General features: G+C 53.9%; 2 protein-coding genes and 1 non-coding gene across 3 annotated transcripts; 1 reads left to right on the top strand and 2 right to left on the bottom strand.

The window, feature by feature from the left end:
• Positions 1-235: 235 nt before the first annotated feature.
• Positions 236-8,296, top strand: CCNB2 (cyclin B2). The gene is made up of 9 exons (XM_007656132.4): positions 236-329; positions 3,424-3,558; positions 3,954-4,076; positions 4,913-5,089; positions 5,201-5,359; positions 5,693-5,929; positions 6,814-6,954; positions 7,602-7,712; positions 7,965-8,296. The coding sequence occupies exons 1-9, from the start codon at positions 306-308 to the stop codon at positions 8,073-8,075; spliced, it is 1,218 nt and encodes a 405-aa protein (XP_007654322.1). The 5' UTR covers positions 236-305; the 3' UTR covers positions 8,076-8,296.
• A 1,476-nt stretch (positions 8,297-9,772) lies between these two features.
• MYO1E (myosin IE) lies at positions 9,773-95,810 on the bottom strand. Its single transcript, XM_029070831.1, has 28 exons — positions 95,545-95,810; positions 43,959-44,102; positions 38,469-38,558; positions 36,791-36,885; positions 31,194-31,281; positions 30,847-30,936; positions 29,933-30,064; positions 29,355-29,489; positions 28,299-28,431; positions 25,014-25,210; positions 23,654-23,734; positions 22,861-22,947; positions 22,404-22,490; positions 21,387-21,554; positions 20,669-20,754; positions 20,308-20,389; positions 18,574-18,680; positions 16,007-16,105; positions 15,610-15,754; positions 15,214-15,328; positions 14,415-14,584; positions 14,126-14,271; positions 13,723-13,869; positions 13,179-13,336; positions 12,938-13,030; positions 11,617-11,827; positions 10,954-11,123; positions 9,773-10,601 (listed from the first exon to the last, which is right to left on the bottom strand). The coding sequence occupies exons 1-28, from the start codon at positions 95,545-95,547 to the stop codon at positions 10,525-10,527; spliced, it is 3,336 nt and encodes a 1,111-aa protein (XP_028926664.1). The 5' UTR covers positions 95,548-95,810; the 3' UTR covers positions 9,773-10,524.
• MIR1343 (microRNA mir-1343) lies at positions 48,395-48,464 on the bottom strand. Its single transcript, NR_034667.1, has one exon. It is a non-coding gene; the product is annotated as a microRNA mir-1343 (primary transcript).
• Positions 95,811-119,090: the final 23,280 nt, after the last annotated feature.

Below are 119,090 nucleotides of genomic sequence, written 5' to 3'. Positions count from 1 at the left end.
GGCGCGAGGGGGGCAGCCGCAGAAATGGCCACGAACGCGGGTGAGGTCCCCGCCCCTCCCCCTCAACCTCTGCCCCTCCCCCTCCCCCCCCGCGCGGGCGCCGGCGCGAGGCGGGCCCGGCGGGCTCGACCAATCAGAGGCGCCGCCCCCGCGGCACGAGCCAATGCGGTTGGAGCGGCGGCGCAGCCAATGGGGCGCGAGCGGCGCGGTATTTGAATGGGGGCAGCGCGAGGCGGTGCGCGCGGAGCGGGAGGTGGCGGCGGGGTCCGGGTTTCGCCGCTCCTTGCGACCCCTAGCGGCCCGCCATGGCGCTGCTCCGACGCCACCCGGTGAGTCCGCCGACGCCTTAGGGCCCTGCGCTAAGCGCTCAGGCCAGGACCACGTCCCCAGGTGGGGGTGGGGGACGGACGCCCATCCAAATCCTCCAGCAGGTTTCTTAAATGGTCAATTAATACTAATGACAATGACCTTTTTATTATTATTATGAGAGGCCGTCGGGTCGTTTCCGATTCAGAGCGACTCCATGGATGCACCTTCTGCAAAACGTCCTGTCCAATGCCACCTTTCTAATGGTTCTTCCGTTACCCTTGTGGCCTCTGTCCATCTGGCTGGGGGCCGGCCTCTTCCCCCGTTTTCCCTGGACTTTTCCTAGCAGTAGGATTAGATCAATCACGTTGGTATTTGTTAAGCGCTTCCTAGGTGCAGAGCACTGTTCTAAGCGCTGGGGGAGATGCAGGGTCATCGGGTCGCCCCACAGGAGGCTCACGGTTTTCATCCCCATTTTACAGATGAGGTCACTGAGGTCCAGAGAAGTGACTTGCCCACAGTCACCCAGCTGACAAGCAGCAGAGCCGGGATTCGAACCCATGACCTCTGGGCACATAGTAAGCGCTTAACAAATACCAACATTATTATTATTATCTCTGACTCCCAAGCCCGGGCTCTTTCCACTGAGCCACGCTGCTTCTCAGACTAGAGGAAGATTAGACTGTAAACCTGTCAAAGGGCAGGGACTGTCTTTGTTACCGATTTGTCCATTCCAAGCGCTTAGTACAGTGCTCCGCACATAGTAAGCGCTCAATAAATACGATTGAATGAATGAATAGGATCTGCTCTGCAGAATTAGTGTTCCTGATTGTGTGTCCCAAATGCGCTAATCTTTACACGCTTATTATGTGCCAGGCACTGTGCTAAGCGCCGAGGTGGAGGCGAGGAAATGGGGTTGGGCCCAGTCCCTGTCCCACCTGGGGCCTCCCCGACTTAATCCCCATTTTGTAGCTGAAGTCACTGAGGCACAGAAAAGTGAAGTGACTGGCCCAAGGACCCACGGCAGACAAGTGGTGAGCCGGGAGCACTCATTGCATCCTATTTACTAAGCGCTTAAGGCACTGTGCTAAGCACTGGCAAAAGTACAATACAGCAATAAAGAGTGATCGCATTTTCTAGTAATAATAATGTTGGTATTTGTAAAGCGCCTACTATGTACTGAGCACTGTTCTAAGCGCTGGGGGAGAGACAGGGTCATCAGGTTGTCCCACGGGAAGCTCAGAGTCTTAATCCCCATTTTCCAGATGAGGTCACTGAGGCACCGAGAAGTGAAGTGACTTGCCCAAAGTGACACAGCTGGCAGGGGGCGGAGCTGGGATTAGAACCCGTGACCTCTGATTCCTAAACCCGTGTTCTTTCCACCGAGTCATGATTTATTGAGCGCCTAATACGTGCAGGGCACTGTGTTAAGTAATGATAATAAGGGTGGTATTTAAGTGCTTACTATGTGCAAAGCGCTGGGGAGGATACAAGGTACTCAGTTTGTCTCAGGTGAGGCTCACAGTTTCAATCCCCGTTTTACAGATGAGGTAACTGAGGCACAGTGAGTCACTTCACTTCTCCGTGCCTCAGTTACCTCATCTGTAAAATGGGGATTAACTGTGAGCCCCATGTGGAACAACCCGATTACCCCGTATCTCCCCCAGCGCTTAGAACAGTGCTCTTAACATAGTAAGCGCTTAACAAATACCAACATTATTACTACCCCCACCTAAGATGGTGAGAGAAGCAGAATTGGGGGGCTATAAATTTTTCCCGAGCCCTCCGTCACCTGCAAAACCTCCGGGAAACCTCGGTTTCCTCTGACCTCTCCATCAGGTTTATCCCCCTCTTGGGCAAGCTTCCTAACCCCTGCCCCTCTCTCGGAGCTTAGCTTGGTGTGGACGCTTAGTGATTTTTCTTAGGCGCGATCTCTCGGCTGATGGGTCAGGCAACGGTGTTGAGGGGAGGGAAGGAACCCCCGCTAAGGAAGCCACTTCCAAATGTGTGGGTGTGGAAGGATAAAAGCCCCCGACGCTCCGGAAGCTGAAGGAAATCTGACCCACCTTTGGGAGGGTGGAACTGTCTGTGGGCGAGAAGTAGCCTTGGTTATACTCTCAGAGTAGATGGTATGTATTCGATGCTTACCGTGTGCAGAACACTGTAATAATGATAATGTTGGTATTTGTTAAGCGCTTACTATGTGCCGAGCACTGTGCTAAGCGCTGGGGTAGATACAGGGTCATCAGGTTATCCCCCGTGTGGCTCACAGTCTTCATCCCCTTTTTCCAGATGAGGTCCCTGAGGCACCGAGAAGTGAAGTGACTTGCCCAAAATCACCCAGCAGACAGGTGGCAGAGCTGGGATTAGAACCCATGACCTCTGACTCCTAAACCCGTGCTCTTTCCACCGAGCCACGCTGCTTCTAATAATGACGGTGTTTGTTAAGCGCTTACTATGTGCCAGGCACTGTACTAAGCGCTGGGGTGGACACAGATCGGGTTGGACACAGTCCCTGCCTCACATGGGGCTCACAGTCTCCATCCCCATTTTCCAGATGAGGGAACTGAGGCGCAGAGAAGTGACTTGCCGAAGGTCACACGGCAGACAAGTTGGCAGAGCCGGGATTAGAACCCAGGACCTTCTGACTCCCAGGCCTGTGCTCTATTCCCTATGCCGTGCTGCTCTCTAAGTACTTGAGAGCCTACTAGTCCTCTCTGAATCAATGGTATTTATTGAGCATTTATTACGTGCGTGGCACCGTACTATGTAAATGGGGAAACGTAATACAACGATTAGTGGACACGTTCCCTGCCCATAAGGAGCTTACAGTCTAGAGTCTCCCATGCCTTGTGCCTCGGTTACCCCCCTCAACCCAAGGCCCCGCCCTCTCACCTCCCCCCCCAGATGCCGGTCCTGGACCCCCAATTTTCCAGGGCCCCAGCAGGGTGGGAGAGGAGCCCCCGCCCGTCCCTTTCCCGTGGCTGAAGGCGGCGCCGGGGATTGACGGGTCCCCGGGAAAACCGGCACTAGACAGGCCCATGAATCCACCCGCGGCGCAGCTGAGCTTGGCGGTCGGTCTCGGCTGACGATTCGGCCTCGGTGGACTGTTCGCAGGCCTCTCGGGGGTTGGAGAACGCCGATCCGGAGATCCAACTCAAACCCAAGAGCCACGTCACCGTCCGAAGGGGCAGACCTGCTCTAGGAGAAATCGGAAACAAAGTCGCCAACAGAGGCGTTCCAGTAGCCAAGGTATCGGCCTCGGGGCAGATTGGGAAAACTGGCCAGGGGGTTTCCGCGGGGTGGGTGTTGTGCGTGGGGGTGGATGTGAGGGTCTCCCCGGTGGGGGGGAGAACGGAGAGGCGGGGACCGGCCCTGCCCACCCCCAGCTGCAGCCCCTTCCTGCCTCAGGGTTAGGGGCAGCCGCTGGGAACGAGCCCCAGCCTCTCCAGGGTTGGGGTGATGGCGTCAGGCCTGTCCACTCTGCAAGAGATGAAGGGGTTGGAATTACCCCCGTTCCCTTTATAAGACCCCCCCTCCCCTCAGTGGGAGCCACAAAAATGTCTTCATCCTCACCCTAATACCGAAGGAACGGAGTCTAAACTCTATATTTTACGCTGGTTTTTCTCTCCCTCTGTCCCTCGCAGAAAGCCGGAAGCACCAAGCTTCCTGTAACATCCACAAAGGGAATCGTCAAAGCCACTAATGTCACTGCCCCCAAGCTCCCGGTTCCCGGCAGGCCGGTGCCGAAGGAAGCCGCCGTACCCAAGGTGGGAACTCCCTGGGCGGCCCCGATGCCGAGCCGGGCGCGCTTTGGCCGATCGATCGGTCTCTATTGAGCGTGATTGAAACGCGGGAAGCCGGCGCCGCCCGTCCTGGCGGGTCTGTTTGGCCACCGGGGAGGGTTACCTGGGCCGGGCCGGCGACCTCTGACCTCACATCCGTGGCCTCCGACCTCCGGGCAGGACAAGATTGACTCCTCAGATGCTCCGAATGCCCCAGGATCCTCTCCTTTGGCGGTGCTTGGGGGGGGGGGGGGGGGGGCCTCAATGTGGTTCTTTCCGGCCAGGGACCCCCCAAATGTTTCACGAATCTTGCCGGCCTGGCCAGGGTCACGATCCTCTAAAGCCCCCTCGGTTCTCGAGCTGCGCCCCAGGCCCGCCTCAAGTCCCGTGGCTTCCCCACCTCATCCTGGAGGCCAACCCCAACCCCCCAACCCCATTGGCGAGGGTTTCGATGGCAGGGGTCTCCCTAGTGGGGACGGTTAATGGGCGGTACAGTGCTCTGCACATAGTAAGCGCTCAATAAATACTATTGAATGAACGACTGGCCACCCACCGCCTCGGAAGCAGCGTGACAGAGGCCAGAGCCGGGCCTGGGAGACTGAAGGACCCGGGTTTTAACCCCGGCTCCGCCACTCGTCTGCTTTACGGCGGAGGCTGTGCGCCCTATATGGGACAGGGACTGTGTCCAACCTACTCCAGCGCTTAGTCCGGTGCCTGGCACGTAGTAAGCGCTCAACCAAAACCATTCATAAAAAAAGAATCAAGAACAGCCCTACGGTGACCACGAGGCCCCTCCCCCCCACCCCCTGCCCTCCTCGCAGGCTCCGTCTCCCGAGCCGGCCCCTATGGACGTCTCGATGTCGGAAGAGGCCCTGTGCCAGGCCTTCTCGGACAAGCTTCTCTGCAGCGTCGAGGACATCGACGGCGAGGACGGGGGCAACCCCCAGCTGTGCAGCGACTACGTCAAGGAGATCTACCAGTACCTGCGGCAGCTGGAGGTAGGGTCCCCCCGCCCCGGACGGGGGAACAGTGAGGGGTGTGGGCGCACGGACGCGGGCCCTCAGCCGAACCCAGTCCACCCAGCCACGTCCTCGCCGTCCCCCGTCCAGGTGCAGCAGTCGATCCACCCCAACTTCCTGGACGGCAGGGAGCTTAACGGGCGCATGCGTGCCATCCTGGTGGACTGGTTGGTGCAAGTCCACTCCAAGTTCCGCCTGCTGCAGGAAACGCTGTACATGTGCGTGGCCATCATGGACCGCTTCTTACAGGTAGCCGGAGGGGTTGGGGGCGTGGGGGGCGGCAGGCGGGCCCTCGCCAAGGGAGCCCGGCCCCCGGTGACGACACGGCAGCGGCTTCGGGCCGGGCGGCGGCCTCCCGGCCCAAGGAGCCTTCAGGGTGACCCCAGAGCGGTCGCGTGGAAGGCCGGCCCTCCGGGGGTGGTGTCACCGGCGGGTCCGAGCCGGGGGCCCCCGTTGAGAGAGTGGGCTGCTCTCCCCCAGCCCCACCTGCCTCGGGGAGCTCGGGTCCGGGCCGCCACTAGAAGCGGGGGCTACCGGCCTCCTCGGCCGCCCGCCTCCACCGTCCGCCCCCGCCGCCCCCAGGCTCAGCCGGTGTCTCGCAAGAAGCTTCAGCTGGTCGGCGTCACGGCTCTGCTGCTGGCTTCCAAGTACGAGGAGATCTTCTCGCCGGATATCCGGGACTTCGTCTACATCACCGACCAGACCTACACCAGCTCCCAGATCAGGGAGATGGAGGTCCTCATCCTGAGCGAGCTCAAGTTTGAGCTGGGCCGGCCCCTGCCCCTCCACTTCCTGAGGCGGGCGTCCAAAGCGGGCGAGGTGAGGGCTTTGCCGGGCAGGTCGCGTCGCTGCAGATCGGTGCCCGGGACGGCTCTTAACGAGGAAGGGACGGGCGGGGACTGATCTTGCGAGACCCTCCCTTCTTTGGGGTGGGGGTGGGGGGGAGTTGGGCAGGGCCAAGCCTGTGGGTTCATCCTTGGACAAGCGTGTTACAGCAGGGGTGGGGTCTGTGTTGGGTCCCTGAAGGAAGAGTGAGGTGAGGGATGGTGGATGGTCTGTGCTGGGTCACTGGCCGGTGGGGCAGTCAGGGGTGGCGGATGGGTCACTGGGGGGGACATCGGGGGTGGTGAAGGCCTGCCCAGACGAAGCGCCACTTTTCCTCATCTCCTACTCCCTTCCGTGTCACCGCCTCAGTCCCTTCATTCTCCCCAGCCCCGCCCCACAACACTTACTTATATGCCTGTCATTTTATTTGTGTTTATGCCTGTTCACTTGTTCTGTTGCCCGTCTTCCCCCTTCTAGACCGTGAGTTCGTTGTGGGCAGGTACTGTCTCTCTCATCGCTGTACTTTCCCAAGCGCTTAGTATAGAGCTCTGCACTCAGTAAGTGCTCAGTAAATACGATTGAATGAACGAGAGTCCGGGGTGGTGGATGTTACAACCCTAACCAGGAGGGCGGCCAGGACACGGTTCTTCCCGGAATCCTGGTGCCGTTCGTGGCGTGAGGCAGAAGCTCAGGCGGGATGGCCACTGTGCCGAGCCAGGAGCCACCTTCCTTGTCTCTCCCGCCTCCTGTCCCTCCCCAGACGGGGCAGCCCAGGACGCGGGGGGCGAGGGCAGGAGGACGCTTCTAGCCGCCAGCTCTTCCCGCGGAGCGCCTCGGCTGCGCCCTCCTCACGGCTCCGGGCCCGGGTCTCCCCGCAGGCTGACGCGGAACAGCACACGCTGGCCAAGTACCTGATGGAGCTGACCATCGTCGACTACGACATGGCGCACTACCCTCCGTCCGCCGTCGCCGCCGCGGCCTCCTGCCTCTCTCAGAAGATCCTGGGTCAAGGCGAGTGGGTGAGTGCCTGGCGCCAGCCGGGGGTCGGGGGATGTCGTGCTACGGCAAGGGGAAAGGGGAGGGGTGGAGTGCCGACTGGGTGCCTGTCACGGACGACGAGGGCAAACCCTGATCTCTGGACCGATCCCCTCCGCCTCGGAGAAGCAGCGTGGCCGAGTGGAAGAGCGGGCCTGCTTCGGGATCTGGGGTTCCGGTCCTGACTCCGTCCTGGGCCTCGGCCGTCCTTGAGCAAGTCATTTCAGCGTGGCCGAGCGGACAGAGAACGGACTTGGGAGTCAGGTCGTGGGTTCTAGTCCTGCCTCTGCCACGTGTCAGCTGTGTGACTTTGGGCAAGTGACAACTTCTCTGTGCCTGTCACCTCATCTGTAAGATGGGGATTAAGATGGTGAGCCCCCCCATGGGACAGCCTGATTACCTTGTATCTACCCCAGCGCTTGGCACAGAGTAAGCGCTTAAATAATGCCATCGTTATTATTATTATTTCACTTCTCCGGGCCTCCATTTCCTCACCTGTAAATCGCTTGGCAGGGAGTGTGTCCGACCTGATCCCCTTGACTGTCCCCCAGCGCCCAGCAGAGGGTCAGCGTGGAACCGATATCGCAACTCTGTGCGTGCCCCTTACTTTGTCCCTTGTGCTCGCTCCCAGAGCCCAAAGCAGCGGTACTACACTGGCTACAGCGAGGAGGAGGTGTGGGAGGTCATGCAGCACATGGCCAAGAACGTGGCTAAAGTCAACGGAAACTTAAACAAATTCATTGTAAGTGCCGTCTGTCTCGGGGGGGGGGGACGGACGGACGGACGGACGGATGGACCTCTCCTGCCCTCTGCTTCTCTTTACTTCCCACCCCCGACCGGGGCTGAGGTCACGTAAGGGGAGGGGAGTAGCAACCTAGGTCTTGGGGCGAGGTGGATTCTCCCCCCGGGGCCGGGAGCGGTTGGCCCGGGGGCCCCCCGTTGGCACCCCCTCCCCCCCTTTGCACAATGCCACCCTCTTCTCCCTCCCTTCCAGGCTGTCAAAAACAAGTACGCCAGCAGCAAGCTCATGAAAATCAGCACCATCCCTCAACTCAACTCCAAAACCATCCAGGACCTAGCCCAGCCTTTGCTGGGCAGGGGTTAGAGCGGGCACCCCGGGGCTACAGCGGGCACCCGGGGCCGGGACCAGAGCGACCGACCGCCTGAGCCCCGCACTTTCGGCTCCTCGGGATGCGAACCTGCTGCTTATGTAAATAATCTCCCGAGCGACGTGGGCGTGGGGAACGGGTGCAAGCTTATTTTCTAACCCAAAGTATAAAATATTTAAACTTCCCAGAGGGGGAAATTAAAGTCTCTGATTTTTAAGCGAGCTTCCTGCTCTCGGCGTGTGCGGCAGACCCCCGCCCTGGGCTGCTCCTGCTCCCCGGGGGTGAGGGAGCCAGTCCGGGGAGCACGGGCCCGGGAGGCAGAAGGACCTGGGCTCCGGGCCCAGCTCCGCCAGGTGTCTGCTGTGTGACCTTGGGTAAGTCGATTCACTTCTGTGCCTCGGTTACATCTGTAAAATTGGGGATTGAGGCAGTGAGCCCCAGGTGGGACAGGGACTGTGTCCATCCTGCTTACCTTGTTATCTACCCCAGCGCTTAGCACAGTCCCTGGCACGTAGTAATGCTTAACAAATACCGTAGACACCACCACTGGGAGCCGAGTTGGACGGGAAAGATTTCTGCGGGGCTGGCACGGGACAGGAAGGGGGAAGGGGGTCCTCTACGCCCGCCACCGTGCCTCTGGAGGCCAGCCGGGCTTGGTACTGCTCCGCCTAAGCCAGGGGAAGGAGCGTGGCCTAGCCGTTAGAGCCCGGGCCCCGGAGTGAGAAGACATAGGCACTTATCCCAGCTCCACCACTCTTCTGCTGTGACCTTGGGCGAGTCACTTCACCTCGGTTACCTCTCGGCCTAAAGATTTTGAGCTCCATCTGGGACAGGATCTGTGTCCAACTTGACTACCTTGTATCTACCCCGGTGCTTAGAACGGCGCTCGGTCCAGGGTAAGCGTTTTACAAATGCCATTATTATTAATACAGACCGAACAAGGAATTGTTAGGTTCCCCCACCCGCCCCGTTTTGGGGCACTCGCTGCAACTTGAAGCCAGTAGGTCTAGCACAGAGGTAAAAAACCTCCCCGCCCAAGGGTCCAAAGGACTCCTTTCCCACAGGAAGCTGTGCCGGTTGCAAGCACCAGCAGATGCCAGCAGAGGATAGCGGAGCCGCAGCCGAGGAGAGCTGTGAGTGGGGCCGCCCACGCCTCTCGGCTAAGTCGCAATTAGGGGTGACGGTTGATCCGCTCCGGGGTTACGGAGGGCTGGGGACTCACCCCTAAACCCTCCACCCAGCCCCATCTGTGGATGGCGCGTGGCTACGCCCCGCTGGCCTCCGGCCCGGATTCCCGGGAGGAAGGTGACTGTCCTCCTCTGAGCTCGGACACAGTGACCAACGCTCGCTCCGCATTAAGCGCTGGGGTAGCTACGACGTAAGGGAGCCGGGCACCGAGCGAAACTGCAGCCCTTCCACCTTCCCCGACGGCGGGGGGTGGGTCGTGGGCAGCCCATCTGCAACTAAAGGGGAGGGACAGGCTGTCCATCTCGTCCTCAGCCCTCCCGCAAGACCAGGGACCCTCCGGGAGCTGGGGAGAGAGGGAGAGTCGGGGTGGGTCGTGTCAGGCCCCACCGCCGGACTGCGTCCGTTGCTCGGCCGCTCGGGGCCAGGGGGAGGGGGAGACCCACTCCTCCCCCTTGCCCGAGCGGACCCGCCGCGGGGGGCTGGCCCAGAAGGAAGGAGGCAGTGCCCTGATTCCTGTGTTTATTTGGGGAGGTGTTTCCCTCACCGGGATCGCCCCGGCCCCTTCCGGGGCGTGCGAGCGGCGAGCCTGCCGTCAGCCCCGGGGGTCGGCAGGAGCGGGGCGGCCGGTGGACTGAGGCGGGCGCCCCCGGCCCCCGCTGGCAACACGCGGGTCGCTCCGCGGCGTCCACGCCCTTCTGTCCGTGAACGGCCGGAGGGAGGGGGAGAGAGAGAGGTCCAGCCGGCACCGGCCGGCGTGAAAGCCCACGCCAACATGGGCCAGCCACATTTGAACGGCGTCCCAAAGCTGGGGTGCGGGAACCGGGGAGGAGGGCCCGCCCCGGCCCCGGAGCTCCGACGGGAGCCCCCGCCCTCAGCCCGCCAGGCGCGGGAGACCCCCGGCCCGGGGCTGGGCAGCCCCCCTTGGAACCAAGGGGACCGAATGCACCCAAGCCTTAAAGAAGAAAATCCGAGCACTCTCCAGCTGCAGGCACGTGGTCAGTTCGCCCCGGGTCCGGCTCGGGCGCCCCAGGCTTAAATAGAATAAATACCCGCAGCCGAGTGCCACAGTGGCCCCGTCACTGGGGACGGGGGTTGCGTAACGGGCAGGGGCTGCGGGCTCCTTGGGCTTCCACCCGGGATGCCCGGGCCACGGCGGGAATGTGCTGTCGTGGAGGGGACGGGGAGGAAGGTTCCACGTCCCGTGTCGCGTCTGCCCGCCGCGCCGGGGCCCCGGCAGGCGGGCTGGCCGGCCCCCGCTCAGATCTTGGTCACGTAGTTGCTGGGGAAGAGTCCTTGTTTGCTGCGCAGCCGGCCTGTCCACCAGCCGGACGGGTCTGCATCGGGGACCGGGGGGCTGCCGTTAGCCAGGGTAACACGCCACCCCCTCCCCTCCTCTCCCACCCCAGCCGGCGGACCAGGGCTAAGGGTGGGAGAGGCCCGTGAACTTGGACCCGGTGGGAGGTGGACAAGGGTGGTGGGGCTGGGATATGGGAATGGGTTCAGGTGGGGAGAGAGGAGAGAGAAATAAGCGGGGAGGGGGCCGGGTGTGCGGTCCAGGGCTGGATTGAAGGGGGAAGAGTGGGAAGCACCTGACCCTGCCCAGGGAGGTTGGGGGGGGGGGGGGATGGACTCGATGACTTGGGGTGGGGGGGGGGGCGCGCGTCGGTGAACGAAGGGCGGCATCACCTTCTTTGACGATCTCGATGATGTCGTTGGCGTTGAAGCTTAGCTCGTCCGTGTCCTGGGCGTCGTAGGCGTAGAGGGCCCGGCACTGCGGGACGTGCGGCTTGGGCTTGGGCTGAGGCTTGGGTCGGCCGCCCGCGGGCGGGGGTCGGCTCGTCGTCTGCCTCCGGGCCCTGCGGAGGGCGGGCGGGCCGCCGGGCCCGAGGGTCAGAGCCCGCCGGGGGCTCCGGACCGGTCCGCTCCCTCCCGCTCTCCGAGCCCTGCTGCGCACCCTCTTCCCTGCCCGGGGTTTGGGGATGATTTGGGGGGGGGGGGGAGATGCCACAGATCAGGTCCCGGATGTGGACTAGGTGGACTCGGGTTTCCGTGGCGACGGCTGCCAGGCCCGAGCACTGACTGCACCCCGACCCAGGGAGGGGGGTGCTTTTTCTGCCTCTAGGAGAGTTCTGTTTAAATCGTCCACGCGCACACACACACGGATGCGCCCGTTCTCCCTTCCCTCTAGTCACAGAGTTCCTTCCCGGGCACTCGATGGCTACCGCCGACGGAACGACCGAATCCCACAACTCCCGAGCCCGGCCCGACTGGGACGGTGGGAGGAGCTGGGGAAACAGCGGGAGCCCACCGTCGGGGAGGAGGAGGGCCACGTCCCCCGGAAAACCTTACCCGGCTGCCCCTTGGTCCGGGACCTTGAGGAAATCCAGGCTCTCGGGCTGAGCGGAGACACGGTCGGAGCCCGAGGAGAGCTGCCGAGGGAGGGGCGGGCGCGCCATGGACGTGTAGAGAGTCTTCTGATTGGTCCGCTGGTTGGCGGGCGCCTGAGGGCGAGGCGCGAACCCGGGGCCTTTGATGCCACCGTTCTGGTGGTGGCCGTGACCTGGGGCGGGACGGGGGTTGGGGGTGAGGGTCCGGCTCGGGGGGCCGCTCGGCGAGCTCGGGCCGAGATTCCCAGCCCTCGGGAACCTCTGCGCTTGACCCCGATCTCCGGGCGAGGCCTGCTCGGAGGCAGGGGATTGACTGGATTGACCTTCCCCGGCCCAGAAAGGCGGGGTCGGGGATGAGAGCCCGCAGGGAGCGGAGAGAGGTTCTGCCAACCACCCGTTGGCCCCGAACCCCCGCTTCCCCGGTGCCCGCGTCTCGTAACGCCAGGTTTGGGCCCGGAAGGACGCTCGGGCCGGTCGTCCCGAGTGACGACCGTACTCTATCCGTCCCCACGAAGGTGCCTGACCCCGGCTGCCCCGGGCCCACCCGGCGAGGCCAGCACTTCCCGCCCCCCAGGAAGCCCGGACCCCGGGTTAATCCTTTCGGCTAGGAGGGCCGGGCGGGAAACGGACGGCGGCGGGCCGACGCGGTTCAGGGAGAGGGCAGAACGTCGGACGGGCACGTGGGGCCCCTGCGGCCGCCTGTGGGCCGGCCCCGGCTCCCGGGGGACCTCGAAACCAGCTTGTTTTTGAAGCGATTACCAGAGCCTTCCCCGTGGGGGCGGGGCCTCGAGGGACGGGGAGAGCGGGGAGGACCCGTGCGGTGACTCCCAGGAAGGTGGCTGGGCGCCTCCCATCCCAGGACTGCCCGCTGCCCCCCCAGAGACCCCGTTGGGCCGGGGCAGTCCGGCGCCAGGGAGGTAGGCAGAGCAGGGGTGGGCGGCGGGGAGGCCCTCGGCCCAGCTCCCAGCCGCTGCCCCGCTGTCCGCTGGCTCGGGACCCCTCGCCCACGTGGAGCTGGCAGCCCTGCCTGGCCCTGATTCCGGGGAGCAGACAAGTCTGGGTGGGAAGGGTGCCCGGCCCTTGGGTTTTGGGCTTGGTTCGCGGCCAGCTCGCCGCTCAGGGGGCCTCGACGCGACAAGGTGTAACGGCTCCCTCGGCACAGGCGGGCGTGGGCAGCCTTCATGGCCTCACCGGCGCCAGGGGTCCGGCCCAAGTCTCCCCGGGTGAAGGCCCGCGCCCCGGCCCACGTCCCCGCGCCCGCGACGGCACCGGCGGGCCCTTACCTGGAGGTGGGGGAGCAGCGCGCAGCGGGTACGTGGGGTTCTGGGCCGCACTGGGGAAGCCCCGGCCCTGGACCGTGTTCTTCCGCGTGGGGCCTGGACGGACACAGATATCCGGCACCGGCACCGTCAGGGCCGGGGGCGGGTGGCCCGGCCCTCCCTCAGACGCCTCCCCCGCCCCTCTCCCCCCACGCCTTCCGGCGCCGGTCCCACTCCCCGCCCCGGCGCGGGGCACCGCACTTACGGGTGTTCTTGGGCAGGCCGGGCCCGATGCTGACCTGCAGCACCTTGTTACTGGGTTTGAGGAGGGCCACGTCCCCCTGGCCCAGCTGGAACTGCACCTGGCGAGACCCTCCGGCGCTCCACGGCCCCCAGCTCTCCTTCTTCAGCTTCAGCTCCAGCCTGGCGGCCCGCGCGGCGCCGTGGAGGGGGACGGGGAGAGCGTTAGGGGCGGAAGCGGGGCGGGTGGTCTGGACCGGGCCGGACGGGTCCGGGCTCCGCTAGGGGATGTTGGGCGGGACTTTGTCCTGGGTGGGTGGGGGCGGTGGGGGTCCTGGGGCCAGGCCAGGGGTAGGGTGATACTTTGCCCGCTGGGCTGGGCCTTTCCTCCGCCACAGGAGCAGTTTTCTGCCCCCTCCCACCTCCGCTCTCCCCCAACTCCCACCTGCCTCCCTCGTCCCTCTAGGTTTTCCCCGGCTCCCGTCCGGCCTCTCCGACCCACCCCCCGAAGGCTTTCCGGGGGACGTGAAAGGTACTAAAACCCAGCCCCGGGCCCCACCCCGACTCACGTGTTGCTGAACGAGAGCTGAAGCGGCCTCTGGGTCTTCTCCTGGAAGCGCTTGGCCAGGAGGCTGAGGAACTCCGTTTTGAAGACGGACTGGAGCAGGCTGTCGTACTCCTGCTCGTGCAGGATGAAGAGGTCGTCCTGCAGCGGGCTGGGGAGAGCGCGCCCGGACGTGAGCCGTGACCCGCGGGTGCGCCCGGCTCTGGCCGTCCGCACTTGCGGGCACGCGCTACGGGCGGGGCTGTGCCGTGTGTGATCGTGTACGGCGGGTCTGAGTGCCGCATGGGTATTTTGAACGGACAGGCCCGCGGATCAGGTCGGGCGGGAGGCGGGGTTGGTCTGGGGGACCCCGCGGGCCCGACCCCCGCAGGAGCCCCCTCCGTCCCACCCCGCTGCGCCGCGCTGACCTGAGCGACACGGCCAGGATCCGCTCCACCTCCATCCGGCGCTTCAGCACCTCCTGCACCTGGCCCTTGGAGGGGCCCTGCTTCACCTTCTCCCGACCGATCAGGTAGAGGCAGCGCGGCGTCAGGATCAGGTCCCGCTTCACGCCCTGCCGCACGAGGGGGTGGCCGGTCAGGGGCAGGGCCAGCCCACGCCGGAGGGGCGGAGGCCCCGGGGCCCGCGCCGGTCCACGCGGCTGGCCGGAGACGGAGGGGGACACGCGGCTGGGCTTGGGGCGGCTGGGGCCCCTACCTTGAACCTGCGATCGTATTTGGTGACCGTGTCGGCAAAGTCGATCTTCTCCCGCTTGCCCACAAATTGGCGCAGCTCCGGGCGCTCGTCCAGCCCGATGTAGTCGCCGACGAAGTTCCGGTTGAGGCTGTTGCGTCTGCGCTCCTTCTTGTTGAGCAGCAGGTCCGAGGCTGGGGACGGGGCGAGGGGCGAGCGGTCAGGCCCGACGGCGGGGGTCGGCGGGAGGGCGGTCCAGGGGCGGGCGTCCCACTCCCACTTGAAGAACGCGGCCCCTCCTCAAACCGCCCCCTCGGGCTCTGGGTGACCGTTTCTGGCTTAACTCCTGGGACTTCCTGCTCCTGACCGGTTTTTCTTTGTAAATGATGCTTATTAAGCGCTTACTCTGTCCCAGGCACTGTACTAAGCACTGGAGTAGACAGTCCGTGCCCCAAAGGGGGCTCACGGTCTCAATCCCCATTTTACAGATGAGGGAACTGAGGCCCAGAAGTGAAGCGACTTGCCCAAGGTCAAAGAGCAGGCAAGTGGCGGAGCCGGGAGTAGAACCCGGGTCCTTCTGACCACCGGGCCCGTGCTCTCTCCACTAGGCCGCACCGCTTCATCTCATCTCCTCCCTTTACCACCGCCCACCGTGAGGTCTGGAAAAGGCTGGGGCTGCTTCCCCGTGACCCGGGACTCCCCCACTAGACAGGAAGCTGTAGGAGGGCAGGGGCCTTATCTTCCACTCCGCTGCGTAGCCCCCAAGTAAGCAGCGGGCACTCGGCCCAACGGTCCGCACGCAGTAGGCACCCGGGCCACGCACCTTCTTCCCTCATTTGTACGTATCTCTTTCGGGCCACAAACTTCCTCCAAGACTTCTGGATCACCCGAGCGAAGCCGTCGTACTTCCGCTCCCTCATCTCCTCTAGCAGGAACAGCTGCGCGACGAGAGACGGCGTCAGGGTTCCTTCCTCCCCACCCCATCCCTCCCGCTGCCCCGCGCTGCCAGGGCAGACACCCCCCGCCCCGGTGTGCCCGGCTCGCTGCCGCCGACTCGGGCTCCCTCCCCCGGCCATCCCGTTCCCGTGGGCCTGCCCGCTTGGCGGTGTGACCCGGAGGTCACCCGTCACCTCCCCGTTCCCACCGTTCCGGCCCGTTCTCCCGCCACTGAGGGTCCCCTCCCCGCCCCCCGGCAGGGCTCCGCCACCCACGCACTCACGGACTCGGGGGCTTTGATGAAGACTTTGTTCCTCCCCAGCTGGTACTGGTCGGCGTCCATGTTGACCGACTGCAGCAGGTGGAGGACGCCCTGCTTCTGGTCCCCCTTCCAGGCCGGCCACGTGGCCTTGGTCAGGATGGCGTACCTGGGGCGGGGACGGGGACGGCGCTCGGTCCTGGTGAGCAGAGTCCTCCCCTCGCTCCCCCCCACGCCCCCAGGATTCCGGTCCCAACCGGGTGCTTCCGAGGACAGTCCTCCGGGAGGGTCCCGGGCGGGCACGAGTGACCGAGTCCAGAGGGGACGACAGGGAGCCGGGGCGGGACACCCACCCAGGGCCACTCGGCAGCCGGCCTGGGATCCGGGGAAGGGGTGCCCTCCCGGCCTTCCGGCCCCGTACCTCTGCAGGAATTTCTGGAAAACGCGGCGGTAGGCGTACCCGGCTCTCCTCACGCGGATGTTTTCCTTCAGACCCAGGTACTCCACCTGGTGCTTCACCCTGCCGGCGCGGGGCCGGACCGAGACACAACACAGGGGAGATGGGTGCCCGGGCCCCATCTCGCCCCCCGCGCTGCCCGCTCCGCACCCACCTCGCCCTTGCCCGTGACCCCGGCCGCTGGTGGTCGGGGGGAGACGCTGAGCAGCAGAAGGGTCGGGGGACAAGCAGGGGAGAGGCCGACTCGGGGCGCACCCCCGGAGTGGGTGGTCACACACACACGGCCTCCCGCTCCCCGGCAATCCTCTCGCAATGCCACCCCAAGGATTCTCTGTTCTGAACTGTTCTAACTTGGCAGTGCTGAGGTGCGCTAATGGAAAGATTCGCGCAGAAGTGTCCGAGAGGGCCCCGCCGCTCGGCGCACGGAAGCCACAGGCCCCGGGTAATTCTGGTAAGAGACGCTATTCTGGTCTCCGGAACACGTGTAATTGAGCCGGGCGGGCTAGGCTTGTGTAAGGCTTCATTATCCCACCAGAGCATAAGCAGTCCACCTTCGCTCGGCCTGGGCTGACCGGGGCCAGGGGCCTGCCCAGGCCCCACCGGGCCACCCATTAATGCTTTCGGCCCCAGCGGAGAGAACCCGGGCCTGGGAGTCGGGGGGGCCCCAGTTCTAATCCTGACTGGGCCGCTTGCCTGCTATGGGACCTTGGACAAGTCACTCGACTACTCTGGGCTTCAGTTTCCTCATCTGTAAAAGGAAGATTCAATGCCTGTTCTCCCTCTCCCTTTATAATGATGATATCTGTGAATCAGTCGATGGAAAAAATCCCAGTCTTCCCCCGTTTCTAGCTTCTCCCGCAGCTCAGCCCTGCGGTCCTCTGCGCCGACCTGTTCCGGACGGCCCACCCTTTCCCCGCTCCTTCTGGGACAAGCCCTCTGCAGGGCTCCCACAGCCGCTGACCTTGAGGAGGTCGAGGAGGGCTACGGCAGCGACCCCGAGTGCGAGCCGAGCGGCCGTCTGGGCCACCGGCCACACGGAAACACATTTTCGGGCAGGGAGAAGAAGGAAAAATTCCCATTTCTGCAACGGGGAACGGACGAGGCTGCCGGGATGGCGGCTTGGGTTGGGGCCGGCCCGCGGGTGACCCCACCCCTCCCTCCGGACCGGTGGCCTCGGCCCGGGAAATGGCACCCTAAGCGTCGGGCGGGAGGCCGAACGACCCCCCCCGACTCCTCCCATCCGCCAGACGAGCGTGAGTGTAGGCGTCCACGGGTTTCCTTCGGCCAACGCCCCAGTCTGGTTCTGAAACCCAGGGACCTGGGGCGTGACCAAGGCCCGGCTCCAATCCTGCGGCCGAGGGCTCAGAGCAAGGGAGATGGGGGGCTGGGCCACGGCGGGGATGGCCTCGCCGGCCGGCAGTTCCAGAGAGCCGGTCCTGCGGCCCGGAGGCTTCCGAGTCCCGGGAGGAGACCCACAGCCCGGGGAAGGCCGGCAGTTTTCCCCCGGGGTGACCCGCTCGTATTCGGAGGGGGAGAGTGGAGCGCTCCCACCCCCGCTACCCATAAGCCCCCAGGGGTGGACCGAGAGACTGAAGGTGGGTCCGGCTGGTGTCCGGTGCACCCGCCCCGCTCCCGGCTGCCCCTGCCATGGGCTCCGGTGGACCGAGAGGCGGTGGGTCCGAGAGTGGAGCCGGGGGGGGGGGACTGACGCGACGAAGCGCTTAGTACAGTGCTTTGCGCCCACAAGCGCTCAATAAATACGATCTAATGAATGAATAAGAGGAAGAACGTACACTCCGGGATTTGCCCTTCCCGACAGTCGGCAACTCCTTCCCTGCGTCTAATCCCCATTCTGTGTGTTTTAATTAGAGCCGGTTCCCTCTACACTAGCCCTCGGTGGCCGGGACAACAACTGGCCGGTGTCATTATTATATTTGTTAAGCATTTGTGTCAAGCATTATTCTAAGTACTGGTATAGATAGAAATCAGTTTCTGTCCCAGATGGGGCTCAGAGTCTAAGCAGGAAGGAGAACAGGTACCGAATCCCCAACTTACAGATGAGGAAACGGAGGCCCAGAGGAGCAAAGTGACCCGTCCACGGTCACACAGCAGACAGCTGACTCCCAGCCCCACGCTCTTTCCGCCAGGCCGCTCTGCCACCCCGTAAAGGCTTGGAGCCGAGCTCCGTCTGGGGGGGCGGGGAGGGGGGGATTGGGCCGTGGCGCTGGGGCGGACGGAAAAAGCCCACACGCCCAACTGGCCGTTATCCCTCCGCCGGTCGGGGACCACCGAGCGTTCCGCGGGCTGGTCCCGGGGCTGACCGGAGGGTTCGAAAACTCGGTGAAGAGTGGAGGGGGAAGAACGACATCGAGCTGTGCTCCGGCCGGTGACGGCCACGGCCCCGGCTCCCGGCCCGGGCGACCCCTAGCCCTTCTTCACCGGCTCTAGGGACGGGAGCCCGGTCCAGCCCCGTGGCCTCCCGTCCTCGGCCCCGCTCGCCTCCCCGGCCCCGCGGCGGACGCCCCCTTTACCTGCTCTCCTCCCAGTCGCGGGACTTCTTGGTCTCGTTGGGCTTAATGCAGCGGATGTAGTGCGGGGTGCATTTCATCAGGGTCCCCACCAGGTCGTTGGCTTGTTTCTGCAAACCCCGAGTAGCCAGGTGGAGCCCAAGCAGGCAGGCAGCCGGCCGGGCGGCGGGCGCGGGGAGACCGGTTCGGGCCGGCCCCCGATCGGGAGCCCGGACAGGCTGGCACAGGCCGGCACCTCGGCTCGGGCCAAGCGACCGGTGCCAAGGCAGGAGGCGGCGGAGCCCCGGTCTCTCCCAGTGCCCGGCACCACCGGTAAAGCCCACCCTCCTCTTGCCAACCTGCCCATCGTCCCCATCAACGGTACCTACTGAGGACTAAGCACTCGAGAAGATGGCTCACAGACGCAGTCCCTGTCCTCCAGAGGCTTGCGGTCGGCAGGGGGATTGGGATTCTTTGGGTCAGAGGAAAGCGGGGGGTGGGGGGACAGGCAGGGGAAGACCGACCGGGAGGTGGGTCGCCCCGGGGATCTCGGCATCCAGCAGCTCTGCGGACGTGTGCAAAGACACGGGAGCAAGTGTGTATCTGCGCCGGACTCGGGGAGCGGGGAGGGGAGAGGACTGTGCACAGCTGGAAAGAAGGGCCGGGGCGGCTGGAGCCCAGAAGGCCAGCGGGTCGGTCGGTCGGTCCGTCATATTTACTGAGCACTTACTGTGTGCAGAGCACTGTACTGAGTGCTTGGGAGAGTTCCATACAATAATAGACACATTCCCTGTCCACAGTGAGCTCACAGTCCACGGCAGCATGGGGTAGGGGATAGAGCACGGGCCTGGGATTCGGAAGGTCACGGGTTCTACTCCAGGCTCTGCCACTTGTCTGCTGTGTGACTTTGAGCAAGGCACTCCACTTCTCGGTGCCTCAGTTACCTCATCTGGAAAATGAGCCCCACGGGGGCAAGAACGGTGTCCAACCCGCTTTGCCTGTATCCACCCCAGCGCTGAGTACAGCACTTAACAAATACCTTATTATTATTGTTATTATTAGCGGGGGAAACAGACATCAATATAAATATATTACAGATATGGACATTAATGGTGATGAATATAGGGAGCAAGTCTAGGCGATGCAGAAAGGAGTGGGAGGAGAGGAAAGGGGATTTAGGGAAGGCCTCTCGGAGGAGATGGGCCTTCAATAAGGCTTCGAAGCAGGGGAGAGTCACTGTCGGATATGAGGGGGAGGCAGAGGCAATAGTCCCGCGTGGAAGGGAGGAGGACTTGGGCCACGAAGGCGGTATCTGAGTGAAGGGGAAGGGATGGATCCGGGAAATGTCGCGGAGGAGAAACGGACAGGATTTGGAAAGAGAACCAGCGTGAGAAGCAAAAGACAGAGAGAAGTCAAAGACGGTCCCCCAGGTTGTCGGGAGGGCGGTGGCGTTGCCGCCCGGGGTGGAGAGGGGTGAGGAAGTCAGTTTTTGCCATTTTGAGCACGAGGTGCCGGGAGGACACCCTCCAGATGCCCCTATCCCCGTTCCCTTGAGGTGGCAGCGGGAGGTCCAGGAGGATGACCGTCTCGGGATTCCTCCAAGCGTCCCGAGCCCGATGTCGGAGACAAAGTGACTCTCACCTCAGACCTGGGCGTAATCTGGAGTCCCCTCTCCCGGCCCAGCGCGTGCCCCCCACCTTCCCACACCCACTTGCCGCTGGTCGGCTCGAGGGCCGGCCCCCTCCCCGAGTGACGCACCTTGATCTTGCTGCCGGCCGTGGTGGGGCGGCCCTTCTTTTCGGCCTGGAGGCTCTCTGGGAACAGGGACTTGATGAAGGGCCTGGAAACACCGGCAGTGGGGAGGTCGGGGGGGGGAGGGGGATGGCCAGACACCAACCCCACCCCCCAACTCGGTCGGGTCCCTGCCATATCTGGGAAACCACCTCTCCTTCCTCCGACCCGGGAGAGGGGCGGCCCCCTCCACTCCCGCCCAGGTTCCAGCCGGGAGCGGCCGGGCAGGAAGCAAGAGGAGGGGGAGAGTAGAGGTTTGGCCTTCCCGACTCGGGAAGCCCCCACCGCTCCTGAGCCCCCGCCGCCCGGTGCCCCGTCGCACACTCACAGCTCACTGCTCTGCATGAGCTCGATGAGATCCATGAACAAGACGTCGCGGTTCCTCTCGCAGAATCCGTCCATGTCATAGGAAACCTGCCCGGAGTCGGGGAGCCCGGGGGAGGGAAGGGGGGAATCGGTCAATGCCCGGGTTCGGGGCTGCCCTGATGCGGGTGGCAGAGGGAGGGCGGGGGACACAGGGCCCGCCCCCGAGGCCGGGGACATGCGTGTGGAGACTGGGAAACCACAAGCCAGGAGACAGGCTCAGATCGGGAAGCAGCATGGCCTAATGGTTAGAGCACGGGCCTGGGAATCAGAAGGACCTGCGTTCTAATCCCGGCTCCGCCACTCGTCTGCTGTGTGATCGTAAGTCACTTAATTTCTCTCTGCCTCAGTACCCTCAACTGTGAAAATGGTGATTGAGACTGTGAGCCTCATGTGGGTCAGGGACCGGGTCCAACCTGATTAGCTCCTATCTATCCCGGTGCTGAGAACAGCGCTTGACACCTAGCAAGCACTTAACAAATACCCTCGTTATTATCGGCAGATATAGGGACACAGTGGGACAGGGGTCCGGGTGGTTTATGGGGGTCCGACCCCTCCGCGACCAGTGGCCCAGAGCACCGGACGCTCACCCCTTTACCCCAGAAAACGAGACTGGCTCGGGCCTGGTCCGCCCCCCCGACCTCCCATCCCTCCGAGGAGGGGGCTCAGGCTGTCAGAGTCACCTTCCCGGCGTAGTGATGGATAATGAACCCCTGGTTCCAGCTGTTGAAGTGCTCATGGGTCCCAATCTGCATCTGGAGCTTCTGCAGCAGCGTCTGGTCGGCGCCCTCGCCCACGGCGTGCATGGTGGCGCACACGTCGTCCAGGATGCTCAGGATCCCGGGCGGGTTCTGACGGGGTACACCAGACGCCCGGCGTGACCGACGGTCTCCCCCCAGGAGACCCGGCTTATTTCTAGGGGCGGGGGACTCTAGACTCCACCACCGCCCGCTTTTGCCGGGCGGCGCGGCTGGGGCCCGGGCGGGGGGCGTTAGGGCTCTGAGAACGCCAGCCCCCCCCGGGTGCCGCCCGCCACCGGGTAGGAAGAAAGAGTGCGTGCGTGAACATCTGTGTTGTATCGACTTCACTCCTCTGGCACCGGCTTACTCACCGTGGCCCGATCTCATCTATCTCGCCACTGATCCCTTTCCTACGTCCTCCCCCCGGTCTGGAGTTCCCTCCCCCTCCATACAGGCCAGACCACCGCTCTCTCCACCTTCAGAGCATTATGCGGGTCGCATCTCCTCCAAGAGGCCTTCCCCGATTAAGGCCTCCCTTCCCCAGCTCGCTCTCCCTTCTGCGACGTCCATGCCCTTCCATCTGTGACCTTTAAATATTTGATATCTGCATCTAACCCCTCTCAACGCCACAGCGCTTACGCCCGTATCTTTAAATTACATATTATAAAATCGCTTATTTATATTGATGTCCGTCTCCCTCTCTAGGCCCGCCCCCAGATCCAGCCACCAGGCAGGAAAACAGCTGCAACCCTCCCAGGATGCTGAGTGAGGTGGGTAGAACACGAGCCGGTCGCTGCCCCGCCCCCAGCTCCGGGCCAAACGGGGGCGTCCACGGGCCCCCCACCACCCCCGTTGGCCCCGAGCACGGCCCGGGCCCACCCGCACCCAGCCCAACGCTGATCTCGGGCGGGGGCCGAGCCGCTCCCGGCTGGGGGACCCGCGGAGGGGCAGACCGCTTACGATTTTGCTCTCTATGAGGTCGCACACTATTTTGTTGTTGAAGTACTCGATGGGGGTCCAGCGGATTCCTTCTTGCACGTACTCCTCCTGCGAGACACAGGGCCGGGGCTCACCCTCCCCGCCCCTTCCCCCACCACGGTCCCGCCCTCGGGGGCGGGAGCCCACCCTCACCCTCACCAACGGGGATTCTCGGGTCCTGCCCTCTCCCCGGCGGGGAGGCCAGAAGGACAAGCAGCACAGCGTCACCCCCACCGTCAAATCTTTTATCCCTTCACCTCTCTAGACAGAGGCGCCACGGCGGAGGCCGGGAGGCTCCCAGGGCCGATGTGCTGAGGGGGCGTTTCCGGCACCTCCCGCTACCGGGCCGATGGCAGAGCCAAGGGGCCCCCCGGGGGGTCACCTGAGGGGTCCCGGGGCTTCTGGATGGGCCCGGCTGGTCTCGTGGGGCTCGGTTTACCTGTTCCGCCTTCAGGGTCAGCTCGATGAAAATCTGCTGCAGCTTCTCGTTCACAAAGTTGATGCAGAACTGCTCAAAGCCGTTTTTCTGCGAGGCACAACGGGAAGCTCTAGGGCGGGGGTTGGGGAGGGGGCAGGGGCAGAGACCTCCCTCCCCAAGAGAGAGAGAGACCACGTGGCCACCTTCTTGAGCCAGCGGGCGCATGGAGCATCTCCAAGCGGGACCCTGGGTTTCCCCGGCCTCCCAGCCCCACAGCCGGAAGCGGGCATCCTGGTTTCCCGCCGGCCACTATGGCCGGCAGGAGCAGCTGCCGCGGCAGACGAGGGGCAGGGAGGGCGCTGGGACAGCGGCGTCGGGAGCCATCCTAACGGGTCCCCTCTGCGGCCCTCCCCAATGTCCATCCGTCCACCTGCTGCTCCCCCCGGGGTCCTGCCGTTCGCTCACTCCCCCCAGTCGGCCCACTCCCCCAGCGGGTCTCGCTGACCGTCCGGTCGCTGTCCACCCTCTCCCCTCGTGGGTCCCGCCGACCGCCCGTCCCCCGGGGAGTCGAGGGGCGTGGTTTCTAATCCCAGCTCCTCCACTCGTTAGCTGTGTGACTTTGGGCAAGTCACTTTACTTCTCTGTGCCTCAGTTACCCCATCTATAAACTGGGGATGAAGACTGAGCCCAATGTGGGATAACCTGATGACCCGTATCTATCCCAGCATTTAGAACCGTGCTCGGCACATAGTAAGCGCTTAACAAATACCATAATTATCATCATTTGGTGGGGGACGGGTCCCCCAGGCCTCACCTGGAAGATTTCGAAGCCGTAGATGTCCAGGACGCCGATGTTGTACTCTTCGTGGTCCTTCTCCATGGCCTTGTTGATAGACTGTGGGGAGGAAGGCCAAGCACCGCCAGGTTAAACCTCCTCGCCAACGGTCACCCGGCAAACCCAGGCAGTGGCCGGTGGCCGGAGGGATGGGCCCCGCCCTGCTCTTGGCTTCCCATACTCCAAGCTCTTGGGGAGGAGGGAGGAGGGGAAAACAGCCTGGGGGGGTCTGGATTCTGAAGGGGAGGGAGGGGTCCTTCCCCCTTCTGACGCTCCCACAACAAACCAGGGGCCCCTCTGGCCTGACTCGGGGGACGCCGCTTTTAACGAGAAGCAGCATGGCCTAGTGGAAAAAGCGCGGGGCCTGGGAGTCACAGGATTTGAATTCTAATCCTGTCTCTGTCCCGTGTCTGAGGTGTAACCTTGGGCAGGTCACTTAACTTCTCTATGCCCCAGTTACCTCATCCGTAAAATGGGAATTAAGACCGTGAGCCCCATGGGGGACGGGGGCTGTGTCCAACCCAGTTTGCTTGTATCCACTTCAGGGTCTAGTAGAGGCTTGGCACATAGTAAGCACTTAACAAATACCACAATTATTACTGTTATTACTATTATCTGCTGTGTAACCTTGGGTAAGTCACTTAACTTCTCTGTGCCTCAGTTCCCTCATCTGCGAAATGGGGATTCGATACCTGTTCTCCCTCCGTACTTAGACCGTGAGGTCTATGCGGAACCTGATTATCTTGTATCTACCCCAGCAAGTAAGGTGGTAAGTAAAACCCCATTTTACAGAAGAGGAAACTGAGGCTCAGAGAAGTGACTCGCCCAAGGTCACACAAGTGGTGGAGCCGGAATTAGAACCCTTGACTTTCTGACTCCCAGGCCCGTGCTCTATCCACTAGGCCATGCTGCTTCCCAAAGCCGGCACTCTCGTTGAGCCACAGGATGTAAATATAAAACTGACTTCTGTGATCTGTTTTTTTTTATTCTTGTTAAGCACTCAGTATGTGCCAAACACTATTCTAAGCAGTGGGGTAGGTACAAGTCAATTAGGTTGGACCCAGTGCCTGTCCCACATGGGCCTCACAGTCCAAGTAGGAGGACGAACAGGAGAACTGAGGTACGGAGAAGTTAAGTGACTCGCCCAAGGTCACACAGCAAGCATTTGGCAGAGGCAGGACTCAAGCCCGGGTCTTTTGACTCCCAGGCCTGGGCTCTTTCCACTAGGTCAGGCTGCTTCCCCGAGTGGAGGCAGAGGGCACCGGGGGGGCGGGGAGGGGAAGAAGGCGGGCAAGGGTGAGTCCGATTTGCTCCCCGCAGTCGGCCAAGCACCACTTACGTCCACCAGGAAGTCGAAGACGCGGGCGTGCAGGGCCTTGGCCAGGGCGTCGCGGGTATAGCAGGCCTGCTCCACGTTCAGCGTCACGTGGATGGACTCGGACTTGCCGCCCCACTTGCTGTCCATCTGCCGGCTGGTCAGCTTCTCCCGCAGCCTGGCCTGGTTGATGCCCAGGAGGAAAGCCGGGAAGGCCAAGACTACGGGGCCCCGGCGGGGAGGCCGTGTCAGACACGGAGGAACGAACCGAACCCCAAGATCTGGGCCCCGCCCCCAGCCTCCAGCCCCCCTCTCTCCTCCCTGACCGAGCCACGGCCTGAATTGACCCCGGGAAGGCCGAGACCTCTCCCTCCAGAGTTGACCTGAGGATTATTAACGGAGGGAGGCCCCAGCCAAGTCCTTGCCCCCCGACCCAAAAAAAAGGAGACCCTCATCTCTTTATGGGCGGGGAACGTGTCCGCTAAGTCTGTTGTACCGTACTCTCCCAAGCGCTTATTCCAGTGCTCTGCACATGGTAAGCGCCCAACAGGTACCGCCGATCGATGGACTGATTGAAGGACGCGGCATCTCACCCGGCCCCGAGTTCCCCCGATCCCCGTGCGCCCTCCCCGATGCCGTGGGGACCACGGCCCGGCCCAGGCCGGAGCTTAACGCCGGCCCTGGGCCGCCTATAGCTCGTCCGGTCCGGAGCCGGACACTCCCCAAGAGAACCCGGACTCCCCTCCGTGAATCCAGCCGACGGTCGGCAGCGGTCGGGGGCCGGGGAGCCTCCAGGACCCGAGGATCCTGGAGAGACGAGGCTCTTCCCCGTCTCCCTGGTCGCCGGAGCCCAAGACCAGCCCTCCCTCCCCTGAAGCCACCGCCTGCGCCGGAGGAGACCAGCGATCGGAGAGAGCCCCCTCCCCACTACACAGGAGCTCTTGGGGAAGGGGGGGTTCCCGAAGCCCCCCTCTGGACTGTAAGGCACCCCTAGATTTTAAATTCGTTGTGGGCAAGGAACGTGTCTGTTTATTGTTATAGCGTACTCTCCCAAGTTCTTAGTACAGTGCTCTGCACACAGTAAGCGCTCAAGACGATTAAATGAATGAATGACAGGGAGGATCACGGGCCTCAGCCTTTGAAACCTGATCGTCTGGGTGGCGAAGCGAGAGCGGGGGGAGAAGTTCAAGGAAACAGCGTGAGCTGAAGCTGGACTGTAAACCAGACTAGATGAGACTGTAAGCTCACTGTGGGCAGGGAATGTGTTTATCGTTATACTGTCCTCTTCCAAGCGCTTAGAACAGTGCTCTGCACACAGTAAGCGCCCAGTTGAATGAATGAATGAACGGAGCGGGACGGGGGTGCGATCCCTGGGAGGGTCCATGCTGAGCTCTAGGGTCGGGGGAGGGGTTTGGTGCATGTGCGACTCCAGTCTGGTCGGAGCGTTCTTACACCAGATGGAATCTGTCCCCAGAGGAAGACGTGCAGCCGGAACCCCCAGGACGACCCAGAGGGATTTAGACAGATCCCTGGATAAGCATCTGTGCTGCATCAGTGGGAGAGAACCAGGGATAATAATAATAATGTTGCTATTTGTTAAGCGCTTACTATGTGCCGAGCACTGTTCTAATCGCTGGGGTAGATACAGGTTCATCGGGTCGTCCCACGCGGGGCTCACAGTCTTAATCCGCATTTTACAGATGAGGTCACCGAGGCACCGAGAAGTTAAGCGACTCGCCCACAGTCACACAGCTGCCAAGTGGCAGAACCAGGATTCGAACCCATGACCTCCGACTCCCAAGCCCGGGCTCTTTCCGCTGAGCCACGCTGCTTCTCTATGGATGGAGAGGGGAGGAGAGGGGGGAGTCGGGGCACTGGCTGGTCTATGCTGGGTCACCGAGGGGAGAGTCAGGAGTGTTGGATGGGTCGGGGCGGATCACTGAGGGAGAGACGGGGATGAGAGGGGCAAGACAGGGAGCAGCAGCATGGGCTAGTGGTTAAAGCGCAGGCCTGGGTTCTAATCCCGGCTCCGCCACGTGTCTGCTGTGTGACCGTGGGTAAGTCACTTTACTTCTCTGGGCCTCCGTTCCCTCATCTGTAAAATGGGGATTAAGACTGCGAGCCCTGTGTGGGACGGGGACTTTGTCCAACCCCATTTGCTTGTATCTACAAGTGCTTAGAACAGTGCTTGGCATAGAGTAAGCGCTTATCGAATACCATAATTACTATTATTAAGTCAGGGGCGTTGGATGGTGCGTGTTGGGTCACTGGGGGAGACTCAGGGGTGTTGGTTGGTTTGTGCACGGTCACTGGGGGAAAGGCAGGGGAGTTGGATGGTCCATCTCTAACCAGGAGGGCAGTCAACAAATGGTTCCTCTAAGTAACTGGTGCCATGGTCAGGGGACAAATGTCGGCCTGGGGCGGGGCGGGGATGGGAGGCTGGCCAAGGCCGGGGGCGGGAGGCTGGCCGGAGCCGGAGGAGGGGGCGGGAGGCTGGCCAGGGCCGGGGGGGGGGCGGGGGCGGGAGGCTGGCCAGGGCCGGGGGCAGGAGGCTGGCCAGGGCTGGGTGCGGGAGCGGGAGGCTGGCCAGGACAGGGAGGCGGGACTCGGGGGTTTTGTTCTCATCTTCCTCCCCGTCGTCACGGTGGGCAACGCTCGCCAGCTGGGAGTCAGTGCCCATTTCCTCTTCGTCCGATCAAGAGCCTTATTTGGCAAGGAAAGATCCCGGCAGCCAGTTTCCCACTGCCGGGTCAGCAGGGAGTGGGAGGTGATTTCCAACTGTCTAAATTTATCCTTCCGGGCAGAGTGCTGAGATGCCAAGAAATGTTCTCTTGGGTGGTGGCCGGTGGGGACGGGACGGGCCCTCTGGTTGGAGGGCGGGGGGTGGGGGCAACGGAAGCCGTGGGGGGGGAGGGGAGCCGGGGGGGGAGGGACCCCCCCCCCCATTCCCAGGTGAGGAGGCCCCGGAAGCCCGGGGTAAGGATGTGCCCGCCACCACTTCCCGAGGGCCGAAGCCGGCACCTCGCGGCCTCTGCTGCTGCCCACTCCCGGCCCCTCCTAGGGAGGCATCCCTCCCTGCCACCCGGGCCCTCGAACCCGGTGCCACGAAGCAAGCGGCCACTATAAAGTCGAAACCGGAAACGGGCAAAGAGGTGACAACGGCGTGAGTGCCCCCGTCACGGCTCGAGGACCGCGGGCACGTCTTGCTCCACCAGCACCAGGCGGATCATCCCGTACGGTCCCCTGGCCAGGCCCCCCAAACCGCCGCGTCTCCTCGGGTCCCTGGCCCCAGCGGGCATGAGCACTCACACTCCTCGCTCTCCACGGCGGCGTAGTTCCCGACCTCCTTGAAGCTGATGTTGCCCAGGTGCAGCACCCCGGCCACGATCTGCAGCACCAGCGTCTGCTCCTCCGCGAAGATGCCGATCACGTTCATGGCGTGCTGGACGGGAGAGGCGCCGGTCAGCCCCCGACGCGGACCCGCCCCCCGCTCGGGGCGACCGCCCGGCCTCCGGTCCGACTCTGGGAACGCCCGGACTCGGGACGGGGCAGAGGTGAGTGGCGGACAACCCGGGAGGTCAAGCGTTTATAGCCGCGATTTGTTTTCGTGTCCACCTCTCCCGCTAGACCATAAGCTCCTTGTGGGCAGGGAACGTGTCTACCCTGTCGTGTTGTACTCTCCGAAGCGCTGAGTACCGTGCTCTGCACACAGGAAACGCTCAGTAAACGCCACCGATCGATCGATCGGTAACTGCCCGCACAGGTCGGATCACGGCTCTCTCCGGATCTAGAGGCGCGTTGGAGTGGAAGCTCCTTGTGGGCGGGGGACGGACTGCTTCTTTGCTTTGTACTTTTCCCAGAACTCAACCAAGGGCACCGCACCCAGATTGTCGTGCTAAGGTGGAAGTAGGGCTTACGTGGGGGTTGGAGAGGAGAGGACCCGGTTTTCCTGGGGAGAGCCAGGCCAGGGAGGGCGCGAGGCCAAGGCGGGAAGTAAGGGGAGGGTTGGGCGGGTCGGCGGACCCGTCCCCACCGTGACCCAGGTCAACGGAAACGCCGGGATCTCTGCCCTCCGTCACGTCTCCAATCCCCAAGCCCCCTCGGTCCTTACGGCAACCAGACGGGTCCCCGGGCCGCTTCCCCCCCTTCCGATTTCCAACCCTCTGCGGCTCTGAATCACCTCCAGCGCCAGCGCGGGGGTCGAGGGGACCCCCGAGACCTTCCTCCGACCTCCCCGGTCCACCCCGGCGGGCCGCCATCAAAGAGAAACCAAACCACCGATGGCGCCCTGGATGACCACGGGCCCCGGCCCGGCCAGAGACGGAAGGATGTCCCCGGGCCGGTGGCCCCCGCCTCCGCCCCTACCAACGTCTCCTGGAAGTCGCGCCGGTCGTCGATGTCGTCCACCCTGTAGGACCCCGAGAGGCTCAGGTAGTAGTAATAGTCCATGCTGGTGATGCCCAGGCCGTGCTTCTGCTCCGGGGAGGCCCCTTCGATCAGCTTCCGTGCGGGGAGATGGGTGGGAATGAGGACCCCGGCCCAGGGCACGATCCCCCAGCCCCGAAGCAGACTGGTCTGGCCCTTTCCCCTCTGGACCGTAAGCTCCTTGTGGGCAGGGAATGTGTCTGTTCTATTGCTATACTGTACTCTCCCGAGTGCTCAGTACAGTGCTCTGCACACAGTAAGCACCCAATAAATACGATTTACTGACTGACCGACTGGGCTGGCCCCGTCCCTCTAGCTTGCGAGCTCACCGTGGACAGGGAATGTGTCTGTTATATTGCTATATTGTTCTCTCCCAAGCGCTTAGTGTAGGGCTCTGCATGCCAGAAGCGCTCAATAAATACGACTGATTGACCCCTCTGGGAGATCTCCCCCTCGCAGGGCAGCCAGGACGACTGGGGGTGGGGGTGGTCAGGCGACAGGCGACAGCCCCCACTCACCTGGTAAAAGATGTGGAAGCTCCGCTCCCCGACGTTCCTCATCACCACCCGCGACTTCTCCAGGAGGAAGTTGGAGATCTTTCCGCCGTCCGGCTCCCCGCCGGGGCTGAACTGGATTTCGAAATACTTCCCCTGCGGGAGACGGTCGTGGTCGTCCGGGAATCCCGGCCGGAGCCCCAAGGTGCCTGCGGCGGAGGTGTGACCCCCTCTGGGCGGCTCCTTCCCCCGCACCCCTTACCCTTCTGGCTCACTACTACTGAGGGACGCGGGGACACTGGCTAAATCAGCGTGGACGTTCCTAGAGGGCAGGGAACGTGTCTGTAATGGTAACGGTATTTCTTAACAAGCGCTTTACTCCGTGCAAAGTACGGTGCCGAGAGCTTAGAAGACATGAGTGAGAAGCGCTTAGGACAGGGCTTCATACCCTCTTGGCGTTCAGCAGATCCCATCATTCCTGCCGGTCCCCTCTCCTGCTTGCCCGCCCACCCTGGTAGCGCTCCGGGTTGCTAGAGGAAGCCCCCGACCGCAGGTTTCCCTCGTTTCTGGCTTCCCGCTCGCTCGGTCACTCAGGGGCCGAAGCGGACCAGGAGCTGACTCGGAGAACGATGGGGACGGATGCCTCCTGCCCTCTGAGAAGGTCCATGGGGTCCCTTGAGGAGAGACCCAACCCTCGGGTGGCCAAGAAGCCAGTGGAGGGGTGGCCGAGAGGCCAGGGGGCTAGGTAATAAGAATAATGGTATTTCTTGAGCACTTACTATGGGCTAAGCACCGCACAAAGCGCTGGGGTGGATAGAAGATCATCGGTTAGGACAAGGCCCCAGTCCCCCACGGGGCTCACAGTCTAAGGGGGAGGGAGAACGGGCGTCGAAGGCCCGTTTTACAGACGAGGAAACGGAGGCACGGAGGACACTCACGAAGCGGCTGGAGTTGTTGTTCCGCACGGTCTTGGCGTTCCCGAAGGCCTCCAGCAGCGGGTTGGACTGGAGGATGATGTCCTTCACGTGCTGCGAGGGCGAGACACCGACGGGAGGCCGGCTCGGGAACGGCTCCTCCCCTCCCCCCCCCGCTCGCCCCCGGCACCGGCCCCGGTCGACCCTCCACGACGAGGCGCCCCGGGTCCCGCCGGCCGTTCCCTCGCGGAACCGCTGCCCGCTCCGGGACGGTCTCCCCGGCCACCCTCACCCCGGGGCTCAACGGGCGAGCGAGGCTGAGCCGGCAGTGACCTCCCCGCCGGGGCCGCCGCGCCGTCTGGCCTGCTCACCTGCACCTTGGGGCCTCCGCCGGAGATTCTGGAGATGTAACTCATGATGTACTTGGCGGCCACCGTCTTCCCCGCCCCGCTCTCCCCGCTGAGGAGAGAACGGAAACGCGCCTCTGAGAGGGTCCCACCGGGAACGCTCGGGAAACGCTTCGACCCCGGGGGACCGGAGGGACGCCCAGGAAGCATGGACCCCTGGGGTCTGGACTCAGCCGGACGAGCCAGAGGACCAGGAGCAGCGTCGCACGGTGGCCAGAGCCCGGGCCCGGGAGCCAGAAGGTCGTGGGTTCTAATCCCGGCTCCTCCACTTGTCTGCCGTGTGACCTTGGGTAAATCACTTCTCTTCTCTGGGGCCTCAGTTACCTCACCCTTAAAATGGGGATTGAGACTGTGAACCCAATGTGCGACAGGGACTGTGGTGCTTGTATCCACCCCAGTGTTTAGAACAGAGCCCGGGACACAGTAAGCGCTTAACAAATACCATAAATATTATCAAGGAGAGGGTGTGTGTGCACACGGGGGCAACCGAAAGGGTCCCATACCCTCCTCCCACCCCCCACCGATTTCGACTTTAGTAGTTGTGCCCTTCCTCCGCAGACGCACCCACAACCATGAGGTTCGCTACACAAACGGACTTACACACACCACTATTTAAGCACTTACCCACCCACCCAGTCATCTCCCCATTCTCTTTGACCTCTAAGCCGTGTCCTTCTCCCCCAGGATAGTTCCAGCTACAAACTCCGCAATGACGCTCTCTCCCCACCTCCAAAACCCTATTAAAATCACATCTCCTCCAAGAGGCCTCCCCAGACTAAGCCCTCATTTCCTCACCCTCCCCTCCGTGACCTCCTTACGCTTGGATTTTCACCCTTTATTCGCCCCACCCTCTGCTCCACGGCACTTCGGTGCAAATCCAAGATTTACTTATTTATGCTGAAGTCGGTCTCCCCCTCTTGCTTGCTGTGGGCAGGGAACGTGTCTATCATCTCCGTTTTATTGCACTCTCCCGACCGCTGTGTACAACGCTCTGCACAAAGTAAGCAGTCACTAAATATTACTGATTGAATGACTGACAGTCACCCCACAGCGTTACGCACGTATCCTTACACTCTGCCATTCATCCCTTCCGTAATTTAATGTCCGTCCCCAACTCTAGCTCCTTTCGGGGCAGGGATCACGTCTACTAACCCTATTGTAATTGTCCTCTCCCAAGCACTTGGTTCAGTGTTCTGCACACGAGGGCACTCAATAAATACCGCTGATTGACTGACGGACTCCTCCACTTCCAGAAAAAGCCTCTCCCACGGGAATAAACCAACTGGAAACAGCGTTTCATGTAGACTGACTTACTACCGTGGCCCTCCATCAACCACGCGAATTGTCGAGTCCATCGGCTCAACCTGAGTCGGCTGTGGTTTTGGTTTTATTTTTCTTTTTTGATATTTGTTAAGCACTTCCTACGCGTCAAAAGCCATTCCAAACGCTGGGGTCGGTCCAAGTGAATTAGGTCGGACACAGTCCCCGTCCCGCGGGAGGCTCATCGCCTAAGTAGGCGGAAGAACGGATATCCCCATTTCACAGTTGAGGAAAGCGAGGCACAGGGAAGTGAAGTGACTTGCCCAAGGTCACACGGCAAGTAACGGCAGAGCGGGGATTAGAACCCAGGTCCTCTGACTTCCAGGCCCGTGCTCTTTCCACTAGGCCACGCTGCTTCTCCGATTAAAAGAAGAGCAGAGCAGTAGGCCCTCTGAGGCCCCAAACCATCTGTGGGCTTGCTGCTGGATTCTTTATTTTAGGAGTTCCGAGACGCAATAATAAGACAATATTAATCACATCCTGAACAACAAAGAACTCCTTTCCTGTTGCTTGGCTTTGCGGCGTGGAGTTAGAGATTCTTTTATACTCAGCGATTCCTTCCTTCCGCTAGAAGACCTCATTGCCCGCCCAGCTGACTTAACAGGGTCTGCACCAGGCCATTGGCCTGCAAGCTTCCTGTGTCTCTCTGGTGAGGAGGGGCCGGCGTTAAATCACGGAGGTCAGGGAGGCGGCGGGACCTAGTGGATAGAGCCCGGGTCTGGGAGTCAGAAGGACCTGGGTTCTAATCCCGGCTCTGCCGCTTGTCTGCTGTGTGATCTTGGGCAAGTCACTTCACTTCTCTGTGCCTCAGTTCCCTCATCTGTAAAGTAGGATTAAGACTGCGAGTCCCATAGGGGGCAGGGACTGGGTCCAACCCGACTGGCTTGTACTTACACCAGCGATCAGAATAGTGCTTAAGAGCTTAACGAATCCCACAGTTATTATTATTATCATCCTAGTTTAGCCACAGACTTGCTTTGTGATCTCCCACAAGTTACTAGGCCTCTCTGGGCCTCGGTTTACTCCTCTAAAAAATGGGGATAAGATACCTGCTCTTCCTCCCTCGTGGCTTGTGAGACCCCGGGTGGGACGGGGACTGTGACCCGTTTGATTTTTTTTTTTAATTTAAAATGGTATTAAGCCCTTACTATGTGCCGTGCACTGTACTAAGCACTGGGGAAGGCACCGGATAATCAGGTTGGACACAGTCCCTGTTCCGCATGAGGCTCCCAGTCTAAGTGGGAGGTAAACAGGTTTACCCCCGTTTTACGGATGAGGAAACCGAGGCCCAGAGAAATGAACTCACAGGCCCAAGTGCTTATTACAGTGTTCTGCGCACAGTAAGCGCTCAATAAATACGACTGGCTGACTGACCGAATGACCCGGACTCCAGCTGGGGGAAAATACGCCCTGGACGCTTGTTTTCTTTACACTAAGGGAACCATCAGCTGTCCTGATCTAAGGCACTTCAACACAAAACCGGCACCGATTTCGAGTGGAACATCAAGTCAGATGGGACCTAATAGGACATAACTTCACGTTTCCACACGGAGAAGTGACCGAAACATGCGGTGTAAATTCAACAAGGAGACGAGGACATCATTTCTGGGAAAATGACCGTCTTCCGACAGTGACGTAGTTATGAGGCTTAAATCTCCTCCTATCTGTATTCTGTAGTAGCCTCTCCCATTAGACTGTAAACTCCTTGAGGGGAGGGCTTTGTCTTCTACTGGCCGAGAGGAAAGAGCCCGGGACTGCAAGTCGGCTACCCTGACTGCTAATCCCAGCTCCGCTTGCCAGATGGGTGACCTTGGGTAAGTCATTTAACCTCTCTGTGCTTCAGTTTCCTCGTCCGTCGAATGGGGATTAAAACTCTGCTCCTGTTTACCCTCCCTCTTAAACGGTGAGCTCTGGATGGGACAGGGACTGTGTCCACTCTGATGATCTTGTATCCACTTCAGTGCTTAGCACAGTGCTCAACACCTAGTGAGGACTTAATCATAATATTCATTCATTCAATATTCATTCATTCATTCAATAGTATTTATTGAGCGCTTACTATGTGCAGAGCACTGTACTAAGCGCTTGGGATGAACAAGTCGGCAACAGATAGAGACAGTCCCTGCCGTTTGACGGGCTTACAGTCTAATCGGGGGAGACGGACAGACAAGAACAATGGCACTAAACAGCGTAATAACGTTGGTATTTGTTAAGCGCTTACTATGTGCAGAGCACCGTTCTAAGCGCTGGGGTAGACACAGGGGAATCAGGTTGTCCCAAGTGGGGGTCACAGTCTTAATCCCCATTTTACAGATGAGGTACCTGAGGCGCAGAGAAGTGAAGTGACTTGCCCACGGTCGCACAGCTGACGAGTGGCAGAGCCGGGATTCGAACCCATGACCTCCGACTCCAAAGCCCGGGCTCTTGCCACTGAGCCACGCTGCTTCTCCAGTTCTAATCCTGGCTCCGCCACCTGTCTGCCGGGTGACCTCGGGTGAGTCACTTACTTCTCTGTGCCTCGGTTCCCCGGAGTGGGACGGTCCCGGCCCCGCGAGCACCGTCCCCGGCGAGCCTCGCACCGACGGGGGGGCCCGTCGATAGACGGGAGCCGCCCTCCCTCCTGCCCCGGGGTTCACACCCTAATTAGTCACTGGGCCCCACCTGCCACTTAGCAGACTCCTTTCATCCCAAACCTCAAAGCCCCAGACGGGCAGCGCCGCCCGCCTCACCCGACTCTCGCCTCGTCCCTGGAGGGTGGGCCACGGGGCCACTGGCTGGACGGGCCCCGGTGAGTCGGCGCCCTGGCCCGAGACGCAGACCCGCCCCCCGGCTCCCGGCGGTCCCGGGTCCACCGGACCCCCACCCGACGTGACCCAACACGGGGAGGTGGGTAGAGGGGAAGGAAGGGGCTCTGTCCACCACAGGGGGCCGTGACCCTGCAACCCTGCAGGCCCGGCGGACTCCCCCGCCGGCCCACTGCACTGAACAAATCGCGGTCCCCCTCTGATATCGTTCCCTGGCCCGAGACCCGACCTCCGGCCGCCGGCCCCTAGCCGACTGACTGTCCGGGCGGCTGGAGAAACCAAGGCGGGCCCCGTTTGGTTTCTCCATCCCTTTCCTAACGGAAGAGGCCACGTACGGTACCACCGGAGGCGGCGCCTCCCCATCACCCAGAATTCCCCGCGGGCCACCCGGGCCCACCAGCTGCTTCCGGTGCCAAGCGGGGCTGGGGATGAGGGAAACGGGGAGGGGTCGTCCATCCAGAGCCCGGATCGGGACTCCTGCGACCCCCACCTCCCTCCGCCGGCCTCGCCCCGATTGGCGACCGTCGGCTGAGCACTGACTGAGGGCCGGTGACCTCCCCGCTGACGGTCCTACCTCCCCAGCTCGCCCACAGGGGCCGGGCGCTACCCACCCACAGCCAACGCCGCGTCTCCGGCTGGAGTTTCCAAGGACAAAGCAGACCCCGAGGAATCCCCCCCGACCGGAAGAGGAGGAAAAGTCACTGGCTGAGCCGTGCCCCCCACCTCCTCCCCCGACCCTGGATCCCGGCTCCCGCCTTGGCGTCTCCCTAACTCGAGCCCGGGCAGCCCCCGTTGCAGCCTCGGGGGCTTCCGGCTGCGGGAACACCTGGGAACCCGTTGGCGGTGAGGATGCTGGAGGTGGGCGGCTCCCCCTTCCCACCCTGGCCCCTTCTTTCTCCTCCTCGCCCCAGGGCCCGCCCGACTCAGAATGCCCAGTTGGTGGGAGAGGTGTCAGCCCGGGGGTCCCGACTGACCCAGGAGAGGCTGGGGGGCGGAGAGAGAGCTCGGCTCAAGCCAAGGCCCAAGAGCTTCTCCACTGCTCCTCGCTCCTGCTTGAGCTGCGAGCCCGGGAAGAGGGGTAAGGGTGGGGCTGGGGTCTGCCCTCTGTTAGCGACTCCCCTCCCCCTCCGACCATTTCTCCCAGTCCCGCCTCTGCTCAACAGCCCGGTCTGGTGACTCGGGCTTCCCGTCCGGCCAAGACGGCCAGCTCTCTCGGAGGGCTGGGTGGAGACGGCGGCTCGACTCCCTCTCTCCGGGAGAGGGGGAGGCGGGCGCTAACGACGGGCCTCGGGAAGTCGTCCCCGCGGGCCGGGGCTTGCCCGCTCGCCCATCTGGGGGAGTCAACCGGGCGCCCCTACCCAACCCTCGTCCCCTTCAAGCGGCCCCTCCCCGGCCTGGGATCCGGTCCTCCGGGCCCGGAGGGACGGCGGCGCGTACCTGATGATGACGCACTGATTTTCCCGGTCGATGATCATGTTCCTGTACATGTGGTCGGCGAGAGCGTAGATGTGGGGGGGGTTTTCATACTGAGCCTGGAGGAGAGAGAAGACGAGCCGCGAGGGCCAAGCTCGACATCAAATCCGCCACGCATCCACTCCCCGACTCCGGCGAGGAAGTCCTAGACGTCCCCCACCCCGGACCGGCCCACCTCTCTCTCGATGAGGTCTCGGCCGGGGCGTCCGCCTCGCTCGGCCCCACGCGCGCCCACCAGTGCCCCGGCTAGCGGGATCGGCCGGCGTAGAGCAATGGCCGGAAGCGGAGGTCGACGCCGCGGCATTGGTGTGGGGTGACCATCGCCGCCTCCGTCGCCAGGCCCCCAACTCTAGGACCAGCCCCGCCCAGGCCCTTCTGGAAATGGGTGGCGAGAGCCGCGGAGGTCCCAGGCTCTCCCCGGCACCCCGGGCCCCTGCGCTGGCTCCTCACTGGCCACACCCCGGGGCCCCACCGGCCACGGCACTTGGCGTCACCGAGGAAACGTTCCCGTGGGCCTCTCGCCAAGAGGAGGAAAGAGAGAGCGGAGAAGCTGGGGCTGGCGGGCAGGGAGGCTGGGAGGGTCAAACCCTCTGTCTCTGCCCCCATTCTGAGAAGACGACATTGCCCCCTCCCCGCTAACAAGGCAGGCCCCCCTGGTTGTCGCCCCATCTCAGGGCGGGGGCCGGGCCTGGCACTCGGGGGATCCACCGGCCGACTGTGAAATCTCGGGCAACTTGCTTAGTCTCTCTGGGACTCAGTCTGCTCATCCGCTAAATGGTTCTGCTCAAATACTTGCCTCTCCCTCCCAGGGATGCTGTGAAGAGACAATGAGATCAGCAGTGGGAAAGCGCTTTGGGAAGATCACAGTGGTTGATACCCTGAAGGCACCACTGTGGGGAACCACTGCCCTGACGTGCCATCTTGGGTGAGTCTCTCGATCTCCCTGGGCCTCAGTTTCCTCAGTGGAAAGAACACGGGCCTGGGAGTCAGAAAGACTTGGGTTCTAATTCCGACTCTGCCACATGCCTCCTGTGGGACCTTGGATAAGTCACTTCACTTCTCTGGACCTGATTTACCTCATCTGTAAAAAAAAATGGGGATTAAGTATGTGAGCCCAATGTGGGACAGGGACTGTGTCCAATCTGATTAACTTGTATCCACCCCAGAACTTAGAACGGCGCTTGGCACATAGTAAGTGCTTAACAAGCATCATTAATTATTATTATTATTATTATTGTTGATATCAGTGTTAGTAATGGGGATAAGAAGCTTTCTCTCCCACCTTCTATGATAGCAAGGCCTGTGTGGGATAGGGATTGGGTCCAACCTGATACCCTGGTCACCCTCTAAATGCTTAATGCCTACCCTAATCATAACTGCTATTATTTTCTAGTGGCCCGGAGCACGAGGTCTGCGTTCCGATTGAGTGTGCGAGCTGGGCCAGGATACCGGTCACCCTCCGCCCATCACCTCAGGCCGAGACGGAGCCGGGACCGGCAGGACCCCCATCCCGGTGCCCTCCCGAGGTAAACAATCCACGGCGGAAGACCAGGCCGGGCACACCGGGCCCGGGGAGCCGAGGCCGGGGGGGATGACCCGACTCCGCAGCGAGGGGGAAGGGGGCGGGAGGAAGCCCACTTACGGCTCCCTGGTACATCTCGATCTCCTTGTCTCCGAAGTACGGCATCTGCTTGAAAGGGTTGACGGAGATCAGGACCGAGCCGATGTATGTCTACGGTGGAGCCGGTTAAGGTCCTACTTAACGCCCGTGCCCGGGGGTCCGGAGAAGGGGCCCCCGCCTCCGGGGCCGGACGTCAATCAATCCGTCGGGGGTATTTATTGAGCGCTTACAGCGTGCAGAGCACTGGACTGAGAATTTGGGAGAGTACGATCCAACAGAATTAGGAGACGCGTGCCCTGCCCACAAGCAGCTTACAGTCTAGAGGCATGGCTCTGTGAGTGTCGGGGGCCATCGCGGCCGGAGGCCTAGGACGTGGCGACTATCACCCTCTGGCCGGGGTGACTTTTTGCCAACCGCTCCAAATGAGGAACTCCAGGTTTAAAGATCGGAGCGGGGCAGAAATGACCAGAACTTTAGAGGAACTGAACTGGGAACTTTGAAGAAATCTGTGGGCAGGGATCACGTCTACCAACTCTACTGTACCATACTCTTCCAAGCCCTTAGTACAGTGCTCTGCACACAGTGAGCACTCAATAAACACCCTTGATTGATCGAAAGGAACGCATTAGATGTTAAGCTTCCTGAAGGCAGGGTCTGTATTTTACACCTCAAACATTCTCTCCCCGGCGCTTAGCATGAAAGCAGAGTGGCCCAGTGGAAAGAGTCTGGGTCTGGGAGTCAGGAGTCTTGGGTTTTAATCCTGCCTCGACCACCACTTGTTTGCCATATGACCTCGGGGGAGTCCCTTCACTTCTGTGCCTTGGTTTCCTCATCAGAAAAATGGAGATTCAATGCCTGTTTTCCCTCCCCTTTAGACGCAGAGCCCTGTGTGGGCAGGGACCTGGTTCAATGTTTGGCACGGTGTTCAATAAACACTGCAATTATTACCACGGCACTTGGTAAGTACCCTTGGAAAACATGTGGTATGATGTACAAAATATTATTTTATTTAATGCCTGTCTCCCGCTCTAGACCGAAGCTCGTTGTGGGCAGGAAACACGTCTCCCAACTCTGTTGTACTGTACTCTCCCAAGTGCTTAGTACACCGCTCTGCACACAGTAAGCGCTCAATAAATACCGCTGATCGACCGATTTTGGTGGGGAGAAATGGCCACAGCTCTTGCTTAGAGTTTACGGTCCCATTCCAAGAAGGGGGACAACATTGAGGAAGCCCAGCCGGAGCCCCGAGCAGTCCCAGGTGGCGAACCCAGGAGCCGAGGGGCCGGGGACGTGGCATAAACACGGTCGGCCTTTCCCGAGCCGATTCCCTCTTCGCCGACGGACGGTGGAGATCGTCACGTCAGGCCCAGTGAAATCAGAGGACAAGGATTCGGGGATCAGAGCATCATAATTAACCCAGAAGCAGTAAGACCTGAGAGTAGGAAGGACCTGGGTTCTAATCTCAGCTCCGCTACTTGGATGCTGTGTGATCTTGGGCAAGATACTTCACTTCTCTGGGCCTCAGTAACCTCCTCTAGAAACTGAGGGATAAAACTGCGAGCCCCATGTGGGACAGGGACTGTGTCCAACCTGATAAGCTCGTATCTACGCCGGGGTTTAGTACAGTGCCTGGCGCACAGAAAATTCTTAACCAATGGCATAAAAAAGAAAAAATGGGGCCCAAATTTCCACATCACATCGACGTTCGTGGTCGAGGAAGCCACTTCCCTATTCTCTGAGAAATTACCAACCCAGGCAGGACCTTGGCTAGGCCGCACAAGTGGCAAAGGCTAGGAAAGCCGCCGGCTTGGCACGGTGGGTGCGACGCCCCAGTGGAAGCGAGGTTCTTTCACTCCCACGCCCTGAGCCTACCCTGCCAGTGGGCCCGAGAAGAGGTTTTTATCTCCTCCTCAAGTGCACTCTCTTCTGCACCCTGAGACGGGGCGAGGACCCGGGGAGAAAACAGATGGAATAACAACGCGACGATCCAGTCGTAAATCCCGTGGCCGATTCTTCCCGGGATTTATGGCGACGGATCGTGCTGGACGGGGAGAGCCCCGGCCGGGATACTGTCTTATTGTGTCTCCGCTGAATGGCTCCTTTCAGAGGGTGAGATTTCCAGCAGGAAGACTCGCCTCTGAGGCAGAAGCCAAGGGTTTTTCCCATTGGCTCCCCTTCCCCCAGCCTTTCCGCTAAGACCCGTCCGCCTTTCTGGATGGAAATCCCCTGGTCCGAGGGAAGTGGGCCTGCAGAGCCAGAGCGGATAGAGCACGGGTCTGAGAGTCAGAAGGACTTGAGTTCTAATCCCGGCTCTGCCACTTGTCTGCTACTTGACCTTGGGCAAGTCAATTTACTTCTCTGAGCCTCAGTTATCTCATCTGTAACATGGGGAGGAAGACTGTGAATCATATGTAGGACAAGAACTGTGCCCAACCCTCCACCTCAGTACTTAGTACAGTGCCTGGCGCATAGTAAGCGCTTCAGAAACACCACAAGTATCATCTTCACCCTCTCCTGGAACTTTCAGCGTGGTCAAGTGGACAGAGCTGGATCTTGGGAGTCGAGGAGCTGGGCTTTAATCCCTCAAGTGAAATCCATTAATGTGATTCCAAACACCCGGACAGTCGGCCTTATATAAGCACACCCCGGGGAATCCTCCTTTCGATTCCTCGAGTCAACACAGTAGTTCATTACTGTGGCATGGAATGTGTCTGTTTACTGTTGTACTGTACTCTCCCTATTGCTTAGTACAGTGCTTTGCACACAGTAAGCGCTCAAGAAATACGACTGACTGAACTAGCGTGAAAATGAAGTTGCCTGAGAGGCAGTGTGGGCTAGTGGATAGAGCCCGGGCCTGAGAGTCAGAAGGGCGTGCGTTCTAATCCCGGCTCTGCCACTTGTCAGCAGTGTTACCTTGGGCAAGTCACTTTAATAATAAATATGGTATTTGTTAAGCGCTTACTATGTGCAGAGCACTGTTCTAAGCGCTGGGGTAGATACAGGATAATCAGATTGTCCCACATGGGGCTCACATTTTTTAATCCCCATTTTTGCAGATGAGGTAACTGAGGCACAGAGAAGTTAAGTGACTTGCCCAAGGTCACACAGCAGACAAGTGGCGGAGCTGGGATTAGAACCCACAACCTCTGACTCCCAAGCCCAGGTTCTTTCCACTCACTAAGCCACGCTGCTTCTCTACTTCTCTGGGCCTCAGTTGCCTCATCTGTAAAACGGGGATTAAGCCTGTGAGCCCCAAGTGGGACAGGGATTCAATCCAACCTGATTACTTTGTATCTATCCCAGCACTCACAACAGTGCCTGGCACACAGTAAGAGCTTAACAAATACCATTTAAAAAAAAAAAGTCTCGAGGCCAGGGAACCTGAGTCTTGTCTGGTTTCTGATGTTCTCTCCCAAGCGCTTCACACTCAAGTCAATCACTCAACGTTATTTATTGAGCATTTACTGTGTGCAGAATATTGTACTAAGCACTTGGGAGACGACAATGTAACAAGGTTGGTAGACACATTCCCTGCCCACAGTGAGTTTACAGTCTAGTTTTCCTTACGGCCCCGAGACCCAGCAAAGCCAAAACGCCGACGGACAGAGGATCGCGGATCCTTGTTTTTCCCGAGGTGCCAGTCTCCACCCCAGGCCCAGCCTGACCACGTGCAGGGAGGCAGCTAAAGTGACACGCTCGTTTCCTTGGCAGGAGGTCTCTTTTTTTTTTTTTTTAACCAAACACCCAAGTTTGTCTTAAAAAAAAAAAAATTTGCTCCTGGAAGCAGCGGGGTCCAGTGGTTAGATCCTGTGCTGGGAATTAGGAGCCCTGGGTTCTAATACTGGCTTCACCACTTAACTTTACTGTAATAATAATAATAATTATGTTAAGCACTTGTTATGTGCCAGGCACTGTACAAGCAAATTGGGCTGGGCACGATCCCTGTCCCACATGAAACTCACAGCCTTAATTCCCCCTTTTACAGATGAGGGAACTGAAGCACAGAGAAGTTAAGCAACTTGCCCAGGGTCACACAGCAGACAAGAGGTGGAGGCAGGATTAGAATCCAGGTCCTTGACTACCTGGCCCGTGCTCTATCCACTAGGCCGTGCCGCTGTTTCCTTATCTGCGAAAATGGGAATGAAATACCTCTTCTCCCATCCACTTTGACCGTGAGGTTCATGCAGGATAGAATCTGTGTCCGACCTCATTATCTTGTATCTACCCAACTGCTTAGCACAGTATTTGGTACGTAGTAAGCACTTTAGAAAAACCACAGTTATTCTTATTATTCACTGAAAATGTAAATGCCTTTTTTCATCTTCCTGGAATATGTATTTTTTAACCAGCCACTCAGATTAGATCAGGAATCCCAAATATAATCTTGATTTTCTCCACCCTGTCCCAAGGTATCATGTGACGGCCCAAAGAAAACGCTTTTTAAAAGCCAGCTCATCAGATAGCCACTTTGGTCACGGGTAAAATATTTTCTGGGCCAACAAGCAGAACCGTGGATTCGAGATTGATGCCAGCATTGAGTTAAAAGGAATCTAAAATTGCCAGTCAAAACAGCTCCCACATCCTTCCTTTGCAGAGGATGACGAGATGAGGCTAGGTGGGAGGGCGAGGGGGATCGGCTGACGCTGCATACTGAGCTCCTGCTCTATGCAGAACGCTGTAAGGGGCGCTCGGGAGAGGACAGACGCTTAGATCAGTGCTCTGCACACAGCGAGCGCTCAATAAATACCACTGGGGGATTGTTTTATCACAGAAGCCAAAGACTGACTTAGACTGTGAGCCTCATGTGGGACGAGGACTGATGATCTTGTATCGACCCCAGTGCTTAACACAGCTCACAGCACGCGCTTAACAAATATTTAGTTTTATTATCAGTCCAAAACCCCTGCCCTCAAGGAGCTTACGGATGGGAATTTCTAACTCTTTCATCTCTCCTCTGCTGCCCTGGATGTTTATGGACTTGCAAATTTACACGGTCCTAAAGATGAGGGAACACGGAAGTCTCTGCAGCTGACAGGGATCCAATCCAATTTTCCGGATGCCAGGCTGGTTTGCTTGCGCCCCTTGGCTTGCCCCAGGTTTTCCACGGAAGGATTGGCCCACGGCCCTATCCAGTTGACAGCTGTTGGCAAAAAGGGATGGGAGAGCCAACCGGATTTTCCACGGAAGAAACGGGATTGAGGGAGGAACCTACTTGGAGTGGAATGGAAAGGGGGCCTAGGCAGAGAACCTCAGGAGCTCCCGAAAGGAGAAACTGAGGTCCAACTGGGCCCTTGTTCTGCACCGGTGATGCCCTCTGAGGAAAGGTGGGGAGCCCCTGTGAGGCGAACCCAGATTTCCATAATCCTAGAGGTGTCAGGTTTCAGCCGAAGGCCCCGGGAAGCCGTGTAAAGAGAGGCAGGGGACGGTAACGTACACCGATTTCTTCCCTTACCCTTCCTGGGACCGGCGTAGTTCATTCGGGCTTGGTCCAGAGCAAGCCATAAAGGATACAAAAATATAATCGTCCATGTATCGCTTCTTCAGGTTCTCCACGATGGAGTCTTCCGTGATTTTGGACAGGAGGACCATGTCGTCCACGCCGCTGTGCTTGACGTTGTGGCTCTGCCAGTGGTACCGGTAGTGACCCTTGCTGCCCTGGAAAAACACCACAAATATGTGTTAATGACAAAGGGCACAACCCTTGGGGATTGGAAAGCTCAACCTTATCTGAACTTCAGCCCCTCACCCTGAGCCTCTTATTGTAGTTACCATCATCGTCATTATTATCATAATACTTGTAGAGCACTATGCGCCAAGCACTGAACTAAGCACTGGGGTAGATAAAAGACCATCAAATCGGACATAGTCCCTGCCCCACGTGGGGCTCACAGCCTAAGTAGGAGGGAGTAGGATTTAACTCCCGTTTTACAGATGAGGGAACGGAGGTACAGAGAGGTTAAAACATTTGCCCAAGATCAGTGGGCAAATTTCCTCATCTGTAAAATGGGGATTGAGACTGCGAGCCCCACGTAGGACAGGAACTATGAATTGTATCTACCCCGGTGCTTAGTTCAATGGCTGGCATACAGTAAATGCTTAACAAATACCAGAATTATTACCAAGTGCTTGGGAGAGTACAATGTAACAGAGTTGGTAGACATTTTTCCTGCCCACAAGGAGCTTTCAGTCTAGAGGAAGGAAAAGGGGATCGTACATGAGTTTGGAGAGGAGGGAGGAGGGCTTGGGGATAGAGATCTGATCTGCATAAGACACTGGAAGACTGGTGGGATGACGCCGGACCACCCAGCTACTTAAGACTCCTTCGGTCTAATACTCAGCACCATCATCATCGTCATCATAACTGTGGTATTTGTTGAGTGTTTCTAGGCTAAGTGCTGGAGTAGACAAGACAATCAGCTCAGCCACAGTCCCCGTCCCAAACGGGGCTCACAATCTAAGCAGGAGGGAGAACGGGTATTTCCACCCCGTTTTACAGATGAGGAAACTGAGGCACAGAAGTGAAGCGACTTGCCAAAGGTCCCATTAGTCGTCAAGTGGCGGAGCCAAGATTGGAACCCAGATTCCCCGGCTCCTGGGCCCCAGACTCCCCGGCTCCTGGGCCCCAGACTGAGATCGACAAACGCTTCTAACTTTACCCATCCAGCCAATCCAACTGGCCCCCAATTTGGGGCGGAGGAAGAGGCCCCAGGATGTAGCCTTTAGGAGCTACTGGAGGAGGCGCGGTCTGGCGGAGATCAGAAACAGTTTAGATTTGGGAGGAGATCTCAAGACTTATGATCAACACATCAGCTGAGAGTCACACGGGCCAAGCCCGTGGCATGAGTCAAGACTAAACTCTGGTGATTCGGCCGTTTTCACCACCAGACTCTTAACCTCTGACCCCGAGATGGGGGAACTCCAAATACAGCCCAAAGAGAGTTTCTCAGAATAACGTCCATGGGACCGAGGCTGTGATCCATCTGTCCCCGGTCTGTCCCACCTCCGAACATCCCCGAGTGCAATTCCTACAGTTAGGAGCCATGGGGACCCTCTCCTAATGTACGTCAGCCACCGTGGTTCATCTAGATCCAGTCAAATCTCATCCTTTTGAAACACCAGGAGCCGGACACACAGTCTAAGTGGGGCAGGGACAGCTCTTGAATCCCCATTTTCCAGATGAGGGAACTGAGTCACCGAGAAGTTGACTGGCCCAAGGTCACACAGCAGACAAGTGGCGAAGCTGGGATTAGAATCAGGGTCCTCTGACTCCCAGGCCCGGGCCCTCCCCCGCTGGGGAGGGGATGTCAGAGATGATTTTGCCATCATGATCCCATCTTGATCCCACCAAGGGAAAGCCCTTTGGGGTATCCTCCCATTCCCCCTACTTCCAAGGAGTTGCTACTCCGCCTCTCACCATCCTCAATAAAGGTACCACCGGAAATTTCCCCTGAGCAGCATCACCCAGGACACTGGGGGTACAGTTATCTCAGAAATTCCCATAAAAGACCAAAATAGGGCCGGATTCTTGAGCTCTTCCAAAATAACTCCGGCCAGTGATCCCTTTGAGGAATTTTTTTTCGGAGAGTCTGGAAGTCAGACAGCTGAAAGGGAGCTACCACGTTCTCCCCACGAGGGCTCGAGGAGTCGGGGGTCCGGACTGGCCCCGGGCAAGTCTCCGGATGGTGCGGCCCGAACCTGGCCTGTCTTGCCCCGGTCTCAGCCTTATGACCAAAGTGCAAGCCCACGTGCCATTCATTCAATAGTATTTATTGAGCGCTTACAATGTGCAGAGCACTGTACTAAGGGCTTGGAATGGACGAGTCGGCAACAGGAAGACGTGTCATATGGGCCTGGTTTGTCTGAATTACGTGTCATATGGGCCTGGTTTGCCCTGAAGGCTCCTGGGAATGGAGACTGCACTTTAAGCGCATGAGTGCACCCATCCGCTAGACTGGGAAGTTTCTCAAGAACAGAGATTTAATCATTCATTCGATCGTATTTATTGAGCGCTTGCTGAGGGCAAAACACTGTTCTGATCACACCTACCAACTCTACCGTAATCCCCAAGTGCTTAGTAGTAGTAATAGTAATAATAATGATAATAATTATTATTCTGGTATTTGTTAACCGCTTACTACGTGCCAATCACTGTTCTAAGCACTGGGGTAAATACAAAGGAATCAGGTGGTCCCACGAGGGGCGTACAGTCAATCCCCATTTTACGTATGAGGTAATTGAGGCACAGAAAAGTTAAGTGGCTTGCCCAAGGTCACACAGCAGACAAGTGGCGGAGCCGGAATTAGAACCCATGTCCTCTGACTCCCAAGCCCGGGCTCTTTCCACTAAGCCACGCTTGCTTCTTAGTCCAGTCCTCTGCACCAGATATAAACGATCGATAAATCTACTGACCGACTGGTCTTGCGGGAGACAGGGACTCTGTCTCAACTATCTTGTATCCATCCACCCAGGCACTTAGCACACAGATCCCACAGCAGACAGGTGGTGGAGCCAGGATCCTTCTGACTCCCGGGCCCGGGCTCTATCCACTAGGCCACACGGCTTCTCTAGAGGAGCAGCGTGGCTCAGTGGAAAGAGCCCGGGCTTTGGAGTCAGAGGTCATGAGTTCGAATCCCAGCTCTGCTACTTGTCAGCTGTGTGACTGTGGGCAAGTCACTTCACTTCCCTGTGCCTCAGTTACCTCATCTGTAAAATGGGAATTAAGACTGTGAGCCCCACGTGGGATTCCCCATCCTGATTCCCCTGTGTCTACCCCAGCGCTTAGAACAGTGCTCGGCACATAGTAAGCACTTAACAAATACCAACATTATTATTATTATTATTCTCTAGATCAGACTTGAGTTCTAAACCTGGCTCTATCGACTGTCTGTGTGATCTTGGGCAAGTCGCTTCACTTCTCGGTGCCTCAGTTACCTCATCTGTACAATGGGGATGAAGACTGTGAGCCCCACGTGGGACAATCCGATTACCTTGTATCTACCCCAGCGTTTAGTACAGTGCCCAGCATATAGTAAGCCCTTAAAAAATACCATAAAAAAAAAAATTGGAGTGGGCAAACAGGGAGGACCGGAGAAGCCTTTCGATTAAAGTCCAATGCCAGCGCAGGGGCACTTGGAAGAAGGCGAGCGAAAGCTTGGAGTTGTGGGCTAGTTACGGCATCTTTCAGGGCTTACTACGTACCAAACACTGTGTTGAGCGCTGGGGTATCAGGCAACCAGCTCAGACACGATCCCCGTCCCACACGGGAGGGAAGTAGAGCAGGGGTCTTGCCCCCATTTCCCAGATGCAGAAACCGAGGCTCAGAGAGGCTAAGTGTCTTGCGCGAGGTCACCCAGCAATCCAGTGACGAGCTGGGGCTAGAATCCAGGCCTCCTGACTCCCAGTCCCATGCTCTTCCCATTAGACCACCCTGCCTTCCGTGCTCCGGTGAAGAGAAAGGCCAAAAGATTTCGACTCGACACGAGGAAGACATTAGGGAAGCCTGGGAACAAAGACAGCACCTCTGCCGAGCTGAGGGAAGGCAGAGAAAACATCTTGGGTTATCTGCCGGGCTGGAGGGCCGACCCAAATCCAGTCCCGTCTGTGTTTCGGAGAAAAACAGAAGAGGAAAAGGAAAAAAAAAAATGTTTCCATCTCTCTCCCGCGCCACGCCTCCTCCCCGGGCCCCAGCCCACGGCCTTCGTGGGGAGAAGACAGAACACACACTGAAGGCATTTTCGACAGACAGAGACAGCTCGAGCAGAGAGCCAGAGCCCCGGAACACTCCCTCTTCGTTTTACAAGCATTTCCAAGGGAAAAAATGCGGCCGAGAGCCCAAGCAAACCGTCCCGGGCCCAATCCCTCCGGTGGTTTCGGCGGAGGAAGGCGGTGTCTCTTGTTGCTGGGATGGCTCCCGCTCGGAGGGCGGGCGGCTGGGGGCCCCACGAGACGCCGGGGAGGGATCGTCTCCCAGCCCCGTTTCTCGGCTCCGGGCGACTGGGGGTCGGTCCCCTCCCCGGCCCAGGCCGAGTACTTCCGCTGGCTCCCGTGTACGGGGGCTGTGAAGTTCTGTCTGCAAAGACGTAAGTAGAAACAGTATAAGACGCTCCCTGCCCTCGGCAAGCTTTCATCCTATATGCGGAGGAACAAGGAGTCGCAGACTGATGAAGACGCGGCGGTTAAAAGCGGGCCAGCATCGACGTGAAGAATGAACACGGAGGCTAAATCAATCGACGAGTTCCGGGTACTCGATTCATTCAATCCTATTTAATGAGCGCTATAAATTATTATTTGTAGTATTCAATCCTATTTACTGAGCGCTGTAAATTTCCTGACAATAATACTGTGTGCGGAGGATGTACTAAGAGCTTGGGAAAGTACAACACAACAAAAAACAGCGACATTCGCTGCCCACGAGTTTACAGTCTAGATGCCCCGGCCCGCTGCATTTCCAGGAAGAGCCCATCCTGAGCCCATGGGTGCGGCACCGACTACCGGCCCCCAGGAAGGTGCCACGGGGCTGGGCCGGGCTCCCGGCCCAGGGGTTCGAGCCAGGAGGGCCCAGCGGCTCCCAGCGCCTCCTCTCCGCTCCCCTGCGGCCACCGCGGCCCTGGCGGCACGTGATGCGGCCCGGCCGGCCCGCGGGCTCCCGGAATGAAAGGGCCCATTGTGAGGGGGTGCTGGCCGGGGCAGAGCTCAGGTTGCTGTGGCAACCTGGCCGGCCACTTCCTGACCCGACTGATTGCAATCACAACTGGACCGGCGTCCGGCTGGGGGATTCGGGCGTGGCCGGAGCGCAGACACTAGGCTCGGGGAGCCCCCCCACATCTGCCCCGGCGAGGGCACCCAAGATGGCGGCCCCTCACCGCTCCGAGTGGGGGAAGACCAGTCTTCGCCCACTCCCCGGGGTAAGGGGAGCAGTCACCCACCCCGGCTGGGTGCTCTGGACTCCAGCCTCGCTCGCCCAGGACTCGGGCAAGGCCCGGAGTTCCCCGTCAGGGCCCGAGCAGACCCAGGGCGGTGGCTTTCCGACCCGCTCACTCTGGGAAGCCTGCCTGGCTCAGGCGTCCGGCTCCAAGATCCCCCACACTCCGAGGGAAGATCGGGTGTCTGTGCGCCCACCGCTAGCAAGTCAGCCCAGAAGCACAAAGCCAAACCTGGAGACGGTCCTTGGCTGGAGAGAAGAGCTGGTGGGGGGCATGAGGGGATGGAAGGGAGGGTTTGTGTGTGTGGGCATGCACTGGAGGGATACCGCCCACCGTCTGATGAGAAAGACACAAGGCCAGGATTCCACTCCATTAGTCTCCCTTCCAATCTCAAAACCAGAAGATGGAGACAATCAAAATGACTATAATAATACTAATGATAATGATAACAATAATATTTGGTAAGCGCTTACTACGCACCAAGCACTGTGCTTAAGTGCTGGGATACGTACAGGATAATCAGACCGGACACAGTCCCTGTCCCGCGCAAGGCTCACGGTCTAAGAAGGAGGGAAAAGAATCGATCGATCAATCAGTGGTATGTACTGAGTGTTTACTATGTGGAGAGCACTGTACTAAGCACTTTTTTAAAGGTATTTGTTAAGCGCTTACTATGGGGCGAGGACGCTGTTCTAAGTGCCGGGGTAATGAGGTTGGACACAGTCCCTGTCCCGCATGGGGCTCACAGTCTTAATCCCCATTTTACAGATTAGGTAACTGAGGCACAGAGACGTGAAGTGACTTACCCAAGGCCACACACAGACACGTGGAGGAGCCGGGATTAGAACCCAGATCTTTCTGACTTTCAGGGCCATGTTCTATCCACTAGGCCAAAAGTGCTTGGGAGAGTACATTACAACAGAGATTCATTCAATAGTATTTATTGAGCGCTTACTATGTGCAGAGCACTGTACTAAGCGCTTGGAACGTACAATTCGGCAACAGAGACAATCCCTGCCCAATAACGGGCTCATGCCGACCCCGTCCCGGCCCACAACGAGTTTACGGTCTACAGGTATTCAATACCCATTTTACAGGTGAGGAAACTGAGGTACAGAGAAGGGAAGTGGCTCGCCTAAGATCACAGGGCAGGCAAGTAGTGGAGGCAGGATTTGAACCCGTGTCCCAGAGGATAGCGCTGGGAACACTGCTTCTCAACTCTCCGTAGTAAGTTCAAAGATTCCCTCGGTGGGGCCGGCTAAGGAGTAAAAAGTTCACTCCCCAGCTACTTGCCCCGCTAGCAATTGCCCATCTCCTCATCGTGAGGGCCCAGCGGGGGGGGCAAACCACCACCGGACCCTAAGGTCGCCATTCCCGGCCCCGGCCAGACTAGGGCTCAGGCCCGGGGGTGCCCCGCTGGATGGAATCGAACCGTACTGGTCAGAAGACCTGGGCTAGCGCTGCTGAGCCTATTTGGGGAAGCAAGGGGAGATAAATCAATCAATATATCGACCACTTGTATTTTTTGAGCACTTACAGTGTGCAGAGCACTGTACTCAGCACTTAGGAGAGTACAATATAGCAATATAACAGAGTTGGTAGACACGTTCCCTGCCCTCAGTGAGCTCACAGTCTAGAGGGGGAGACAAACATGTAATTAATATAGACAAGCAGGGTGGTCTGGTAGAAAGAGCACCGGATCTGAGAGTCGGAGGATGTGGGTTCTAATCTCAGCTCTGCCACTGGTCCGCTGGGTGACCTTGGGCAAGTCACTTCACTTATCTGTGCCTCAGTTCCCTCATCTGTAAAATGGGGATCGAGACTGTGGACCCTATGTGAGACAGGGAATACGTCCAACCCAATTAGCTGGTATCTATCCCCCAGCTTTGTACGGTGCCTGACATACAGTAAGCGCTTCACAGATACCACAATTATTATTTTTATTGTTATCTCTTACTACAGCCCAGCCCACACCCTCCACTTCTCTGGAGCCAGCTTACTCACTGTACCCCGATCTTGTCTATTTCGCCACTGACCCCTTTCCCACATCCTCCCCCTAGCCTGGAACTCCCGGCCCCTCCATATATGTTAGACCACTCTCTTCACCTTCAAATCATTATTAAGGTCACATCTCTTCCAAGAGGCCTCTCCCCCTTAAGCCCTCTCTTCCTCGGTTCCCTCTCCCTTCTGCATCGTCTCTGCACTTGGACTTGCGACCTCTACACGTTTGACATCCACCCCACCCAAACCCACAGCACTTAGGTACACATCTTTAAATCATACAGTATAAGTTACTAGTTTATTCATATTAACATCTGTCTCCCCCTCTAGGCCGTAAACTCGCTGTGAGCAGGGAATGTGGCTGTTACATTGTTATCCTGAACGCTCCCAAGCGCTTAGTACAGTGCTTAGTATTACAGTGGGGGAGGGATGAATAAAGGGAGTGAATCCAAGTAGTAATAGTAATAGTACTCTTTAAGAGCTTCTGATGTACCAAACACTATTCTAAGCACTGGGTTAGGGAAAAGTTAATCAGGTTGGACTCGGTCCCTGTCCCACATGGGGCTCATTCCTTATCCCCATTTTACAGACGAGGTAACCGAGGCCCCAAAGAAGGAAGTGACTTGCCCAAGGCCACACAGCAGATAATAATAATAATGTTGGTATTTGTTAAGCGCTTACTATGTGCCAAACACTGTTCTAAGCACTGGGGTAGATACAAGGGAATTAGGTTGTCTTACGTGGGGCTCACAGTCTTCATCCCCATTTTACAGATGAGGGAACCGAGGCACAGAGAAGCTAAGTCTCTTGCCCAAGGTCACATAGCTGACAAATGGCGGAGCCGGGATTAGAACCCACGCCCTTGACTCCCAGGCCCGTGGTCTATCCACAAGGCATTCCCAGCCAGGGCCCAAAATCCCGTTGGAAGTGTGTGAGGGTGTGCTTCCTTAGATCTGCATTCCCCGCCCCCCTCTCTAGGCCTTAGGAGTATGGCAAGACACCAAAGCTAAGAGTCTGTTATGTCTTGAAATGTAATATTGGCATCACAGATCAACGCAGACTTCAAAGAGGGCTTTCTTTGGAGAGAAGCTGGCAGTGGAGGTTGGATCCCAACTCCAGAGAAAACCCAAACTGTCTATTGTTGAATGTTTACGAACAGTCCAGAGCTTTCATCTTTCCCTTAACAAATCTAACAGCCAAGAATCCCCAGCGGAGATACTGGATTGGCTGCCCGGCTCAAAGCCGTGTGGCCTAGGGGACTGAGCGTGGCGCCGGGAGCCAGAAGGACCTGGGTTCTAATCTCGGCTCCACCACTCGTCTGCTGTGTGACCCTGGGCAGATCATTCCACTTCTCTGTGCCTCAGCTACCTCATCTGTAAAACGGGGATTGAGACTGTGAGCCCCATGTGGGACAGGGACTGTGATGACCCCAATTTGCTTGTAACCACCCCAGAGCTTAATAACAGCGTCTGTTACCAGAATTATTTATTATTATTAACAATAATAATAATAATAAATACATTGAGTGAATGAACGAATGAAGGTAGTGCCAGCCTGTTGCGTGGGCTCATACCCACTGAACGCTGAATGAACTCCCTAACTGGCTAATGGTACCTGATAAGCGCCCCTGGAAGGCAGCACACCAAAATAAGAGCGAAGGGGCGAAACAAGGGCGAAGGCGTCGGGTGTCCTGAAATACCCTCCCCGAGGTGGCCTCCGTTAGCCGCTCCGGGGGACGAGACGCGGTTGGGCCGAGCCGGGCCGCTCGTTCTGAGTCTGACCTCCCCCCGACCCAGGGAAACACCAGAAGAACAAACTGTGTTTGGGAGAGAAGTTGAGAGGGGGTCAGCTTTCTCTCTGAAATACCCTTTTCTCCTCACAGAAGCCCCGCCGAGAGCTCAGACCTACCGATGGGGCAGGGGGTGGGGGAGCGTTTGGAAAACCGTTGATTTTCTGTTTGACCGGCGGGTCGTCTAAGACAGTGATTCCATTGACGTGGGCTTGGGCTTCCCCAAAGCGGATGCCACCCTGAACAATGAGCACCTCAGAGCTAAGCGCCGTGGGCGGGGTGAGATTGGGTTGTTTTTTTCCAATGTAAAAGCAAATCCATTGCTAGATGGGAATTGGAGAGCCTTCCCGGGGAAGCTGAGGCAGGGCCAGCTCCTCTACCCCGCCTCCACCCCGCCTCCTCCTATCTGAGGGGGAATTTTCAGGGAATTTTGGGGGGGAAGTAGGTGAGAGTGGGGGGTGGAGGTCGCCCTGCTCACTAGAAAATACTTCTACCCCACTCGGAGGGAGGAAGAGTCGGATCGTTTGACCTGGACCTGCATGGTTATCTTCCCTCTATTTGAAGTCTTAATCTTAATGTGAAACAGTGTGGCCCAGTGGCTAGAGCACGGGCCTGGAAGTCAAATGGATCCAGGTTCTAATCCTAGCTCTGCCATCAGTCTGCTGTGACCTCATCTGTAAAATGGGGATTAAGACTGTGAGCCCCACGTGGGACGTGGACTGTTTCTAACTTGATTAGCTTGTGAACTCCCCAGTGCTAAGCACAGTGCCTGGCATATACTAAGTGCTTAACAAATAACATTATCATCATCATTAACAATATTAATAATCCCCTGTTCTGTTTCCTGGGTAAGGGGTGCTGAATGATAAGGGTCATCATCATTAACAGTATTTATGAGCACTTACTGTGTGCAGAACACTGCACTAAGTGCTTTGGATGTGAGGCAGGGTGGTGAGCAGACAGAGCAAAGGGCTGGGAGTCTTAAGACTCCCAGATTCTCTGCCACCAGCCAGCTGTGTGACTTCTGGCAGGTCACTTAACCTTTCTGGGCGGCCGCCGCTTCCCCATCTGTAAAATGGGGATAAGAGCTCTGTTCTCTCTTAATAATAATAATAATACTGATAATGATGTTGGTGTTTGTTAAGCGCTTACTATGTGCAGAGCACTGTTCTAAGCGCCGGGGGAGATACAAGGTAAGCAGGTTGGCCCACGTGAGGCTCACAGTTAGTCCCCATTTTACAGATGAGGTAACTGAAGCACAGAGAAGTTAAGTGACTTGCCTAAAGTCACACAGCTGACAAGTGGCAGAGCCGGGAGTCGAACCCATGACCTCTGACTCCGAAGCCCAGGCTCTTTCCATTGAGCCACGCTGCCGCTCTTCCTCCTCCGCCCCACCCACACACCTCCCGGAAAGAGACAGACAGCAGGGCCACCTACGAGTGCCACGTCCAAAGGCTTTCTCCATGGTCACCCCGGTATCGCTGCCCGGCTTCACGTTCAAGCGGGAGATCCCTCTGCCTCCTTCTCTCCAGAGACCCTCAGTTCCCGAGCTGTGGAAACGCATCCCAGGGCACAGAGGCCAAAGCGCTTCCCTGCCCGGGGAGGCCAAACCTGGCACCCTTAGCTCTGCTCCCTGAAGAACGGGCGAGAGCCTGGCCACGAGGGACCGACCGGCCATCTGGGGGAAGCGGTCTCTCTGTGGGCGTCTGGTAAGCGGAGCTGGACCGGGCTGACCGCAGCGGGGGAGGCGGGAGGGGTCCTCAAGGAAGTCTCAGCTGGTGGCAGGAAGGGCAGCTGGTGATTTAGTAAATGCCACTCCCTCAGCACCAGCTCGCAGACTCGGTTAAGAGCCGAGCCTTAACCCCTTCCCCGTCCTGTCCCTTCAGAGGGCTCCGAGCCCCGTCGAGGGAGGGCGGCCGCAGTTACAGGTTGGGCTTCCCCTTTTATCCCATGTCATTTCCCCCTCTTTCCCTAAGCCCTTTCTCCCTCGCTTTAGGTTGCATTCTGGGAAACAGTAGTTTTGTTTGTTTTTTTTGTGGTAATTGTTAAGCACTTACTATGTGCCAGGCCCTTTAGCTGTACTAAGCGCCGGCTTAGATACAAGCTGATCAGGTCGGACACAGTCTAAGTCCCAAATGGGGTCACCGTCTTAATCCCCATTTTACAGATGATGTCACCGAGGCACAGGGTAATTTGCCCAAGGTCACACAATAGACAAGTGGCAGAGCAGGAATTAGAATCCAGGTCCTTCCGACTCCCACTAGGCCTGGGTAGTGTAAAGCAAAGCAGATTCACATTCTTAAATAGGTGGAGGGGGAGCTCAGTTTACCATCTACCATCCATCAAGCAATTAATCAGGACCATGTATTAAGCCTTTACTCTGTGCAGAGCTCTGAACTAGACCCTTGGGAGAGTACAGCAGAGCCGGCAGACGTGATCCCTGCTCACGAGAAGCTTACAGTCTAGCGGGGAAATCAGAGCCCGTCAATGGGCAGGGACTGTCTATCTGTTGCCGAATTGTACATTCCAAGTGCTTAGTACGGTGCTCTGCACATCGTAAGCGCTCAAAAAATACTACTGAATGAATGAATATATAAGTTCCAGACCCACCACCGGCTTCCTTCCTCACATTTTGCAAAAGGCATTCATGTCCCTCCCTCAGAACAGGCCTAAGGAGGGAAGGGGATGTGGGCTCCCTGCTACAGCAGAGGTGTGGAGAAGGGGCCCAGAATGTGGTGGGAAGGGGCACGCCCATCTAGGCACTTTTTGCACATGGCAACCTGAAATCATAAGAAGGCAACAGAGAATTTGGAGAAGAGAAAGAAACAGATAAAATAGTAATAATAATAATTGTGGTTATTTATTAGTGCTTATTATGTGTCAAGCACTGTGCAAAGCACTGGGGTAGATTCAAAAGGTAATGCTCACAGTCTAATAGGGAGGAAAAACTATGACCTGGGGCAAGTCACTTAGCTTCTCTGTGCCTCAGTTTCCACATCTGCTAAATGGGGATTTAATACCTGGTCTCCCCTTTTTAGACTGTGAGTCCTATTTGGGACAGGGACTGTGTCTGACTTGATTAACCAGTCCCTATCCAGAGCTTGCTGTAGCATTTGGGACACGGTATGAGCGTAACAGATCCATAGTTATTTTTGTGATTATTGTGATTACTAGGCACTGAATCCCCATTTTACAGACGAGGAAACGGAGGCCCAGAGAAGTGAAGTGACCTCCCCAAGGTCACACAGCAGGCAAGAGGTGGATCCGGGATTAGAACCCACGTCCTCCGGCTCGCCACAACCAGTGGGGGACAGGGGCAGGGCTGTGTCCTTAGTGGATGTCGGGCACAGAAGCTGAGCTGTGGCGGTGCCACCCGGGACAGGCCAAGGATGCTCTTTGCGGGAGGTGAGGGGGAGGGTGCTCAAGGACAGTTGGAATGGCAAAGCTGAGAATGCCTTGAACTGCCTGCGGTGGGGTTCAAACAACCTGATCCTCAGAGAAATTTCTGCGTTCTCTCAAGGTGGTTATCATCACTCCTTCCTGGAAACGTGCAGAACTCTGCAAACGTCTCTCAGGTGGGAGAACCAAGGCCTGGGAAGGAGGATGGGGGGAGGGGGCGGGGAGTCTATGCGCAGAAGCCCAGAAATTTGGAGAATCAACCATCGGTCCCTCCCTCCCACCCCTTAATCAGATTCGGACCCCTTCTGTGGGGAAAAATGCCTGGTCTTTGGAATGCCCTATCCCAGATTTTCAAAACCATAGGGGAGGTAGCCCCGCCTGTGGGGAGGATTATGGGGCTGGGAGTCAGAAAGACCTGGGTTCTAATCCCAGCTCTGCCACTGACTTGCTGGGCACATCCCCTCTAAACTGTAAGCTTGTGGTGGGAGGGAATGTGTCTGTTTGTTATATTGTACTCTACCAAGTGCTAGTACAGTGATCTGTACACAGTAAACACGATTCACTGACATAGTAAACACTCAAAAATACCACTGATTGATCGACTGATTGATCCGGGGTAAGTCCTTTCACCTCTCTGGGTCTCTCTTCAACCAAGAGCCTAACCCTAACCCTGTCCCACAGGGGGCTCTTGATCAAAGAGCGAGGAGGGACAGGTTTTTTATCCCTGTTTTACAGATGAGAAAATTGAGGACCAGAGAGATGAAGGGACTTGCCCAGAATCAATCAATCCTATCTTTTAGTGCTTACTAGGTCAGTCAGTCAGTCATTTTAACTGAGCACTTCCTGTGTGCTGAGCGTGGTAAACTCGCTGTGGGTAGGGAATGTGTCTATTAGCTGTGTGGTACTGTATTCTCCCAAGTGCTTAGTACATCATTCTGCACACAATAAATCCTCGATAAATAAAATTGATTGATTATATTATTTTCCTTCCCTGCTGCCTCACCCTCACACTTAGTCCCTCCCCTTAAGTAAGCACTTTCCCTCCTCCCCAGGCACTTATGAAATGCGCAGATCTTTATTCTGGGTTGCTTCCTTTACCTGTAATTTATTTTAATGTCTGTCTCCCAGACTGGAAACTCCTTGAGGGTAGAAAACCACACCTACCAACTACACTGTATTCTCCCACACATTTAGTACAGTGTTTTGCACAAAATAAGGGCTCAATCATCACTATGGTTGAAGATCTGAACCAGTGTTCAGAGCAGCGCTGGGCAGGTAGCTCCACTCTTCATGAACACCTTTACAATAATGAAGTGATACTAGGGGCGGAAATTAAATTCCATTCACCTGTGGTAATTTTATTTCTTTTTTTCCCCTTCATGGAAATGTTGGCTCGTACTCTATTCCACCCAGGTCTGAGCAGCTTAATGAGTTTCCCCTCCCAGGCTCTCTCTGGTGTGTCCCGAGACCTGGAGTCTTCTGCCTTGGGGAAAGCGGGTGTTTCTACTTTTGCAATCGTCTTTGCCTCGATTAGCTGATGGAGCAATAATTCTGGGCACCGCATTTTCCCAAATTCAATTATTTATTCTACTTCATCTCCCAGCACTCTCACCACTGCCTAACTTTCTGCCTATTTTACCTTCCTCCTTCTGCTCTTCCTATCTGCAAACCACTTTGTCCATCTCCTCCACTAAACTGAAGATTCTCCAAGGCGGGGATCATGCCTACCAACTCTAATGTTTGCTCCAAAGTGCTCAGCACAGGTCTCTGCACACAGTAAGCTACAGAGTAAGTAAGCCACACAGTAAGTAATAAATGCCACGGATCGATTTGAGCGGCACCCAGGAATCAATAAATCCACTGATAGATTGCTTGGGAGATTGTAAAGTCCTCTAGGTCTGGGAACAAGTGTCTTGCTTCTATTTAACTTTCCCAAGTGCTTAGTTTAAAACATATTTAAATTACTATTATACATTACTTATTCATATTAATTTCTGCCTCTCTCTTTAGACTGTAAGCTCTTTATGGGCAGGGAATGTGTCTGCTAATTGTTTTATTGTACTCTCCTATTCTAAACTCTGCACATAGTAAGCACTCAATAAATACTATTAATTCTCACCCAGGAGGCCCTTGGTCATTCGATGGATTGATTAAACAGTCTCAGGAGGCCAGTGGTTAGTAAACGCTGTTTCCACATGCCCACAATTCAGTTAAATAAGGGAGAGAAGGGCAAAAGAAGCCAGAGTGGTCGTCCCCACCCAACGGCCGATGACTCTGACCAAGAGCCTGGGTCGGTGGAGAATTCAGACTCTCATTGATTTCCTGGTTTGCTAATTCTGTTGTATCGTGCTCTCCAAGTATTTAGCACAGTGTTTCGTACATAGTAAGCACTCACTACATATGGTTAATTGATTGACGGATGTCTCATTTGGAATCCGTGAAAAGATAGGCTTCCGGTGGTAGGTCCTTTCCAGGGGTAACACCTTGAGACGAGGTCTGGTCTCCCCCTTTTCCGGGATCTTTGACAGAGAGTTTGCACCGGAAATGAAATCAACCCGAGTGGCCTGTGGCTCCTCCACGGGGAGAAAACCAAGGTTTCTCAGCAAGTGTTTGCTGATGTCAACCCCCTCTCCTTTTTTCCAAGTTGGCAGATAGAGAGGCGGAATGCGGCTTTTCTTGGCCTGAGTCCCTGCCCGTGCCACGGCAGCGGCAAATTGAAAGCCCCATAAGGGTATATACATGGTGTCTGCTTATTTTAATGTGCTCTCATTCATTCATTTGTATTTATTGAGCGCTTATTGTGTGCTGAGTACTGTGCTTGGGAGAGAACAATACAAAATAAACGGACACATTCCCTGCCCACAGCAAGCTTACCCAAGCTTGGTAATAGTGCTCCGGGATAGGCCGTAAATTCCTTGAGGGTGGGGATCATGTCCCCTAGGAATGTGTTATACTGTACTCTCCAAAGCACTTAATACTTGCTACTTGTTATTTGCTTACTATATGGCAGGGACTGTTCTAAAAGGTGGGGGAAATAGAAATCCAAGTTAATCAGGTTGGACACAGTCCCTGTTCCATATGGGGTTCACAGTCTTAATCCCTATTTTACAGATGAGGGACCTGTGGCACAGATAAATTAAGTTACTTGCCCAAGATCACACAGCAGTCAAGTGGTAGAACTGGGATTACAACCCAGGTCCTGCTGATTTCCAGACTTTGCTCTATCCATTAGCCCACAGGTGGAACCATTATTGTTATTATTATTATTCTTAGAAGTAGCAAATCCCAGGAAAATTCCCACCATGGTTATTCCCAGAGGAGACTGGAACGGATGTCGGCCTGCATCCGACATTCTGCCTCTTGTAAAATACAGTTCAGCCCCCCCTCAAACCTAGCTGGAAAAGAAAAATACAAGGAAGAGTGGCTTGGGTGGGGGATGAGGGGCAGGTTGAGGGCAGAGAGGTATTTGAGAATTCACTACCGATTCTAAAAGAAGGAGGCGAGGATGGTATTTTCAGGCCCGGCTTTCTGTGCCGTGTTAAATGGTGAGAGTGATTTAATTGTTCCTGGACCATAGAAACCCAGGAGAAACCACAATAGCTGGTCTCCACCCAGGCCATCTGATACAGTTCCAGGGGCCGCGTCCCGAGAGCCAGACAAAATGGTGTCCAGCCAGCTGGGATGGGGCGGGATAGGGGCTGCTCCGGGGCTGGGTGCCCTAGGCTGGTTCCGCCCATCGCTTCTGTCCTGGAGAGTTCTGAGACTCACTCCCGGAAGTCCCGTCTCTATCCTCTTGCAGCTCCTACTTGCCCTCCAGCCTTCCTGCACCTCTCCTTCCCTCCTATAATTTTTATAGTATTGGTTATTATTATTAGCAATAACAATAATGATATTTGTTAAGCTCTGTGCCTGTTCTAAGGGCTGGAGTGGATATAAACAAATCAAGTTGGACACAGTCCCTGTCCCCTGTGGGGCTCACAGTCTCAATCCCTATATTACAGATGAGGTAACTGAGGCACAGAGAAGTAAAGTGACTGGCCCAGGATCACACAGCAGACAAGCAGCAGAGCCAGGATTAGAAGCCATGACCTTCTGAATCCTAGGCCCACGCTCTATCCACTATGGTATGCTGCCTCCCCCCTTGCACTTGCTATGTGTTATACACTGTCCTAAGCACTGGGGTAGATACAAGTTAATTAGATTGTACACAGTCCCAGTCCTGCATGGTTCTCTCAGGCCTCTCTGCCTCTAGAAAGGAAGAACATTAAAATCAGTAGAGTGCGATTAGCATGAAAAGCAGCGTAGCCTAGTGGATAGAGCATGGGCCTGGGAGTCAGAAGGACCTGGGTTCCAGTCCCAGCTTCACCTCTTGTCTGCTTTATGACTTTGGGCAAGTCACTTCACTTCTCTGTGCCTCAGTTACCTCGAGGGATACGTGTTCTCTCGCCTATTTAGACTGTGAGCTCCATGCTAGAGAGGGACTGTGCCTGACCTAATTAATTTGTATCTTCCCCGGTGCTTAGAACAGTGTTTGACACAAAGTAAGTGCTTAACAAATACCATATTCAAATCACTCCTCTTCCCTTGGAGGGCTGGAAATGGTTTGTCTGGGCTGGGCTTCCTGGGGAGGATGGGTTTTTAATCCACTTTTAGTTTCTATCCAGGGTTTTAAGCACAGGATTTCATCCTCAGGAGGTGTTTCATGCGAGGTAAACCAGAGGGATCCCTGGATTTAGACCTGAGGATAGAGACGGGCCTGAGAGTCAGAGGACCTGGGTTCTAATCCCAACTCCACTGCCTGCCTGCTGTGTGATTTTGGGTAAGTCACTTCACTTCTCTGGGCCTCAGTTACCTCATCTGTAAAATGGAGATTAAGACTGGGAGACCAATATAGGAGGACAGGGACTGCGTCCAACCTGATTAGCCTGTATCTACCCCAGTGCTTAAAACAGTGCCTGGCACATAGTAAGTGCTTAATAAATACCATAAAATACCACAATTGTGATTATTATTGACATAATATTAATGTAATATAATAATAATCCGTGGGGGTCTGGAAGACACTAAAGAAGCTAGGAGACTCTAACAATGAGAAAGGCCATTCTGGGTCAACTCCAGCACCAGCCAAAAACCTTGTCTTCATTGCTCTAGACTCTAAGCTTGTTGTGGGCAGGGAATGTGTCTGCTTATTGTTATTTTGTACTCTCCCAAGCGCTTAGTAAAGTGCTCTGCACACAGTAAGCACTCAATAAATATGATTAAATGAATGAATCTGCAGCCCCAGGCTGCTTCCAGGAAACCGCCTGGCTGCCCTCTTCCACCTGGCTGCCCTCCTCCGCCAGCCTTGAAAAGTTAATGACTTTCTTCCGTGGGCTCCTAACCTCTTAGCAAGGAGGGACTCCCGGAGAGAAGCAAGACACATTAGGAACCTCAACGGGGTCTCTAATAATGAGGTCACTTCCCCACGTAAATAAATTACGAACCCTTACTGGAATTGCTTCCCGGCATTCAGAGAGGCTTCTTGGAAAGACCCACCGGCAGAGCGGGGAGTGCGGTTTCCCTTCGGCTTCGTTTCAGAGATAATCTTGGTTTGGTTTTCGGGTTTTGGAAGAGCTGAAGGTTTTTTGGGTACTGCCCCTTGTGACAGACACCCACCCACTGGCATGTCTGGGTCAGACGATCCAACTCAGTAACCCACGGGCTGGGGGAATTGGAGATTCGGATGTCCTAACGCTTTTGGCGAGGCATTCGAATCCCGGCTCTGCCACCGGCCCGCTGTGCTACCGTGGGAGAGTCAATGAACCTGGCCGGGCCTCAGTTTCTTCATCTGGAAAATGGGGATGATCAACCAATCGATATTTATTGAGCGTTTACCGTGAGCAGAGCACTAGATCAAGCACTTGGGGGACTCCCACAAGAGTTAGTAGACCTGATCCCCATCCTCAAGGACCTTAGAATTTAGCGAATTTAGCAAAGGAGCTTACATTCTAATAATAATAATAATAATAATAATGATAATAAAAATGAAAATGATGCTATTTGTTAAGAGCTTACTATGTGCTAAGCACTGGGCCATATACAAATTAATCTCATCTATCTCTAATCCCGATCTGCCACTAGCCTACTGTGTGACCTTAGGCTAGTCACTTAGCTTCTGTTCCTCAGTCACCTCACCTGTAAAATGGGGAATAAAACTGCAAGCCTCATGTGGGACAGGGACTGGTTCCTATCCGATTATGTCTCATCTACACCGGTGCTTAGCACGGTGCTCGGCACGTGGGCAGAGTTTAATAAATACCATAACCAACACCAGGACCCTGCCTTTGAGGAGCTTACGGTCCCATGAGGGCACAGGTCAGCCAGTGAGGGATAATGACGGCGGCGATGGAAACTCCAGTTGAGAAGGGTGGACCGAGAACCCGTGCGAAGGGTCTGACTGGTCCCGTGCCACCCACCGCACCGATTGCCCCTCTAGACCAAAAGTTGTTGTGGGCAGGGAATGTGTCTGTTTATTGTTATATTGTATTCTCCCAAGAGCTGAGTACAGTGCTCTGCATGTAGTAGGAGCTCAATAAATACAACTGACTGTCTGACTCCCAGACTGTGCTCTTTTCATCAGGCCACTCTGCTTCTCTATCCACCTCAGTGCTTGAGGTAGAGTAAGCGGCTAATAAATACCATAGCTGACTAACCCGGCAGGGTGGTGGCCTTGGTAACCACATATCCACATATCAACCGCTGCCTGCCTTCACATCAGCCCAGCCCCTTTTCTCACACACTGGCCTCTTCACTCTCAAGGACCCGCACACGATTCAACAATCTCCTTAGGGAATCACCGGATTATGCAGCTATTCATTCAATCGCATTTATTGAGCGCTTTCTGTGTGCAGAGCACTGTACTAAGTGCCTGGGAAAGGACAATACAGCAACAGAGACAATCTCTGCCTACAACAAGCTCACAGTGTAGAGGGGGGAAGACAGACATCATTACAAGTAGACTATCAATATAAATAAATAAAATTATAGATATATATGCAAGTGCTATACGGCGGGGAGGAGAGGAAAGGGAGCAAGTCAGGGTGATGCAGAAGGGAGTGGGAGATGAGGAAAAGTGGGGCTTAATCTGGGAAGGCCTCTTGGAGGAGATGGGCCTTCAGTAAGGCTTTGAAGGTGGGGAGAGTAATTGTCTGGTAATTGCTGTTGATTACCTCACCTAAAATGCTTAAACTTCCATGACCCCAGCAAGTCCCTTCAACCCCCACCCTCCAGTCAACCCAAACCAATCCTCCCCTCCCAACACACCCTCCTCCTCCATCCAACCCCTCCCCACCCTTTGAACCGTTCCCACCCTTTCCCCGGCTCCATCACTGTCATCTTGTTCCAGTGCCACCCTCTTCCTGCCCCTTCTTCAAGTCTCTCTCAGCAGTATCTCAAAAGGTCTCCTGCCTTCTCTCGAAATCCAACCCCTCCAACTGCACACCTGACGCCATCCCTTCGCACCTTATCAAAACTCTTGCCCCCGCCCTTCTTCCTGCCCCGTCCGCCATCTTCAACTGTTCACACTCCAATGTGGAGGGCCTTGGGTCACCTCAAACTTAACATGTCCAAAATAAAACTCCTTACCTTTCCACCCAAACCCTGTCTTCCCCATGACCTTCCCATCTCTGTAGATGGCACCATCATCCTTTCCTTCTCACAAGCCCGTAACCTTGGCATTACCCTTGACTCCTCTCTCTCATTCATTCATTCAACCCACATATTCAATCCATCACTAAATCCCATCAGTTCCACCTTCACCACATCGCTAAAATTTGCCCTTTCCTCTCCATACAAACTGCGTTAATCCAAGCAATTATCCTATCCTGCTTTGATTACTGATTACTTGACTAGAGAAGCAGTGTGGCTTAGTGAAAAGAACCTAGGCTTGGGAGTCAAGGGGCATGGCTCCTAATCCCGGCTCCGCCACTTGTCTGCTATGTGACCTTGGGTAAGTCACATAACTTCTCTGTGCCTCAGTGACCTCATCTGTAAAAATGGGGATTAAGACTGTGAGCCCCACGTGGGATAACCTGATTACCTTGTATCTCCCTAGTGCTTAGAACAGTGCTTGGCACATAGTAAGGGCTTAACAAATACCATCATCATTATTATTATTACTGTATCAGGCTCCTTGCTGGGTTCCCTGCCTCCTGTCTCTCCCCACTCCAGTCCATACTTCACTTTCCAGCCTGGATCATTCTTCTACAGAACCATTCAAGCCATGTTTCCCCTTTCCTCAAGAACCTCCACTGGTTCCCCAGAAATTCAAACAGAAATTCCTCACCATACGTTTTAAAGCACTCTATCACCTAGCCTCCTCCTGCCTCACCTACCTACTCTCCAACTACAACCCAGCCTGCACACTTCATTCCTCTAATGCCGACCTTCTCCCCGTACCTTCATCTCATCTATCTTGTTGCTGACCTCTAACCTCCACGTCCTGCCTCTGACTGGAACACCCTCCCTCTTCATATCTGACAGGTAATTACTCCCACCCTTCAAAGCCTTATCGAAGGAACATCTCCTCTCAAGAGGCCTTCCCTGACTAAGCCCTCTTTCCTTTTTCTTCCAATCCCTTCTGCATCACCCTGACCTACTCCCTTTATTCATCCCCCCCCGCCCCCGCCCCCGAAGCTCCACAGCACTTATGTACATAGCTGTAATTTTATTCATTTACATTAATGTCTGTCTTCCTCTCTGGACTGTAAACTCGTTGTGGGCAGGGAATGTGTCTTCTTTATTGTTATACTGTACTTCCCCAAGCGCTTAGTACAATGCTGTACACCCAGTAAGAGCTCCATAAATATGATTAACTGACTCATCACCCACCTTTTTCTCACAATCCCCGCTGGGCCTGCCCACCTCAAGAAACACCCTAGGTTGTTCTTTGGTCGGAAATTGTTATTTATTTATTTATGGTATTTGTAAAGCAGTGCTTGCTATTTGCCAGGCACTGTACTAAATGCTACGGAACATATGAGCTAATCAGGTTGGACACAGTCCTTGTCCCACACGGGGCTCGCAATCTTAATCCCCATTTTAACTGAGGCACAGAGAAGTTAAGTGACTTGCACGAGGTCACACAACACACAAATGACACAGCCAGGATTAGAACCCAGGTCCTTCTGACTCCCAGGCCCATGCTCTACCCTTTAGGCCACGCTGATTCTCTTAACAGCACTCCAGACTGACAATTTGTGCCTACTTCCACACCGGGCAGAACCCCCTGCCTGTCTCCCAGAGAGCTAGAAGCTAAAAATTCTGGGAGGTGTCAGGAATCATCCTAGAGCGATTTAATGACTAATGAGGAAACTGCCTCGGGGCAAAGGTCAGTGGTCAGCCGTTCTGGTCACCTGGCCCTAGGGTCTCCTCCAGAGCAGCTCTAGCCTCCCACTGTGGACACTCCCTAGCTGCTCAATGATCTATTCTGTCTACTCCGCTGCCCTTTCCCCCAAACTGGGAAAGCAAACCACATTCTTTGGAAAAGCATTCTCCACCAGAAGACTCAGGCCGTAAACATTCCCACTCACTCCCTGTCGCCCCAGTCTGTGCCAAGAAAGTGGCCGGAAAACTTTCAGGGTAATCCGGGGCCTCCAGAGAGGGCAGAATCCAAAAAAAAAAAAAAAAGCCCTTTCTCATGTTCCCATGACCTCAGGAGAGCATGGCACCACGCGACTGGTCGGGGGCTTCGCGCAAGGCGGCGACTGTCTAACACCAGGTCTTGGCACTTCCTAGAATGTCCGCTGTTAGAATTCCCTCACAAACGTTGGTCGAAAGAGTACAAACCACAGCTCTTCCCACTTCCCAGAACCCTGCTGGCCACCGCCCGGGATCAATTCCCCGGGGACTGGGTGGGCTGCAATTTCAAACAGGAAAGTCCTGGGGTGAGGATTCGTAATCCGGCGAGCAGAAGACCGGAGCTGAAGGCAGACGTTCTCGGGAAAACAGCAACCACCGTGGGGGCCGAAAGCCCGGTCAGAGGGGCTGCGGCGGCCACCTTTTCTGGGGGCCAGGCGTGACCCGTTGCCTCGGTTGGGATTCGGCCTCGTCACGCCAGGCGTCCCGGGCCCCGAATGTGGCGGGGACCCCCGCCAGCCTTTCGATGAGCTCTTTCCACCACCGAGGGGTTCGTGCCCTCGGCCCACAGAAGGGAATGAATATGTGTTCCAGAGAGCTGGAGGCCGGGATCCATTCAAACCAAAACACATTCCCGACGGTAATCGATATTCCACATGATGCGCTCCGGTCATGACTCAGGCAGGATTCCATCAAGGTCAGAAATGAAAACACTGTAGTTGCCTTTCCTTTAAAACTGTTCAAACGGAGGATGGGGCCGGTAGCAGGCATTATTCTCCAGAGTCTTTGGGGAAGTTTCTTTCTCCTCATCCCCAGGAGCTGTTTGGCCACTGAAGGAGGGGCCTTGGGGCCGTAGTGCTAGCTAAATCTGTTGGGCAGAGGTCTGGGGGTCCACAGGGGACTCTTGGAAGGGGGCTAAGCCCCGGGTGATTTTGGATCCGCTGCCCTGTGAATGAGGGCCTGTGCTCTCCTGTTGTTCGGGGTGGGCTCTGGGCAAGGGCAGAGAGCTGGGATACCGCCACCCCTGTCTCTGGAGAGCCCTGCCCAGGCGGATTCCACTCTGCCCACGTCTCAGCCCACTGACATCCGACCCACCTCCGACAAACATCATCTCCACCTCCGACTCACTGCCGTGGGCTTCCATTCTGAAGCCGCTAGCCAGGGTGACTGTAGGTAATGTGATAGCTGGGACCTGCAGCACAGGATGGGGGAGGATGGGGCTCGATTCATGGCTGGGATGACCAGTTGTCTGGTTTTAGACCAGACAGGCTGGTTTCCGGATGGTCTGTTCCGGGAGGTCCGGGCATGGCTCCCAGTGCCTTTAAGTTGGCACTTTTATGCCTGACCTGGAATCCAATCCAAACAAAGAGGGGGGGGCTCACCCTAGGTCTGCCCGGGTCCCCCTTTAGCAACAGTAGTCCAGGCTCATGGAAGTGCGACCTCCAGTCTGTGCTTCTGCCTGTCCACGTGTGCGTCCTGCCCTAGGCCTAGAGTTTAACACTCCCGACGTTGGGGTTGGCAGTGGCCCTGCCGCCCCACACCCACTCTCGCCCACCCACTGGCCTGAACTCTAGGTGGTGATAGGGTGGGACACACTCCCATGTGGCCCTGGCCTGCTGACGGCCCCCCACCTCAAAACTATTCCAGACCAGTGGGTGTCACGGGAGGGTTGGGGTGTGGGACCCACAGGGTCAAAGCAAGGCTTCTTCAGGTCTCTGCTCCATGACCGTGCCCCTGAGCGGGCAAGACCTCGTGGCTGCTTGCAGGTTGCTGGACGTTCTTAACAAGAAACTCCAGAGGCGGAACAACCAAGATGGAGATTTCCTCTTCCAGGACCTGGAAGTCTGGAGGGTCCTGGAGGGCCAGATCTCACTTGGTCTTTCCATGAAATCCAACATCTTGGACCCGAGTTTCTGGGGAAAATACCTTCTCTTCTGATTTCACATGTTTCACTGGAGGAGTCTAATTAACTAAACTAAATCAGGGCCTTCCAGGACAACTGGAACGCAAAGACAACTTCAACTTAAGTGTGAAATGAGCCCAGAGGAGATACGTGGATGAAGAAGGCCTGGGTCCAAGCTGCCCTCGTGAACAGCGGAGAGACTCTTACGGTTATACTCCAAACTGCCGAGCACGAGAGGTAACTTCCATTTTCATTTTTTTTTTATGGTGCTTGTTAAGTGCTTAGGATGGCAGTGCTTAGTGCTTAAGTCAGGCACTTTACTAAGTGCTGGGGGTAGAAACAAGATACAATCCGAGTCTCACATGGGGCTCACAGTCTTAATCCCCATTTTATAGATGAGGTAACTGAGGTAGAGGAGTTAAGTGATTTGACCAAGGTCACACAGAAGACAAGCGGCGGATCGGGGATTAGAACCCAGGTCCTTCTGACTCCCACTAGGCTACGCTGCTTCTCACTCTTGGATCGGGGATTAGAACCCAGGTCCTTCTGACTCCCACTAGGCTACGCTGCTTCTCACTCTCCAGACCAATTGCCACAGTTCCTGAGATCTTGGGTCGAGGATGACGGTGATGATTTAAACAACTTTAAAATCATTTCTTATGGACAGAGGAATCCGTACTGTGGGTAAATCATCATAGAACCACGCCCAGAGGCAGGGCTTTGTAAAGAAACACAACCCTTGTACAATTAGCAGAAAATTTCCCTATTAAACTTGTCCTCGCTCTGAGTCAGTGCCTGGGGAAAACCCCCCTCCTGGTATTCGGGTTCAAAATGAAAAGTGAATCGACCCTTTCAACTGAGGGAAAATGGCCAGCCTTCTCTGCTTTGGCTCCGGGCCTCTGATTGACACTTGGGGCAGAGGAGTGAAGTATTTTCCAAATCCTAATTTCAATTCCACCCCTCCCCACCTCCCGCCTCTGACTGCTGAGTGCTGAGAATGAACCTCCGTTCATGAGAACGAACCTCAGTTGTTCATTTCCAGAACAAAAAGATTAGCGTTAGGTATAAAAACCCTTCCTGCCCTGGTTGTAAGTGGCTGCGATTTTATGCCGTTCGTCCCAGAACCCTCCAAGAACATCCAGCCGATCACTCCCACTTATGGAAAGAGACCCCATAATTACGGCCTATTAGCAGTTTCTTGGAAGGGGATCTTGGGCCCCAGGAGGGCTCCTCTACTGGCTCCTGGCTGGCCGGGGAAAATCCAGCAAACAATGGTAAAATCCCGCCCAAGATTTTAAGTAATCGAGAAAGGTTCCAAGGAAGAAAATGGCCACCCTATAGCCCAGATTCAGCAGGTCTTTCACCTTCCTTGTTCAGAGCCCTGCCCTCTCCACCTGACTCTCTGCCAGTTTTCCTGCAGCCCAGAGAACCTCTGCTCACCCTGAGCTCCCCTTACTCCCCCTCCCCCCAGCATCAGGTGTTAGTAGCACCATCGCAACAGCCACTGGGAAACCTTGTAAAAAAGGCCCCTCTGGGCACCTGGACCAGGCCTGAAGGAAACCAGGTCTTCTCCCCTCCCAGCATGATGGCCTGGAAGTCACTCAAAAGCACATTGCCACTTTGTTTCCTCAGACAGCAAAATGACACACTCCGGGAGAGAGCCAGCCACTGTCCTAAATTCACTTATAAAATCACTCTGACATAAGGGCCCACACACCCAGGCCTGTTTTCGTTTTATTATTGATTGCATTTTTAAAAAAATGATATTTGCTAAGTGCTTACTACACGCTGGGCATAGCTGGGATTAGAACCCAGGTCCTCCGATTCCCAGGCCCGTGCTCTTTACACTCGGCCACGCTGCTCCAATTGGACAAGCACTTACATTTGGCTTGGAGGTTCTCCCTTTTTTAATAGGGCACCTGGTGAATGTGCAACCAGAGAATGAATTCCCGGGGCAGAGAACAGGTCCTTTTATTTCACACATTTCCCAAGCACTTGCTACAGGGCACTGTACCCAGCAGGTGCCCAATAAATGCTATTACCACTAATACTACATGGGGAGAACACATGTGGTGTGCAATAATAATAGCTGTGGTATTTATTAATTAATCACATTTATTGAATGCTAACTCTGTGCAGAACACAGTACGAGAGTTTTTTATAGTATTTGTCTTACTATTGGTCAAACACTGTTCTAAGCGCTGGGGAGGGGTTACGAGGTAAGTAGGTCGGACACAGTCCCTCTCCTGCATGGAGCTCACAGTCTAAGGAGGAGGGAGAACGGGTATTGAATCCCCATTCTGCAGTTGAGGAAACTGAGGCAAAGAAGTGAAATAACTTGCCCAAGTTCACAAAGCAGGGAAGTGACGAAGCAGAGATTAGAACCCAGGTCCTTGTTATACTGTACTCTCCCAAGGACTTAGTCCAGTGTTTTCACACAGTAAGCACTAAATAAGTACAACTGAATGAATGAATGAAAGGTCCTCACTTTATCTCCTAGGACCCCCCTGCTTCTATCGCATCGTGTTCTCCCAAGCATTTAGCATAGTGCTCTGCACACGGTAATCGTTCAATAACATCACTGATTGATCGATCGATCGACTTCTCTTGGCCATCCTTCCTCCCCGTCTGTCAAACAGGGATCATGATATTGGCCCGGTTCTTCTGAAGGGTATAAGAAATCACCGCCGATTGCAAAGTGTCTTGTAAATCCGGCATATTACGTAATCCCCAAACAACAACAGCACTATTTATGAGACAGATGGAGAGTTTTCCCTCCATACTACAGACGTGATGACGAATTCTGCCTGTACACTCCTGGCCCTCCGGGCTCTTCCCACCGCACCTGTTTCTACCTGCACTTCATTTGCCTGTGGAAGACATACTGTAGATGTCTACAGCTAAAACAGATAAGACCAATATATGCACTGGGAGAGTCATCAGTCACTGTCTCCAGAAATACCCAGCCCAAGTCATATTCAGGCTGATAACAGCTCTCCGTGGACCTTCACTCAATTGTATTTATTGAGCACTTACTGTGCGCAGAGCACTGTACAGCGTTTGGAAAGGACAATTCAGCAACAGATAGAGACAATCTCTACCCAACAATGGGCTCACAGTCTAGGAGAGGGGAGAGACAGACATCAAAACAAGTAAACACGCATCAATAGCATCAATATAAATAGAATTATAGATTAGGAATCCTAGGACAGTATAATATTCATAATTGTGGAACTGGTTAAGCACTGCGTGCCAAGCAGTATTCTAGACACTGTGGTAGACACAAGATCATGAGGTCAAAGTACCTGTCCCACATAGGGCTCCCCATCTTAGAGTAGGAGAAGAAAGAGTAAGAGTAAGAAAGTGTAAGTGCAGAAAACATGTCTGCTGGATGACCTTGGGCATGTCACTTCACTTCTCTGGGCCTCCATTTACCTCATCTATAAAATGCACAATGAATATCATCGATTGACTGAATAACTCAATGGTATTTATTGAGCATTTATTGTGGGCAGACCAGTGCATTAAGCATTTGGGAGAGTATGTTATAACAGAATTGGGATACACATTCCCTGACCCCTAGGAGCTTAGAGTCTAGAGTTGGGAGACAGACATTAAAATAAATAAATCAATTAAAGATGTGCACATAAGTGCGATGGGACTGAGGGTACAGTGAATACCAACTGCTTAAAACTCACAGATCCAAATGGCATCTTTCCCAATACGCTTTAGAGAAGCAGCACAGGCTTGGGAGTCGGGGTCATGGGTTTGAATCCCTGCTCTGCCGCTTGCCAGCTGTGTGACTTTGGGCAAGTCACTTAACTTCTCTGTGCCTCAGTTACCTCATCTGTAAAATGGGGATGAAAACTGTGAGCCCCATGTGGGACAACCTGATTACCTTGTACCCCTCCAGCGCTTAGAACAGTGCTTGGCACATAGTAAGAGCTTAAATACCACTATTATTATTATTTTCCTGAGATGCCCCCAAGCCTTCCTGATTTCACTTGCCCATCTCTTTCTAAGAGACTAGCTTTTCCACAAGCTGTTTTATCTCCTATCTTGGGATGAAATCAGGCAGAGATGGGAACTTGAGGAAGAGAAAAAAGCTGAGATTCCAGGTCAATTCGAGGTCAGGACCAAAAACCACGCTTTTCTCATCTGGACTTGGGTGTCCACCTCCAGCAAAACAGGAAGAAGGGTGAGAAACCCACCAGCCTAGAAACTGTCAGTCGATCATATTTATTGAGTGCTTACTGTGTGCAGAGCGCTGTACTAAGTGCTGGGGAGAGTGCGATATAGCACTCAACAGACACATTCCCTATTCACAGTGAGCTTATAGTCTAAAGGGGGTAGATACAAACTAATCAGGTTGGACACCGTCCCTGTCCCAGGTGTGGCTCTCAGTCTTAATTCCCATTTTTCAGATGAGGGAACCGAGGCACAGAGAAGAGTAGTGACTTGCCTAAGGTCAGGGAACAGGCAAGTGGTGGAGGTGGGATTAGGTCTTCATAACTCCCAGGCCGGTGTTCTTTGTGTTAGCCACCCAAGAATGAGGGCAGGAAAACAGATCCACTCCTGAAGGACAAAGCGATCAGTACAGAGTAGCAGCTCCTTGGGGAATGGCAGGCAAGAAGGAATCCCATCTGTTTTCACTTTCATCGCGTGAACATGACCTCGGTTTGGCAATTGCTTGCACATGATTTCCCTGAAGTCATCTGGCTATCGACTTTCTAAGAGTCAAAGGACACCAGGAAGGAAGAGGTGTGAGTGGACGGCCTCCGGTCCCCTTGAAAGAGAGGCCCAAATGACGATCCCGCCATGGTGACTATTAGCCTCCAAAAAGATGAAAATAATTGCAGTCTGTCTTCCCTGCTATGCTGTAAGTTCCTTGAGAGCAGGGATGGTGTCTATCAGCTCTATTGTAAACAACCATTTTTAAAAATGTTATTTATTGAGCGATGACTGTGTCAAACACTAAGGGCCAGGGTGGATACAAGCTATTTAGGTGAAACAGTCCCTGTCCTGCGTGGGGCTCGCAGTTTAAGTAGGAAGAAGAACAGGTACTGAATCTCTATTTTACAGCTGAGGCATCGAGAAGTTAAGTGACTTGTCCATGGTCACACAGAAAGCAAGTCGACAGAGCCGGGATTAGAACGCAGGTCCTCTGATTCCCAGGCCTGTGCCCTTTCCACTAGCCCACAGTATTGATCGAGCGCTTAATGTGTGCAGAGCGCTGTACTAAACGCTTGGGATAGTACAATATAATAGAGTTGGTAGACGCGATCCCTGCCCGCAAGGAGCTTAGAGACTACTGTACTCTCCCAAACTCTCGGGGCAGTGCTCTGCCCACAGTAGGCACTCAATCAGGAGAAGCAGCGTGGCGCAGTGGAAAGAGCACGGGCTTTGGAGTCAGGGCTCATGAGTTCGAATCCCAGCTCTGCCACTTGTCGGCTGTGTGACTGTGGGCAAGTCACTTAACTTCTCTGTGCCTCAGTTCCCTCATCTGTAAAATGGGGATTAAGACTGTGAGCCCCACGTGGGACAACCTGATTCCCCTATGTCTACCCCAGCGCTTAGAACAGTGCTCGGCACACAGTAAGCGCTTAACAAATACCAACATTAATTAATTAATTATTACTGAGGGAGTAAAACACATCAGAGAAGCAGCAGAGCTTAGTGGAAATAGGTGGAAATAGCCCGGGCTTGGGAGTCAGAGGTCATGGGTTCTAATCCCGGCTCCGCCACTTATCAGTTGTGTGACTTTGGGCAAGTCACTTAACTTCTCTGTGCCTCAGTTACCTCATCTGTAAAATGGGGATTAAGACTGTGAGCCTCATGTGGGACAACCTGATTACCTTGTATCAACCCCAGCGCTTAGAACAGTGCTCTGCACAGAGTAAGCGCTTAACAAATATCATCATTATTATTATCCTGCATTCAGAAAAGGAATGTATATATTTTTATTACCCTATTTATTTTGTTAATGAGGTGTACATCCCTTGGATTCTATTTATCATGATAATGTTGTCTTTTGTTTCATTCTGTTTTGCTCTGCCATCTGTCTCCTCCGATTAGACTGTGGGCCTGTCACTGGGCGGGGATGGTCTCTCTCTGTTGCCGAATTGTACATTCCAAGCGCTTAGTACAGTGCTCTGCACATAGTAAACGCTCAATAAATACTCATGAACGAACTACCTAACTGCAGTTACCCAGCTCATTCAGGGCTCCCTACCCACCCGCCCATGCAAAATGCCTTCCCTTCCTCAGTTTACCCTAATTACAAAAATCGCATGGATCTTTGACCGTAATGGTCTACGCAGCCCAACCCCCTCCCCTCACAAATAAACGTTCCATTTCACTTCTGTATATATTGTAATTTTATTAATGTGTATTGATGTCTGTCTCCCCCTAACCCCCCAGACTGTGAGCTCGCTGTGGGCAGGGAATGTCACTGTTTACTGTTCTCTTGTACATTCCCAAGCTCGTAGTACTGTGCTCTGCACACAGTAAGTGCTCAGTAAATAAGATTGAATGAATGAACTAATTTCCTCATTCATTCATTCATTCATTCAATAGTATTTATTGAGCGCTTACTATGTGCAGAGCACTGAACTAAGCACTTGGAATGTACAATTCGGCAACAGATAGAGACAATCCCTGCCCATTGACGGGCTTACAGTCTAATCGGGGGAGACGGCCGGACAAAAACAAGACAACTTAATCATGATAAATAGAATCAAGGGGATGGACACCTCATTAACAAAATAGGGTAATAAAATATATACAAATGAGCAGAGTGTTGAGGGGAGGGGAAGAGAGAGGGGGAGGAGCAGAGGGAAAAGGGGCTTAGCTGAGGGGAGGTGAAGGGGGGAGCAGAGAGGGAGCAGAGGGAAAAGGGGAAGCTCAGTCTGGGAAGGCCTCTTGGAGGTGAGCTCTCAGAAGGGCTTTGAAGAGGGGAAGAGAGTTAGTTTGGTGGAGGTGAGGAGGGAGGGCATGCCGGGACAGCGGGAGGACGTGCGCCAGAGGTCGACGGTGGGATAGGTATGAACAGAGAATGGTGAGGAGGTGAGGGGCGGGAGAGAAGCAGAGCGTGCGGGTGGGCAGTGGAAAGAGAGAAGGGAGGAGAGGTAGCAGGGAGCAAGGGGATGGAGAGCCTTGAAGCCCAGAGTGAGAAGTTTTTGTTTCATGTGGAGACTGATGGGCAACCACTGGAGGATTTTAAGGAGGGAAGTGACAGGCCCAGAGCGTTTCTGCAGGAAGATGATCCGGGTAGCGGAATGAAGAACAGACTGGAGCGGGGAGAGACGGGAGGAAGGGAGATCAGAGAGAAGGCTCACTCTACCAATGGTATTTAGCGGGAGCCTTTTGGGTGAGAAGCACCGTTAATGTCTGTCCCCCCCTCTAGACTGTAAGCTCATGTTATATTGTACTCTCCCAATTGTACTCTGCACACATTAAGCGCTCAATAAATGCGACTGATTGAGCACTTGGGATAGTACCACAGAAGCAAGATACCCGTTCCCTGCCCTCAAGGAGCTTATGTTCCTGTTGCTGCCCAGACCAGTTCTACTGACCCACAGTAGCCAAAGAGCTTTCTGTATTGTCAGACAAATGACTCAACTCCAAACTTACACACCCGAGCCATCACCCAGTTCCCCTGAAGATTACAATAGGAATCTCTGATGCTCTTTTAACTGGGCCATTCATTCTTCCATTCATTTGATAGCATTTATTAGGTGCCTACTATGTATGCGGCACTGTACTGAGCACATGGGAAAGAGCACTCTATTGAATGCTGGAAAATTAACACAAAGGTGAGAATTAGATACAGTCCTGATCCCCTTGGGGCTCCCCAGTGTAAGAAAAGGAGAAGGAAGTAATTATATCACCCCGCCCTATTCTCCGTTCCTTCTACATTGCCTATGTACTCAGGTTTCCACTCCCATGCACTTTGATTCTCACCCCCCGCCCCCCCCCCCCCCCGGCCCCACAGAGCATTTACAGCAATAATAATTGTTGTATTTGTTAAGCGCTTACTATGTGACAAGCAAATAATACTAAGCACTGGGGTAGACACAAGATAATTCAATCATATTTACTGAACAATTACTGTGTGCAGAGCACTGCACTAAGGGCTTAATCGGTTCCCACGTGGGGCTCACATTCTAAATACAGGGCTCTGCAGCAAGTGTTTAATAAATACGATTGAATAAAATATGACTGAATGAATAAGTAGGTGGGAGAACAGGAATTGAATCCTCATTTTGCAGATGAGGGAACTGAGGCCCTGGGGAGGATGACTTGTCCAAGGTCACACAGCAGACGAGTGGCGGAGTGGGGATTAGAACGCAGGTCCTCTCATTCCCTGGCCCATGCTTTTCCCCCTAAGCCACGCTGCTTATACTCTGGTATTTCCCCTATCTGTAATTTATTTTATTGTCCGTCGTCCTTCTAGACTGTAAACTCCTTGTGGGCAGGGATTATGTCTACCAATTGTACAGTACTCTCCCAAGCGTTTAGAACAGTGCCGGGCACGCGGTAAGCGCCCAATACATACTACCAGATGAATGACTGATGGATGAGAAAAACAGGAACACAACGTAAGCCAAGGAGGGCAGTAAACACAATAAAAGAGGCAGATCACTGCAGCTGGCCTCTCTCAGGCAGGGCTATCCAGAGCCCAGTGGTCACCACAGCTTTCGCTGTGGCCTCCACAACGCTCCCGAAGCTGTTATGGACTCACTGCCCTAACAAGGCCCGAGCCCCAGAAGGGCTGGGAGGAGATGGCACATCTGGGCCCTGCACCTTGATGCCCCCAACAGCAGAGAAGCAGCGTGGCTCAGTGGAAAGAGCACAAGCTTAGGAGTCAGAAGTCAGGGGTTCTAATCCCGGCTCCGCCACCTGTCGGCTATGAGACTTTGGGCAAGTCACTTCACTTCTCGGTGCCCCAGTTCCCTCACCTGTAAAATGGGGATTAAGACTGTGAGCCTCACGTGGGACAACCTGATTACCTTGTATCTACCCCAGCGCTTAGAACAGTGCTCGGCACATAGTAAATGCTTAACAAATACCAACATTATTATTATTATTATTATTAATAATAAATACGATTGAATGAATGACTGAATCATTTAGTGCTATTTACAGAGCACTTACTGTGTGCAGAGCACTTACTAGGCTCCTGGGCGAGTACATTGGAGCAGAGCAGAGGCAACTGGAACAACCCGCTGCCGCATCAGCTGGGGTTTTCTTTCCCTGAACCTGGACAAATTTGCCAGTGGAGTCTTTGACAATTGAACCGATTCATTCAATGGTATTTATGGAGCACTTACTGTGTGCAAAGCATTGTACTAAGCGATTGGGACAGCGCAACATAATAAACGGATACATTCCCTATCCACAATGAGCTTACAGTCTGGTGACACTGCAGCCTAATGGCTCCCTGCGAACCACAGCTGGGTCTGATTTAGAAGGACAGAGAAGCAGTGTGGCCTAGTGGATCGAGCACGGGCCTGGGAGTCAAAAGGACTTTGGTTCTAATCCCGGCTCTGCCGCTTGTCTGCTGTGACCTTGGGCAAGTCACTTCATTCCTCCATGCCTCATCTGAAAAATGTGGATTAAGATTTTGGGTCCCGTGGGAGACATGGACTGTGTCCAACCTGATTAGCTTGTATCTACCTCAGAGATGAGTACAGCGCCTGTACACTGTAAGTGCTTAACAAATACCATTTAAAAAAAAAAATGGATACTAGAACTTAAGGAGGAGCACCTTTCAGCTAAGAATCCCGAAGCACTCTGCAGACCTCATCTTCCGGGTACAGTGGCCACATTCCCGCCAGATGGTGGGGTGAGGCAGGCTCTTGCCTTCCTGTGGGCAGTTGTTGGATGTGAGGGAGGTAGAGATCAAGCATTTCCTCAGTTTCAGGCCAGGCCCCAGGGAAAAGTGGGGAAGGAGTCATTGCCCTGTTCCCCCCAGCCCACTGGGTGGGGCCCGGAGCTTCCTCCACCTGCCCATCTCGGGTTCCCTCATGGAGGCCCAGGGGCGGATCCACCCAAGATGAGGACAGGAGACTCCAAGATGGCAGCACCCTGTACCACACTGCCCGTCCCTCCTTTTGCAGGTGGCCGGGAGCCAGGACAGGATGGGCATTCTGGGGGAGCCCTGCCTCCCGTCACTCCTGCTCTTCCAGGCATCGGGAGAGAGGGATACCCCCAGTCATCTCGGGGCCTGGGCGGCCCGCAGCAGACAGGTAGGGTGTCTTGGCCGAGGCTGGCGGAGACCTGTGGGTGCAGTGAGAAAGCCTTCCCCCACCTCACTCTCACACCCACCTCTGCCTCTGGACACAGATGAGTCACAGTTTCGTCAATGTTTGCTCACCCGATTCCGCCCAGGCGGACATGTTGGTGCGGGCCCGGAAGACGGCCCTCTCCCTCCTCCTCCTCCTCCTCTTTCCTCTCCCTGTCCCGGTCCTCCCCACCGACACAACAGTCAGGGCGGAGCGGGAGTAACCCAAGCTGGAAATCAATAGCTCGTGGTTTCTGAGGAGACCGTTTCCCTTCCCGGATCAGGCGTGAGCCAACCTGGCAGCTCCTTGGAAAACCCAACCCTCGACCGCGAGCCAGGAAGGCTAACGACTGAGGAGCCTTTGCTCCCCTCTTGGGGCTCCGAGGGGGAGGAAGGACACAATGGCCGAAGGAGCAGGTGGGTGGGAAGGCCCAGTGGGGGCGGGAGCTGGGATCCTGAGTTCCTGGCAAGCCGCTCCCTCAGAGGTCAAATAGCACTGATGGGGGAAGGGGACGACTCCCGGTTGACAGTCCCGGAATGAACCTTTCATTCATTTATTCAATCGTATTTACTGAGCACTTACCGTGCACACAGCACTGTACTAAGCTCTTGGGAGAGTACACTATAACAATAAACAGACACATTCCCTGCCCCTCACCCCCAAGGTTTGCCGTGGGCAGGGAATGTGTCTACCAACTCTGTTATACTGTACTCTCTAATCCTGGATTCTAATCCCGGCTCCACGACTTGTCTGCTGTGTGACCTTGGACAAGTCACTTCAGTTTTCTGTGCCTCAGTTACCTCGTCTTTAAAGTGGGGATTGAGACTGTGTGTCTGACTTGGAGAAGTGCTGGACACGTGAAGTAAGAAGGGCTTCTTAGCAGCCTTGTTTGGGTCTTAGATTATTTTCCATATCCAACTCCTCTGAATTTGATGTTGGCTCTCTTGTATTGGAGGGGCACGAGGGGGTCTTTAATATAGTTTTATTCCAGGTAATGGCAAGGGCCTTGGCCGAGGCCCTCCCCCCTTTAGACTGTAAACTCGTTGCGGGCAGGAAATGTCTGTTTATTGTTGTATTGTACTCTCCAAGCCCTTAGTACAGTGCTTGGCACACAGTAGGCGCTCAATAAATCCAACTGAATGAGCCCGATGTGGGACAGGGACTGCGTCCAACCAATTCACTTGTACCCCCCCTCAGCGCTTTGTATAGTGCCTGGCACATAGTAAGCGTTTAACAGATACCACAATTATCACTTTTATTACTCTCCCAAGTGCTCAGTACAGTGCTCTGCACACAGTAAGAGCTGAATAAATACCACTGAATTGACTAATTGAAGGAACATACAGTCACTCAGCCATTGGACTTCCAGCATTCCCGATAATTCACAAAGGAGTCTGAGTTCCGGGACCATCCCAGGGATTGGAAGCAACAGAGCTTACAGGATGCAGGGAGAAGAAGTGTTTCCTTCTATTGCCTCTTTATCTCAATTCTCGGATTTCGCCAGCTGTCCTCTTGTTTGGCTATCATGGGAGGCGGGATAGAAAACTAGCCCTCCCGCTCCTCTTCTTCATCTGAAACATCACCCTTAAATAATAATTTCAGTATTTGTTGAGCGCTTACCAAATGTTATTCTAGGCACTGAGATAGTTACAATAATAATAATAATAATAAAGATGGCATTTGTTATGCGCTTACAATGTGCCAAGAACTGCTCTAAGCGCTGGGGTAGATACAAGGTAATCAGGTTGTCCCACGTAGGGCTCACAGTCTTAATCCTAATTTTACAGATGAGGTAAAATGGCACAGAAATTAAGTGACTTGCCCAAAGTCACACAGCTGACAGTGGTGGAGCCAGAATTAGAACCCACGATCTCTGACTCCCAAACCCGTGCTCTTTCCACTAAGCCACGCTGCTTCTTGTATAAGGCAAGGCAAACAAGGCACATAAATAAGTCACACTCACTGCCCTACATGGGACTCACAGCCGAAGGCGGGAGAATGGGTAGGGAGTCCCCATTCTACAGTTGAGGAAACTGACGCTCACATGGGGCCTAAGGTCACCCAGGAGGTAAACTGCAGAGCAGGGATTAGAACCCAGGGCTTCTGAATCCCAGGCCTGGGTGTAGATGACAATTTCTCTCTCGCCCTTCAAAGCCTTATTGAAGGCACACCTCCTCCAAGAGGTCTTCCCTGACTTAGGCCCTCCTTTCCTCTTCTCCTTTTCCCTCTGCGTCACCCTGACCTGCTCCCTTCATTCATCGCCCCCTCCCAGCCCCACAGCACTTATGTACATAACTGTAATTTATTTATTTTTAATATTGTCTTGTCGCCCTGACTAGACTAAGCTCTTTGTGGACAGGGAATGCATCTGTTCTATTGCCTTCCGAGCACTCGGTAGTGCTCGGTATACAGTAAGTGCTCAATAAATACGATTGAATTGAATTTCCACTAAGCCATGCTGCTTCTCTCAATTTCCCCTAAATGAGAAATTTCCTCCTCCTCCTCCTCCCCCATGCTGCTTACTACTTAAGGCCCCCAGAAGGCACCTCCTGGGTAGGACTTTTCAATTTTGAGCTCCCTTTTAGCAAGACCCTCAGCAGCAGGGTGGACATTTTGAAATGCCACTGTGTAATCCACTAAACCTAAGATGGGTGGGGAAGGGAATTCATTGTTAAGGGTTCCAGGGAGGCCGCATTAAGCCTGGGCAGACGTGGACCTTTGGATATGACAGAGCTGCCCTTCGAGGGCCTCGTTTTTTACGGTATTGGTTAAGTGCGTACTATGTGCTAGGCACTGGTGGACACAAGCTAATCAGGTTGGTCACAGTCCCTGTCCCCCATGGGGTTCACCGTCTTCATCCCCATTTTACAGGTGAGATAGCTGAGGCACAGAAGTGAAGTCACTGGCCCAAGGGTGTCGGCAGACAACGGATTAGAACCCTGGTCCTTCTGATTCCCAGGCCCACGCTCTATCCATTAGGCCACACTGCTTCTCTGATCCGGCTGCTGTCGGCCTCCAGGGACCCTCGGACCTGCCGGGAAGCTTCCAAGGATGGCAGCGAGGTAGGACGACAGGACTTTTTTTAAAAAAAAAAACAACTGGTGTTAGGCACTTACTGAGTGTCAGGAACTGTACTAAGCACTGGGGTAGATACAAGTTAATTAGGTTGGACAGAGTCCATGTCCCACATGGGGCTCACATCTCTAATCCCCATTTTACAGATGAGGGAACTGAGGCATAGAGAAGTTAAGTGACTTCCCCAAGGTCGCACAGCAGACAAGTGATGGAGCTGGGATTAGAACCCACATCCTTTGGACTTCCAAGCCCATGCCATATCTACTAGACCATGCTGCTCCTTTTGGGTCTGAGGTCAATCTATCTGTCGCATTTATTGAGTGCTTACTGTGTGCAGAGCAGTCACACTGACTGAAGGCTTACTGATTCCCAGGCCTGTGCTCTTTCCACTAAGCCATGTTGCTTCTCTCGACTCCCCCTGAATTATCTCCTCTCTCATGCAGAGCACTGTACTAAGCACTTGGGAGAGTACAATATAACAGACACATTCCCTACTCACAGTGAGCTAAGCGCTTGGGAGAATACAGAGTTGGTAGACCCGTTCCCTACCCACAACGAGTTTACAGTCTAGAGGGGTGCACCTGTCACTCCGACAGGCGGGCAGCTCCACACGCTTAGACTGTGAGCCCGTTATTGGGCAGGGATTGTCTCTATCTGTTGCCGAATTGTACATTCCAAGCGCTCAGTCCGGTGCTCTGCACATCGTAAGCGCTCAATAAATACTATTGAATGAATGAATGAATGAATTCTCCGTCTCGTCCGACCGACGCTCACCCGTCAAACCTCAGCTTGGTGGTAAAATTATATTTTCCCCACACCAATCTGGCCGTAAGCAGAAATCCCCTTCTAAAAAAAACCCAAAAAACTCAACACATCTTGCACTTTCCAGACCCTGCGGTGACCCCGGCATTTTGAAGATCCTGACTTCCCAAATTTTGACTTTGCATTTTCCGGCTGGCCAGGGCCTGCTAAATAAACCTTGGCTCTTGGCGGCGACTGCTTTTTTCCACCTCAAGGACCTCAGGAACTCTAAACAACAGGGGGCGGGAGGGGAGGAAATGGGGGAGGGCGGGAGGGGACCCCAACGGTCACCGCCAGTGGCGATAGGAGCTGCTGCCCTGCGGAGAGAGTGTGCCAGGGTTTCATGGGATTCGCTGCCTTGGCACAAGCTCCCCTTCTCCCCGCCTCAGGGACCCAATTATCCTTGAAAATCTCTTCACAGATGGTCCAATTGCCTCCCATCCCCAATGTTTCTTCGACGAGGGTCTACTTCCACCTGCTGAGAAACAGGGAACAACTAAGCCCTGTTCTCTGGCTCCTCCCTGGAACACAGGCGGCAGCATTGTCCAACCACCGCATGGTACCCGGCTCCAGAAAGACTGGAGTTAGCAACAACACAAGTGCCTGTCACACAAATTACACTTCTCTAGAGGCTGGCCGGCCTGTCCTGAATTTATTAAAAAAAAACTATATGAGGGGCGAGGAAGGTCATTTTTGGTGAGTGACTTTATAGGGAGTATTTTTTCCTTCATTCACTTTTATATTGGGGTCTACACCGTTTCGTCACTGACTATAAATGGGCTGCATTATCATAGAGGGGGAAAAAATGAGCCAATCCCGCCCACTGAGGCATATAGATTTTAAAGATGATGTCATGGTTGAGTCACTCCATCATTCCGACTGTGGTTACCTCCTATGCCTTGGGTCGAAACCTCCAACCTAGGACGGTCTTACGCAGAACAAAGAATGTTATTAGACGAAGAGAGCGGAGACGGGACGCGTGGGCTTCGAAAGATGCTCTGGGTTCCGAAGAGTTGATTTGGTTGTGTAGAATGAGACTGGGGTCACCAGATGGCTCTGACTGAGTCATATACATTTTTGTTACGGTACTGGTTATGCATTTGCTATGCGTCAAACACTGTTCTAAGCGCTGGGGTGGGTACAAGTTAATTAGCTCTCCCCCATGGGGCTCGCAGTCTAATTAGGAGGGAGAACGGGTATCCCCATCTGACAGATGAAGTAACTGAGGCTCAGAGAAGTGACTTGTCCAAGGTCACAGAGCAAGTAGTTGGCAGAGCTGGGATTAGAACCCAGGGCCTTCTGACTCCCAGGCCCGGCTTCTCTCTGATAGGCCACGCTGCTTCTCAAGAAATCACTCTCTTGGCATCCCAAAGCCCTTTCATGTCATCACGTGTGACGGCTTATTCTGGAAACTCCTTGAGGGGCAGGGATTCTATCTACACTAGGGATTGTACTTGGATTTGTACGCTTTATTCACCCTTTCTTCAGCCCCACAGAATTTATATCCATATCCCATATGCGTAATTTATTTATTTATATTAATATCTGTTTCCCTTCTAGACTGTGAGCTCGTTGTGGGCAAGGAACGTGCCTTCCAACTCTGTTTTACTGTACTCTCCCAAGCACTTACTGAAGTGTTCTGCACACAGTAAGTGCTAAATAAATAGCACTGATTGATCTAGGAACTTTATTGTAGTTCCTTTGATGGACTGATTGACTGAACTCCACATGGATCAATCAAACACCTAGAGCTGGAACAATGCCTAGAAGTCAACCTTTTTTTCTTTTAATTGTATTTGTAAAGCGCTTACTATGTATCAGGCACTGTTCTAAGCGCCGGGGTAGATACAAGCTAATCGGGTTAGCTCTGCCCTAAATCCCAGTGTCAAGCTGGGGCTCGCCACCTTCCAAAAATCTCCAGGTCAGGTTACCCACTTTTCCTCAGAAACCCGTGCCAGTCTTGAACTAAAATTCTGATGATGATGAAGATGATGGTATTTGTTAAGCGCTTACTATGTGCCAGGCACTGTACTAGGAGCCGGGGTAGATATAAGCAAATCGGGTTGGACGCAGTCCCTGTCCCACGTGGGCTCGGAGTCTCAATTCCCATTTTACAGATGAGGTAACCGAGGCACAGAGAAGTGAAGTGACTTGTCCAAGGTCACAGAGCAGACAACTCCACCTTCCAGAAAATAAGCAGTTGGGTGGATCTATAGTAATAATGGCTTTTGTTAAGCACCTACTATGTGCCAAGCACTCTTCTAAGCACTAGGGTTTGGACACAGTCCCTGTCCCACATGGGGCTCACAGTCTCAATCCCCATTTTCCAGATGAGGTCACTGAGGCACAGAGAAGTGAAGTGACTACCTCTGACCCCCAAGGCCGGTTCTTGCCACTAGGAGCCTACTACATTCCCATCCCAGCAGAAGGACCTGGTATTCTCCCCTCCAGTCTTCCAGGGGCTGGCAGAGAGAATGTCTGCTTGCAAGAGACAACCAAGGGACTCTTGTCTCTTTTCCAAAGAGACCCAGCTCTCCCCCTCCTGCAGGGGAGGAAGAGAACGCATCTCACTTGCTCAGAAAGTCATTCTTTAACGATAACCTTATCACCACAGCACTTATGTACATATCTGTAATTTCATTTATTTGTATTAATGTCTGTCTCCCCACGCCTCTAGACTATAAACTCCTTGGAATCAGGGAATGTCACTGTTGATTGTTATATTGTACCTTCCAAAGCACTTAGGACAGTGCTCTGCACACAGTAAGCACTCTATAAATACGACTGAATGAATGGACTGAATGAATGCGCATATCGAAAAGTCGAAGCATCACTGAAATTCGACCAAATGATCTTTCGGAGGACTTTGATCCGACAACTGAGAAGCTCCGCTGCAGAGATATTTAATTGTAAAATGACATTTAACCTCTAACACCCTTTCTTTGTTGGGCTAAATGTCAGGCTCAGTCAGCAAAATTAATGAAACGAGCCAGATGGCATCCACTAACAGAGAGTCCATTAATGTGCCCGTCTTCAACGAAATGCAAGGTACAGCACGGAAGATAATAGGTGGAGCCAGGATTAGAACCCAGGTCCCAAACCTCAGGCCCGTGCTCTTTCCACTAGGCCACGCTACTTCAGATAGAAAGAACTTTCACGAATTCTTAAACTACATGAATCCTAATCCTCTAATCACGAGACAACAAACTACCTCTTTGGTTTAGCTGGACATGAACACATGGTGCATCGATACCAAGAAAGTGCAGCAGGCTGAGTGAAACCTGAATTGTTTCTCAATTTGATATTAAAGGAAACAATCAATAAATCAATTGTATTTATTGAATGCTTACTGTGAGTAGAGCACTGTCTCAGAAATTGTTTCTCCCTTTTTTTTGTCCACCATGGGATATCAAAAAAGCAGGAATGTCAAACTCCATTTGGCGCTAATACTAGGGTCGAGGTGTTGGTCGATTATCTGAAACTCCCATATTTCTGACCAATCTTCTCCTTCCTGCCAATCCCCCTACAATAGTAATAATTGTGGCATTCGCTCAATGGATAGTAGCATGGCGCAGTGGATGAAACACGGACCTGGGAGTCAAAAGGTTGTGGGTTCTAATCCTGCCTCTGCCACTTGTCTGCTGTGTGAACTTGGGCAAAAAACTTCACGTCCCCATGCCTCAGTTTCCTCATCTGTAAAATGGGAAGACTGAGAGCCCCATGTGGGCCTGCGACTGTATCTAACCCAATTTGCTTGTATCCATTATAATAATAATAATAATTCTGGTATTTGTTAAGTGCTTACTATGTGCCAGGCATTGTTCTAAGCGCTGGAGTAGATTCAAAATAAACGGGTTGGATACACTATGTGCCAAACGCTGGGGAAGGTACAAGCCAATCAGGTCAGACACATGGAGTTCCCAGTCTAAGGACTGGGAGAGAAACAACTTAGGTTCCTTGAGGGCAGAAGACCCACTCTGTTGTATTGTACTCTCCCAAGCGCTTAGTACAGTGCTCTGCACACCGCAGGTGCTCAATAAATACGATTGAATGAATGAAACCAATCCATCTCTTCCACCTCCATCCACGCCTCCACCATCCAGGTCTCCCTCCCTGTCTCCGGCCTCTCCCACCACTACGACTCCCCCATCCCTGCCCTCCCCTGACCCTTAAGTGATGAACTAATTGCGGTATTTGCTCAGCGCTTACTACGTGCCATGCACTGAACTAAACACTGGGATCGGTACAAGGTAATCAGGTTGGACGCAGTCTCTGCCCCAACCAGGGTTAACATTCTAAGGAGGTGGGAGAACAGACTCTAAGTCCCCATTTTACAGATAAGAAACTCGGGCACAGAGAAGTAAAGTGTCACCCAGGGTCACACAGCAGAACAGGGATAATAATAACGATATGGATGGTATTTGTTAAGCGCTTACTATGTGCCAAGTACACAGTAGAACCCAGGTCCTCTGACTCCCAGGCCGCTGGTCTTTCCACCACCTGGAGGCCCATCCCAGGAGACTTTCCTATTCCTCCCTTCCCCTAACAGATCTTTTTTCCCGCCTCTTTCCACTTTTAACTGCCTGCAAATAACTGCTCGTTCATCTTCTCCAGTTTTTCCCGGCCTCTCTGGTGACACCTCTTCAGATCCTGGCCCCGGGGTGAATACAAGGGGCTGACAAACATCTAAGTCCTTTGAGATGCGAATTCCTCGGCCCCTCCCGTCTTGTCTTGAATAACAAGGGCTCTCGATCAGAAAGTGGCCCACCTAAACCACTTCTCTTCCCTCTTCCCCCACCGCTGGGCAGGCCTGAGAAAAAGGCCTGGAAGCTATACTTCGAGGACATTCCCAAGACCTGTAGACTGTGGGTGTGCAAGCATCCTGGTTCTGCCACTTAATAATAATAATAATAATAATCATGATGATGGTATTTGTTGAGTGCTTACTATGTGCTGGGGTAGATACCAGGCACAAGCCCAAGTGGGGCTCACGGTCTTAAGCAGATGAGGTAATTGAGGTGCGGAGAAGTTAAGTGACCTGCCCAGAGTCACGCGGCTGACAAGTGGCAGAACCGGGATTAATAATAATAATGTTGGTATTTGTTAAGCGCGTACTCTGTGCAGAGCACTGTTCTAAGCGCTGGGGTAGATATAGGGTAATCAGGTCGTCCCGCGTGGGGCTCACAGTCTTCATCCCCATTTTACAGATGAGGTCACTGAGGCACTGAGAAGTGAAGTGACTCGCCCACAGTCACACAGCTGACAAGTGGCAGAGCCGGGATTCGAACCCACGGCCTCTGACTCCCAAGCCCGGGCTCTTTCCGCAGCAGCCATTTGTCTGCTGGGTGACCTTGGGCAAGTCACTTTGCTTCCCTGGGCTTCAGTTACCTCATTTGTAAAATGGGGATTGAGACTGTGAGCCCCATGTGGGACAGAGTTTGTGTCCAACTGGATTTGCTTTTCTCCATCTCGGCGCTTACTCAGTACAGTGCCCGGCACATAGTAAGCGCTTAACAAATACCAATTATTCTATCAGTGGGCCCCAGACTTCTCTAAGGCTCCAGGACCTTCCATCTGACAACTGGGATTTCCTTATCTCCGCCATCTGGTTGCTTATCCATTCTTCCGATAGCATTTAGCAAGTATCTACTATAATAATTATAACAATAATAATTATGGTGTTTGTTAAGCCCTTCCTATATGCCAAGCATATACTGGGTGCAATATAACAGAGTAGGTAGACATGTTCCCTGCCCACAAGCATCTTACAGTCTAGAGGGGGAGATCTAGGAATAAGAGCAAGGAGAGGGTTGAACATTTTCAGAGATCGCTCTGTTCATTTTCCCATCTCCTGGAACAGTCTTCTCCCCAAAGCACTCCTCCTCACCACATTTATGCAATTACCTCACTCCCTTCCTGCTCAGCCCAGGTTAATTGTTGACTCTTTCAGGAAGCCTTCCAGGATTAGGTAGGAGGTGAAGCACCTCAGGGGCGGGATTACAAGTGGGGAGGAGAGTGTGCATCAAGAGAAAGATATTTGTTCTTGGGTCCCCTTTGAAATGCCGATTCTGTGTGTCTGGTAGAGTTTCAAACACAAGATTGGGCTCTTTAACTACTGGGACATAATAGGCAGGTTTGGGAGTCAGAGGAGGTGGGTTTTAATCCCGGCTCCGCCTCTTAGCTGTGTGACTTTGGGCAAGTCACTTCACTTCTCTGTGCCTGAGTTACCTCATCTGTAAAATGGGGATTAAGACTGTGAGTCTAAGTGGGACAACCTCATTACCTTGCATTTATTCCAGCCCTTAGCAAATACCATTATTATTATTATGAAGAAGAAGAAAAAGGTTCAGGTCAAGCCAGTTGATCCAAGTGGCATCTCTAGATAAAAATAACTCCCAAGTGTGAGTGCACGTGTGTATCTGCATGTCTAGCTGTCTTTTGAGTTGAAAGACGATGAACTCCAGACCGTAAACTCCTTCGATTAACCATTCGTATTCACTGAGCCCTTTCTTTGTGCAGAGCTGGGCTGTAAACTCACCCTTTAGACTGTGAGCTCGTCCTCTGAACTGTAAACTCACTGTGGCCAGGGAATGTGTCCGTCTGTTGTTGTACTGTACTCTCCCAAGCGCTTAGCTTAGCGCTTAGCTCTGCCCAAAGTAAGCGCTCAATAAACACGATCGACTGGCTGGCTGAGAGAGCAAAAGAACAGAGCTGGTAGGCATGTTCCCTGCCCAAAAGAAACCTACAGTCCAGAGATCCTTGTGGGCAGGGATCATGTAAACCCATGGAGGGGCCTGGGCCCACAATGAGTTGACAGTCTAGAGGAGGAGACGGATGTTATTATAGATATATAATTTATAGATATGTACATAAGGGCTGTGGGGCCAGTCCCCTCGATGGTTCTAATCCCGGTTCTGCCACTCGTCTGCTGTGTGACCTTGGGCAAGTCACTTCACTTCCTCTGTGCCTCAGTTCCCAGTATAAAGGAGATTAAAGCTGTGAGACTGTGACCCCCACATGGGACAGGGACTGCATCCAACTTGATTTGCTCGTATCCAGCGCTTAGTATAGTGCCCGGCACATAGTAAGTGCTTTCAAAATACCATCATTATTATTATTATTGTTATTATAAACCCGGTGTAAACTCCCCGTACATCACGAGCAGGTCAACATTTACTCCTTCCTCCCTGAAGTCACAAATTCAGAGAAGGAAGAATGGAATGAGACAACCGTGTCTGATCGGATTCGACGGTAAACTCAGTGAGAGTGGGGATTACGTCTTCATCTCTTGAACTCTCCCAAGCACTTAATACAGTCCTCTGCACACAGAGCTCAATGTGTGTGTGTAAAATATTATATATATTATTATATATCGCTACGTTATACATGTATTATATATTTTATCGATTGATCTTGTATTTGCTCAGTACTTAATAATAATAGTAATAGTAATGTTGGTATTTGTTAAGCACTTACTATGTGCCGAGCACTGTTCTAAGCGCTGGGGTAGACACAGGGGAATCAGGTTGTCCCACGTGGGGCTCACAGTCTTAATTCCCATTTTACAGATGAGGTAACTGAGGCACCGAGAAGTTAAGTGACTTGCCCAAAGTCACACAGCTGCCAAGTGGCCGAGCCGGGATTCGAACCCATGACCTCTGACTCCAAAGCCCGTGCTCTTTCCACTGAGCCACGCTGCTTCTCAATAATAATAATGTTGGTATTTCTTAAGCGCTTACTATGTGCAGAGCACTGTTCTAAGCGCTGGGGTAGACACTGGGGAATCAGGTTGTCCCACCTGGGGCTCACAGTCTTCATCCCCATTTTACAGATGAGGTAACTGAGGCACAGAGAAGTTAAGTGACTCGCCCAGAGTCACACAGCTGACAAGTGGCAGAGCTGGGATTTGAACTCATGACCTCTGACTCCAAAGCCCGTGCTCTTTCCACTGAGCCACACTGCTTCTACTTGGTACATGGTAAATGCGGAATAGATAGCATAATCCTCAGACTATTTGTATTTACATTTACAGCCCGGGCCAGGGGTCAGAGGATCTGGGTTCCAATTCTGGCTCCACCACTTGTCTGCTGTGTGAACTTGGGCAAATCACTTCTCTGTTGCCTCAGTTCCCTCATCTGCGAAATGGGGATTCAATACCTGTACTCACTCCTGCTCAGACTGTGAGCCCCACATGGGACCTGCTTATCTTGTCTCTACCTTGCTACCTTGCCTCTTGTCTGCTGTGAGAAGCAGCGTGGCTTAGTGGAAATAGTACGGGATTGGGAGTCAGAGGACGTGGGTTCTAATCCCCGCTCCACCACTTGTCTGCTATGTGATCTTGGGGAAGTCACTTCTCAGTGCCTCGGTTAACTCATCTGTAAAAGGGAGAAGCAGCGTGGCTCAGTGGAAAGAGCCTGGGCTTGAGAGTCAGAGTTCATGGGTGCGAAGCCCGGCTCTGCCGCTTGCCAGCTGTGTGACTTTGGGCAAGTCACTTAACTTCTCTGTGCCTCAGTTACCTCATCTGTAAAATGGGGATTAAAACTGTGAGCCCCACATGGGACAAATTAATCACCTTGTATCCCCCAGCGCTTAAAACAGTGCTTTGCACATAGTAAGCGCTTAACAAATACCACCATTTTTTTTTTAAAGACTGTGAGCCCCACGTGGGACATCCTGATTACCCTGTATCTACCCCAGTGCTTAGAACAGTGCTTGGCACACGGTAAGTGCTATAATTATTATTATTATTATTATTACCCCAGCACTTATAGTGCTCAGCATCCTATAGTAAGTGCTTAACACATTTATTATTATTACATTTATCCACTGCACATTCAGTTATCTTGACTACTCTTTGGTACAGTTTTTAGGTCTGTCTCCCTGATTAGAGAATAATCTCCTCGTGGGCAGGGCACTCGTGACTTCTTTGTTTTGGACTTCCCAAGAGCTAGGTACAATTCATTGCACCCAGTCGGTGTTCAATGAATACTACTTATTAAATTCTGTGAGTGGGCAGAAGAAGATAAAGATCTGGCATGCTGATGGGACCTCTCGGGCAATAATGACAATAATTATAATAATAATAATTGTGGTATGTGTTACTATGTGTTAAGCACTGCTCTAAGCGCTGGGGAAGATACAAAATAATCAGGTCAGACATAGTCCCTGACCCACATAAGACTTACGGTCTAAGTAGGAGGGAGAACTGGTAGCGAATCCCCATTTTGCAGATAAGGTAACTGTGACACAGAAGTAAAATGACTTCCCCAAGGTCACACGGCAGGCTCATGGCAGAGCCGAGATTAGAACCCAGATCCTCTGACTCACAGGCCCACGGTCTTTCCACCAGGCCAAGCCGCTTCTCTGATCTGGCTGCTCACCCGTCAAGGAAACTGGAAGTAGTAGGAGGGAGGTTCTGAAAGACAGGATGTGACTCGCTTCCCTGTCAGGCATGATTTAATCACGACCCTTGACTGAGCATTAGGGGACTCTGAGCAGGTGGACAGGCATTCGTTCCCAATGCCACACAAACCAAAGACCCCAAATGACATCTACCGGAAGGCTTAAGCTCATGTGAACAGAGAAGCAGTGCGGCCTAGTGGATACAGCATGGACCTGGGAGTCAGAAGGACCCAGGTTCCAATCCTGACTCTGCTACGGGCTTGCTGGGTGACTCTGGACAAGTCACTTCACTTTTCTGTGCCTCAGTTACCATATCTGTAAAGTGGGGATTAAGACCGGAGTCCCATGTGGTGTATGGACTGTGTCCAAACTGGTTAGCCTGTATCTATCCCAGCGCTTAGAACAGTGTCTGGCATGTAGTAAGTGCTTAACAAATACCGTTAAAAAAAACAACAGTAAAAGTACAACACCCTGGCCACCGTCCGATCAGAACCCTATTGCTTGGATATTTCTTGACTTCGCACCCTAAACAACTTGGAAGCAATGTGGCCTAGTGTTTAAAGCACAGCCCTGGGAGTCAGAGGACCTGGGTTCTAATCCCAGCTCTCCCACTTGTCTGCTGTGTGACCTTGGCTAAGTCACTTCACTTCTCTCAGTTACCTCATCTGTAAAATGGGGATTGACATGGACAGCGTCCAATGTGATGAGCTCGTATCTACTCCAGAGCTTAGTACAGTGCCTGCCACAGTGTAAGTGCTAACAAATTCCACAAAAAAAACAAAAACAAAACTGGGAAAGGCTAAACCAGTTCGGAGGCTTTTAGTCCTTTCAGCCATTTCAGCCATGGATGATGTAATCCCCCTGCAGAGTTAGAACAAGGTTTGGGGCACCGTGAACGTGAAACCTTTTTACTGTAGCCATCAATATTAACAACAGAGGTTGAGGCCGGGTTCTGCTCCTGCTCCATTAGGGATGAGCGGGCCGAAGTCCGCCAGGCAGCCGAAAAATCCATTTGGCTTTTGTGAATTAAACCAAATCAGACTGGCTGTGGGAACGGCACCCCTTTCTCGGGACGGCCAGCTGTTCCAACTCTCCTGGCAGGGAATCCTGGCCGCAGCTACCATGTCTGACACCCAGATCGGCCCCTGGCTGCACGCAGCCTTGCCCATTTGCAGCGATGGGAAAAAAAAAAGTGCCCGCTCCAAAGTTGGTTACGTACCCCTCCTGGCCCGGGGATGCCAAACCCAGAGAAGCCGCCTACTGAGCTATTGCAACAGGATGCCCACCCACCAGCCTCCTTAAGAGCTATGAATCCCACACCCATTCTCAGCACTTCTACTTGATACGGATTTCTTTTTTTTTAAAATGGTATTTGTTAAGCGCTTACTATGAGTCAGGCACCATACCAAGCGCTGTTCTATGGTTTAGTTTACCTATCTCGTCCCGACACATCAGTCTTTCTCTCCACAATTGTGGGTGGTTTTTTTTTTACTTTTTAAACGGTATTTTGCTAAGCACTTACTATGTTTCGGGCACTGTATTAAGCACTGGTGTATATCCAAGATAATCAGGTTGGATGGAATAAATGTCCCACAAGGGGCTCGCAGTTTTAATCCCCATTTTACCTGTGAGATAACTGAGGCCCAGAGAAGTTAAGCGGCTCGCCCAAGGCCACACAGAAGATATGGGGCATATCCGGGATTAGAACCCAGGTCCTCCGACTCCCAGGCCCATACTCTTTCCATTAGGCCATGCAGCTTCTCATATCTGTCTTCCCCAATTAGTCTGTAAACCCCTGCGGGGCCCGGGTGTTTGGAATCCGGTGAACTCTCCCATGGTCCTAAAACAGAGCTCAGCTGACGAGATGGTGATAAGGATGATGTTCATTCCTTCAGTCATATTTATTGAGCGCTTACTATGTAGAGAGCACTGTCTGAAGCGCTTGGGACAGTTCAATACAATAAAGAGACGCATTCCCTGCCCACAACAAGCTTACAGTCTAGATGTGGGTACAGGGTTGAGATGCTCTGTATTCACCTGCTTGGCCCCAGCAGACACGGGGCTGAATTCAGAGCTTGGTCCTGGAGGGGTCGGCAGGGTATTGAACGCGGGTTCCTACGAAAACCCTCATTCATTCAATAGTATCTATTGAGCGCTTACTGTGTGCACTGTACTAAGCGCTTGGGGAAGTACAACACAACAATAAACAGTGACATTCCCTGCCCACAACGACTGAAAAACTGACACGGATAAAAAGGAGGGAAGGGTGGATTTTCCATCTCTCTTACGCTGGGATCTCAGAAGCCTCCTGACACTACCATTAGGGGAAAAGGGATTTTCTATCAGCCTGATGCTGGGATCTCATAAGCCTGGACACTCAAATAATAATAATTACGGCATTTGCTAAGCGCTTACTATGTGTCAAACACAATTCTAAGCATTGGGGTAGATACCAGTAATCGGGTTGTCCCAGGTGGGGCTCACACTCAATCCCCATTTTACAGATGAGGTAACTGGGGCGCAGAGAAGTGAAGTGACTTACCCGAAGTCACACAGCCGACAAGGGGCAGAGCTGGAATTAGAACCCACGTCCTCTGACTCCCAAGCCCGGGCTCTTTCCACTAAGCCACGCTGCTTCTCACTACCATACCCAGCTGGCAATTGAGAGAGAGAAACAATTCCAAGAATTCCAACACCCCAGGAATGTCACTGACACAATTCCTGAACCCAATACAAGGTGACTGACTGCTTGAGGGGGCCCGGTCCCACGGGCTCCCAGTGTGAGTCAGGTAAGGTTAATTTCCAAAGACAATTCGGGTCAACACTCCTTTGGGGAAGCGGAGAAGAAGCGCGGCCTACTGGAAAGAGCCTGAGAGTCCGAGGATCTGGGTTCTAATCCCCAAACCGCCACTCGTCCACTGTGTGACCTTGGGCCGGTCGCTTTGCCTCTCCGAGCTTCGGTTCCTTCATCCGTCTGACTGTGAGGCCTGTGTGGGCAGGGATCGTCTCTATTTGTTGCCGAATTTTACTGCCCAAGCGCTCAGTACAGTGCTCTGCACACTATAAGCGCTCAATAAATACGACCGAATGGAGGAATGAACGAATCTGCAAAAGGGGGATTCACTACCTGTCCTGAGCCCCGTGGGGCACTCGATGGCCCTGCGTCTACCACAGTGCCGGACACCTAGTGAGCGCCCTCTCTACCGGAGGGCGGATACCGCTCCGAGATTGCAACCAGGGTGCAAAGGTCAATTCTTTATTTGGGGGTTAAAAAAAAAAAAGGCTCGTTTCCCACCTTGGGGGCCCTAAAAAGAAGCCTTGTCCATTTCTCACGCTTTGGCCTGGCAAAACGCTGCGACTTTCCCCCCCACTCCGTGGCTCTCTCGTGTCCACCCCGGCGCTCGGTACAGTGCCCGGGACATAGTAAGCGCTTAAGGCATCCTACAACTATTGCGATTTCTACATTAAATTCATTCGATAGTATTTATCGAGCGCTTCCAGTGTGCAGAGCACTGGACTAAGCGCTTGGAATGGCCAATTCGGCAACAGAGAGAGGACATCCCCGCCTAATAAATGGGACCCCTCACCCCGTCCCTCGCCGGGGACCCCGTTTCGACGATCGTCGACTGTGCAGCCGGCCGAGATTTGCCCCCTCCGAGCTTCGAGCCCCTCCTCGTGCCCCTGCCAGTCCTTGGCGCCCCCGGGGTTCGCCCCCCTTCCCTGTGGGGTGCCCACCCCGTGCCCGCTGCGCCCCTGGCAGGCCCGGCCCCGTGGCCCGGGGACGGCCCCCCAAAAGTTTGGAGAGTTGGAGAAAAGTTTCTTCCCCTTCGGGGAGGGCCGGGCTGGCGCCCCCCGGCCCTGCCCCCGCCCCCCGCCCCCCCCAGGACCGGGTCGGACCACTGACCATGACGCCTTCTCGCTCCGGCCTCCGCGGGGGGCCTCCTCCGGCTGCAAAAGTTGCGGGTGTTCGGGGGGGAGCCCCCCCAAAAAGCGACCTCCTTCCCCTCCCGCCCCCCCAAGTCCTCGGTGGCAGGCTGGCGGCCCCCCTGGAGGAGGAAGCGGCCGGGCCGGGCCGGGGAAGGACCCAGGAGTCCGGCCGGGCTGCGGCTGCTGCGGCCGCCCAGAGATCCGGACCTCCGCCGGCTTCTCCCTCCTCCTCCTCCTCCTCCTCCTCCTGCTGCTGCTGCTGCTGTTGCCCCCTCCCCTGCTCTGCCAGCCCCTCCCCTTTCCTCCTCCTCCTCCTCCTCCCCCCGCTCCCTTTCCCGCCCCCTTTCCCTCCTCCCCTTTTCCATCCCTCCTCCCTTCCTGCCTCCTCCCTTTCTTCTCCTCCCCTTTCTATCCGCCCCCCCCCCGCGCCTCCCTCTTCCCCCTCCCCTAGTCTCCCCTGCCCTTCCTCTATTCTCCTCCCAGTCTCCCCTCCCCTTCTCTATTCTCCCCTAGCCCCCCTCCCCCTCCCCTAGTCTCCCCCCAGTCTCCCCTCCCCATTCTCTATTCTCCCTCCTCCTCTATTCTCCCCTCCCTTCTCTATTCTCCCCTCCCCTAGACCCCCCCTCCCCCTCCCCTAGTCTCCCCCCAGTCTCCCCTCCCCCTCCTCTATTCTCCCCCCAGTCTTCCCTCCCCCTTCTCTATTCTCCCCCCTCGTTCTCCCCTCCCCCTCCCCTAACCTCCCTCCCTCTCCCTTATTCTCCCGCAGTCTCCCCCCCCTTCTCTTTTCTCCCCCCCACCGTCCTCCCCTCCCCTTCTCTAATCTCCCCTTCCTCTCCCCTATTCTCCCCTCCCCCATCCTCCCCCATCCCTTTATTAACAATAATCATCATCATCATCATGGCATTTGTTAAGCACTTACTAAGTGCCAGGCACTGTACTCCCCTGTCTCCCCTCCCACTTTGGCCCCCCCGTCCCTTTCTCCTCCCCCTCCCCTTTCTACTTGCCCCTCCCCTGCCCCCTCCCTTCCTTCTCCTCCCCATCCCCTTTCCGCCTCCCTCTTTCCTTGATTCTCCTCCTCCTCTGGCCACCCGCCCTCTTCCCTTGGCTCCTCCCCGTCCATCCATTCATCTGTCTGTCCATCCACCCGCCCGTCCATTCGTCCGTCCATCCATCCTTCCGTCCACCCACCCACCCATCCATCCATCCATCCATCCATCCATCCATCCATCCATCCATCCATCCATCCATCCATCCATCCTTCTTCCCAGACCCCAGCCCAGGGCTAGGCAGTCCTGGGTCCAGAGGCCCCTGGGACCTGGTGGCCACCTTGTCTAGGCGGAGGCCAACCCCGGCTGACTCTTCTCAGAGCTCCCGGACATCTCCAAGGGGAGCTCGGACTCTTTGGTCCATCGGAAGCTCGTGGTGGACACGAATTTGTCTCATTGCTGTTCTGTGGTACTCTCCCAAACGCTCAGTACGGTGCTCTACACACGGTAAGCTCTCAGTAAATACGATTGAATGATGTTGATGGTTTTTGTGAGGCGATTACTGGGTACTAGCGCTGGGCTGGATACAAGCAAATCGGGTTGGGCACAGTCCCTGTCCCACATGGGGCTCGCCGTCTCAATCCCCATTTTACAGACGAGGGAACCGAGGCACAGAGACGTTTAAGTGACTTGCCCAAGGTCACAGAGCAGACAAGCGACGGAGCCGGGATTAGGACCCATGGCCTTCTGACTTCCAGGCCAGTGCTCGATCCACCACACCGTGCTACTTCTCCCAAGCTCTTAGCACAGTGCTTTGCACACAGTAAGTGCTCAGTAAATACAATGGAATGACGATGGCATTTGTTAAGCGCTTACTACGCGCCAGACACTGCACTAAGCGCCGGGGTGAATACAGACAGATTAACTTGGAAACAGTCCCTGTCCCGAGTGGGGCTCACGGTCTCGATGCCCGTTTTACAGATGAGGGAACTGAGGCACAGAGAAGGGAAGTGATTTGCCCAAGATCACACAGCAGACGAGTGGTGGAGCTGGGATTAGAACCCACGACCTTCCGACTCCCAGCCCGTGCTCTACCCACTGCATCATACTGCCGCTCTCAAATGAAACACGATCAGCAGGATTCGAACCTCCTGCGTGAGCCCCTCCTTTAGACCGTGAGCCCGTTATTGGGCAGCGATTGTCTCTATCTGTTGCCGAATTGTCCATTCCAAGCGCTTAGTACAGTGCTCTGCACCTAGTAAGCGCTCAATAAATACCATTAAATACTACTGAATGAAACCCGAATGGATTTCTCGTCCATCGTCTTAATCCTTCAGCCACCGGAGACGAGGCGACAGCTTCTGGCTGCGCTTACCCTACCCCAAGAAGGAGGGAGATTCGGTGTCATATCCCTATTTTCCAGATCAGGGAAATGATGCCCGGGGAAGTGAAGTGACTCACTCAAGGTCACACAGCAGACAAGTGGTGGAGCCGGGATTCGAACCCAGGTCCTCTGGCTCCTTCCACCGGGCCCCGCCGCTTCTCCTACCCCTTCTCCAGTGCTTAATCAGAGGGCCTAGTGGCTGGGCTTTAAAGATGCTGGGGAGCGGGAGGGTGCTAGAGGATAGATGCTGTCGAAGCTAGCCGGGTGTTGCGTTGACAGCGGTGTGTTGTGTTGATGATGGCGGTGTGAGGACAGCGTTGTGATGCGTGACGATGGCGGTGTGCTGAAGACGTGGAGGGTGCGGTCGCGGACTCTTTCAGTAAACCAGGACGAACTCCTCAAATAAATACGGTTGAATGAATGAACCTCCAGCCCCGGGTGAATATTAGCAGAACCAGGGCACTGTCAGAGCTCAAAAAAAAAAAAAAAGTTGGGATTTGTTAAGCGCTTACTATGTGCAGAGCACTGTTCTAAGCGCTGGGGTAGATACAGGGTCATCAGGTTGTCCCACATGAGGCTCCCAGTCTTAATCCCCATTTGACAGATGAGGTCACTGAGGCACAGTGAAGTGACTTGCCCACAGTCACACAGCTGACAAGTGGCAGAGCGGGAAGTCGAACCCATGACCTCTGACTCCGAAGCCCGGGCTCTTTCCACTGAGCCACGCTGCATATGGCAGACACATTCCCACAACGACCTTAAAGGTCATTCATTCATTCAGCCGTATTTACTAAGCGCTTACCGTGTGCAGAACACCGTACTAAGTGCTTGGGAAAGTACAGTACAACAATAAAGAGCAGCAATCCTTGCCCACAGTGAGCTCACAGTCTAGACGATCCGTGGTGATTATTGACCGCTTTCATTCACTCATTCAATCGTATTTATTGAGCGCTTACTATGTGCAGAGCACTGTACTGAGCACCTGGGAGAGTACAATACAACGGAATTAGCGAACATATTCCCTGCCCTCAGTGTATGCGATTGATTTACTGAGGTTATTATTATCTGAATCATTTGAGCAGATGAATGTGAGGAAAAAGGGGTTTGGGGCTTGAGTGAGCAAAATCGGCTATTTCGTCAACGCCTTACTAAAATAATGCCTCCTCCAGGAAACCTTCCCTGATTAATCTCTCCTCTCCCTACCCTATTCTCTCTCCCTTCTGCCTCACCTATGCATTTAAGTCCATACCCACTAATAATATTGTTGGTATTTGTTAAGCGCTTACTATGTGCAGAGCACTGCTCTAAGCGCTGGGGTGGATACAGCGTAATCAGGTTGTCCCCCGTGGGGCTCACGGTCTTCATCCCTATTTTACAGATGAGGTAACTGAGGGCCAGAGAAGTGAAGTGACTTGCGCACAGTCACACAGCTGACAAGTGGCCGAGCTGGGATTTGACCCCATGACCTCTGACTCCGAAGCCCAGGCTCTTTCCACTGAGCCATGCTGCTTCTCCAGCGCTTTGCTATCCACTCCGCCCCCTCAGCACTTAGGTGTATCTCCTTATAGTCTCTGGTTCCCCTACCTGTAATTTATTTTAACGTCTGTCTTCCCCACCAGATTGTAAATTCCTCGAGGGCCGGGATTGCATCTATCAACTCTCTTGTATTGTACTCTCCAGATGCTTTTTTTTTAATGGTTCTTGTTAGGCACTTATTATGTGCCAGCCACTCTACTGGACGCCGGGATAGGTACAAGCAGCGTAGCTGAGCGGCAAGAGCACGGGCTTGGGAGTCAGAGGACCTGGGTTAATTAATTAATTAATGTTGGTATCTGTTAAGCGCTTACTATGTGCAGAGCACTGTTCTAAGTGCTGGGGGAGCTACAGGGTCATCAGGTTGTCCCAAGTGAGGCTGACAGTTAATCCCCATTTTACAGATGAGGGAACTGAGGCACAGAGAAGTAAAGTGACTTGCCCACAGTCACACAGCTGACAATATTCAAACCCATGACCTCTGAACCCATGACCTCTGACTCCCAAGCCCGGGCTCTTTCCAAGGAGCCATGCTGCTTCGCTATTCTAATCCCGGCTCTGCCATTTGCAAGTCATTTAACTTCTCTGTGCCTCAGTTCCCTCATCTGTAAAATGGGGATTAAGACTGTGAGCCTCACGTGGGACAACCTGATGACCCTGTATCTACCCCAGCGCTTAGAACAGTGCTCTGCACATAGTAAGCGCTTAACAAAGACCAACATTATTATTATAATTACTATTATTATTACCTCATCTGTAAAATGGGGATTGAGACTGTGAGCCCCACGTGGGACAACCTGATAACCCCGTATCTACCCCAGCGCTTAGAACAGTGCTCGGCACATAGTAAGCGCTTAACAGATACCATAATTATTAGTAGTATTATTACAAGCTAATCAGGTTGGACAGAGTCCCTGTCCCACATGGTGCTCTCAGTCTCAGTCTCTATTTTCCAGATGAGGTAACCGAGGCCCAGAGAAGTGAAGCGACTTGCCCCAGGTCACAGAGCAGACAAGTGGCAGAGCCGGCGGCGCTTGGTACATAGTAACCACTTAACAAATTCCACGATTATTATTATTTCTCTCAAAAAGCCCCAAGTGTTTTCTTCATAATGTCTTCCTCATCCTTTTCCCACAGACTCAGTAGAATAGGGGGGTGGAAAATCCTGGATGACTTCCGTATGTTTCCCAAATCCGGATTTGGAAAAAGAGAGGCTGAGGAGGGGAGCGGAAGCCAAGTTTAATTCAGCAGTCGCATTTAAGATGAAATATTAGACACTGCCCTAAAGGTTTTCCACAGCACATTTGAAGATTATCAATGGACTGAGGACAAATATTCTGGGAGACAAGGCATCCTCCCAAATACTAATGAGCTCTGTTCTCCTTACTGCATTCTGGGGTGGGGGGCGAGGGGGAGACTGGGGAAAGCGAGCAACAGTTCACCCTCCAGAAATCAGAGAAGAAAAACTATTCCCTCCAGCCCCTTCTCCAGATTCTTTCCTTTACCTCTCCCAGCAAGCACTGACAATCTGATTTTTTTTCTTTTTTCGGCCAATGTCTTTGAAATTTGACCAGTTGGCCAAATAAATTACTTTCTAGTTAAGGGAGCGTAATCTTTAGACTGTAAGCTCACTGTGGGTAGGGAATGTGCCTGTTAATTCTCCCAAGTGCATAGTCCGGTGCTCTGCACACAGTAAGAGCTCAATAAATGTGATCGAATGAATAGTAATGGGATGTAGAATTTCAGCCAGATTGAATTTTCTCACCAACGTGAGAAAAATGAAATGAAAATTTTGACTGAATTGTAAATAGAGTGTCCCTTTCTCAGATTCCCGGCTTTATTGACCCTTCCCTCAACCCCACAGCCCTCGTGTCCCTATCTGTAATTTATTTATTTATAGTAATATCTTGTCTCTGCCCCTGAACTGTAAGCTCGTTGTGAGCAGGGAATGTGTCTACCAACTCTGTTATATTGTTATAAAGTACTCTCCTGAGGGTTTAGTTCAATGCTCTGCACACCGTAAGTGCTCAATCAATATGATCGATTGATTATCAGCACACTGTCCCAAAAGATTCCTTCTAGGAGATGTTTCCGACTAGGTTCGGGGGAAATGATGTGGCTTAATGTGTCTACGGTGCTTCTGGAAGAGAACACAACATCTCTCCCCAGAAAATGTTGGCCGTATTTAAGGTCCAAACCTTTTGGCTCACTGGGTAGCAATAATTACGTTTATTAAGCTTCCATTGCACCATACTAAGAGTTCAGAAAAGTACAACAGAATCAGAAAACTCGTTCCCTGTCCACAAGGAGCAGGGCCTCGCGGAAAGAGCCTGGGCCTGCGAGTTAGCGGTTCGGGCTTTTAATCCCTGCTCTGCCACTCAACTGCCATGTGACATGGGGGCAAGTCACTCAACTTTTCTGTGCCTCAGTTCCCTCATCTGCAAAATGGGGATTTGAGACCTGTTCTCCCTCCTACTTATACTGAGAGCCCCTGTGGGACTTGATTGTGTCTCTCTCAGCGCTTAGAAGAGTGCTTGGCATTAAATACCATTATTATTATTGTTATTATTTAGGAGATTATACTCTAGTGGAAGAGACCAACATAAAAATATTTACACCTGGTGGAATCAGAATTGAACACTAAGCCCGTCAATGGGCAGGGATTGTCTCTGTTGCCGAACTGTACATTCCAAGCGCTTAGTACAGTGCTCTGCACATAGTAAGCGCTCAATAAATAGTATTGAATGAATGAATGAACACAGTTGAGGAACAGATTTTTCCAATCCAACTTCTAAACCAGAGGTTCTCAAAAACTCAGAAAGGCTTGTGGTGGGGTGGGAGGAAGAGTCCACCAGAGCAGCATGGCTCAGTGGAAAGAGCCTGGGCTTCGGAGTCAGAGGTCATGGGTTCGACTCCCGGCTCTGCCACTTGTCAGCTGTGTGACTGTGGGCAAATCACTTAACTTCTCTCTGCCTCAGTTACCTCATCTGTAAAATGGGGATTAACTGTGAGCCTTACGTGGGACAACCTGATTACCCTGTATCTACCCCAGCACTTAGAACAGTGCTCTGCACATAGTAAGAGCTTAACAAATACCAACATTATTATTATATCAGTTGTCAGAAGGGAATTCTCCCAAGCAGGAGACAGTCTCGAGAAAACTTGACCGGAGACATAAGGTCTTGCCCAATGAGCCTAACCTAGAATTCCTGGCGGGCCACACTCAATCGCTGTCAAAAAATGAATTAATATTTCCCTTCCTCTTAGATTGAAAATGAGACCGGGAACCCTTTGGATTAGAATCCAGGTCCAGTTCCTAGGCCTGTGCTGTATTCATTCATTCAATCATGTTTATTGAGCGCTTTATTGTGTGCAGAGAGCACTGTACTCAGTGCTTGGGAGAGTACAATACAACAATAAACAGAGGCATTCCCTGCCCACAGTGAGCTTCCAGTATACAGTCTAGCTCTGTTCATTAAGCCATACTCCTTCCCCAAATTTTCAAACTCTGATTGGATTACTTACTTTAATCACCCTCATGAAAGATTTTCTGTTGAATTCTTTTTCAAATAACAATGATAGTAATAATGATGGTATTTGTTAAGCGCTTACTTTGGGCCAAGCACTGTTCTAAGCGCTGGGGTAGGTACAAGATAATCAGGTTGTCCCACGTGGGGCTCAGAGTCTTCATCCCCATTTTGCAGATGAGGTAACTGAGGCACCGAGAAGTTACGTGACTTGCCCAAAGTCACACAGCTGACAGGTGGCAGAGCCGGGATTAGAACCCACGACCTCTGACTCCCAAGCCTCGCTGCTTCTCTTAAAAGCCTAATAAGCTGTGATTCTTTTCATCACCCAGTTAAGGCAGGGAAGCAGCAAGACTTAGTGGAAAGAGCCCAGGCCTGCGAGTCAGAGGACTTGGATTCTAATTCCGGATCGATCCTCCACTTGTCTGCAGTGTGACCTTGGGCAAGTCTCTTCACTTCTCTCTCCTTCAGCTCCCTCATCTGGAAAATGGGGATTCAATGCCTGCTCTATTTTCTACTTAGACTGTGAGCTCCACGTGGGACCTGATTATCTTGAATTTACCTTGAATTTACTGTATGCTGGGCACATAATAAATACCACAATTATTATTGGAGGCCGTTTCTTGACTAGGACACTTGTGAAAGCTCACCTAGGCTTAACTTTCTCTTTTCTCTTGATCTGAAATCTGACTACAGTCCCGAAAGAACTCTACAAGTCTGGAAGAGATCCTAAGTTTTAATAAAATAGGCAGTGCCCTGTCTGCTTTTTAATTGGTTAAAGGTGACAGCGAAAATGTTTCAGCTTTTCTAGTACAAGATTACGGGATCATATTTAGAACAAACTTCGCACAGGGCAGGGAAGAGATCTGTGTTCTATTGATCACAAACCATTGCTGTTTTTCAGGAAACTTAAAACCTCTAAATAAAGTTTCAAAGTAAATACCCAAAAGGAGGACATTTTAAGTGGCTAATCACATCCTCCAGATATCCCTCAGAGAGAAAGGTAGACCTTATGACTCCAGGAAGAAACATTTTGCCACCTTAGTAAAGAATGAATGGCCTGTAGAAATTTCAGGGTGGAGAGTTTTCCCGAGAATGAATACGAATGAAATAATACATTCAAATCTAAAATCGTATTTGTGTTATCTGCTAATTAGACTGAAAGTCCTTTAAGGGCAAGAATCGTGTTTGACCTTGGCTAAGTACAGTGTCTAGCACGTGCCTTAAAAGACCTCACTTCTATTCTTAGACCGGCAAGACACTGAAAACACACAATCAAGCCAAGGCTCCATCAGTCGAATGACAAATCAAGGCAGTCGTCCAGATAAATTAAGCCAAACAACATTTGCCTTATTTATTTCAAGCAAAGGCAGGGTTTTATGCTGGGTTGCCTGGATATTTGCCTCATTTTGCTTGTCTAGACGTGGTCGCGGACACTCAGTTGCCTCCCTACCTGTGGAGGAGGAAAGGGGAGAAAGAGAGGAGAAAGAAGAGAAAGCAAAAAAGAGATACTAGGGCAGAATAAAAATGGAAGAGTGAAAAGTGGAGGGAAGCTTCAATTGCTTCTCTACACAGCCACTAATTCATTTTTCTGTCCGTCATTCGGAGGAAATGGCACGCTGGATGTGCTATGAGATATGGATGTTTCAGGGTTATATTGGCATCCATATTTGAAGCAGCATAGCCCAGTGGATAGAGCATGGGCCTGGGAGTCAGAGGGACCTGAGTTCTAATTCCAGCTCTACCACTTCTCTGCTGTGTGACCTTCACTTCCCTTCTCTGGGCCTCATTTACCTCATCTGTAAAATGGGGATTAAGACTGTGAGCCCTACATGGGACAGGGAATGTGTCCAAGTCAATTATCCTGTATCTAACCCGGCACTTAGTAAAGCGCCTGGCTTTATTAAGCACTTCATAAATAACGTAAAAAAAGGATATTGTTTGCCGTGGGTGGCCAAAAGAAATGTGCAACCTTGCATTTTGGGTAACCTTCATGGTTTCTCTTGGATTCCAACCCAGTTTCCAGGAAAACTTCCATGATGTGGTTGCCGACAGCTGGTGGAGTTTTATCAGGAGAAGGCAGTCCTTATTGCCAGTGGAGACCCATCTAAAGTGGACCTAAAATGGTTCTGTGTCCCTTCTCTAAGCTCATCTCTAGCCTCTAAGCTTGTGGTGGTCAGGGAACTTTTAACTGTCCTATTGTACTCTCCCAGCACTTAGTACAGTGCTTTGCGCAGAGTAAACACTCAGGAAATACGATTGAATGAATTCTGCGTCACCCTCTCCCATCTACATGGCCCTAGCGCTTGTGTTTTCATCCTTTATTCATCCCTTCCTCAGCCCCACAGCCGTAATGTATTTCTTTATATTTATGTCTGTCTCCTTCCTCTAGACCGTCAGCTCACTGCGGACAGGGAACGTGTCTACCAAGTCTGTTATACTGTACGTTCCCAAGCTCTTAGAACAGTGTTCTGCACAGGGTAAGGGCTCAGTAACTACCACTGATCGATCAGAGAAGTAGCAAGGTTTAGGGGCTAAAACTCGGATCGGGGAGTCAGAAGGGCTTAGTGGGGGTAGGTACAAGTTAATCGGGTCGGACACGGTCCCTGTCCCACGTGAGGTTCGCAGTCTGAGTAGGAGGGGGAACAGGTATTTAATCCCCATTTTACAGTTGAGGGAAGTTTAGATAGAGAAGCAGCGTAGCTCAGTGGAAAGAGCCCGGGCTTGGGAGTCCAAAGTCGTGGGTTCGAATCCCAGCTCTGCCACTTGCCAGCTGTGGGACTGTGGGCAAGTCACTTCACTTCTGTGTGCCTCAGTTCCCTCATCTCTAAAATGGGGATGAAGACTGTGAGCCTCACGTGACTGTGAGCCTGATGACCCTGTATCTCCCCCAGCGCTTAGAACAGTGCTCTGCACATAGTAAGCGCTTAACAAATACCAACATTATTATTATTATTTATTGAGCACTTACTAGGTGCAGAGTGCTGTTCTAAGTGCTTGGGAGGGTACAGCACAACAGAATCAGCTGCCACATTCCTTTCCCGTAACGAGCTTCCAGTCTAGAGGAGGAGACTGACATTGCTATTAATAAATAACGTAGAACATGGAATTTAAAGATATGCACGGGAGTGCCGTGGAGTTGAGGGCGGGGCAAATAACAAATGTCCAAAGGTCACAGATCCAAGCTCAGAGATGACGCAGAAGGGAGCGTGAGCTGGGAAAAGAGGGCTTAGTCGGAGAAGAAGTCTTGGAGGAGATGGGACATTAAATCCGATCCAGCGTTCCCAAGCTAACCACATCCAGCCACAGTATCCAAACTTCCTCTCTTTACTCGCTGGAGAGGAAACAAGACAAAGAAAACCATGGTGACCAAGGTGCAGGTGGAATTTGCTCAGATGGTGAATTTTTTTCAAACTCCCCTGCAACTTGCCTTTTTTAGACACAATAGTGAAACAGCGAGGCCTAGTGGATAGAAGTCCGGGCCTGGGAATCAAAAGGACCTGGGGTTTAAGGTCTGCTGTGTCTGTGTCTGCTGTGTGATCTTGGGCAAGTCACCTTTTGTGCCTCAGTTACCTCATCTGTAAAATAGGGATTAAGACCGTGAGCCCCGTGCGGAGAATGGGCCGTGTCCTACCTGATTAGCTTGTCTCTACCCCAGTGCTGAGCATCGTGCCTGGCACATAATAAGCGCTTCACAAATACCATAAAAAAGTAATAGAATCGGAAAGCTAATAAAAACACAACTCAAGAGGAAAGCTTTCTTCCTTTCAGCTACACGCAGGAAGGTCTGGGCATCTGGCGGCAAAGTGTGACCCATTACTTGGGGATCGCTCTGCTTTATCTTCAGATAGCGCAATTAGCTTAAAATATCCCTGAACGACACGCTGACCTCATTAAATCACATTCCGCACAAACCAAGATGTCGGGCACAATTCCATTCCAAACGAGGGGAAGTACAACGAGACAGTTAAATAAATTACAGTTTATTTCAAAACATAGCAAAAAAAAAAAAATCAATGTTTTTGAAATGCCAAAGGAAAATATTGATTTACCAACTTCTAAGAGGTTATTATTAACAACAAAGAATAGCAGAAACAGAAAAACCATAGAGACTTTAAATATGTATCAACTTGTGGTCAACTTGATATTTTTATTCGGGTATTTAAAACAAGAACGCGATGTTATAGTGTGAACTCCAACTTTGACCTATTTAAGACAGTTTCTTTGGTGGGGGGGGGATGTCCTAATCTAACCTTTTTTTTTTCTGCTGTTTAAATATAGCATAATAAATATTTTGAGCTTGAGTATACACTCCTGATGGGGAGGTAAAAAGCCTCCTGCTCCTCCCGCACTTTTCCCAATGCTTAGTACAGTTCCCTCCACCTCAATAGGTGCCCAATAAACGCCTACTGCTTCAAGAAAAAAAGTAACTATAAAGATGACTGTTGATAGTTGCATTATATACATATCTGCAATTTATTTTAACATCTGTCTCCCCCTCTATCCGGGAAGATCCTCGTGGACAGGGAACATGTCGATCGACTCTGTTATATTGAACTCTCCCATGTGCTTAATACAGTGCTTGTCACATAGGAAGTGCTCAATAGATACGATTATTGATTAATTGACTGGACCACATGGCATAGCGGATAGAGCACAGTTCTGGGAGTCAGAAGGTCATAGGTTGAAATTTCGCCTCCACCACTTGTCTGCTGGGTGACCTTGGGCAAGTCACTTCACTTCTCTGGGCCTCAGTTACCTCACCTGTAAAATGGGGATTGAGACCAGGAGCCCCACATGGGACAGTCATTCATTCATTCATTAAATCATATTTATTGAGCGCTTACTATGTGCAAAGCACTGTACTAACGCTTGGGAGAGTACAATATAACAACTTCCTGCCCACAGTGAGCTCACAGTCTAGAGGGGGAGACAGTCACTAATATAAATAGATGAATGAATGAAAAAATAGATAAATAAATCAATTATAGCTTTATACAGCTAAATACACATATGTTGTGGAATGGGAGGGAGGCTGAATGAAGGAGCAAGTAAGAGCAGTGCAGAAGGGAATGAGAGAAGGGCTCAGTCAGGGAAGGCTTCTTGGAGGAGATGTGTCTTCAATATGGTTTGGAAGTGGGGGAGAGGAATAATCTGTCTGATATGAGGAGGGAGGGCATTCCAGGCCAGAGGTAGGATGTAGGCGAGAGGTCGGCGGCGAGACAGATGAGATCGAGGTACCGTGAGGAGGATGACAGTAGAGGAGGAATTAAGATTTAGGGGCTTTAAAGCCAATGGTGAGGAGTTTTTGTGGTTGAGGCGGAGGTGGATGGGAAACCACCGGAGTTTCTCGAGGAGCGGGGAAACACGGTCTGAATGTTTTCGAAGGTAAACGATTCAGGCGGCAGAATGGAGCACGGACTGGAATGGGGAGAGAGAGGAGGCAGGGAGGTCAGCGAGGAGGCGGGATAGGATAAGTGCTCACATGAATGTGGGAGACAGAGAGGAAGGGGTGGATTTTGACCACGTCGTGGAGGTAGAACCGAAATGATTTAGCCATGGCTTAAATACTTGGGTGGAACGAGAGAGAGAGGTCAAGGATAATGCCAAGGTTAGGGGCGTGTGAGACAGGAAGAATGGTAGCGCAGTCAACAGTGATGGGAAAGTGAGTGGAAGGTCAAGATTCGGGTGGGAAAATTGGCTCCCAGGGACTGTGTCCAACTAGATTTGCTTATATCCACCCCAGCGCTTAATATAGTGCCTGACACGCAGTGAGCGCTGGCGTGGATATAAGCAAATCTAGTTGGACACAGTCCCTGGGAGCCAATTTTCCCACCCAAATCTTGTCCTTCCACTCACTTTCCCATCACTGTTGACTGCAGCATTTAGTATAGTGCCTGACACGTAGTAAGTGCTTAACATTAATAATAATAATGTTGGTATTTGTTAAGCGCTTACTATGTGCAGAGCACTGTTCTAAGCGCTGGGGTAGATAGAGGGTCATCAGGTTGTCCCACGTGAGGCTCACAATCTTTGTCCCCATTTTACAGATGAGGTAACTGAGGCACAGAGAAATGAAGTGGCTTGCCCACAGTCACACAGCTGGCAAGTGGCAGAGTTGGGATTCGAACCCATGACCTCCGACTCCCAAGCCTGGGCTCTTTCCACCGAGCCATGCTACTTCTGTATGACATTAATAATCATTATTACTACCACCGGTGTGAAAAGTGTGGCTTGTGCTTTCTCACAATGATTTATTCCAATTATTTATTTATATTCTTGTCTGTGTCCCTCTCTAGACTCTAAGCTGGTTGTGGGCAGGGAAGCTTGTGTACCAATTTTGTCCTACTGTATTCATTCAGGGCCAGGGGGCACCGTGATATCAGGATTCATTCATTCATTCCATCGTATTTATTGAGCGCTTACTCTGTGCAGAGCACTGTACTAAGCGCTTGCAAAGTACAATTCAGCAGCAAATGGAGACAATCCCTGCCCACAGTGGGGTTCAGAAGTCCCATCTGGCTGTTGGGGGTGGGGAACAGGGCAGATCCCTCCTCAACATCATGGTCGAGTGGCTAGAATCCCAGCCCGGGAGTCAGAAGGACCTGGGTTGTAACTCCTACTTCATCACTTGTCTGTACTGGGACCTTGGGCAAACCACTTCCCTTCTCTGTGCCTCAGTTCCCTCATCTGTAAAATGGGGATCAGAGTGCGAGCCCCATGTGGGGCAGGGACTGTGTCCAACCTGAATATGTTGCATCTACTCCTCCGCTTAGAACAGTGTTTGACACATAATAAGAGCTTAAATACCATCATGATGATTCGATCATTCCGTCGTATTTAGTGCTTCCTAAAGCGAAAGCACTAGCTGGGTGCAGGGCACTGTCCTGAGCGCTTGAGAGACACATTCACTCTCCCAAACGCTCAGGACAATGCTCTGCACCCAGGAAGCGCTCCACAAATGTGACTGCCGCTGCTGACGACACGACTCTAGACCATGAGGTCGCTGTGGGCCGGGATTGTCAGGCTGTATTGTACTTTCCCAAACGCTTAGTGCAGTGTGCTGGACACAGGAAGCCCTTACTCAATATGACTGACAGAATGAATGAATGAATGACCGTAAGCCCATGGTGGGCAGGGATTGTCTATTGCTGGATGTACCTTCCAAGCATTGAGGACAGTGCTCTGCACACAGTAAGCGCTCAATAAATCACATTAAATGAATGACTGTAAGCCCTTTGCGGGCGGAGATAGTCTCTATTGCTGGATGAACCTTCCAAGTGATGTGGACAGTGCTCTGCACAGGGTAAGCGCTCAATAAATAAGATTGTAAGCCTTCTGTGGGCAGAGATAGTCACTTTTATTGCTGGATGTACCTTCCAAGTGCCGAGGACAGTGCTCTGCACACAGTAAGCGCTCAGTAAATGAGATTGAATGAATGACTAGAAGCCCTTTGTGAGTGGAGATAGTGTCTCTTTATTGCTGGATGTACCTTCCAAGCGTTGAGGACAGTGCTCTGCACACAGTAAACACTCAGTAATAATAATAATAATGTTGGTATTTGTTAAGCGCTTACTATGTGCCAAGCACTGTTCTAAGCGCTGGGGTAGACACAAGGGAATCAGGTTGTCCCACGTGGGGCTTCACAGTCTTAATCCCCATTTTACAGATGAGGTAACTGAGGCACAGAGAAGTGAAGTGACTTGCCCACAGTCACACAGCTGACAAGTGGCAGAGCCGGGATTCAAACTCATGACCTCTGACTCCAAAGCCCCTGCTCTTTCCGCTGAGCCACGAGTAAATATGAATGAAGGAATGACTGTAAGCCCTTTGTGGGCAGGGATAGTCTCTAGTGCCGGATGTGCCTTCCAAGTGCTGCGGTCAGTGCTCTGCGCCCAGTAAGTGCTCCATAAATATGAATCAAGGAATGAATGTAAGCCCTTTGTGGGCAGAGATTGTGTCTCCTCTGTACCTTGAGAAGCAGCGTGGCTCAGTGGAAAGAGCATGGGCTTTGGAGTCAGGGCTCATGAGTTCGAATCCCAGCTCTGCCACTTGTCGGCTGTGTGACTGTGGGCGAGTCACTTAACTTCTCTGTGCCTCAGTTCCCTCATCTGTAAAATGGGGATTAAGACTGTGAGCCCCACGTGGGACAACCTGATTCCCCTATGTCTACCCCAGCGCTTAGAACAGTGCTCGGCACATAGTAAGTGCTTAACAAATACCAACATTATTATTATTATTACCTTCCAAGCGCTGAGGACAGTGTTCTGCACACAGTAAGCGCTCCATACATATGAACGAAGGAATGACTGTAAGCCCTATGTGGGCAGAGATTGTCTCTCCTCTGTACCTTCCAAGCGCTGAGGACAGTGCTCTGCACGCAGTAGGCGCTCCATAAGGACGAATGAATGAATGAACGGATGGACGAATGAGTGGATGCGGGGGGTGGGGGAGGGGGAAATTCCCTCCTAGACCGGTAGGGGGCGGGGCCGCCCCCTCCCCTCGGGCTGCCACGTGACCTCCCCTCTCGCGCGCGCGCGCGCGCTCTCCCCCCGCCCCCCCCCGGCTGCCATGGCAACGGCGTCCAGGCAACGTCTCCGGGGAGCGGCTCGGGGAGAGAGAGAGAGGAGGAGGAGGAGAGGAGGCCCGCGCGCCCCCGCTCGCGCCCGCCCGCGCGCCCGCCACGTGACCCGCGCCCCGCCCCCGCCCCCGGGGCGCGAGGCCGGACAGGGTGAGTGGCGCCCCCTGCCGGCGCGGAGGGGGGAGGGGCGGGGGGCGGGGGGCTCAGTGCGGCCTATGGACTGAGCGCCAGGACCGGACCTTCGTCCACGTGCTCCCTCCCTTCCCTCCCCGGGGCCTCGCTGTCCGTCCTGTGGCTTTCTTACTCCCTTTCTCTTATTCATCATGGCTCCAGTTCCATTTATTTCCACCTCACTGGTGTTCGGGGGGGGGGGCGGGGGGCATCCCGGTGTGGGCCCGGTTGAGCGCTTAGGACAGTGCTCTGCACCCACCAAGCGCCCAAGATCTAGGACTGAATGAATGAAGGATGCCTGTCGACTTGTTTTGTTTCGCGGTCTCCCCCGTTTTGGACCGCGAGCCCGCCGTTGGGCCGGGATGGTCCCGCTTTATCGCCGAATTGTCCCTTCCAAGCGCTTAGGACAGTGTCGTGCACCCAGTAAGCGCTCGGTAAATAGGATTCAACGAAGGAATGAATGATCTCCATCGACTTGTTTTGTTGGGCGTCTCCTCCCTTTTAGGCTGCGAGCCCGCTGCCGAGCCGGGATGGTCCCGCTTTATTGCCGAATTGTCCCTTCCGAGCGCTTAGGACAGTGTTCTGCACCCAGTAAGCGCTCGGTAAACAGGACCGAATGAATCATTTGATGCCTGTCGACTTGTTTCGTTTTGCTGTCTCCCCCCTTTTAGACTGTGAGCCCGCTGTTGGGCAGGGATGGGCTCTGTTGCTGAACTGTCCCTTCCCAGCGCTTAGTACAGTGTTCTGCGCCCAATACGTATGAGTGAACGAAGGAATGAATGATGCCTGTCGGCTCGTTTCCTTTTGTTGCGTGTCTCCCCCCTTTTAGACCGTGAGCCCGTCGTTGGGGAGGGATGGTCTCTCTCTCTTGCTGAATTTTGTACTTTCCAAGCGCTTAGTACAGTGTTCTCCACCCAGTAAGCGCTCAGTACATACGACTGATTGAATGAATGAATGATGCCCGTCGACTCGTTTTGTTTCGTTGTGTGTCTCCCCCCTTTTAGACCGTGAGTCCGTCGTTGGGCAGGGATCGTCTCTCTTGCTGAATTCTACTTTCCAAGAGCTTAGTACAGTGTTCTGCGCGCAGTAAGCGCTCAATACATGCGAATGAACGAACGCATGATGCCTGTTGCCTTCCTTTCGTTCGTTCATTCCATAGTATTCATTGAGCGCTTACTATGTACAGAACACCGTACTAAGCGGTCGAAATGTACAGTTCGGCAACAGGTAGAGACCATCCCCGCCCGACGACGGGCTCACAGTCTGATCCGGGGAGACAGACGGCGGAGCAAAACAGAACGAAACAAAAACAAGACATCATCATGATGAATAGAATCCTTTCGTCTCGTTGTGTGTCTCCCCCCTTTAAGGCTGTGAGCCCATTGTTGGGCAGGGATGGTCTCTCTTTATTGCTGAATTGTACTTTCCAAGCGCTTAGTACAGTGTTCTGCACCCAGTAAGCGCTCAATACATATGCGTGAACGAAGGAACGAATGATGCCCGTCGACTTGTTTTCTTTTGTTGTGTGTCTCCCCCTTTTAGACTGCGAGCCCGTTGTTGGGCCGGGATGGTCCCGCTTTATTGCCGAATTGGCCTTTCCAAGCGCTTAGGATAGTGTTCTGCACCCAGTAGGCGCTCAATACATATGAGTGAATGAAGGAACGAATGATGCCCGTCGACTCGTTTTGTTTCGTTGTGTGTCTCCCCCCTTTTAGACTGGGAGCCCGTCGTTGGGCAGGGATCGTCTCTCTCTCTTGCCGAATGGTTCTATCCAAGCGTTTAGTACAGTGTTCTGCACACAGTAAGCGCTCAGTACATACGACTGAATGAAGGAATGAGTGATGCCTGTCGACTTGTTTTGTTGTGTGTCTCCCCCCTTTTAGATTGTGAGCCCGTTAATGGGCAGGGATCGTCTCTCTTTCTTGCTGAATTGTACTTTCCAAGCGCTTAGTATAGTGTTCTGCACACAGTAAGCGCTCAATACATACGAATGAATGAATGCATGATGCCTGTTGACTTCTTTTCATTCGTTCATTCAATAGTAATAATAATGTTGGTATTGGTTAAGCGCTTACTATGGGCAGAGCACTGTTCTAAGCGCTGGGGGAGATACAGGGTCATCAGGTTGTCCCGCGTGAGGCTCACAGCTAATCCCCATTTTCCAGATGAGGTAACTGAGGCACAGAGAAGTGAAGTGACTCGTCCACAGACACACAGCTGACGAGTGGCAGAGCCGGGATTCGAACTCATGACCCCTGACTCCCAAGCCCAGGCTCTTTCCACTAAGCCACGCTGCTTCTCTATAGTATTTATTGAGCGCTTACTATGTGCAGAACACCGTACTAAGCGGTGGAAAGGTACAATTCGGCAACAGGTAGAGACAATCCCCGCCCGACGACGGGTTCACAGTCTAATCGGGGGAGACAGACGGCGGAGCAAAACAGAACGAAACAAAAACAAGACAACATCATCATGATAAATAGAATCCTTTCGTCTCGTTGTGTGTCTCCCCCCCTTTCAGGCTGTGAGCCCATTGCTGGGCAGGGATGGTCTCTCTTTATTGCTGAATTGTCCTTTCCAAGCGCTCAGTACAGTGTTCTGCACACAGCGAGCGCTCAATAAATAGGATTGAATGAATGAATGAATGGTCGGACCCCGGGGAAAGCAGGCCGGGGAAAGAGGGATTAATGCCGGGTGGGTGCCGTTTTCTCCCACCCCTATCTGTTGCCGAATTGTCCATTCCAAGCGCTTAGTCCAGCGCTCTGCACATAGTAAGCGCTCAATAAGTCCGATCGAATAATAATAATAATAATGTCGGTATTTGTTAAGCGCTTACTATGTGCAGAGCACCGTTCTAAGCGCTGGGTTAGACACAGGGTCATCAGTTGGTCCCACATTCATTCATTCATTCAATAGTATTTATTGAGCGCTTACTATGTGCAGAGCACTGTACTAAGCGCTTGGGATGAACAAGTCGGCGACAGATAGAGACGGTCCCTGCCGTCTGACGGGCTCACGGTCTGATCGGGGGAGACGGACGGACGAGAACGATGGCGATAGATAGAGTCGAGGGGAAGAACATCTCGTAAAAACTGATGGCGACTAAATAGAATCGAGGCGACGTACGATTCATTAACGAAATAAATAGGGTAACGAAAATATATACAGTCGAGCGGACGAGTACGGTGCCGTGGGGATGGGAAGGGAGAGGTGGAGGAGCAGAGGGAAAAGGGGAAAAAAGGGGGTTTAGCTGCGGAGAGGTAAAGGGGGGGTGGCAGGGGGAGTAGAGGGAGAAGAGGAGCTCAGTCCGGGAAGGCCTCTCGGAGGAGGTGAGTTTTAAGTAGGGTTTCGAAGAGGGGAAGAGAATGAGTTTGGCGGAGGTGAGGAGGGAGGGCGTTCCGGGACCGCGGGAGGACGCGGCCCGGGGGTCGACGGCGGGATGGGCCAGACCGAGGGACGGTGAGGAGGTAGGCGGATTGAGGATGAGGACTGAACGAATGAACAAGTGAATGGCCGGACCCCAGAGAGGGAGGGGTTAATGCTGTGTGGGTGCCTTTTTCGTCCACCCCATCCGTTGCCGAATTGTCCATTCCAAGCGCTCGGTACAGTGCTCTGCACGTAGTAAGCGCTCAGTAAATACAATTGAATGAAAAGCATCGGGACGAGCAGCGGGGGCCGTGGCCCCGGAAGCCGGAGTCCACCGGCTTCGCCCACCCGAGCAGGACCCGACAGACAAGGGGGTTTGGGCCCCGGGGACCACGCGCCTCGGGTTCCTTGCCATCCCGGCAGCAGAAGCGGTCCATCAAGCGATCGATCGATCGTCTTCCTTGAGCCCTCGCTGTGCGCTGAGCGCGTGGGACGGAGCCCGGGGGCCCGGCCCCTGCCCACAACGAGCTTCGAGACTAGAGGGGACGTTAGGATCAATGAGTGACGGATTTGGACGAGATCGTCGTGGCGTCTGTTAAGCGCGGACCGTGTGCCCGGCACTGTACTGAGCGCTGGGGTGGATACGGGCACGCGGCCCGGTGGAAAGAGCCCGGGCTTGGCGGTCGGAATGATAATGTGGGTATCTGTTAAGCGCTTACTCTGTGCAGAGCGCCGTTCTAAGCGCCGGGGGAGATACAGGGTCATCAGTTTGTCCCACGTGAGGCTCACAGTTAAACCCCGTTTTCCAGATGAGGTCACTGAGGCCCAGAGAAGTGAAGTGACTCGCCCACAGTCACACAGCTGCCGAGGGGCAGAGCCGGGATTCGAACCCACGACCCCCGACTCCAAAGCCCGTGGTCTTTCCACTGAGCCACGCTGCTTCTCTTCTTCTTCTCGGTCAGAAGGACCTGGGTTCTAATCCCGGCTCCACCAACCTGTCAGCTGTGTGCCTTTGGGCCAGTCACTTTGCTTCTCGGGGCCTCAGTGACCTCATCTGGGAAATGGGGATGAAGACTGTGAGCCCGATGACCCTGTATCTACCCCAGCGCTGAGAACAGTGCTCGGCACACAGTAAGCGCTTAACGAACGCCATCGTTATTATACAGGCAGATCGGGTTGGACACAGTCCCTGTCCCACATGGGGCTCTCGGACCCCATCCCCATTTTACAGATGAGGTCACCGAGGCCCAGAGAAGTGAAGCGATCCGCCCAAGGTCCCACAGGGAAGCGGCGTGGATACGCGGAAAGAGCCCTGGCTTGGGAGTCAGAGGACGTGGGTTCTAATCCCCACTGCCGCTTGTCTGCTGTGTGATCTTGGGCGGGCCTCTTCACTTCTCTGGGCCTCGGTTACTTCATCTGTAAAATGGGGATTAAACCTGTGAAGCCCCCCCCCCCCCATGGGATAACCCGATTACCTCCTATCCCCCCCCAGCGCTTAGAACAGTACTCGGCACGTAGCGAGCGCTGAACAGATGCCGTCATTATTATTAAGCGGCAGAGGCGGGATTAGAACCCACGACCTTCCTACTCCAGGCCTGTGCTTTATTCACCGCCGGAGGGCCGAGGGAGGGGTGAAAACGGGGAGCAGGGCGAGGGCGAAGCGGAAGGGAACGGGAGAAGAGGAAATGAAAGCCCCAAGGGACAGGACAGCGGCAACCCCGCGTATCATCATACGTGTAAGGTTCATCGCGCTATGTGCGCGTGAGGTTCCCTGTGCCCCCCCTTCAGTGCCCGCTCAAGATTTTATTAATAATTTATCCGGAACACAACCGTGAAAAGGTGTTCGAGGCGGGCGTAGATGCCTCCAAGACGTTTCGAAGTTCAGCCGCAGCTGGGAGATAAATCGTGGGTTAGTAATCGTTGACCGGAGCAAACCCCCGGATCCGGAAACTTAGATCCCTCCGGGGCTCGGTCGCATTTTAAGGAATTTGGCATTTCCACGTCGATGATTAGCGGTCCAGATCCACTGCGTGCTCGCTACCCCGAAGGTTAACCTCTTTAAAGACTGCAGAATGGAAAACGAAGACGTTCGATGTCAGCCGAAGAGGCTTCTCGAAACCCGTTCGCCTCTAAGGATCGATAAGGTCGCGGAACTTCACCCGCGTAGCCTCTCGGCGGAGAGCCGAAAGAGAGCCGGCCGCTGCAGGGGAGCACCGGGAGAGTTTTCCTCCCTGAAGACTCTGAAGCAGATGATTTTATCAAGTTATTAAGTCAGGGCTCGTTGGAGAATCCAGAAAGATCTCAAGGTAGTGTCTGGAAAACATTGTTGCGAGAGAGATTTGAGCGATGCTCAGGAAGAGCGATGGAGTAATGAAGCGTTGCATCCCCCCACCCGCCAGATTGAGGTCTTCCACCGGAAAACTTGTCTGATTTTCCGATATCGGTAATGCCCGTTTTCCTTTTATGACCGATGTTGATTGAGTGAACGTAGCCAGTCGGAGAAAGAAGAGCGTGCCCGGCGGCGGGGATGATGCTGTGACAGGAAAGCAGAAACGACCGCCCGGAACGTAGTGGAGAGTTTTCCCTTTATCGCCTTAAAATGTATCTCTACGAGATCATTCTCCAGGCTCAAGACGGTTATCAAACGATGCATCTTCTCCCCCGTGCGTTAGGAGTGAGGGCGAAGTGACCGTTTTGCTCTCCTAATGACTTCAACCTGCGAAACACCTTGCAACGTCCGAACTGTCTGATTTTATTAAAATGACGATTTCTGGGCTATAAGTGGAGCCGGCACCGAAGAATAGGCACCCGCTCTTCCCGCAGCACGGAGGAAAATGTGTTTAAACACGTGGATGTAGAATGTGTTTCGAATCTTTGTTGGATATACCTACCGGCGTCTCTGAATTCAGAATTTAGCTCGTATTAAAATAAACTGTTTGCCGTTTCCATCTGTGCACCATATTGCATCAACTTTCAGCTACCATCATAAAAAATTTCCAGCAGGACTTGTCCTTCGGCACTGTTGAATTTCTCTCTCTAAGTGTTTCCATCTACACCTCTGTAACATCTGACCTATGCAAAAATCTATTCTTTTATTTTTCCGGTTCTCGGCTGCCTATAAAGGCAACGAGATGTTATCTTTAGTCAAACCGTCCCCCCCGGCACGCGCTGGGGGATTTCTAGGTATGAGACGAGAAACCCACGAGGAGCTGTTTGGAACTAGGCACCTTGGACGGGTTCAATAATGAAAGGCCTGATTTTTCCCATTTTACCCAGGCCGGGTCCTTACGTCGCGTAACCTGGGCTCGGTGACCGAAATTGCAGCCCGGACGGAAGTTCCGTAAAGCCCGCGAAAGGACCTGTTCGCTTTTTTGTTTTTTCCCTAAAGGTATTTAAGTCCTCACTATGTGCCAGGCACTGTACTGAGCGCTGGGCTAGATGCGAGCTAATCAGGTTGGACACAGCCCATGTCCCATAAGGGGCTCACGGTTTTAATCCCCATTTTACAGATGAGGTCACTGAGGCACAGAGAAGTTAAGTGATTTGCCCAAAGTCACACGGCTGTTAAGTGGCGGAGCCGACAATAGAACCCATGACCTCTGACCCCCGAGCCCGGGCTCTTTCCACCGAGCCACGCCGCTTCTCCCCAGTCTTAATCCCCATTTTACAGATGAGGTAACTAAGGCACAGAGAAGTTAAGCGACTTGCCCAAAGTCACACAGCAGACAAGTGGCGGAGCCGGCATTAGAACCCAGGCGCTTCTGACTCCCAAGATCGGGCTCTAGCCACTCGGCCATGCTGCTTCTGTAATAATAATAATGCCGATGGCGTTTTTTAATAATAATGTTGGTATTTGTTAAGCGCCTATTATGTGCTGAGCACCGTTCTAAGCGCTGGGGGAGATACAGGGTCCTCAGGTTGTCCCACGTGAGGCTCACGGTCTTCATCCCCATTTTACAGATGAGGTAAGCACTT

The sequence above is a fragment of the Ornithorhynchus anatinus genome, chromosome 8 (assembly GCF_004115215.2).
Source record: "Ornithorhynchus anatinus isolate Pmale09 chromosome 8, mOrnAna1.pri.v4, whole genome shotgun sequence".
In the NCBI taxonomy this organism is placed as follows: domain Eukaryota; kingdom Metazoa; phylum Chordata; class Mammalia; order Monotremata; family Ornithorhynchidae; genus Ornithorhynchus; species Ornithorhynchus anatinus.
The sequence above is the reverse complement of the archived record's forward strand: the minus strand, read 5'-3'. Positions and strand labels throughout refer to the sequence as shown.

Bases quoted from the DNA above. Each gene is read 5' to 3' on its own strand.
- CCNB2 (XM_007656132.4), top strand. From the start codon at position 306: ATGGCGCTGCTCCGACGCCACCCG. The intron at 5,090-5,200 runs GTAGGGTCCCCC...TCCCCCGTCCAG, and splicing joins AGTACCTGCGGCAGCTGGAG to GTGCAGCAGTCGATCCACCC. The intron at 7,713-7,964 runs GTAAGTGCCGTC...CCTCCCTTCCAG, and splicing joins GAAACTTAAACAAATTCATT to GCTGTCAAAAACAAGTACGC.
- MYO1E (XM_029070831.1), bottom strand. The intron at 21,555-22,403 runs GTAAGCGGTCTG...GTACCCCGTCAG, and splicing joins ACCTCATAGAGAGCAAAATC to AACCCGCCCGGGATCCTGAG. The intron at 15,755-16,006 runs GTACGGGGCCGG...TCCCCGCCCCAG, and splicing joins TTCCAGAAATTCCTGCAGAG to GTACGCCATCCTGACCAAGG.